The sequence below is a fragment of the Dendropsophus ebraccatus genome, chromosome 9, assembly GCF_027789765.1.
Source record: "Dendropsophus ebraccatus isolate aDenEbr1 chromosome 9, aDenEbr1.pat, whole genome shotgun sequence".
NCBI lineage: Eukaryota > Metazoa > Chordata > Amphibia > Anura > Hylidae > Dendropsophus > Dendropsophus ebraccatus.
In genome coordinates this window covers 40,445,457-40,567,722 of record NC_091462.1, presented here as the reverse complement: position 1 = coordinate 40,567,722, position 122,266 = coordinate 40,445,457, and the positions used below count along the sequence as shown (strand labels likewise).

The window sequence follows — 122,266 nt, the reverse complement described above, 5'->3', positions numbered from 1 at the left end:
ATACTGTAAGGTGCACAACACCGCTCACAATGATGGGTGTTGTGCTCCTGTTTGTGTGTTTTTTTGTGTGTTTCTCCCTTTTTGTTTTTCGGATATCGGTATCCAGTGGATTACGTCGGATTACGTGGACTACGTCGATGACCAGCAGTTGTTTGTTGTTTTTTTTTTTTTTTATAAATGGTCAATGAGGGGTGTGGGGGTGTTTTTATTTGAATAAAAATTTTTTTTAACTTGTGTCTTGTCTTTATTTCTTTACTTTATAGACTTAGTAGTGGAAGCCGTCTAATAGACGAAATCCATTACTAAGTCGGGGCCTAGTGTTAGCCGGTATAAAATGGCTAACACTAACCCCCCATTTTTACCCTAGTACCCAATGCCACCAGGGGTACTGGGAAGAGCCGGGTGCCAGTGGTTCCGGAGCCTCAAAATTGGCGCTCCCGGACCGGGCGGCAGCAGGCTGGTAATATTTAGGCTGGGTAGGGCCTAAAACAATGGCTCTTCCCACCCTGGTGTTACCAGGCTGCTGTCGTTTGGTTTTTAACCCGGCTGGTTATAAAAATAGAGGGGACCCTATGCGGGGTTTTTTTTTATTATTTATTTATTTATTTAAAAAAAAAAAAAACCGCATAGGGTCCCCCCTATTTTTATAACCAGCCGGGTTAAAAACCAAACAACAGCAGCCTGGTAACACCAGGGTGGGAAGAGCCATTGTTTTAGGCCCTCCCCAGCCTAAATATTACCAGCCTGCTGCCGCCCGGTCCAGGAGCGCCAATTTTGACGCTCCGGGACCACTGGCACCCGGCTCTTCCCAGTACCCCTGGTGGCATTGGGTACTGGGGTAATAATAGGGGGTTAGTGTTAGCCATTTTATACCGGCTAACACTAGGCCCCGACTTAGTAATGGATTCCGTCTATTAGACGGCTTCCACTACTAAGTCTATAAAGTAAAGAAATAAAGACAAGACACAAGTTAAATTTTTTCTTTATTCAAATAAAAACGCCCCCACACCCCTCATTGACCATTTTATTAAAAAGAAACAACAAACAACCGCTGGTCATCGACGTAGTCCACGTAATCCGACGTAATCCACAGAATACCGATATCTGAAAAACAAAAAGGGAGAAACAGGAGCACAACACCCATCATTGTGAGCGGAAACAGGAGCACAACACCCATCATTGTGAGCGGTGTTGTGCTCCTTACAGTATGCAGCATCTTTACAGATCGCTGCTTACAGTCTGGCCCCCAAGGGGTTAAGGGAGGATGTATTGCATCCCCCTTAACCCCTTGGGGGCCAGACTGATGTCAGACTGCACCCATCCCAGCAAGGAAGGGGTTAAGTGACTCCCCTTCCTTGCTGGGAGGGGTGCAGTGCTGGGGAGGGGGTGGGGAGAGCTGTATACTCACCCCGATGTGTCCTCTTTGCTGGTCCGCAGCACAATAAAGTCACTGTGCTGCGGACCCGCTAATTATACGTGCGCTCAGCCAATCAGCTGAGCGCACATATAATTCTAAATGTTTCTTCTAATAATGCTATTGTGATAACATAATTAGAAGAAACATTTGATGTTTTAATTAAAGTAAAGTGATGATTAGTACAGAAAGCTCTATTGCCGGCAATATGAATTAACGGCTTATGGAGCTTCCTGTACTAATTAATATTTAATTAATAAAACACAATTTCGTTTAAATAAAATCAGTTTCGTTGTTCAATTATTTAATTTAAACGAATCCATCATTGTGCAATTAAATATACTGTCAAAAAATAAATATATATATAAATATGCATTTAATTATATATATATTTATTTTAACAGTATATTTAATTGCAAAATGATGGAATCGTTTAAATTTAATTATTGAACAATGAAAGGGACTTTATTACAACGAAAATGTGTTTTATTAATTCAATATATTAACCATGAGAGGCATCGGCATACTGCAGAGGATCGCAAACCCCGGTAATAGCGATTCCTGTAAACTGTTTCCCTGCTTTCCCAGATGCATCCAGAGGTGTTTGCATCACTTTCTTAAGATTTTATTTGTTATTTTTAGTTGAACCAGATTTCCAAGTAAATGACCGTATGTTTTCAGCCGCATGTCTATTTTTTCCCACGGCCGTAGTTTCAGCCGCACATTTACAGCCGCATAAAAAATACAGCCGCACACATACATAGTGTGAACATAGCCTTAGGGTGTATACACACAGAGTAATTCTGTCTTGAATTCGCCGCTCATCCCCGCACTCCTGCCTCCCCTCCGCCGGCTCCATAGACTCCATTCTATGCTCAGGTGGATGAAGGAATCTGCCCGAGCATATAATGGAGTCTATGTGATGGGCGGAACTTCAAGTGGGAGTGCGGGGAGCGAAGGATTCTGCCTGACCATAGAATGGAGTGTATGGCACAGGCAGAGATGCGCTGGTGGGGGGGGACGGCGAGCTGCAGAATCCACAGCGGGTAAAATGTCTGGTCTGTAGAAGCGCAACAGCGTGAAACAGGCTGTTACCATACCTGCCTGGCGTCTGCCCTTGTTTTATCCACACTGTGGCTGCTGTGTTTTCATTATGAAATAAAAATTTGAAAACGTTGGATGGTGAGTGCGGCTTTTTCCTTTTTCTATGTTGGATATATTGTTTGCACATATTTTTGTGAAGCCTGGACTATTGCTCCTAGCGGAGATCCATATGCAAGGCGAGTGGTAGTGCATGGGGCTTTTCTAACCATCCACCAACAGGTGATGTTGGTGGAGATAGGGGGTCGGGTGTGAGGGAAAATCACTGCCTTATCCCTTTGTTCTGGAAGAGGTAAGCTGGCTTAACCATCCCTATATGTTCCTGTGTATGGAGAGGACAGTGGCCCACCTTTAGACTCTTGTTTGCTTTTGCAGCTTCCACTTGACATTGAGAGTTGTTTTGCTTACCAGAACCAGAATTCCTTCTAACCAGAAATCCTTTTCTTGCTCTCTAACTTTCCAAATATCTACAAAAAAATGTCATGTACCTGCCCTGACTCCCAGTGTATCCGGGTCTTACCGTAATGTTTTACATTCAAGCTGAGTTTTGAGAATCTTACACAGTTTTATGCTACCAGCAAAAACTGATACCTTCTACGGCCCTCACAAGGTCATTATGAGAAGATAACAGGTTAAGTAAAGTCATGTAGCCAGGTTATTTATGTGAATAGATGTGTGAGTGAAGCTGCAAGGTAAAGGCATGTTCACATATACATAAACAGCTTTTTCTCACATCTTTGTTGCAGAAACTCAATTTGTAAAGTGAGATGGAGATATCTGTCCACCGTATGAAATGCCCTCATCCCTTTACATAAGGTCTACAGCATGTAAGATTTGTATAATGATGTTCTGCAGCATCTGGTGTTCAGTACTGGAAAATGTAAAGCAATACAGATGACTTTAGATCAGCCATGCACTAAGGGTCATATTAGACGACCCAATGCCTCCTGCAAGCTAGCGCCAATCTGCTACATTTTTTAGAATTCTGCAGATCCAGCACTGAGAACCCAGACCATAAAATGTGTCAGTTGATGGACAGGGTTTGGAGGGGAGTGAAAAAGTGGGGTGATGTGGAGGGTCATTTGGGATGCACCCCTCTCAGCGACAATATCAATATCCCCGAATTTGGGTAAAATCCATAATAAACCATTCTGGATAACCAGGGGTTTGATTATGGTTTTGCAACTTTTCATAATGGCATGATTTAAGATTTTGAAGAATTGAGTAGAGAATGTTTACAGCAAAACAAACATTTTTTACCCAGACGCCCTATGACAGCACCCCTGGAGAGGACCTCCCACCGCATGACAGGAAACCTGAAAAGATAAAGTTGACACACCTCTCCACACCTTCAGTTCAGGTTTCCTGTCCTGCGGATAGGAGGCCTCAGAAGAACCCATCCTGGGTGAAGATTGACATAACTCCATACCTTTTGGCTGCAGGTCCCCCGTCGCGATTGCAGGTAGTGGGGTTCCCTGGAGGCAGAAGTCTGTCTACGGACAGCAGCCGGATAAGCCTGGGGTTTTGAGGTCCCTGGAGGGTGCGGGGAGCTTCTGCGGTTCCCGGGGGGGCCTTCGCTTCTGGGTGGGGGTTTTCCGGGGGCTGTGGTTTGGGTAGGCCGTGTCCATCCCACCAGCCTGTCCGCGGGCTCGGGGTGCCGCGGTGCCGACAGCGGGGCAGCGGCGCTTCCGGGTCACGTGATGGCGTGCGTACGCACGCGCAATGACGTCAGACGCCGCGTACTGACCCACGTGGCCTGGGAGTGCGCGGCGCTGCTGGATGACGTCAGACGCCGCATCCAGCAGCTGTGGAGGGGCGAAACCACGTGTTAAAAGGCCAGGGGCCCCTCAGCACTTCGTCCATGCTCCTAAGCGTCCAAGAGGAGGACTCACCCAGCCAGCCTACAGTTATCCTTGGATAACAGCCTGCCTTACTGACAACATGTCTGAGAGTTCTGGCAGGAAAGAGAGAGGACGCCATGAGAGGTCATCCAGATCTTCCAGGGAGCACCAGGACAGCTCGGTGTCTGAGAGATCCCATAGGAAGAGATCATCTAAACACCACCATAAAGAGTGTGGGGAATGTGGAAATTTGCTACCAGATGATTACGCTAGATAACTATGCCAATATTGTGTGGATAAATTGGTGGCTCAGGAAGCCTCCTCCCTGGCTGATAACTTAAAACAGGTGGTCAGGGATGAAGTGCAGCTTTCCCTAAGAAATCTAGGGTTGGATAGAACAGCTGTAGAAGCCTCACTTGTTGCTCCTGGGGTTTCGTTTTCCTCTGAACCGGTTATAGCTCCCAGTGAGGATCAGGAGGAAGGAGAAGTACCTTCCAGTTCTAGAGCCCTCTGTCCACACAGAAGACACTGAACAACTGATTAAAGCAATCAGATCCTCTATGAATATAGTGGAAGAAGAAGTGCCTGTATCACCTGAGGATGCTTTATATGAAGGGTTAGCACCCAAGAAGGTGCGTACCTTCTCTATACATAAGAGGACAACACCACAGCAGTCTCTTATATAAACAAGCAGGGAGGGACACGCTGCCAGACCCTCCTGCAACTATCATCCCAGATTTTCCTATTTGCAGAGCAACACCTTCTGTCACTAACAGCAGTTCATCTCAGGGGGGACCAGAACATCCAGGTGGACTTTCTGAGCAGAGTGAAAATAACTCAGTCAGAATGGTCTCTCAGCGAGAGGGGGTTTCGGCAAGTCATGAGCAGGTTCGGGACTCCAACAGTAGACCTGTTCACAACCAGAGCCAACAGGAAAATCAAGAGGTTCTACTCCCTCAGTCCAGGAGACTACCCAGCAGCAGTAGACGCACTCTCCCAGAGTCGGAAGGGAGAGATAGGTTACGCCTTTCCCCCTCTAAACCTGATCCCCAGGGTTCTAAGGAAGGTAATAGAAGACAAGGCCTGTATCATTCTCATAGCTCCGTTTTGGCCAAAGAGACCATGGTTCACACTACTGAGAAGGTTGTCAATTGCCCGGCCATGGATTCTCCCAGAGAAGGATCTCCTCTCCCAGGGCCCAGTACAGCACCCGGTCTGTTCACACTTGCACTTGACTGCATGGATGCTGAAAGGTTAATCCTAAGAGGTAGGGGCCTCGCAGACGATGTCATAAACACGATGCTAGCAAGTAGGAAGGAAGTTACCTCCTCTATCTATTTAAGAACATGGAGGGCCTTTTTTAAATTCTCTCAGGGAAAGCAAGACCCCCTAGGGGAACCTGACATCCTGTTAATTCTTAGCTTCCTTCAGGCAGGGCTGGATAAAAATTTAAAACCTAGCACTCTCCAGGTTCAGATTTCAGCCCTGAGTACATTTCTTAACAGTAAACTAGCAGATAACCTTTTAGTAAAAAGATTCATCACAGGGGCAGTCAGATTAAATCCATCAGTTAGGATCACTATTCCCCCATGGGATCTAAATCTAGTCCTGGAAGCCTTAACTAAACCACCATTTGAGCCATTAGAGTCCTTGTCGTTAAAGATGCTAACCCTTAAACTCACCTTTCTTTTAGCGATTACTTCTGCTAGGGGAGTTAGTGAACTCCAGGCCTTATCAGCCTTTCCTCCTCATACCCTGGTCCTGGAGGATAGAGTAACTATGAAGACTTTGCCATCCTTTCTTCCTAAAGTAGTATCTGAGTTTCATAAGAACCAAAATATCACTCTCCCGTCTTTTTGTAACAACCCCAAAAATGATAAAGAAAGGGCTTTTCACAACCTGGATGTCAGGAGGTGCTTGATAAATTATTTATTTAGATTCTACCAAAGCCTTTCGGAAAGCAGAGAACCTTCTAATTCAGTTCTCAGGCAGAAACAAAGGGACTTTAGCCTCTAGACCTACCATTAGTAGATGGATTAAGGATACAATTTCACTAGCCTATACTTCTCAGGGGAAAGACCCGCCTGCATACTTTTCCGCACACTCCACTAGAGCAGTAGCCACATCTTGGGCAGAGAAAGCAGACGCCTCTCGAGATCAGATCTGTAGGGCTGCAACATGGTCTTCTCTTCACACTTTTCTACGTCACTATAGGCTCCAACTGAATCCTCTTTCTGACCTGTCCTTTGGGCGCAAGGTTCTTTCTGCTGTCGTCCCACCCTAAGAGATACATTTACTCGCTTATCCTCCAGGGGTGCTGTCATAGGGCGTCTGGGTAAAACCAGAATTACTTACGGTAATGATGTTTCCATAAGCCCATGACAGCACCCCTCCGGTATACCCACCCTACTGATCTTACTTTACCTTATTTTTTTCTCTTTCTATTTTTCTTTCTATTTTTCTATGATATCATATGATATGTTTGCGCCGCTGGAGTACTTTTATATGAACTGAAGGTGTGGAGAGGTGTGTCAACTTTTATCTTTTCAGGTTTCCTGTCATGCGGTGGGAGGTCCTCTCCAGGGGTGCTGTCATGGGCTTATGGAAACATTATTACCCTAAGTAATTCTGGTTTTCTTCTATTATCCGCTAGTAAAGTAAAGATTATTTAGTAAATGATACTAAAAATATTAGTATCTTTAATGGTAGTAGAGAATAAGGAGATGCAAACTTTACAGGGTGTGGATTCTATGAGAAAGAGTCTATCTTTTATTTCATGGGAGAGGGATTTTGGATTATTGGAGGATGACACTCTCACTTTGTGAGGGATTCACTTTGTAAGGGCCCGCAAATTTAATTCAGTTTAGAATTATTCACAGAAGCTATTATTTCCCCCCCCCCCCCCCCCCCCCAACTTCTCCATAGATGTCCATTATCCATGATGTAGGAGTTGTGTCGGCACAACTTTGGTTGAAAACTTAGAAGACACTGCAAGCCTCCCAGATGGCAACTTTAAGGCTTTAGTTGTAAAATGTCTGTTTTATGTCAGATTAGTAACATTAAGAAATTGGTTCTCCTTCGGTCCCTGAATGGTTCAATCTTGTTACTAGAGATGAGCGAATCTCGAGCATGCTCGAGTCGATCCGAACCCGAACTTTCGGCATTTGATTAGCGGTGCCTGCTGAAGTTGGATAAAGCCCTAAGGCTATGTGGAAAACATGGATATAGTCATTGGCTGTATACATGTTTTCCAGACAACTTTAGAGCTTTATCCAAGTTCTGCAGCCCCCAGCTAATCAAATACCGAACGTTCGGGTTCGGATCGACCCAAACCCGGTTTGCTCATTTCTACTTGTTACCCAAATAAACAATATGAGTATATAAGGGAGGGAAAGGAGAAGCAAGGTTTCGCCAATACTGGCAATGCTGGTTGGGGTGGTTTGATTGGGGTGGTTTGATAGAAGTTAGTTATTAGACAACCTAGGATCAGGGCCGGCTCTCCCTCTCTCAGCAGGTGTGTGTGTGTTTGTGGGGGGGGGGGGGGGGGGGATGAGGGGATTTCAGGATGTTATTTTGTATAATAATAATTTATACTGCGGCTGTTTTTGCATTTGTTCTTGTTGGCCATAGTAAATATTTGTATGCCTGCAATGTAATTTGCTATTGTAATTATTTGCTTTTGTAAGAACAAAATTGTTTTATAAATAAAGATTGGAATTAAAAAAATGATTACCAAACTTTTTATAAAGATTTGTTTGATAAAGATTTGTTGAAAACATTAAAGTGGTTTTCCACCATTAATATAGTATGGGGAATAAGTGTGTGCAGGAGTTCCCAGCAATCAGCTTTCTCTGACAGGTCTCACGGACAATGAATGGGGAAGTAGTTTGCAAGTGTGACAACTAGTGTTGAGCAAGCACTAGGCCATACACCTCCAATAACTGATTGTTCAGCTGTCTGTTATACCTATTATCATTATTTTTCATTCCAGTTTTTGTGTATTTCATTTAAACATCCCTTCAAGGGAGGACATTTACAAAAATTAGAATGAAAAAATGTAATAGGTATTGTTGATAAAAATGTAATAAATTAACCTGTGAACAGGGGGCACCTGGTAAATGCTTGAGTCTCCCATTTATTTAAATAGGGTTTGTACCTCAAGCATTGAAAAATGCTTACCTCGACTAACAAGCACTGGAGCATTTAAGTGCCTGCTCAACACTTCTAACAACCTTTTTATTCCATTCAGAGAATCTGAACCCGTTCTAAAGAATCAAATAGAGACAATAAGAAACAGTCCATGTACCGATAGAGAACAGCATATTGGAGCTTCTAAGATGGAGTGATCGGGCAAAAAGCCAGGACCTGAGGGCTCAACTATAAGGGTTCTATTACACGGAGTGATTTTTAACCATAAATGATTGCAAGCAAGATTGTTTATTGTTAACCTGAAATCGCTCACCATATTACACAGAACGATGGCTGTTCGTTACGATTGTTACTATGATTGTTTATTCCTTCTGATCCCAGCAAAACAATGAACAATGTGCAATTACACAGAGCGATTAGTGAGAAAATGCGGAATTTGAGCGAACAAATGTGCTATTACAGCGAACGATTAACGATAATTTTAGGTTCAGATCTAAATCAACGACATACAAACGTTTTTTCGATCGTTGCCTGTAATTACACAGAACGATTATCGTTTAAATTCCAACGATATAACGATTTTTCGCATGATGATCGTCCCATGTAATAGGGCCCTAAAGGGGTCATACAAACCAACCATCCACCATCTTTGCTAGTAAGCACATTGATTTCTAATCCAGCTCTTAAGGCTTGTGCTTTAGCTCACATTAGGCCATCTCGATTGGTGCTCATGTTGGACAGCTATCTGCCCATCTAAAAAGAGCCAAAGTGCTAGACACCTTTGGCAATGGCTTACCTCCTTTGAGAAGAAAAGGATCAGGCGTATAAACGGTCACGTAGCCGCCTACTTTCTACTATATAACTAATCAAAATGAAAACCAAAAACGTTCTGAAAAAAAAAAAAGTCAAAAGAACAAAAAATTAGAAAAAAGTAACGATCTTGATGCATGTTATGCTAAAGGGGAAATTGTGCTAGGAAGTAAATTACATAGCTCAAATGTGATAGAAAAACTTGGCAGAGGTAACAAGTTGCACAAGCTATCACAAAAGCTGATATGTTAAATGTTGATAACAAATATTGCAGCGGAACTTTGCCAATGTCCTGTCAAAACGACCCCCTGCTTCTTACTCTCTACTAAGGGGGGGGGGGGGGGGGAATAGAAGGAGGCATAACTCTTCAAAGCTCCTGGCCCTTGTAACATATTACCCCTTTCTATTATGTGCCATTTATAACAGTGGTGCCTTTTACTATGGTATAGTGCGATAGGTGCCTCTACGTCCTTCATAGTTATAACTTCTTTGCTATGTTAAATCTCCAGTACCTAAGCTAGTGAGTTTAGCAGATTTAGCAAACACTTGTAGGACAAAATAACTTTATAGTCTGGTTTACATGGTATGTTATGCTGATTGTATGGAGAATATATACTGAACAGTATCAACATTGTATTCGCTATAAACATATGCAAACCTTGTATAACTTGGAGGAATGCAATTACTTTTTTGGACCAAATATTTGTTACTTAAGGCTCGAAATACCAAATAGAGCGATGGAAGTGCAGAATGAATTTTTTGAATTTTTGCTACAGTGAAACATATATGGAAACAATATAAAGTCAATTTAATTTGCACTTGGATGGAAAATAATCATTTTCAGATCTGTTCACATCAAGTCTGCCAAATTGGCTTTGAATAAATAAGATGGTTGTTGCAGCAGCAGCTTGTTTGGGTCATCTTTCTGAGGGCCCCTCTGGTCAGCTTACAGAATTATCCTTGTTATGGCTGCGGAGTGGACATTTAGTGGTGCTTGAAACGAATAAAGTTCTTTGTTAGTGCTCTTACTACTCATTCTGGCCCCCAAGTGGTTAAGTGGGTTGCATAGCGTGTTTACAATTTTGCCCCCAGGGGCTAAGTGGACTTGCTATGTGACCCTACTTAACCCCTTGAGGGCTATTTGTTACTTGTCACTTTGGGTTTGAAATCTCAGATAAAGCGGTGAAAGTGCAGAATGAATTTCTTGAATTTTTGTGAAACATATATGGAAATAATATAAAGTCTATTTAATTTGCAGTGTGGCCCCCTAGGGGTTAAGTGAGGTTGCATAGCATGTCCACTTAACACCTTGGCAGCCAAATTGTTCACTCTGGCCGCTAAGGGGTTAAGATAATGTGCTATGTCACCTTACTTAACCCCCTGGGAGCCAGACTGCTGTGCTGAACACTGAAGGCTTTAAACCTGTTTTGTTTTGCTTTTTTATTTTTAAAAATAAACACCAAAAGCACCCTGGTCACTCAACACTAGTGGACAAAATATACTGATCACAGGTTAATGCATTTTTGTTTTATTTTTATGTTTAAAGTTAGAATAGATCCCAGATTCTAGAATAGATCCTACCTGACAGCAGATAAGTAAACCTTTGGTTGCAATGAATTTAACTTTTGTCTAAATTATGGAGTAGATTCTAGGGGATTACCAGATTTTTACTCATCTGGTTAATGGTAATTGGTAATCTGGCCTTGCTGCAGGGAATTCCTAAATTTCTACCTTTAGGCTTTGTTCCCACACAGTATTTTTGCTCAGTATTTTGCAACCAAAACCAGGAGTGGATTAAAGAGACAGAAATGCTATGCTCGCATGCTGTTGAAATTGATTGGATGGCTGCCATTTACTGGCAAATAATTACTGTTATTTTAAAACAACGGACGTTATTTGCTGTTAAAGTCTGGCGAAAATTTTTATTAAAATATTGTATTGTATTGTATTGTATTGTATTTTGGGGGGCAATACAATACTTTAATAAAAAATGTTGCCAGACTTCTCTAAATTATGTCTATCCATGCCATTTTAACAGGGTGTGAACATAGCCTTTCTGTGTTTTCAATCCACTCCTGATTTTGGTTGAAAATACTGACCAAAAATACTGGATAAGGCCAGTTTCACATGTAACGTATCCGCAGCAGATTTCACGCTGTGAATTCGCTGCGAAATCTGCTGCGGATCCCTTGGCGGTCATTTTCAGTGAGAAGACATACTCTCAACGGGATTGCCATCCTGCTGCGAGTATGTAAGTGACAGTCCTCCTTAACCCTTCGTGGCCTCACGCTCCAACTTGTTTCACACTCCAGCCTGCTCAGCCAATCAGTGCACTGTGGCGGGGCAGCACAATGATTGGCTGAACGGGATGTCCAGCCAAACCCCCGAAGCAAGGGCGAATTCACAGCGTGAAATCTGCTGCGTATCTGATATGTGTGAAACAGGCCTTAAAGGGGTTATCCAGTGTTACAAAAACATGGCCACTTTCTTTCAGAGACAACATGACTCTTGTCTCCAGTTCAGGTGCGGTTTGCAATTAAGCTCCATTCACTTCAATGGAACTAAGCAGCAAAACCCCGCCCAAGCTGGAGACAAGAGAGGGGCTGCCTCTGGAAGAATGTGGCGATGTTTTTGTAGTGCTGGATAGCCGCTTTAATGGCGGCCATCCAATCAATTCCAACAGTGTGTGAACATAGCCTTTTTGTGTTTTCAATCCACTCCTGGTTTTGGTTGCAAAAATTCTGTGTGGGAACATAGCCTCAGGCTATGTGCACACAGTATGAGACAGGCCGTTCCGTGACCCGGCCTGTCACAGAAAAGATCATCCCCGATGATCTTTAGCGCCGCAAAGTTCTGATGCATGTGCATCCGTGCGTGCCCGCATCAGAACTCCCCACTGCACACTATGGAGAGAGCGTCCGGAGCCGCACGCTCCATAGTGTGCACTGACATGGATTTCTGCAGCCTCTATTCAATGAATAGCGGCCGCAGAAAACTGACATGCCAGTTTTCTACGGCGATAACCTCGGCCTGCAGCAACGGCAACAATGGCCGTGATTAGTACGGAACTTACGTTGCGTGAACATGGCCTTAGGCTGTGTTCGCACATACCGCATCCTCATTGGATTTCACGCTGCAAGTTTCACAGCGAAATCCCCAGCGATATGCGTTACAGTTATGCCCTATGGCCTCTGCATTCTCGCTGCGGATTCTCCAAATCTTGCAGATTTTGGTGCAGACTTGCTTCTGCACATTTTCAGTGTGGAATATAAAAATATAATTTTATACAAAAGTAATGTTTAAAACCCCCAGGTGCAGAGCACAATCTGCAACAATAATATTTTGTTACTGATTTCTTATGAATTTTGAAGTCAATGGTAAATTCACATCTATTGTTTAAACCTATTGATTGCATGGCTTGCAAAAACTATTTGCAATATTTGGCTCTTCTTGTCGAGCATCTGCATAGACAGTATACTATATTAGTTTTCATATTCTTTTGTGACAAAGTTTGTGGTTTAATGTGTTCACTTTCTTTTATGTTTTAGTCATTTAACTCCATTCAACTAACCTTCAGGACTGGGCTAATTTTTGTTTTTCACTTTCGTTTTTTCCTCCTCGTGTTTAAAAGGCCTTATGGCATGCATTTTTTCACCTTCAGACCCACATGAGCCCTTGTTTTTTGTTTGTGCCACTAAATGTACTTTGCAAAGGCAGGCTTAATTTTTGCATAAAGTACGCTGCAAAACCAGAAAAAAATTAAATGTGTGGTGAAATTGAAAAAAAAAAACACATTTTTTTTTTTATTTGAGGAGCTTTTGTGTTTAAGCCGTTTGCCCTGGGATAAAACTGACTTGTTATGCATGTTCCTCAAGTTGTTACGATTACAATGATATGTAACTTGTGTAACTTTTATTTTATTTGATGGCTTTTAAAAAATTAAAACCTTTTTAAAAAAGTAAATGTTCCTTAAAATCACTTATAGCGCTTTTATCCGTTGGTCTATGGGGCTGTGTGTGGTGTCATTTTTTTTGAACCATGAACTGCACTTTCTATTGGTACTTTGATTCCGCATATGCGACTTTTTGATCGCTTTTTATTCCAATTTTTCTGGATTTGATGCAACCAATTTTGCACTTTTTTTTGGCACTTACGCCATTTACCGTAAGAGATCACAAATTAAATACATTAATAGTTTGGGCGATTACGCATGCGGCGATATAAAACTTGTTTATTTATTTTTATTTAAAAAATGGGGAAAGGGGGGTGATTGAAAGTTTTATTTGGGAGGGGATTTTTATTAATATTTTTTAAGTCCCCCTGGGGTCAGGGTTATTCCCCCTGGGGGACTTCTAGTATAACTGCTCTAATCTCTCATAGAGATCTATGCAGTATAAATATACTGCATAGATCCGTCCAGGCATGATGGGAATTGTAGTTTTGCAACAGCTGGAGGGCCGAAGGTTCCCCATCCCTGGCATAGATCAATGAAATAGGCACTCTATTGCTTTCAATTTCAGATTTGATGTTGTGTTCAGTTATTTAGTTACATTGATATCTGCCACATCAAATCAGCTGCAGATCTTGTACGTGTGAACACACCCTTAAAGGGGTAGTGCGTCGTTTTTCTTGTTGTGCTTAATTAACACATAAACAATTTGTATAACTTCGTAATGTGTGTTAATAAGCTATCTGGCCCCATTTCACCTCCTTTCCCCCCCATTGATCCCTTTTCAGGGCAGCCTGAGTCCTCTGCTAAGACCTCCTGTGGTTGTCAGATTTGCAATTGATTAAGCTTGCCTACAGCAGGCTATAAAAACAGAGCAGCAATCTAATGGATAAATGTAGTACATAGGTATCGCCACATGTGGAAATGTTCAGATTGTCAACACCGCACAATGAATGGTGTAAAAGAAAAAATCCAAATGCCATAATTGCATTTTTGGTCCCATCTAGGGATGGTCCGAACCTGGTTCGGGTCGGGTTCGTACGAACACGAACCCTCGGTAATGATTCCCGCTGTCTGCCCGCTCCATGGAGAGGGTGGATACAGTGGAAGGACCGCCTGGAAAACTGGGATACAGCCATAGCCATAGGCCAGTTTTCCAGGCGGTCCTCCCGCTGTATCCACCCGCTGCACGGAGCGGGCAGACAGCGGGAATCGAATGCCGATCGTTCGAGTTCATACCAACCCGAACCTCGGCAGATTCGGACCATCCCTAGTCCCATCACATCCAATCAAAAAAATGTATTAAAAGTAATTAAAATGTCAGATCCATGCACACATGGTGCAATAAAAACTACATATTATGGAGCACAAAATGCAAGTACAGCTCCATTGAACATTTTATTGCATAAAATATATAAATAAACTGCATTAAAAGCTACCAATCTAAATTGCATTTTTTTTCAATTTCGACTCACAATTTTTTGCAGTATACTGTTTTGCAGTATAGTTTATGGTCGAATATATGGTAAATATATGGTATATATAAGTAAATCAAGGCCTTCTATGGCTCTGTAGATGTATGACTTAGAGAGAATAGAGAAAAACAGGAAAATGCTAATAATTACATTTCCTGAGTCCCTTTTACTCCAGCAAAACTTTTTTTTTTTATCTTTCAAATCAACTGGTGTCAGAAAGTGCCAGAGATTGTAATTTACTTCCAGCTAAAAAATAGTCCTCTAGTATTTATCAGCTGCTGTATGTCCTGCAGAAAGTGTTGCATTCTTTCTAGGGATGGTCCGAACCCTCCGAGGTTCGGGTTCGTACGAACCCGAACTCTTGGTAATGATTCCTGCTGTCTGCCCGCTCCGTGCAGCGGGCGGATCCAGCGGGAGGGCCGTCTGGAAAACTGGAATACAGCCATAGGCTGTATCCCAGTTTTCCAAGCGGTCCTCCCGCTGTATCCGCCTGCTCCACGGAGCGGGCAGACAGCGGGAATCTGATGCCGAGCGTTTGGGTTCATACGATCCCTAATTCTTTCCTTTCTGACACAGTGCTCTCTGCTGCCACCTCTATCTGTGACAGGAACTGTCCAGAGCATTAGCAAATCCCAAAAGAAAACCTCTCCTGCTCTGGAAAGAATACACCACTTCCTGCAGGGCATACAACAGCTGATAAGTACTAGAAGGATGCAGATTTTTTAAAATAAGTAAATCACAAATCTCTGGCACCAGTTGATGGTTGATGCTCAGTTGATTAATTTCTTTCCCATTGGAGTACCCCTTTAAGGGATTAATTTACTATTTGTTTCATTATTTCTATTTAATACCACACTGTCCAGTTTACCTAGAATGTTATAGTGCTCTCTGTGCAGTGGGATATCCTTACTGCTTGCATTATCTATGTCTCAGATGACTTCCTACTTGTGTCAGATACAAGCTTGATGTATTTGGACAGTATATCAGTCCTGGAGCAGCTGCTTTGTGTGTTTCCTGTTCTGCAATCTGGTTAGGACATTTGACAGATGTGATTATTTTATGATGATTATTACAATATGACTCCACATTTTTGTGGACAAGATGAGTTCTAGGCCAATGTCCCATTGCTATAATCCTGTCACCTTTGTATAGCACGACCTGTGACACAATCGCCATCTCTGCATAGTTTCCAGGCTGTAAGAGAATGTGAAATGTTCTGTTTTTGTGGATGTTCCTGTGTTTCTCATGTAATAAACATGTCCCGAGCACCTGGAGCCACTGTTTATAGCAGATGAACGCGGTCTGAGGTTTTGTATATGCTTATTCCTCGCCAGACCCTAACATTTCTAACCGAGCAAACAAGAACCAAATGCAATGTTAACTACTGAATGGTGTAAAGTAGGTCTCAAACATTGCAAATTGTCTTCATGTGACTTTATGACGTCATAAAAAGGGGATAAAAAATTTTGCTTTTCACATGACTTTTCCAGATTTTGCCTGTCTGGAAGGAGGAGAAAGTCAGAGAAGACTCGAGGTTTCTTATAATGTTTAAAGGGGAACTCCAGGTAGAGGTTAAAAAAATGAAACTTCTGCAGAAGCACAACGCATTACTTACCTGCCTATCCCAGTTTTGAAACTACAAAAAATCCATTTGTTTGGGGGGGGGGGGGGGGGTTGCTCTGTATTGTGTTTGTCCTTCCCGGTTTAGCATTTCCCAGAATGCAATGCTTTCCCTCAGCTGATCATCACAGTCCCCCACCCACACAATCAGTAAAATTAGTGTTGCGCCTGCTTCTGGCCGGTCAGAGATGGTCTGCATCATCAGCCTGTGCTCAGCAAACACACACAATGTGAGACAGAGGCATGGAATATTTGTCTCCTAGGGGGGAATAGCAGATGGAGCAGGAGACAATGTGAATTGGCACAGAGGCCGTTTTTTTTCACTTCCTGGATTTCTATCAGCTACCAGTGTGGCAGAACCGCACAGATACAGTAATACATTGTATAGACACATCTATATAACTTTTTATGTACTTTTAATAGAAAACGAGTTTTTCTTATCCGGAGTTCCCCTTTAATGCAGGCCCCATAGAAATAGCGGGCATGAGAGCTTTGTAACACTGTAATTCAATAATCATTGCCCTTAGGGAATCTGGTTATTCCTAGGCTAAGCAGACATCTTGCATTGAGGTAAACGACTAATGCCCCATATCTGTTTTACCAAGGATAATGCCCCCTTCACATGTCAGGAAAATCTATCTGGATTTCTTATCAGGAAATCCGGATAGATTTACAGACCCATAGGCTGCTGGCCCTTTAACTGTACACGCTCCTAATCAACCATTGGCTCCTGGCCTTGTCAATTACTTTTTTTTGCCAGGGGCAGCGTTATGCCTTTCGGCCACAAGCGGGGTAAGAAGTATTTCCAAGCCTCAATAACATAAATGTATAAGTCATGTTATTATGGACTCGGCACAGGATTCATTTACTTCCCTACTTTGTGTTACCTGCCATTGTCCCGCACAGATGGGTGATGGGTAATATGTGATATATCTATTTAGATGTATTTATGGCGCTGCAGGGTTTTTTAAAGCCACTGGCACATAGAAAAGTAATTATCATGTTATACAGCCATATACACATAACTATGTGACAACAATTTTGATAGATCTCTCTGAAGGTATCTAGTGATCTGAAGGTACAACTGACTCTATGTCTGTGCTATGCTTTTGTTTATAGGAATTCACAGTGGTAGGACACCTAATGGACACATTCCACTAATAACGGGACCCACTGAGATTTTGACATCAAGAAAGAAATATGGCGTACTATCAAAGACACTTCTCTCAGTCCATATGCCACCCTTCGAGCAGGTGCAAATCCAGCTGGATACACAAAGAAGAAGTAATACCCTCTCCAGCTTAATTAGTGGTAAAATTCATTTACTTTATTTGTACATGGTAAAATACAGATGCGTTTCGGGTCCACTGACCCCTAGTCATGGCTCTACACAAGGAAGAATACAAATACAAGACATATGTGTAAGTGACAATAGACACATGTTAGTGACATAAGATTAAAAAAAGTGCTACCATAAATAACAGTCCCATAGAGAATAATGTTGCACAAATCCTTAAAGAGGTACTCCGAGCTGAGGTAATTTTTATTGTACAGCCCGGGAGGGGATGGATATAGAAACCGCCAGTCACTTACCTCACTGGTTCCATCACCGGGTCCCAGATCACGCTGCCCCGTCTCCTGTCCGGCTGCCGCTTCCTGGTCTTCGGCTTGAGACGTGATATCTTGTGGCTTGAAACGTGACGCAGCTCAGACATTTAGCGGCCAAGGTGGGACTCCGCTACGACCCCTAAATGGCTGAGCTGCCTTGAGACTTAAGCTGCAGCTCAGACCAGGAAGTGGCAGCCGGATTGGAGAACGGGGCGGCGCGATCCGGGACCCCGCGCTAGAACCAGGGAGGTAAGTGACCGGCAGCTTCTGTATCCACCCCTCCCCAGCCGTACAATAGAAATTACCCCAGCCCGGAGTACCCTTTTAAGTACGAAGGATAAAGCATTATTCAAAATGAACTTCCCTCTTTTTGTACGATATTTTATCCGTAGTACTTAAAGGGGGACTCTGGATAAGAAAAACTTGTTTTCTGTTAAAAGTACATTAAAAGTTATATAGATGTGTCTATACAATGTATTACCATATCTGTACGGTTCTGCCACACTGGTAGCTGATAGAAATCCAGAAAGTGAAAAAAATGGCCCCTGTGCCAATTCACACTGTCTCCTGCTCCTGCTGCTATCCCCCCCCCCCCCCCCCCCATGTACAAATAAAATAAATGAATTTTACCACTAATTGAGCTGGAGAGAGTATTGCTGCTTCTTTGTGTAATCTCTATTAGTTACAGCTGACAACTGATAGCTCCAAAGCAATGCACCAAGATGGGAAACCAGAAGCAGGGTCAAATAGGCTGGGTAGTGAGAAGAGCAGAACACTTTGCACTTTACCGAAACTTAGAGATTTTATCGCTCAGAAGACAAAGAGTATTGTGAGAGGAATCTCTAAGTATCCTGGAGTAACTGCTGAGAAGTAGTGCTTAGGCCCATGCTGGGGAAGAAAGACTAGAAACACAACTAGGAGCCCAAGCCAAAAGACAGTGGTGGGAAACGGGACAGAGTGCAGGAAACAAGCAGGAGGAGAGTCACAATGGCTACCAGCAGAGCTGCAGGTGATTACGACAGGGCTGCCAAATGCAGATGTAAACAGACATTAAATCATATTTCATTGTCCAAAATGTTACATTAATCATTACTTCAGTTCAGCTAGTTTTTTTCTTTTCTTTATTAAAATATGTTTTAAATAGGCAAAGTAACCAGACAGGAAAAGTTTATCCATGGTTGAAGAATTTTATAGCTAGAGGGAAGAGCCGAGCAAGGCCATTTCATCCTTATTCTTATGATTCATAACTTTTTATTTCCTTGAGGAATTTGTTCTTCCTTTTTTGTGCAACCATATTTACTTAGTCTGGAAAGCTTGTGCCGTTTGTGTTTGCAGGAAACTCTGCTGGTAATGTGTGTATCAAAGGATGAAACTATAATAAGTGGTATTTCGGCCACTTTCACACTGCAATTTGCAATGTCCACTCTCCATATAGTCACATATTAACATATAATCTTAGACATTACATTAGTTCAACAAGACAACAGGATGCTATCTGTACTAGTAGTGGCTTCTGACTTGCTACCACACCAGAGGAAACTTTGGGATATATTAGGTTTAGTGCTCAAAAACGTGCATAGTAAAGTGCACAAGTGAAATCTTCAATCATACAGTGTTAGAGTTCTGCATTAATTATTCTCTGAAAATAAAACTTAAAGGGGTATCCTACTCAAACATAACCTTTGATATGTTGCTGCCCATGGAGAGACTAACAATTCCCTCCATACTAACTATACTTATTATCAATTCAGTCTCCTTCCAGTTCGGAGCTGCTGCTTTCTGCTGAAGACACAAAAATCTGTGTGTGAGCTTTTCTCTCTATCTCCCCCCCTTCCTTCTGAAACTGCTGATGTAAACAAGTCCCTGGCATTACGAAGTTGCAGATACAGCCAGCCAAAGACTTGTTTACATTAGCCATCTCAGAAGGGAGGGGGGAGAAGGGGGAGATTGGAAAAAATAAGCTAATACACAGTTTTTGGTATCTTCTGCAGAAAGCAGCAGCTCAGAACTGGGGGAAGGAGACTGAATAGATAATTACAATTATGGAGTGTATTGTAAGACTCTCCATGGGCAGCAACATATAAAATATTATGATTGAGTGAAATACCCCTTTAAGGTGTTCGGTGGAAAAACCTCTTTTATTTAAGCGTTGTGGTGCGGTGCCATGTTAAAGGGGCAGGGCTTAGAGCATCCTTGCCCCAGGCATGCAGCACCTCTCTCGGTCCTTGGGCTGGATCTTCATGTTCTGCAGGCCTAGGGCATATTCTAGGCCCCATCCCTTTGACACGGCGCCGTGTCACACACCCAAATAAAAAAAGTTTTTTTTTTACCCGAACATTAAACTCAGTCTGGAGGAACATAGGAAAAGGGGGGACAGTTTTGAAACCTTTAAAGAGTTGACACATATCCGTCATGGAAGAACAAACTTTTGACTTGTCATTGAGAGCCCCTCACTGACCAGGAGAAAGAATCATTGTTTTACAGTTGTTGCCTTATATATGCATTGCAAATACTATATGTATGCACAAGCTGTGCACGTGTTATCTTGTGCTGTGTGCTGTTTGTGCACTTTTATGGATCTGGTGCACTCGGCAGCGCCCTAATGTCATGTCATGATCGCTGAGCGTAAAAAAAAAATAAAAAAAATTGGTTCCTCTGCTGTCGGTTCCTTTGCTCATCTCTAATCCTTGAGTGTCCCACTTTGACCTCCTGAAATGTTTGGTGGTATACTTTTTTAAATAACACGGTAAATGATCCTAAGAATTTGAGGTGCAGAAATTTGTTACAAGGAAGATAAATGAATGTTGAGCATTATAATTATATTGTGGAAATGGGCCAGGCCTTTAGACCATTGGATGCAACAACGCCAAACATCTTTATTCAGCTTAATGACTGTGGGTTATTGCCAGCAGATCCATGCCTTTCCTAAAACAGTCAAAACCTTCTCGGAACGAATAATGGTTCGGAATGTATAATGAACACCGTGTCAAAATACAATGATGCTTAAGTATATGGGACTTAAACCCACAAACCAGAACATGTTTCACTTACCCCGTCGATACGCTTACATTTTCAAGAGTTAAGATATTGACCTACTGTCAGGTATCACGTCAACACAAATGTAAGTGTCACTTCTGACAATGTTATTCAACTGTTTAAAGTGACACATTGCAGAAACTGTAGCTAACCGGCTATTAATGATGAATACAAAGTGTGCAGTGAGCAGGATCTGCCAGCAGACAGGGCTCTTTATATTAGCGCATCGCCATTCGTGCATTAAAGGAGTTAACCAGAGCAGAGAGCAGCTACAAAGAACAGCTTTCATCCCGGAGCAAGGGTAAGGGGGGTGAGGGGGCATGCATCTCTGGTGTGGGGTGCCACAGAGGCTCCTGACAAGCAACTCAACATTGACAAGGCATTTATATACAGCCAGGGCGGCAAAGCGAATCCTTGCTCCACATGTAGAAAGTCTGGCAACAATACATCCATACAAAGGTTAGATGCTGTTTTACATACCTTATAATAGTTCCCTGAGCAGGAGTTTGAGGACCATTTCCTGGCACCTGTAGCTTAGTGTATAATGGCCTATCATACAGATTATACTATAACCGCATCCTATTACTGTGAGCATGCTCTGAATATAACCTGTAGAACTGTGAGAAAACCCAAGATCATCAGGTCTGTGAATAAAACGCTCTGCTACTACAGTGAGAAAAAGTTATAGGAAAGTTTGTCAGCCCATTGAAAGTTTAATTGCAGCCAGAGAGATGTCGCTGATAGGCATCCCCCGCCCAATGTCCTCCCTGTGAGTGACAGATCTCTTCCTATATATGGTATATACTAATCACAGGGAGGATGGCAGGGAGAATCAAAGCAAGAAACTATTGAACAAGTCTACCCATGTCTGGCACATTCACAAAATCCTTGTCTCTAAAGCTAGCCGTAGACACTAGACATGTGTCAGCTAAGCTCACTGAGTTTGTTGGAACTGACGTACCTTCTAATATATATATAGGGGCCTCTAAGCTCTCCTTGCATATGATGATGATAATATAGAAGCCAGTATGAAAGGATTAGGTATTATAATTTTTAACTACTCAATCCTTTTGATCTTAGGGGTTATAAGAAGGCGATTGGCAGGAGCATGCCCCCTCTCTCTATTCCAAACCTATGAACAACTGGCAGAGCATGGATAATAGGGAAAGATTCTGCATTGTTTGGCTGACAACTATCATATGTTATACTTTCAGCCAAACCTACTTTCTGTGGCGGGTTCAGCTGACTCTAGAATAAAGTGTATGGATACCTTAACTTACCATGACCTAAGGGTTCTTTATCATGGCCCGATGGGCCATGCAAGGCCAGAAAGCGAGCGCTGATCACCGAGAATTGCAGGGCCCTCAGAAGGAACGAATAATCGCTCGTATCGTTTGTGTACCCATTTAAATATTGGTCGGCAGCACATCCCCTGTTTACAAAGGGAGATGCGAGCCCTATTGTATCTTTTTTGCTGTACTAAAATATATTGCTATCAGCTAAGGATCGGGCATTTTCTCTCTCCTTGGCTGATCGCTGCCATTTTTACATGGACTGATTATGTGTCTAGCAACACTCCTTGCTGATAATCGTCTGACAGTAGTCGTCAGCTGAGCAGCTACCTCTCCTGCCCTCCCCCTATACATAAACAATTAATTCAACCAAATGTCCTCTGTGGAGAGAGTGGGGTAAGCCATACAGCTCTTGCAGCAACCTGTCTTTACCAGAATTATAGGTTGGGGCAAAAACAGCGGAGCCTGAGTTGTGAGTCTCAAAACACGGGAATAGCCAGATATTTGGGGATCTCCCCACTGGCAACAGGTTTTCCTTCCCAGGAGGGATATCTGGCTATTCCCATGTTTTGAGACTCGCAACTGAAGCTCCACAGACCCCTTTTTTGCATATTTAAATTTATAGGGGGCAATGTATTAATGGAGACTCTAAAGTGAGGGTTGGATTTTTTTTCACTGATCTCCCTGAGCTCAGTGATTGCTGTGTTTTATAGGTTGGGGAAGTTAAAATCCAACACGCCGCCCCTTCTCTCCCCTGACATCATCAGTTAGGGGAGTATTAGGAACCCCCCTTACACAGTTGGTCAAACTTTGTTCAAATTTGTGTGTTCAGTAGACTTTGTCACTTAAGGTGCCCATTCAGAGCAGTGAGACATGGACAGTAGAGATGCAAACAGTGGTGAATATCTCTTGTATGTAGCTTCATAATAGGAGTTTACAGAGTGACGTTCAGTATTTTAGGTCTGTACTTGGTAAAACAAAGCATTGCATCTTCTTTCTGTACAGCCTGTGTGCTGCCCTGTTGTGGACACAACATTCATTCTATTAATTCCTGTGTAAACACACACAGTACCGAGCCAAACCCAGATCTATGCAGATCTCACACATTTTACTTTACCCATTTGATACCATGGCTTCTCAGCTCTAAGGTCACAGTTAAGAACATTTTCCAAGTTATATCAATAAAATTCAGGTAAGGGGGGTGCCCAGCATTAGAAAACATGTCTGCTTGCATCCAAAATCTGTGGTATTCCCATTTATAAGGTATTTTTCCGCTCTTTCAGCTCTATTGAACAAAATGCAATAGCACACACAATCTGTCATGAGATTGACTAAAAAAATAATATAACTTGTGCCACACCTCTGCAGTTACTTATTGGCTGAGCGAGCAATCCAACGGCTAGGTCAGGGATTTTTCTTCAAGTCCTGTTGCACCAGGAAGCCGATGTTAAATGACATCCAGCTGGGGTCCGGGGTGCTGATCAACCAACGTCCACTGCTGTCCATGGCAGAAACTGAATGACTGACAGGCTGATTGTCATTTTTTTTTTTTTAAATGGACTTTTTCCAATTTTGACACTGTGACAGCAACAGCTGTTGAAAAAATTACACTGTTACACTGTTTTTAATTAAATTTGTTTGTATGCGATTCACAAAAATTAGCGAATTCGCAAACGTATTTCCGAGTGATTTGCTCATCTCTAGTCATACAATGTTACAGTATGGAAGATCAGGAAATCTCAGGGACCAAGAAAACTGTGAATGTCACTTTAGTGATCCCAGCAGTATAATAACAGAGTATTGCCCAAACATGCTATCCTATGAAAACTCCATAACCTCAGGGTGCATATAAAATGAATAGGATTATAATTTTGAATAATGATTGATTTTCTTCAAGAAACATTAGCAACTCTGTCTTCATTATTAGAGAGAGAATAGTGGGGATTAAGTATATGATGGGCTTGGTGCTGTTCCCTCTGCCGCACAGAAAATAATCACTTAATAACTCAATTGTTCCAGTGTTCTTCCCCGCTCTGTCACGCACAATGCAGAGTTTCTTCTGTTGATGTGATGGCTTTTATAATTATGGTAATGATTCTCTGCACCTTAAAAATGATTAGTATAATGTTTTTCACGAATAGGGCTGAGCCAAAAGCTATTTTAAGACCTATTTTATGGGTGTTGGTGTGTTGTGGCCTTTGCCAGATATGGGTGGAGACTTTTTAGACTAGACTTATTGTCATATGGCATCTGATAATTCAGTTCTCACAGTGTTTTGCTGAGACTTGTCCTGCAGAAATGCTCTATTACTTTGCTGGCGGTGAGTATTGTACAGTACGTGCTGTGTTATAAACATGGTAAGTGTATAGTGCACATAAGGTTGCAGAAAGCATGCCCATTACCATTAAATGCACTTGTATGTTAACTTTATTTTCCAGGCGTTCCTTAGGAGGTATCCACCTGCTGCACAGAGCGAGCAGACAGCAGGAATCCATCGCCGATCGTTCTGGTTATCACAAACCAGAGATCCGAAAAGTCCGCTCATCTCTAGTAAAGATGCCCATACACTTTATACTGAAAGAGACTGAATATGGCCCTGGCTAACTGCAGCTCCACATGGATAAGGGTTATTTAGTGCCACCAAAGCATTGACACTTTCTTCCAGAGACAGCACCACTTTGTCTCCAGTTTGGGTGCAGGTTTTGCAACTCCGTTCCATTGAAGTGAATGGAGCTTAATTGCAAACCACACCTGAACTGGAGACAAGAGTGGTGCTGTCTCTAAAAGAAAGCAGCCATGTTTTTGGAGCGTTGGATATCCCCTTTAAGCTTACAACTCATTATAGACAACACATGAACATTCAGCTATGGGAAGGCTTGGAGAGATCATTGTTGAAGGTGTCTAGCTCTGTGACAAATGTAAAATGGCAGCATCCACAACCTCCTTGCACACCCCTGGTTAAAAGGCATGTCTTTGGTTCCTAGCCATATTAAAAGTACCCATACACCTTGCATTAAAGTTAATAATAAAAGTGGATGACTTTGCTCAAAGCAATCATTGTAAGGTGAAAACGATGGATGACCGACTGTCTGCAAAGAAACTGGCCAAGTTGAGAATTCAGATGATGGTAAAGCGGAACATTGTTAGTTTACTAATTATTATTTGGTAAAGAATATTTACAGAATATTCCCAGAATTCTCCCAGAAAGATCTTTCATCCTTACCCACTGTTATTGATCACGTATGGCCAGTTTGAACAATCTTAAAGGTGCCCATGCACCTTATGGTAAAATTGACCAAACTTTATAAGCTGTATATCAGTCTCCTGACTCCACTGACAGATAATGCTGGTGGAGAGAATGGTCAGGGATGTGAGAATTTCACTTGTAACCCTATTGTTCTGAGAGGAATAAAGCTGTGTCTGGTTGCGGCTTATTCCTCCAGATTTAGAACACATAAACATTTGTCTGTGTCGAATGTTCTAATTGTATAGGGAGGTCAGGATAGATAGCTGTTGGCCAAACAAATGTTCCGACAACGACTATTGAAAATGTATGGCTATCTTTGGCTAAGTCAGTATGTATGGCTGCAGGCCCGGACTGGTAATCTGGCAAACCGGGCAAATGCCCGCTGGGCTGGCCGGATTACCAGTCCGTGGGCCGCCCGGGCTGCATGAGGAAAAAAAAGACATTATTAAAAATGTATAGCACCGCTGCAGCCCTCCGCCACAGCGCTGCTCAATCAGCAGCCGCGGGCCGGGGCCGGGCTGCGGGCTGAGTGTGGTAGGTGAGGGGGGGGAGTCACCCGATCCCTGTAGCTCGTCTCCGGGCAGCGCGGGTCTTCTCTCTCATCTTCCGGCGCAGGCAGCTTTGGGAGAGAGACTGCCTGCGCCGGATGTGTTGCACAGCCTCTACCCTTCCTTTGTGTGTGTGTCTTTAAGACGCGCACACACACAGGTGAATGACAGCGGCTGCGGGGCACATCCGGCGCAGGCAGAGTCTCTGTCCCAAAGCTGCCTGCGCCGGAAGATGAGAGAGAAGACCCGCGCTGCCCGGAGAGGAGCTACAGCTGCAGGGAGAGAGGAGAGGCTGAGGAGCGTGTGACAGGTGAGTTGGTGGTTTGTTTGTTTTTGTTCTTGTGGGGGTACAGCACGGAGGGCACATATATAACTAATTGGGGCACAGAAGGGGCTAGTATAACTAACTGGGAAGAAAAAAAAAGGGCAAACCTGAGGAAAACACAAAAAAGGCTGTATACAGTGATAAAACCTTTTTATCACTGTATACAGCCTTTTTTCTGTGTTTTAGCTTGTACTATTACAATAAATTTATATATATATATATATATATATATATATATATATATATATATATATATATGATTTGAATGTGCTGAGCGTTTTTTTTCCTCAGGCTTGCCCTTTTTTGTTCTCAGTTTCTGAGGTAACTTGCACTCCTCTTTATTGTCATTTATCATAAGTGTGCGCTTACTTTCTTTTGTTTTAAGTATACCTAATTGGAGCATGTCGGTATACGAGATCGCTTATCCAGGCAGGATACGTGGTGTTCTCTGGTGTTCGGCGCTGAGCGGATCTTTCAAGGATTTCCAAAAAAGATGATTGGAGTCGTAGTACTAAAATCTTCAACTACTTTATTGCAAAATCATCTTTTGGAAATCCTTGAAAGATCCGCTCAGCGCCGGACACCAGAGGACACACGTATCCTGCCTGGATAAGCGATCTCGTATACCGATTCCTCCTACCGACTCTGGTGGGCAGTGGGCGTTCAAAGCATCTGGCGGTGTCGGGCTCATAGCACGACCCGCAAAGGTGAGCAACATCCTATCACTAACTCATTCATCAGCCTACCCTGCAAAATTACACTATGTGCGCCGTGCGCTGTATTCCCCTTTTCTCTTTTTAGTAATTGGAGCATGTATAACTAATGTGGACACAGAGGGGGCACATATACACTAGGGGCACATATAACTAAATGGGGCACAGAGGGGGCACATATACACTATAGGGGGCACTTAAACACTATATAGGGGCACAGAGGGGGGCACATATACATTATAGGGGCACATAAACACTATATAGGGGCACAGAGGGGGGCACATATACATTATAGGGGCACATAAACACTATATAGGGGCACAGAGGGGGGCACATATACATTATAGGGGCACATAAACACTATATAGGGGCACAGAGGGGGGCACATATACATTATAGGGGCACATAAACACTATATAGGGGCACAGAGGGGGGCACATATACATTATAGGGGCACATAAACACTATATAGGGGCACAGAGGGGGGCACATAAACACTATATAGGGGCACAGAGGGGGGCACATAAACACTATATAGGGGCACAGAGGGGGATCTTAATTTTTTTCTGGTGTTTGGGGTGTAAGTTAATGTGGCCCGGTGTCTGAAGTTACAAGTTGGGGTATGCATTTATTTTGGGTCTGCGGCATACATTTATTTTGGGGTCCAGGTTATAAATTTATTTCGGGGTCTGTGGATTCCATTTAATCAGGGGTCTGGGATATCAATTTTGTTTAGGGGTGTGCAGAATTAGTTTATTCAGGCATCTGGGGTATGATTTTTATTGGAGTGTGGTACAGGAAAGTGATGAGAGAAGGAGTCACCTGGTATATGGAGTCACTGTCAGCTCTCCTGACATCTGTTATTTGTGCCCTCCAATTGCAGTGCATCTTTAGTTAGAGCTTTGTGTTGTTTTCTTCCTCTGTTATTCCTCCTGGAAACATAAGACATCAGGCCTGGTCTACATGGAGACGTATAGTGACACAATAATATTACATTACTCCATGTATCCCACAGTTACCAATCCTCTGATCAATAGGATGTGTCCCCACATAGTCTGTTACTGTCAGTCATAACTGGGCAGTGTCAGTGTAGGAAAGAGGGGATGGTAAGGGCCATACTACATGGCCTGAACCAGCACTGTAAGCGATCGCTCGCACGGCTCAATAATGGTGCGGCAGGGTGTGATTGCTGATGTTCATGCAGCTCTTGCTGTGATCAATGTGTTCCTAGATTTCCAAGAGGCATAACAGGGGAACAGCACAGTGGAGCAAACAAATCATCTATAGTATTCTACCTGTGACTGCGTCTGATCACTGCTGTATTCTCTTCTATAGTCTTCAGCATCTGTGTACACCTGGTGTCTAATGTTAATATATGAGGCTATTATTATATGACAGTAAAGCTTAAACATCTTCTGCTCGACATAGTTGATGCAGTGGTTGGGTGGAGATATATATGTGGGCTGGTGGGGTTTGTGTGCCAGGGCTGCTTTTCAGCCCCAGTCCGGCCCTGTATGGCTGTGACTATGTTCATAGAATGATCATTTATTAATGGGTGGTTTAAGCATCAACCTACTTTAATGTGTATAGCGACCTTAACTTTCTTAGACCTTGTTGGGTAGAATAGGATAAGGACTCACACTACACCACCCTTGCTTTTCTATAGATTATGGAATCCCTGTGGAAATTCACTCCACCCATAAAGAAGGTGCCAACCTGAGCTGGTGCCTCACCTCTCCACGTGACAAGCCCCATACCAGCTGCAGGAACTTCCTCTGCTATACCAGCCCCACCTGTGATTCAATACATGTTAGTTTTGTAGAAACCTTCATAACTACAGTCCATAGTAAAAATTTTAGCAATAATTTACTAAAGAAGAGATATTACTTAGGTTTCTTGCACCAACACATATCAACTTGGCAAAGAATAGTTTTCTAGCATAATATTGATACGCTTGTTAGCTTTATCCTGATCCTTTAGTTCTAATTCTAAGTCCTGTGTATTGAGCACTACAGTTTTTTTTTTGTTTAAAAGAGGACCTCAGTCAAAAGTGATATTTAACTATTGTATTACCCCACAAAAGTCATATAACATCTAAATATACTCTCTCTACCACTTCCAGATGAAAAGTGTTATATTATCTGCACACACAATGACCGGAAGTCTTGTAGTCCATAAGAAAGTGCTTTCTTTACCATGCTGGTTAGGATCGGGCGCCATCTTGGACCTGTGACGTGTCCAAGGTGACGTCTGCTTGGTGGGCTTAGTCTTAGCTTTTGATGGGTAAAAGGCTAGGAGGCCGCCATTTCCTTGCCCCACTTCCCTTGTCTTGCTAGACTTGGTAACTGCTCAGATACACAGAAGTTTCCCAGGACTGGATCCAGCTTTTCCAGGCACCTGGGGAGGAGCAGCAGAAAAGGCAGAGTCAAAAGTCAGCTGGCTGATGAGTAAATTGCTGAAATAACAAAGGTATTCACTTTGTTATTATTGTAAATTTGCTCAGTATTCAATTGGAGGACACACATGCAGTTGAAAGGGGGGGGGGGGGGGGACATGATAGCATATAAATGAGCAATCTATGGTTCATCTGTTATAATCAACTACAGTCAATCTCAGCACACCTTATGGCCAAGGGATGCAGAGCTTTATATGACTCTATACTATAACTACTATGGAGCCACGTATTCTCCAAGCCTTTATTTATAAACCATAATGCTGAACGAAATCCCAATGTTTTCCTAATGACTCCTTTATTTATTACTAGAACGCATGCTGTAAACCAGTAATGGAAATGATCTTTTTATTTTTCTGATTTAAGTTGGACAGCTGGTAAAGCCAATAGTGACATATGCCAACCGAGATATCATTCTGATAATCCCCTACTGACGTAAGACTCCCACTTATCATGTGTGTACAGTATTGTTGTACAAAGATAACTAGAAATCCTGACTGAGTCATTCAATCAAGTTACATAAAATTTACAAGCTAAAGCGACCCAGCAAACCACATCTTGCCCAAACAATAGATAATAAGTGGATGGTTTCTTGCCAGTGGCGTAGCCACCGTGGTCGCGGGGGTCGCCGCCGCGACCGGGCCCGCCACAAGGGGGGCCCGCGGGGCCCCCCGATCAATCACTTTTGTGACCGCAAGCATTGTTTTGCTTGCGGTCACAAGAGACTGGCTCCGTCTTTCCCACGGCTTCTGCGCGGTTGCCGGGGGTGTCGCGTCTTACCCCCGGCAGCGCGCGCATCCCAGAACTCCCTGCGCGCCTTGGGCCCTGACTTCCGGTTTCCGGCGCGCAGGGAGTTCTGGGATGCGCGCGCTGCCGGGGATAAGACGCGACACCCCCGGCAGCCGCGCAGCAGCCGGGGACAGACCGAAGGCGAAGGAGTGAGGATCAACGTGGGAGCGCGATGTCAGGTGAGTTAAGTTTTGTTTTTTTATCAGCCTGTACGGGTGGGGGGAAAGGAGGGGGGCATCTATGAGGGTGGGGGGAAAGGAGGGGGGCATCAATGAGGGTGGGGGGAAAGGAGGGGGGCATCTATGAGGGTGGGGGGAAAGGAGGGGGGCATCTATGAGGGTGGGGGGAAAGGAGGGGGGCATCTATGAGGGTGGGGGGGAAGGGGGGGCCATCTATGAGGGTGGGGGGAAAGGAGGGGGGCATCTATGAGGGTGGGGGGAAAGGAGGGGGGCATCTATGAGGGTGGGGGGAAAGAGGGGGGCATCTATGAGGGTGGGGGGGAAGAGGGGGGCATTTATGAGGGTGGGGGGAAAGAGGGGGGCCATCTATGAGGGTGGGGGGAAAGGAGGGGGCCATCTATGAGGGTGGGGGGAAGAGGGGGGCATTTATGAGGGTGGGGGGAAAGAGGGGGGCCATCTATGAGGGTGGGGGGAAGGAGGGGGCCATCTATGAGGGTGGGGGGGAAAGAGGGGCCATCTATGAGGGTGGGGGGAAAGGAGGGGGGCATCTATGAGGGTGGGGGGGGGAAGGGGACCATCTATAAGGGAGGGAGGAAGGGGACCATCTATAAAGGGGGGGAAAGGGGACCATCTATAAAGGGGGGGAAAGGGGACCATCTATAAGGGAGGGGGGGGGAAAGGGGACCATCTATAACGGAGGGAGGAAGGGGACCATCTATAAAGGGGGGGAAAGGGGACCATCTATAAGGGAGGGGGGGAAAGGGGACCATCTATAAGGGAGGGGGGGGGGAAGGGGACCATCTATAAGGGAGGGTGGGGGGAGAGGGGGCCATTCATAAGGGAGGGTGAGGAGAGAGGGGGGCATCTATAAGGGAGGGGGTAGAGGGGGCCATCTATAAGGGAGGGGGTAGAGGGGGCCATCTATTTGGGGGGGCAACATAGGGGGAGAGGGAATACACAGAGGGGGGCATATATTAGGAGGTCACATAGAGTCAGGCTACCCACTAAATGAGGGTGTAAAGGGGACAGTACAGATGTGCATTGTGTAGAGAGATGGAGATGGTGTCAGAGTGTGGAGCCTAATATGTCTGTCTGGCAGATTCTGTGGATTCGTGGCTCGGAGAAGTTCTCATAATGGCCCAGGACGGATGGAGAAGAAGATGAAAAGGAAAGAACTCCGATCAGAAAAGACGTCTCCTGTGAGTCACCTGATATAACTGCACAGTAATGTATATGGTGTATAGAGCCTGTGTAGAGCTGGGGCCACCTCTATATGACTGGATGAGGTGATTTAGTGTACTGGATTTGGTCAGTAACAATATGGTGGTGATGGTAGTGGTTGTGGTGTGGCAGTAATGTTTCCTTCCTATATACTGGTATTACTGGTAATATTGGTCTCAGTATACAGGATTTGGTCGGTAACAGTATGGCGGTAATAGGTAATATCTGTCTTGGTGTGTGTGTGTATATATATATATATATATATATATATATATACACAGTGGTACCTTGGTTTAAGAGTAACTTCGTTTAAGAGCGTTTTGGTTTAAGAGCTCACAGTTTTTCAAAATTGTGACTTGGTTTAAGAGCATTGCTTTGGTTTAAGAACTTCCTGTATTGGGTGGGAGCGCGAGTGGAGAAGGGGCATGGCCTGCATAGCGGGGTCTACAGCACTGTACTCTAAACACCTTCCAAATCATAGCAGATCCCCTTCAGGCTGGGGCTTACATCAGGGGACAGGACTGTGGGGGGGGGGGTAATCTCTCCATAGCTGTAACCCCTCTCTCCCCGGACAGAGAGTGCTGCATGTATGTGCCCACATCTGTACTGCTCATTCCTTCATGCTCCCTGCAGTCTCTGTCAGCCCTTGTGTTTCCCATCCTCTCCATTACTGTACAGTACAGAATAATAAATATATTTGGGGTGTGGAACCAATTGTCTGCATTTACATGATTTCTTATAGGAAAATTTGCTTTGGTTTAAGAGTGGATTTGGATTACAAGCACGGTCCTGGAACGAATTATGCTCATAATACAAGGCACCACTGTGTGTGTATATATATATATATATATATATATATATATATATATATATATATATACATATACATATACACACACACACACACACACACAACAATAGCATCACTTGGTCGTGAAAGGAGGGGGGGGGGGCCCAAGTTGGCCTCTCGCACCAGGGCCCAGGAGACATTAGCTACGCCCCTGTTTCTTGCCCTTGACTATTCCTGTTATTATCTTCTGTGGTACCATCAAGGAACACAGTCAAAGAGTTCTTTCCTTCAAACAAAAAATCCCTTTTTCTTACCATGTATTAATATCTATTCTATTAAATATTCTGTAACTAATGGTGGTCCAGAGGAATGGTTGGAAAGCTGCTACAGTAAAGGGAAAGGAATTAGAGATGTGCATCCACATTCAGTTTTCAACATAATTACAATGGCCAGGAATTGGCTGCCTTATTATATGGGGCATTCATTGGTAAGTAAGGGTGGGTTCAGACTACGGAATTCTCGCGGATAAATTCCGCGGAATCCCGTAGCCTGTACGTGCTCACGGCCGCACGCCTTTCTGCTGGCTTCATAGACACCATTCTATGGGCCGGCTGATTCCGCATCCGCCGAAAGAATTTAAATTACACCATAGAATGGTGTCTATGGAGCCGTCGGAAAGGCGCGCGGCCGTGAGCGCATACAGGTGACAGAATTCCGTGGAATTTATCCGCGAGAATTCCATAGTCTGAACCCACCCTAAGGCCACATGGTCAGCCAATAAATGAGCAAACACTTTGTTTCATGGTTTTACCATGCCAAAAAAAATCCCTTTTCACTGGCAACACATCTCTCCATGTAATAGGGATATGCCTTCGATGAATGATAAAAATAAAGGCTGTACAAACAATCCAGCAGTCGTTCATGTGGCCCTGCAAGTGTCTAGGGTTCCCCCATTTTCCATAACCAGCCAGGTTAAAACAACAAACATCAGCAGCCTAGTAGTACCTGGGTGGGCAGAACAATTTATTCTGGCCCTCCCCAGCCTAGTAATACCAGCCTGTTACTGTCCAGTCCACCAGCGCCATTTTTTTTAACTCTCCGGGACTACTAGTACCTGGCTCTTTCCAGTAACCCTGTGGCGGAGGGTACTGAGGTAGTAATGGGGGCGGGGAGTTTAGTGTTACCCATTTTACCAGCAAACACTAAGCCCGGCTTAGTGATAGATGCTATCTGTCAGACAGATTCCACTACTAAGCCTGTTTAAGGGAACCTTCACCAAGACTATGCTATTTAATCTATTAACATCATGTTATACAGCAGGAAGAACTGAGCAGATTGATATATATCTTTGTAGAAAAGATTCAGCATAACTTACAATTTGTTGGGTAAAATCCCTGACCATTCTGTGCTAAAAATTCCAGTAGATAGTGTCACTTAATGGACTGGACTCTTAAGCATGAAAAGATCAGAGTTTTCAAGCAATAATTTTCTACTTATACTAAATCTTTTTCTATAAAGATATATGCTTAGCTTCTTCTGCTCTAAAACAAGATGCCGATAGTTTAAGTAGCATTTTTATAGTGAAAGGTTCCCTTTAAGTAAATAAGAAGAAAAAAGACAATACACATTAAAAAAAAGATTTTTTATTTGACCATTGACCATTTTATTAAACAAAAAAAATCTGCTGGTCATCCACATTGTCAACTGAGTCTGACGTAATCCTCTGGTTACTGATATCTGAAAAATAAAAAGGAGAGCTATAAAAAAAAAAGCAGGAGCTGAACACCCATCATTTTGACAGGTGTTCTGCTTCTTACGGTATGCAACATCTGTACAGATAGCTGCTTACAGTCTGGCACCCAAGGGGTACATTGCATCCCCACCTAACCCTTGGGTGCCGAACAGAACAGTCTGGCCTTAAAGGAGGTTAAGTGAAGATGCATAGCATTCCCACTTAACTCTTTGGGCACCACACAGAACAGTTTGACCCCCCCAGGGGGTAAGGGAGGGGGGCAGACTGATCTTACACTGCACCTGTGCCAGCAAGGAAGCGGTTAAGTGACCCCCTTCCTTGCTGGGAAGGATGCAGTGCTGGGGGGGGGGGGGTTAGAGTGTTCATACTCACCATCAGACGTTTTATTTCTTCATCAGACCTGGCACACTGAGCTTGATGGGTCTGGCTTCTGCAAGTCCGCTCAGCCAATCATCCACTGTTTGGCTCAACAACCTAACACACAACAAAAATACACCAAAAAGACACAAAGGCATGATTAAACACCACGATCAGCATTGACACCCTAAAAATAAAGTTTTGGAGGTTTACATTTTGGAGGTTTGTACAAACTTAGATAACCTCTAAAAATTTCAGTCTGATTTGGGCAAAACAAGATAATTAATTAGGCATCCAATAGATCTAAAGTGGTCAAGTGAAATTCTCTTTTACATTTTAACTAAAATATATATACTCACCTGCCCCAATCCCCTGCTGCTGTTTTGATCAACACTTCCTTGTGCCGAGACCAAGACACATTTTTTTTAGTTTTTTCCCCCCAGACTGAGCACATTTAACTGTATACAGAATTCCCCAAACAACCCCTTTTACCAGAATGAGAACATTCATCTAACCTGCTATCATTTAACAGGTAAAATAACCCCTGGCTAATTGTCAGCAATAACTAAAACAAATACCTGGGAACTATCGTCACATGATACGTACTGTCTACAAACAGTCACCAGCAAATAAAATAAGATTCCACAGCTGTGGACATTAGTGCAAGGTCATAATCCCAGTGTGTGTCTATATGTATGCCATACAAACAATACAAAGCCTTAAACAGTCTGTGTGACTAGCAAAGGGGATTATTGTTTGCAAAATAAAGATCATAGAAAACAATATGATTCATACATTCAAATACAGATAACAGAAATACAAAGTACTTAAAGGGGAACTATCAGCAGGTTAGATGAATCTAACCAGCTGATAGCTCCTTAATGGGCACAGGGGCGCTGAGTGTGAAGATATCTTTGTTAACATCATTGTTGGCACTGTTCCCATGCTCTTCATTCGGAAATCCTCTACCTGGTAAACCGTTAGCACTAGGGGCAGGGCTACTCCCCCCCCCCCCCCCCCCCCCAGCGCTTATCTGGTCAGCCCCCCATTAATAATGTCATGATCGTGCCTGAAAAGGTGCCACCCTCTGCGGTGAAGATCCGACCTCTGCGCCAAAGACTGCACTTTTGGCATTAATCCGTTCCTGGTTTTACTATGTTCTTTGCTTATGTCATCTGTGTTCCAGTCCATGTTTTCTTAGTTCTCCCTGCACTTTCCTTGCTGTGGTCTGTTCACTGATTGTTGTCTGCTGTGTTGTAATGGACAGGTCTCCTCACCTCTGGCTTTCTGTGATTTCTTGTGTGTTTCTTCTGCTCCACCTATCAGTTTGGAGTTCAGGACTTCTGATCCCTTATACCTGTGCCTCTCCCTTCACTCAGGGCTCTTGATAGCGTTGTTCAGCTTGTCTGTCTGCTAGATCCTGCCTTTCCTCAGATTGTCTGTGTTCCTGGTTTCCTGATCCCTTGCTTGTTTGTTACCTTCTTTGTCTTTTGGTTCAGTGTTCTCCTGTAGTCCTCAGTGTGCCTTGCTTGTCCTCAGTGTTCCTTGCCTTGTCCTCTAGTTGCCTAGTTATTGTCTCTGGTTTCTGTTTCACCGTGTACCTTGTTTACTGTCTGTTATTGCGTATAGTTTCTTGTACCTTTTCCTTGTATCTCTGTTCTGTGTTTATTAGTATTTCTGACTTGGATTTCGTGACCTCGACTTTGCTTGTGGATTCTGACTCTGTACTTCTGCTGCCCGTTTGTTGCCAACCTTGCCCGCCGACTATTCTTTATTGTGTTAGTTTGTCTCGTCTTGTTTTGTGTTTTGCACTTACTGCAGCGTAGGGAACGCTGCCCAGTTGCCGACGGTCGTTAAGGGGCTGCTCTGCAAGTAGGTAGGGACAGCGTGGGGAGTCTTAGCCATAGGGCCCACTTGTCCTGTGTCTTTATTTCCTAGGGCCCTGACAAATAATCATTAGAAGGCTCGGGCTGGTGGGGCCTTAGCCTTGCCCCGTGTGGCGATCCACCCCTGGACTGGTGCTGGGGGACAGTAGCCCCGCCTGGGCAGAAGATTTTACAGCTAACGGCACAGGACGAAGTTAACAGACATACCTTCATCCTCAGTGCACTGTGCCCACTAGGGAGCTATCAGCAGGTTAGATTTGTCTAATCAGGAATAAGGAACCTTTAAGCTAAAGAGTTTCAGTGTTATATAGATTTAGTCCATATGTACACTAAGTTATGGTGTTCATTTTGCGGTCGCACTGTGGGGTTAGCGGTCACTGACCGACACAGTGTTGATTTAGTGTAGGGACTCATAAGAGCCAGGAGACCTGCACGTGGTACATGGGGCAATATGGTTTGATCAAATTATATACCAACATCCTGACGTTCACAGAAAAAAAAAAAGGACAAAATTGGTCAGCTCTCCTAGAACACCGTTCACACTAGACAGGAGCACGTTGCTATGGCTGAAATTGCTAACACACAAAAACACAGAAAAATGCAACAGCAAGATACAGACCCACCATAGACATGAAAATAGTTAAAAGCAGCCCCCCCAACTGCTAAAAAAAACTCCCACAAAAATAATGAGTCTCTTGGTTACTATTTGCAAACAGTGTAAACTGCCCCACCACGGTAAAGTGGACTCATATCGAGGCAGACCCTACACTGTACTATGGCCTCTCCATGGCGTGTAATAGGCCTATGCTCTGGGCATGCAAGATCCGTCTAATACCTGCAAAAATAATTTCACCACCTGGGTGGGACAGGTGGAGTGCACGACCAAATAGAGGCAGCCACTCCCCCGACTGGAACACAGAAAAAAAAGGACAAAATTGGTCAGCTCTCCTAGAACACCGTTCACACTAGGCAGAAGCACGTTGCTATGGCTGAAATTGCAAACAAACAAAAACACAGAAAAATGCAACAGCTCACCGCAACAGCAAGATACAGACCCACCATAGACATGAAAATAATTAAAAGCAGCCCCCCCAACTGCTACAAAAAACTCCCACAAAAATAATGAGTCTCCTGGCGTTGGTTTTTAAATGTAGCCGAGAGGAATTAGTGTCAGCTATAGGTATGCGTTGCAGATGCTCCTGTTTCTCTCCATATCCTTATTTTACTTTTCTCCCTTTTCTGAGTGGCTAACACTCCTTCTTGTAAGACCCATGTGACCCCAATTAGCAGGAAGCACCTGTGCACACATGGTAAATACCTCCTATTTCTCCCATTCTACCTCCTGTGCAGTGGTGAATGGTAAGTGGTAAGTGGTCACACTTGTGTTGCTTGGTGGCCGCTTTCTCTGCCGGTGGCACCTGCTGGGTTTGGGGGGCCCTTGGGGTTTGGTCCTGTGACATTGGGGTTGCAGGGCCATTTTGTGGCCTCCCTTCCCTGTTTGCGCTCGCCTTGCGGGTTTATCGGTTACTGACCGACACAGTGTTCATTTAGTGTAGGGACTCATGTGGGCCAGGGGACCTGCACGTGGTACATGAGGCAATATGGTTTGATCAAATTATATACCAACATCCTGGCGTTGGTTTTTAAATCTAGCCGAGTGGCATTAGTGTCAGCCATAGGTGTGAGGTGCAGCTGCTCCTGTTTCTCTCCATGTCCGTGTTCATTTACTATTACTTGTAGTGGCTCTTGTCAGACTGCTCCTGCTTACATAGGGGCGGATGGCCATAATGACATAATATTGGTTAATTGCTTGTTATACAATTTATATAAGTGGCTTCACATGGAGCTTCACCATCCTAGATGTGACTCGTGTCATGTTTTCAGGCTAGCTAATGGATGAAAGTGGAAGAGGAAAGTCACCTTGATGGGGAAAAGTTATGCTTTGGGATTAGTAAAACACAAGGAAACACGCAGAGTGCACACTTGCTAAAAACTGTTGTTATAGAACTGAGAAACTGGTTGGATAGGGTTCTGGATCCCTCTTGCTACATTATTATAATTTGTGGAAAGCATTATATGAAAAATCCCTGAATAGCCAATTTATGTGATACCAGATATAATGGAAACAGTGATAATAAAACAGTATAATGAAATACCACCAAAGGTTTTATTGTTACTGCTAATGTAACTGGTCAGTCCAAACAGATCTGCTTTACCTCTCTATTATAATACTGTGGACATGGCATTCTTGGGTTCCTATACTGGGATATTAAGAGAAACAGATTGCTGATCTTAGGGAGACCAGCCAAACGATAACACTGCCGGCTGCCGGTTAGAGCGCTCAATGCAGTGAAATCCTAGGTGCATTCTCCCTGGGAAACATGAATATGCAAAAGAAGAGCCTGCGGAGCCTCATTCAAGAGTCTTGAAACACAGGACTAGCCAGATATCCCTCCAGGAAGGATCCAGCCAAGGGGTGGCTCCTGTAGGGAAACCACCAAAACCACCATATTAAGTGTCCCTATAAGTCAATGTAATGACAAGGGAAAAACCAAGGCTTAGTATCCATCCACAGACAGCTGTTTTGGGGTGTTGCCCCTCATCAGTGTGGAGCAGGATTTTGGCTAGGTGGGAGCAATGCCTAGTAAAGCCATAAGAGAAACAGATCGCTGATCTGGGAGACCAGCCAAACGATAACACTGCCGGCTGCCTGTTAAAGTGCTAAATGCAGTGAAGTCCTAGGTGCATTGCCCCCTTTGAAACATTAATATGCAAAAGAGCCTGTGGAGCCTCATTCAAGAGTCTCGAAACACAAGACTAGCCAGATGCCAGATATCCCTCCGGGAAGGACCTAGCCATGGGATATTTGCAGAGAAGCTGGTGTGAAGAACAAAAGCACAAGTTGGAAAGCTGGCATAAAAGTATATTGTGACTGCACTGTGCCTATCCCCCCCCCTTTTTTTGTGGCTCAGTCCATCAGTCAGGGCACTGGTACTTTTCTTTGTCACTGCTGGCAGAATTACAATAAAATTTGACACCGATATACTATATCAAATGATTCACAATGACCCTTCCTTCCTCTCCCTGCACTGGTATGAGATACAGATTCAGCTGAAAGTAGAATTTGTCAATAACCTGTTTCTTCTGCCGACCATCTCTGCATTAGATATTGACAGTACTAATAACAAGTAGACACCAAAGCCAATATGCTCATCAATAACTGTTGCTTTTCTCATCTTCCAGATGAATTGTTCCCAGGTACAGCATGCCTCTGATACTGTAGGAATAATAATAAAACCCAAAAATATTTCACCCAATAAACAGATTTATATTGATTCAGTGGCATAATCTTTGGCCATTGGATATCTTTCAGATAAATGTACTCATTTATAGCTCCATGCACTATGAGTACTCATGAAACTATGTATTTTTGACAGTATGACAGTTTATGATTGTGGCATGGGCACAGTACTGAATTTATTTAATTAGTCCCCTGATGAGCCCAGCATATTAAGGAGAAACATGTTGAGACTATTGATGCATCTTTGTAAGTTGTAGTTTACCCTCATCTGATTACTATTCTTACATAAAAGCAGGGGATATAGCACTGAAGAGGGGTGTGCATTATCGGTGTGCACAGTTGTGATTAATGTAATTGTATGCTCTGTATAGTGCTTGACATTGTATTGTTTGTGAGTAAGCAGGGGTGTTATCTGTCACAGGACAGTAAAAGTTAAATGTTAAGTTTAGCTTGTTTTTTCTGTAAATATTTGTGGAATTCTAGACAAGCACGCTATACCTGATGATCTGTGGTGTGATAGTAACAGAGTTACAGAGGCTGGATGAAGTCCACGGAGCTCAACCTGTAATTCTATAGAGGGAAATTTATCAAGCTGTGCTATAAATAAATTTTCTTTATTGTGCATAACAAAGAAAGTCTTACTGTTAACTATTATACAGCTAGATAAACTAGAAGAAAGTAAAATATCCCATAAGGCAGAACTTTTATATGTACAGAATGACATCAAGATCCTTTCAACCTCTCTCAATAAATTTAATACTGTGGCAGAAAATTCCGTACTGTAATGCTGCCGGATGATACTCACTGGCGCTGTCCAGGTCCTGCACCCGCTCACTGCCATCCTTTTTGTTCCTCTGCTGTGTTCTATACTCATACTGGGGCTGCTTGTGTCTTCTGACATCTTCTTCCTTCTTCTGCTGCAATGACACATTTGGCCACTAGGGTGCGTATGTGCCCAACTGCTCTGGATTTAGAGGGGCAGCCTGCACATGTTTAAACTAGCTACCTTCTCTGCTGTGCCTGAGCATTGTTGTAATTCTGCATTCCAAGCAAAGTTGCTTTTCTGTTATTCTGTGATTCTCTGTGTATCCTGATCTGGGCCTGTTCTTAGGATTTCACCTCCTGCTTGACTCCATATGATTAGCTTACCCCATTATCTGCCCGTACTATTGACTAATTTTGAGGCTGTCAGAAATTGTTACCCAAAATCCTTTTCTTCTATGTGGAGCACCCTGCTGCACTCTGGCGTGCACTTTGGTACTCTGATAGCTCTATACTGCGTTAAAAATAACTTGGATATTGTGGATATAACTCGGTCACCCAACATTGAAAAAACAGAACAAGCTCATAGATGCATGCTGCATGATTGAAACCTTTAAGTATGTTAAAGGACTAAATAAGGTTCAGGAGGGAAGTGTTTTTAGTAAAAAAAAATCTAAAACTGAGCTCAAGAACAAGAGGACACAGTGAGAGGTTATCTGGGGGAAAGATCAGAAGCAACATGAGAAAATATTTTACTGAAAGAGTAGTAGATACTTGGAACAAACTTCCAGTAGATGTGGTTGGGAAATCTACAATATCAGAATTTAAACCTGTCTGGGATAAACATATATCTATCCTAAGATAATAAGAAAAGAAATACTAAAAGGGAAGACTAGATGGACCCAGTGGTCTTTGTCTGCCGACAATCTTCTATGTTTCTAACATTGAATAGATAAGTAAATATCATCAGATAGATGATGACTGGTTTGTCAACTGTGTCCTTAAAAACTCATTTTCTGCTTATCATTTATCGGTGTCCTCCTTCCAGAACTATAATGTGACAGTGACAAGATGCATATTGCTAAACATCTTCAGCAATTTCTTCTTTAAAGTAGGTGCCAGGAGAGTCTAAAGGGATATCTTAGGCAGGGTTCACTGCAAGGATTCTTCTGTTTGATATATAGATGCAGTATGTCAAGAGCCAACGTATCTGTGCATGGACTGGCCCAGACCTGTTCACTTCTATGGCCGAATGTAGAAAGCTAGTGACTACATTTGGGTTATTTCCTGTATATATATATATATATATATATATATATATATATATATATGCAGGAAATAGCCCCAATGTAGTCACTAGCTGACTAAAATTGAGCTAAAGAAGTGAAATCAGTGACATACTGCATACTGTACACAACCATGACTGACCCTCTAAGGGCGTGTTCATATCACATTTTCTTTCTTTTTTAAAACTGTCCAAGAAATGATCATATAATGCTAACTAAACATATTTTACTATACTCTGCTTCTGATTTGAATTATCTGCTCTTTAGTCTTAATTGTCCCACTTCCTGTCTTGCGTACATCCTGTAATGGACTTCCTGTCCTATGCAACTGTACCAGGACACGCCCTTGAGCAACCCTGTGGTTCCCAACTCATTGGTGATAGCAATGGGGCTGTGTAAATGTACTTTCTACCTGGCAATTCACCTACCTGCTCTATCTCCCTTCCACTACAACTTCTTGACTAAATCCTGCCCACTACACCCACAGAAGCCTTTCACACAGTAGGAGGAAGGTAGAGTTAGCTTAATTCCCAGGTAGAATGTACATTGACAGAGCCCCATTGCTGTCACCAATGGCTGAGTCGGGAACCACGGGGCTGCTCAAGGGCTGGTCCTGGTACAGTTACATATCGCTAGTAATGCTGCATGCAGCACTAGTGATACTAAGTCTTGATGTCTAATTTAATAATTATTAGCATTAGGAAAGCTACCAGTGTCACCGGCATTGCAGCCATAGCAGCCTGTAGCAGAGTGAGTGGTGATTGACAATTATCCCGCTCACCCTGCTACACAGTGATGAGGCTGCAGAGCTACTGACACAGACAGCTGTCCTAATTGTAATGGCTATTTTTACGCCAATATTCATTAAATTAGACATGAGGGAAGGCTTAGTATGTGCATGCAGCAGTGCTAGCGATATGTAACTGTGCCAGGACCAAGGCTTGAGCAGCTCTGTAGCTTTCCATGTGAAAATAAATAAATAAATAGACATTTTCCTTCATGAAGTCGTATTGTAACATTGTATAACTCTATTAAACAAATGTAAAAAAAAAAAAAAAAAAAAAAACACCACCTGAATACCCCTTTAATCTAATGGTTTTCCAGTTGAGTGCACATTTTGCCGAAATACATATCACAAAGTAATGGGGGAAAATAACCTGTTTCTTTGACAAAATAGGTAATCCAGACAATTAACATTTTTGGTTTGCAGTGCTCATGACGATCTGTGGTAGATGGAAGCCAGGCATGCAAGCTTTGTAAATGACGTGTTTACTTAGCAGAGAGTAAAATAACACAAGTACTTCTTACCACGTCATTCCCTTTAAATCTATGGTACACTGGTCTTCAACATTCATTCCAGTTACAACAGAATATGATAAAACTATTGTTCTTTTAGCTTTTGTAAAAATACAGAACAGGTTAAAGGTCTGTGAGGAAAGGGATATCAGAATGCACCTCAAATATAAAATAAGTCACGCATTCCATATACAGTCCAGAGCAGGAGAAGTTTGCCATAGGAATTTCTGAACAGTTCCTGACATGGACAGAGGTGGCAGCAGAGAGCACTGTGTCAGAAAGAATACACCACTTCCTGCAGGACATACAGCAGCTGATAAGCACTAGATGGATTGAAATGTTAGGCCATGTTCATATGCTGAAAGAGACCGGCCGTTCTGTGACCTGGCCGGGGTCACAAAACGGCTGGTCTCAGAAAAGATCATCCCGGACGGTACTGCAGTACCGCCCAGATGATCTTTAGCACCGTTGAGTTCTGATGCTGGCGCATTTGTGCGCGTCCGCATCAGAACTTCCCACAGCACACAATGGGGCGAGCGGCCAGATTTCTGTGAAACTTACGTAGTGTGAACATAGCCTTATAATAAAATTAATGTACAAATCTATATAACCTTCAGTTGATTTGAAAAAAAAAAAATAAATCTTCAGAGTCCTTCTTTAATTATGTACCCCCAGATTTTGTAGAGGAGGCAATGACTTTGGCACTGCAATTGGACCAACAATTCAGAGAATGCAAGAGAGAATGTTCTATACACCTAGCTCTCAACCCACTCAAACCTATGCAACTTGGTTATACACCGTAGGATAGACGAGACCAGTAAAGACTTGCGGCTCTCTGCTTCTACTGAGATGGATGTGACCATCTTCTAAAGAACTGTCCCAGACTTCCCTGGAAATTCTCAGCACCACGGTGGTATTTACATCACATCCTGTATGCTTCCTGTATGCTTTTCTTAAAATGCTAAAATCATTTCATGGTCTGTTTTTGTTGATTGTGGAGGCACTGCCAATTTTATTGATTTAACCCTTAGAAGACCTAAACAATTTTTATTTTTGCACTTTCGTTTTTTCCTCCTCGTGTATATAAGGCCATAGCGCTTGTATTTTTTCACCTAGAGACCCAGATGAGCCCTTATTTTTTGTGCCACTAAATGTACTTTGCAATGGCAGACATAATTTTTGCATAAAATATGCTGTGAAAGCAGGGGGGGGGGGAATTATATGTGTGGTGAAATTGAACAAAAAACAAAACAAAACACAATTTTCTTTGTTGGGGGGGGGGAGGTTGTTTTTACACTATTCGCCCTTGGGTAAAACTGACGTGTTACATATGTTCCTCAAGTCATTACGATTACAACGATATGTAACTTGTGTAACTTTTATTTTATCTGATGGCTTTTAAAAAATAAAAACCATTTAAAAAAAATAAATATTCCTTGAAATTTCTCTATTACCATGCTTATAGCACTTTTATTTTTTAGTCTATGAGGCTGTGGGAGGTGTCATCTTTTGCGCCATGATCTGTACTTTCTATCGGTACCTTGTTTGCTTTTTGATCACTTTTTATCACAATTTTTCTGATTTGATGTGACCAAAAATGTGCAATTTTGCACTTTGGAATTTTTTTGCACTAATGCTGTTTACTGTGTGAGATCAGGAATATGATAATTTAATAGTTCAGGCGAATATGCACGCAGCAATACCAAAAATGTTTGTTTGTTTATTTATTTTTATTTATAAAATGGGAAAAGGAGGGTGATTCAGAATTTTATTAGGGGAGAGGATTTTTTATTAATATATTTTTTTTTTTACACACTAACTGGGGGACTTCTAGTATTACTACACTGATCTCTCATTGAGATCTATGCAATATAGATATACTGCATATATGAATGAGATCGGTGTTCTATTGCTCTCGGCTGCTGCAGCCAAGAGCAATAGATTACCGAGCCGGGATAAGCGCCATTACGGCGCAGACCCTCGGCCAGATTGGGAGCAGGGACGGCTCCTCCGCAATCGCGTCGCGCACACGTGGTGGGGGGTTGTTTCTAAGAAATGCTCCCTTTTTGTGATGGAGAAACTTTCAGTTGAAATCATTTTAGGAATTCCGTGGTTGCAGTTGCATTATTCTGTTTTCCATTGTAGGAAGAAAGAATTAGTTCAGGACAAAAGTGTTTGAAATTTTACCTTTGTCTGTTGCAACTTTGCCTCCCGAAATTAATATTCTCCCAGATTTTATGAATGAATTTTCTGACTTCTTCTCTAAATCAGACTATGATGTTCTGCTTCATTACATATCATATCATTGTATCATAGAATTGTTATCTATCTGGACAACATTTCAAATTAATCTCTCTCTTGATCGTCTAATATTAAACATGCCAGAGCCACTTTGCTAATTCTTTGTAACTGTCATGTATTTGCTAAGTTTGAGCAGCGTGTACTTGAAGTGCAATAAATACATATGTGGGCTTATATTCCTAATCCAAATGCATACCTGATGGAGTTGCAAACTGTTACTGTAAATTCGTAAAGAATTTCTCTGTCGCAATCAAACTGTCGACTAACATGAGCAGCAAGAGAGCTGATCCCCATCACTGGAGAACGTAGTCTATAGCTGCCTTTGAGTTTCTCAAAAGAAGCATCGTGGAGGCACTTGTCCTTATACAACCCAACCTGTCTAAACTAGAGATCAGCGCAACTCTAGAATGCTCAAATCTAGATTTTCCCTAACTCAAACTTCTTCATTCAAAGTCTAAACAAACAGACTTGAGTTGTGCTTATCTCTTATCCAAACCATTTGTTGTTGAGGTGGATGCATTAGGGATAGCAGTATTAGATAGTGGTCTCCACTTTTCTTTTTTTTAACTAATTTAAGAAAAGAATTCTCTGCAGCCAAGATAAATTATGACCTAGACAATTGGAAACCACTTGCTATTAAATGGGCTTTTAAAGAATTGCGAGACCTTGAGGAGGACTAAGGACCAAGTCACTTTTTTAAACCATCACAACACTTTTACCCTCTTGGATTCTGCTAAAATGTTGAACCCTAGACAGGCCAAATGGGCTTTGTTTTAACTAGGTTTCACTTTGTTGCCACCTACAGACCTGGCACCAAGAATGTAAAGGCCAATGCCCTTTCAAGAAGTTTTTATTTCACACAATGCCTAGAAAAAGAACCAAAGCCTTTTTGTTATAATCTTCTCTGTGTCTGCCAACCTAGCTACTGCCATTAGGGCCAGGCTGCATGAATGATCATTGCATCGTTTGTTTGGCCTATTAACTTCATGGTAATTGCCCACACATGGGAGTAGCTACCGATGCTTTTAACAAGACACCAATTGCTCTCTAAGGTGGGTCGGGGTGCTAATGTATGCTACCTTATACTAATACCCTCAGACCTTGAGGACTGGTGTTTTGAGCACATAATAAAAGTTATATTTTAATTGAGTGAGGTTAGATTTGGGGGGGGGGGGTTGTACCCCAGTCTTTTGGGTCTGTGGGTATAAGTATAAGGTGGCATAACAAAGCTTTTAACACTCACACAAAAGATGTGATCAGCTGAAGAGCATGACAAATCTTGTTCGTTGGTTGATCGCTGGCCCTTTTACACGGGCTCATTATCGTCAGCAAAGGTTCATATTTGCTGGTAATCTGCCCATGTGAAACAACCCTTTTTTTTTCCTCCCAATTTTTTTTATTATTAAAAACAATAGAGATGAGCGAACCTCGAGTCCATCCGAACCCGAACTTTATGCATTTGATTAGCGGTGGCTGCTGAAGTTGGATAAAGCCCTAAGGCTATGTGGAAAACATGGATATAGTCATTGGCTGTATCCATGTTTTCCAGACAACCTTAGAGCTTTATATAACTTCAGCAGCCCCCACTAATCAAATGCTGATCGTTCGGGTTCAGATGGACTCGACCCCGAACCCGGTTCTCTCATCTCTAATAAACAACTTACAAGCTTAAAAATCAAATAAGCAATTATGACTAATTACGTTATCCCCTTTCTGTAGCATATTAATTCTTAGTAAATCTTGTACTTTATCTCGTCATTTTTATCAAAGGGGAGGGAACCGGACAGAGCTGAACCCAGGCCACTCAGCTAACATACCACAGATCACCACATCGATCCATCCATGGACAGCACAGCCGGTTCTATAGACCATACTCCTTTATGTTATAAAATGATTCTACATTATCCATTAGATTAGCGAACCGGGTTCGGGTTCGAGTCCATCCGAACCCGAACAATCGGCATTTGATTAGCTGGGGCTGCTGAACTTGGATAAAGCTCTAAGGTTGTCTGAAAAACATGGATACAGCCAATGACTTTATCCATGTTTTCCACATAGCCTTAGGGCTTTATCTAAGTTCAGCAGCCACCGCTAATCAAATGGCGAATGTTCGGGTTCGGATGGACTCGAGCATGCTCCAGGTTCGCTCATCTAGTGTTTTATATAACCTGCAACACCATCTTCCATTATCCCACTCATCCAGGGCCCCTTCCCTGAGATGCAACCCCGCTGGGTCTTCACCTCCCACTTCGAGAGTCCCCATTCTTTCTCTCCAACGGCTCAGACTGCATATATTATGCCACCCTCTACCGTCTTACTGGAGCCCCTCCACCTGGCCTAAGCTCCCCGGTGAGGGGGAAACCAACCCAAATAGGAGGCCCAGTTACTTTCCATGCAGGCTTTTCTATTTACTTTCCTTTTTATTCCACCCATCTGTATCTTTTTTTTTTTTTTTTTAAATATATATAATAAAAAACAGCCTCTTTTTGTCTGTTTCTGGCCACATCTGTACCACGACTGAGGATGGACCCGCCTGACCCAGGGCAGCCTCCAAACCTCCGCGTCCACTCATGCCCGCCTAACTCCCTTTTCATCCCTCTAAAACCAAGAACAACTCATGGGGGCGAATGGGTGAATACCCCCTGTTAACAAAAGACAATGAATATAGCATCTAAAAAAGTCTATCAACTTACAGTCACATTTTTCTACTTATTTCTCTTGATGATAGATTACTTCCCCTTTGGTCTCCCCCCCCCCCCCCCCCACAAACAAAAAAAAAATAAAAATAAAATCTAGCTCCTAAGTCTCACCCAGTTGGCAAAGTAACTTCCTTAACAGTTCAGACTCCAGTTGCTTAACGAGTTTCATAAAAAGAAAAAAGAAAAAAAAGGAATTCAGTGACACCTGCTCCACCAATGCAATATATATCAGAAAAAATACATACATACAAACATAAATAGTATAGATCAAAAGAGCACACTTTTTTATATTAAGATACAGTGGAATGAATCCCTCTGTCGCTCTTGCATTCCATCATAGTTTCGACCAAATTGGTCAGGCAATAAAAATTAGTTTACATAATTGTGGGCTACTGTATAACTTCCAATGTAATTTGTCGGCTTCATCATTGTTCATTCATAGGAATAAAAGTATTTTGCTTTTCTATTATTTTTGGCCATGTCTGCCAAGCATTTAAAGTATTGAGCAAATGAGCCCTTATTAATAAGCAATAGAACAAAGGATCTGCTGTTTATTCAGAATTGTGCAATATGAATTGCGTACTATTACATGTACAGCACTGTTGAGGTGCGGTGTCAGATCTGGGATTGTACCTATTTAGCTTCCAGCAGCTCAATATTGCTTAATAAATACTTGGTGCATCCAACTCCACTCTCATTCACTTCTAGAGTTCACTAGATGAACCCTACTTCAGTTCATAAAAAGTTATTTAGGTATATGCGTAGAGCCGGGACTACAGAGCCACAGTGGCACAAAGGCTACATGGTTCTGTACTGTTTATTCATAGGCATCTGTCACCATGTGGTGCCTCCTTATGGCACTATGTTTTGTCACTGTCGTTAAAACTTAAAAATCTAAATCAACAGTACATGTGATATGAAGCAAGTTTGCAATTAAAATTCATTATTTATTTATTTTTTTATCATGGAAAACACTTCCTGTTTCCTGTTTAACCCCTTAAGGATGGAGCCACTTTTCGTTTTTGCGTTTTCGTTTTTTCCTCCTTGTGTTTAAAAGGCCATAGCACTTGCATTTTTCCACCTAGAAACCCACATGAGCCCTTATTTTTTGCATCACTAATTGTACTTTGCAATGACAGGCTGAATTACACTGCGAAACCAGGAAAAAATTCAAAGTGTGGTAAAATTGAACAAAAAAACACATTTCTTTTATTTGGGGGGTATTTATTTGTACACCATTCATCCTGGGGTAAAACTGACTTGTTATGCATGTTCCTCAAGTTGTTCTGATTACAACGATATTAACATGTATAACTTTTCTTTTATCTGATGGCCTATAAAAAATTCAAATCATTGTTAACAAATATACATTCCTTAAAATCGCTCCATTCCCAGGCTTATAGCGCTTTTATCCTTTGGTCTATGGGGCTGTATGAGGTGTCATTTTTTGCGCCATGATGTGTTCGTCCAACGGTACCTTGATTGCGCATATACGACTTTTTGATCGCTTTTTATTACATTTTTTGTTGGATTTGATGCAACCAAAAATGCACAATTTTGCACTTTGGAATTTTTTGGCGCTTACGCTGTTTACCGTGCGAGATCAGGAATGTGATTAATTAATAGTTCTGGCGATTACGCACATTTATTTATTTATTTACTTTTATTAAAAACATGGGAAAAGGGGGGTGATTCTGACTTTTATTAGGGGAGCGGGTTTTTTACTTAACCCCTAGACGACCCTGGACGTAGGGTTACGTCATGGAAGTCTGTCCCCAGACGACCCATGACGTAACCTTACGTCACGGGTGTTATTCCCGCTATGAAGCGCGCTCCGGAGCGGAGCGCGCTTCATAGGAGGTGGGGGCCGGCTGCAGTGAGCAGCCGGGACCTCACCGGCAATGACACGCTGCAGCGATCGCGCTGCCGCGTGTCATTAACCCCTTAAACGCCGCGATCACGGCGCGACCGCGGCGTTTAAGTGTAAGTGACAGGGGGAGTCCCCTGTCACTTACCGATCGGGACCCCCGCAGTGTGACTGCGGGGGTCCCGATCGGTATAACGGACTGCTGGAGGTCTCTTACCTGTCTCCATGCGGTCCGATCGGCGCTCTGCTACTCTAAGCCTGCACAGGCAGGCTCAATGAGCAGAGCGCCGATAACACTGATCAATGCTGTGCCTATGGCATAGCATTCATCAGTGTAAAAATCAAACTAATCTATGTACAAGTCCCCCAAAGGGACTTCAAATGTGTAAAAAAAAAAAAGTTAAAAACACTAACACACTACCCCAAAACCCCTCCCCCAATAAAAGTTGAAATCACCCCCCTTTCCCATTATATAAATAAAACATATAAAAATAAATAAATAGATAAACATATAATATACCGTAGCGTGCGTAATTGTCCGATCTATTAAAATATAACAAGTGTCATTGCGAACGGTAAACGGCGTACACGAAAAGAGGGGAAAAAGTGCGCAGATTACCGATTTTATGTTACATTATATATATAAAAAAATTAATAAAAAGTGATCAAAACGTCCGATCTTCACAAATATGGTATTAATAAAAACTAGAGATCATGGCGGAAAAAATGACGCCCCATACAGCCCCGTAGGTGAAAAAATAAAACCGTTATAAGCGTCACAATAGTCCCATTTTATTTATAATTAATTGCCAAAAAAAAGGATTTCATTTAAAAAAATATATAACATTAGAGAATCTGTGTAAACCTGCATATGGTTGTGTTCGGACTGACCTATAGAATAATAGTGTCATGTCGCTGTTACCATATAGTGCATAACGTAGACACAGGAACCCCCCAAACGTTACCATATTGCATTCTTTTTTGCGATTTCATCAATTTATATCTTCATAAATAATATATTCGGGATTCCATCATACATGTTATGGTAAAATGAAAGACGCCATTACAAAGTACAACTATTCCTGTAACAAATAAGCCCTTACATGGCCTGTAGATAAAAAACTGAGAGTGCTGGAGCTCTTAGGAGGGGAGGAGGGAAAAACGGAAACACTAAGATCAAAATTTGCGCGGTCCACTGGGTCATTTTGGGCCTGGTCCTCAAAGGGTTAATAATAACACTTTTTTTTTCTTACACTTATACTAGAAGCCGCCCTGGGGGACTTCTAGTATAAGTGCATTGATCTCTCATTGAGATCTTTGCTGTATAGTAATACAGCAAAGATCAATGAGATCGGCACTCGGATGCTTTCGGCTGCTGCAGTAACGGAGATCAACGTCCCGGAGGAGCGATCACCACTAGACACCAGGGATAAGCTGCGTCCGGTAATCGGATGCATCTGTCATCTTTGACAGCTGCATCTGATTACTGTATTAGCGGGCACGGCGATCGGACCGTGCCCGCTAATACCCGCGGCCCTGCTCTGAACTCCTCTTGCGGACACATGACGTACCGCTATGTCATGCGTCCTTAAGAGGTTAAAGAGTCAGAAAACAGGAAGTCCAGTGTTTTCCAGGCCATCAGAGCGCTCACAGAGAGAAGGCAGTCATGTGATTGATGGACACATTAAGCTGTGACACTCTGTACTGGCGGGAATTTCTGTTTAGTCTGTTTTTTTTAGCCAGCACAAGTCAGAAATTGTGCCTTCAGGAGTCTGGATTTCTAGTAAGTTCTGCCTTTTTAGCATGATAACAACAAAAAATAATGAATGTATAGGGCAAACTTGCTTTATTTGACATGTACTGTTAGATTTTACAAGTTATAACGGCAGTGACATTTTAAGTTTTTGATTAGAATAACCCTTTAACCCCCTAACGACTGCGGGCATATATTTACGCGCTGCGGGCGCCTCAGAGTGTTCAGAGTGGGGCCGAGCAGTGACCCTGTTCTGAACCGCCGTGGTCCCGGGTGCCGCATTTAGCCTGGGACTGCGGCAATTAGTGGGCACAGTCCGATCGCCATGCCCGCTAATTAAGAATTCAGATGCAGCTGTCAAAGTTGAATCATCTGAATCCTTTATGCAGCCCGATCCCTGGTGTCTAGTGGGGTGGATCGCCCCCCCCCCCCCGGGACGTTGTCCCGGAGGAGTGATCCACACATCTCTCACCGGCCGGGGCCAGAGCTGTAATGAAGCTGAACCCGGCTCGGCACCTAATTGCTTTCGGCTGCAGCAGCCGAAAGCAATCCAGTGCCTTTCTCATTGATCTATGCAGTATAACTATACTGCGTAGATCTCAATGAGAGATCAGTGTGCTTATACTAGAAGTCCCCCAGGGGGGCTTCTAGTATATGTGTAAAAAAAAATAATAATAAAGTGTTGTTATTATTAATAAAAAAAAAAAAAACTCCCCTAATAAAAGTTTGAATCACCCCCTCTTTCCCATGTTATGAATAAAAACAAATAAATAAACATGTTTGTAATCGCCGTGTGCGTAATTGCCCAAACTATTAATTTATGACATTCCTGATCTCGCACGGTAAACAGTGTAAGCGTAAAAAAATTCCCAAAGTGGAAAATTGCACATTTTTGGTCGCATCAAATCCAAAACATTGTAATAAAAAGCGTTCAAAAAGTCACATATCCATGTTTTCCACATAGCCTTAGAGCTTTATCCAAGTTCAGCAGCCACCGCTAATCAAAAGTTCGGAAGTGCAAAAATCTATATTGGCTCTGTCTTTAAGTAACAGTACCCATTTAAAAAAGTACAGGGACAGCACAAAACACTTTACATTCTAAATCTGTTAGAACTTAAGGACTGTAGTATAAAAAATTTGTCATGGTCCATCAGATATCTATAATTTAAAAAAAACAAAACTTTTGTCCTAGAGAAGGTCAGGGCTTCTCCCTGTTCCAACGATTGGTTGGGGTCTAACCCCCCAGACCCTGACCATACATACTTATTACATGGCTCTAGGAATTTTTAAAGTGACAGGGAAAATTATTAAAGGGAAAATATCAGCAGGTTAGATGAATCTAACCTTCTGATATGTCCCTTTTTGTGCACGGAGCACAAATCACTTACCTTCATCTTCGGCATTGCTCCTGTGCAGATAATAGTTAGATCCTACTGCTATAAAAGCACTGGCCGCATCTGTTGATTTTCATTAGAAGAGGTGGGCTGGCCAGGGGCGGATCAGTGCTCTGGGGCAATAGCCCCGCCCCCAGTTCTCCAAACCGCCTCATTAGCATAAGGATCTATTGTAACCAGGGGCAGATTAAATTTACCATAGGCTCTGGGCTGTTGGCCAAGCTTTGGCCCCCCCAACTCTTCTGTAACTATGGCAGCACTATCATGGTGTTCATAGTACAGGATAGATAATGTCATGATGCCCTGAATTGTGCAAAATTGCGGTAAAAAAAGCAGTGTTATTTTTCAAATCATGGCAGAACTGTAGTCAGCAGAAAATACACCACTCAAAGTATAAGTCTTTTTGTTTGGCCATGGGCCCCCCAGAAGCTCAGGGCCCCGGGCTGCCGCCCTAAAAGGACCTATTATAATTGGCTATAATCCACTAACTGCACTGAAACGGCACTGAGGATGAAGGTAAAAAGGCACATATTAGTAGGTTAGATAGTAGGTTATAGTCCAAGTAAGCTGTATCAGCACTTACAGCATGGGTAGAAAATGACTCTATTAGCAAGTCTGAAATACTTTCTAATGACTGGTTATAATATGGGACACATTGAAAGAAAGTCAGTTGAAGGAATGACTACACATAGTTCTTCTGTTAGAGAAGTGCTTAGTCATAATAACATATAATCTCCTTAACGCGTTGCGGATATGAACGTATTTTCTCAAGTATGAACATAACTCGCTTATTCTATCTAAACTCTAGTAAAAGCAGATTAAAGTAATTACCTACAGGGTAAAACTATATTATACAAAGTCATTACTGTATAAAACTGGAGCAATTATTTAATATTGGTGACTTGTAGTCATAGAAATGTGTTGGCTTATGGCCTATCATGGGTTATATACATGAGCACAGGAGTCCTCAATGTCTTTTATATGTATCAATCCAATCCATAGATCATGTGATTGTAAAACAGGATGAATAATTTACAGAGAGGAATATGGTCTGATCCAGATGTTCCTTACTTTTTGGGAAAAAGTCAGATATATAAACTGTACAAAATCCACAAAAACCACATACTGTAGATGAATAAAGGAAAAGCCATTTAGGAGACTGATAAAGGATTGTAGCCAAATTTGCAATCCAGTTTTGTATACAAGCTGGACACCAGTCCCTAATTCATTTCTGAATAATATACTACTTTGAAGAACAGATAATTTATACATATCCCTACAAAGAAGCTTATGACTTTGTACAGTGCAGGTGGTGTTATGGTGGGGTAATAATGGCGGACAAAGCCACAGCTCCTGGTGGACTTTCCCTCAGTACATGGTCCCCTATCGCTAGTCCTTCTGCTCTCTCAGGGCATCTGTTCTGCCATCTTATCAGCTCCCTGGATGGACAAGGTGAAGACTCCTCCATCACTAACCCTGCTTTAAACTGATAGGAGAGGACATTGTTATCTGTTAATGTGTATTGTACTCTCTGATTATGAGGTTTTTCTTCTTTCCTCTGTCCTTCATCATGATGTGATGGCTTCTGTATGTCTAAAGCAAAAGATAATTCTCGTACCTTGTGTGAAGACTGATGCTTCTGCTGCAAGCTGACAGTCTTTGCCTGCTGGTCTGTATCCTCCATGTATACCCATGTGTGATTTGGCTACCCTCTTTGATTTGTATCCTGATCTTTGACCACAGACATACTCTGCCAGTCCCAGAGCTTGGCTTGTACCAGGACGCCTGTCCAGCTTACCCTGGTGTCTCTTGACTTTTATTTATACCTATATTGGAGCAACTCCTAGAAGTAGCGACTACAGATTAACAAATTTACAGTAAGTTCAGCCAAATTCAAATCTGATTGCTTGGCTGTTGTATCCCTCTGCCTGGAAAAGATGGATGCAACTCTAGAGCTGCCTAGACATCATGGATCCAGCCATAGGTCTCCTGGGCTGGATCCATGTTTTCCAGGCAGACCTAGGGCTGCATGCTTTTTTCAATGGAGCGGGATTCAACAGCCAATTGATCAGGTTCGGATTTTGCTCAACTTATTGTAAGTCCGCCCATCCTTAGTAGTGACCTGATGATCCAGCAAAGACCATAACCCTGTTAAAGGGTGAAAACTAGGAGACCATTTAGACTACACCCTCAGGAGTGGCCCAAGGTCAAACCAGTTAGGTCGCATAGCCCACACCTGTTCGTTGATTATTACTATTCTATGATGAACAAAGACTTAATTTAACATTTACAGTGGCGAGTGATGTGTTAAATGTCAAAGTTTATTTAACCTATAAAAAGATTGTGCAACCAATTATTGATCGCAGTGGAAATTCATCTGTCAAATATACACAACAACTGTTTAAGTTTAAAGTAGATGGCTGCAGGACGGCAATATTACATGACTATGGATGCCGAAAAAAATAAATAAATTATGTAATATAGATCGCTTAACATCATTGTCTATGTAGCATCTATGAATCCAAATAACAAAAAAATTATAGGGAATACAATCATATTTTTTTAAATTAAGAATTAAAATAAAATTAAAAAAATCAAGACAAAGGGGGTAAACAGATAAAAATACAAAACAGCGGTGTTGGGAACAAGTAAAAACCTGATCACAGAAAAGAAGGAAGAAAGGCCAGTGTAACCGATAAAAGGTATACAGATATATATATAATCATCACAGATATAGTTGTCAATGTCCCATATAGGTCAATATACTAAGCCTGCACAGTGCATAAAGTGCATCAAACAACCAGCCTTGTAGAGCTTAACACAATTGCACATTCAAGTGTATAGCAGGGAAATAAAGTGCAAGTGCAATGGAAGGGGTCAAACATAGACAGAGGCTAACAATCAAAAAGAATAAGAGGGTGAACCCCAGCCAACCCAACAAATGTTTTGCATATGGCTTAGTCTGGGAAATGTACACAAGACGTACGTCGAGTTCGCTGAGGTTCACCCACTTTGTTTGTTAGCCATTGTCCATGTTTGACCCCTTTCATAGCACTTGCACTTTATTTCTCTGCTATGGACCACTTGAATGTGCAAGGCTGGTGGTTTGTTGCACTTTATGCGCTGTGCAGGCTTAGTATACTGTACAATTTCCATACTAGGACATAGTCAGAAGTAAGAGTCAAGAATCATTTTTACACAAGTCTTACACCTGACCCCTGATTAGTACATAGAGGTAATAGGTCAGCTATTTGCAACATTGAAACAAATACAGTGTTTTAAAAATCAGCTCTGTATGCTATGAGACATGACTTCTTACTTCTGACAAGTCAGAGATCAGATATTACTTCATTTTGTTACCTGAATAATGCAAGCTAGGGACTGCTTAGAAATTGAAGTGAAAGTGAAACTCAAACTGAATACGGACTTGTAATACTTAACTACTGACATTTCAGAGATCGGATATCACACATCATTTTATCAGAATTCAGTTGTCAGTATACAGAAGTCAGTTGTCAGTAGTTAGAAGTCAGGTATCAGAAGTTAGTTGTCACACTTGTGTAAAAATGATTCTTGGCTCTTGACCTATACGGGACATTGGCAACTATTTTGGTGATGTATCTATATATGTATACCTTTTATAGGTTACACTGACTGGTTAGTTGCATTTGCTAAGATGGGAACCTCGCCTTCCTTTTGTGCTGTGATCCGGTATTTACTTTTCCCAACACAGCTTTTGTACTTTTATCTCCCCCCCCCCCCCTTTGTCTTTATATTTTTTTATTTCATTATTATTAAAAATAGACAATATTATTCCCTATACATTTATTTTGTTTTTTTGAATTGTGGGATATTACCCTGAGGGCTTAATAGATTCTTGTATAACATCTATGGACAACCCTGAACACATGTTTTAGGGTTATGTATTAAAGTAAAGACCTGATTAATTTTCATATCCCCCACATATCTCATATATATTGGGGATATGGAAAAGCCTAATAGACGATTATGAAGAATGCCATGCACAAGTGAGGTATCTTGTCAAGTTGTACTATTTACCATGTTTCTATTATTGCTGTAGATTTTCCACTCATGGTTAATTCTCACACCTGCTACTGATAGTTGCTTTCTAACAGTGACCTTTGACACTTTTTGGTTTATGACGAAAAACTCCTAGCTCGCCAGATGCGTCATCTAGTTCATCAGGACTTATCACCCTAAGGCAGACGGTAATTCTACTTTTCCACTCCACTCCAGTCTACTCAAGTCCTTGGTAGAGTGATTTGAGATGAGTGGGTCAGCAGGTCAAACTTAATTGCACTGTGATTTAGGTTACTGTAGAGCTCAAAATTAGATGTTTGTATGTAATTAATTAAATAGGAAAAAAGGCAGACTTATAAGCCAAAAACTAGTTTCCAGGAAGAAGGAGAAAAGAAAAAATACAAATACCACCAACTGCACCTTCAGGCTGCGTTCACACTACGTATACAGTATTTCACTCAGTATATGTATATTTTAATCAGTATTGCAACCAAAACCAGGAGTGGATTAAAAACACAGAAAGGCTCTGTTCACACAATGTTGAAATTGAGTGGGTGGCCGCCATTTAATGGCAAATATTTGCTGTTATTTTAGAACAACGGCTGTTATATTGAAATAATGGCTGTTATTTACTGTTATATGGCGGCCATCCACTCAATTTCACCATTGTGTAAACAGATCCTTTCTGTGTTTTTAATCCACTTCTGGTTTTGATTGCAATACTGACTGAAATATACGTAGTGTGAACGCAGCCCCCGTATAAAAAGCACCAAAATGATTTGTATTCTCCTTTTTATTCTACCCAAATCAGCAAAAAGATAATTAATTCCATTCTACTCTATTAAGATGATTAATTCCATTCTATTTATTCTCTATGGGGCCACTGATACAGAATGAGGCTATGTTCATACTACGTATATTTTCGTAAAACTACGACAGTTGTTGCAGATTGCAACAACGGCCGTGATTAATACGAAAATATAAGTAACATTGCTGCCTATGGAATCCTGGGCAGAGTGTATACACATGGTATACACTCCGGCCGGGATCCCTAGCGGCGCCATGAGAAACTGTCATGTCAGTTTTCTGCAGCCGTTATTCAATGAATAGCAGTTGCAGAAAACCCTGTCAGTGTGCACTGTTTAGCGAGCGGCTATGGCGACACGCTCCATTTTGTGCTGTGGGGAGTTCTGATGCGGGCGCGCATGGATGCGTCCGCATCAGAAATCTGTGGCACTAAAGATCATCCGGCTGCTACTGCAGTACCGGTCGGGATGATCTTTTCAGAGACCGGCCGTTCTGTGACCCATACGGGTCACGGAACGGCCGGTTTCTTACATTGTATGAACATAGCCTGAATGGAGAACTTGCCACAGTACACGCATAGTCGTATTGAATGCTCCGTTTATTGCAGGACAATTGCTTCCCTGTTCTTTGGATATGTGGGAGTCTCAGTTGTAAGACATAAGTGATCAGCTTGTAATGCCCTATTCTATAGATAGGGGATAACAAAATAACAGACTCAGTTACCTGTTATATTGCAACTCCTCATGTCAGTGCATTGCCAAAGACACCTATTATCATCATGGGTTTCCCACCAGTTAGGACATCGTCATCTGGAAAATACTCCAGGTGATTAAGTGTTTAACCCTTTAAGGACAGAGTGGATTTTTGGCCTTAAAAACCAGGCCAATTTTACTTTTTGTGTTTTTGTCTTTTCCCTCCTCATCTTCTGAGAGCCATAGCGCTTTTGTATGTCAACCTACAGGGCTGTTTGGGGTCTTAATTTTTTGTGCCACAATCTCTAGTTTTTGTTGGTACCATATTCATGTAGATGGGACATTTTAATCACTCTTTATTATTTTTTTCTGATATATAAAATTAGCAATTCTGGCACTTTTCTGCTTTTTCCGTTTACACTGTTCACCATATGGGAACACTATTGTTATATTTTATTAGATCGGACTATTATGCACGCTTAGATATATAATATGTTTATTTTTATGTGTTTTATATATAAAATGGGAAAGGGGGTGGTTTAAACTTTTATTGGGGTAGGGGCTTTGTCATATTTTTCAAAACCTTTTTAAAAAAAAATGGGACTTTTTAAGTCCCCCTAGGGGACTATAACATTCATTCATTACATTCCTAACACCTTTCAATGCTATGCCATTGCATAGCATTGATCAGTGTTATCTGCGATCTTCACATAGAGCCTGCCTGTGAGCTGCACGGAGGTAAGTGTTAGACTGTAGTTGCAATGATCGGCACCTCCTCTCTTGAGCTTGCTTCATAGAGCTTCTGGACCTACTGGCGTACCAGTACATTATTGGTCCTTAGGGGGTTAAAGAGTCATTAAAAGATAACTTTTGACATGTTGTCAAAGTATATAGCCGGGAAAGCAGTGCTTTGGCCATGTGATCCACGGCCAAGCCATTAGCTAATTCCGGAAATTTTGCCTCATGAACTATAATAAGGCTAAGCTGTCAGAATTAGCGAGCTGGCAGGAAGTGGGTTGCACAGATGTCATGCTCAGTCTTCAGTTATATCTCTTGATCGCAGTGGGTCTCTGCAGTGAGAGTCACTGCAATCAACACCTTTTGACTGATAACATGTCAAAAGTTATTTTTAATGACAGATACAGTGATCTCACTTTAATTGAGGTGGTGGGAGTACAAGTTGATGGTTCACTGTCCCTAAGACCGTCGAAGGGCCGGACTATAAAAAAAACAAACTATAATCAAATCCCAATGCAAAATGCCACAACCCCCCCCCCCCCCACAAAAGTAAAAGCATCCCTCTTTCTTTCCACCCCTCACCCAGCCCCCACTCAACCCCTCACTCCCCCCCTCAACCAGCCTCCCCTAACTCCCCCTTCACACCCTCAACCAGCCCCCTCACCCCATATACTAATAATGTGTCCCTGCATTGTCCCCATATAGTAATAATGCTCCCTGTTGTGCTCTCTATATAGTAATATTGTCCCCCTGCAATGTCTCCCATATAGTAATAATGTCCCCCTGCAATGTCGCCCATATAGTTATATTGTCCCCCTGCAGTGTCGCCCATATAGTAATATTGTCCCCCTGCAGTGTCCCCCATATAGTTATAATGTCCCCCATATAGTTATATTGTCCCCCTGCAGTGTCCCCCATATAGTTATATTGTCCCTCTGCAATGTCCCCCATATAGTTATTTATATTGTCCCCCTGCAGTGTCCCCCATATAGTTATATTGTCCCCCTGCAATGTCCCCCATATAGTTATATTGTCCCTCGGCAATGTCCCCCATATAGTTATAATGCCCCCCCCCCCTGCATTGCTACAAAAGAAAAAAATTATACTCACCTAATAGTGCCTTTTCTCTCCTCTTCAGCCGGTCAGTCGCCGGAGGGATCCCCCAGCAGGTGCAGCGACGTCATCACTGCCCCTGCCGGAGGATCCCTCAGAGATCATTTCCAGGTTACATCCGGGGCGGGGGGTTGGTGGTCCGTGCGGCGCGGAGGAGGCAGGCGGCAGGGCCGACATCTCACACTGCTCTGGGATCTGTGGTCCCAGGCAGGGGCAGTGATGACGTTGCTGCACCTGCTGGGGGATCCCTCCAGCGGGGATGTCTGCGGCAGTGTGGATGCGTTGCAGGGGCTGGCGTGATCCGGAAGGGGTAGCTCTTTTATTGGTGGTCAGTGAGAGCAGTCTTCTCACTGACCACCAATGAAAGAGTTTTCTCTTCCGGAAGTGTGGCGGGGGCCGGATAAATGGCCTCAGGGGGGGCGCATGCGGCCCGCGGGCCGTAGTTTGGGGTCCCCTGATCTAACATGTATGGTGAAGCTTGGCCTGTGTCTTTCTGTGTCCCCATGTGCTTTATACTCAGCATGTGATCTTCCAAAACAGACCAAACCTTTGTGCTGCTGTCCTTAAGGATAGCTAACCAGTCTGAATCGCATTTCAAGACGGATTACATTCCTAAATAATACTTATCTCCCCAAGGAATGTAGACAGGTTTTCACAGAAATAAATGATTAAGCAAAGCAAGGACATTTTGTATAGGCTATATGTGATAAATCATGCGTGAAAATACCCATAGGCTAGCTGTTCTTCGGAAAATATTTCTGTGTAGGTTATGATGGCTGTTTATATATACATATCTATAAACAATTTCTAAAAAAAAATATTTTTAGTGTTGCTAGTTAGGCTGGGTTCACACTGTGTTTTTGCAACCTGTTTTATTCTTCATCAGTTTAAGCAAAAAAAAGGATGAAAAAACAGATGCATTTGTGTGCATTCATTTTGATCTGTTTTCCATTGACTTCCATTATAAAAAAAATTGGATCACAGAACTGATCAAAATACATCCAAGAACGTGGTCAACCACAATTCTGTGTATGCTAAAAAACAGATGTGTTTTGATTTATTTTTTATATTTTTTATTTTTTATAATGAAAGTCAATGGTAAAACGGATCAAAATGGATGCACACAAATGCAAACTCTGCAAAAAAGTTTGTAAAAAAATGATTGGAAAAAACGCAGTGTAACCCCAGTCTTAGGGTATGTGCACACTGAGGAATCCGGGTGGATCAGCTGCTGCAGATTCCACAGCTTGCCCTCACTCACGGCCGTGTGCATCTCCCCCTGTGCCATAGACTCCATTCTATGCACAGGCAGATTTCGCCATCCGCCCAATGGATGAACCTGTTCATGCTTCAGGCGGATGGCGGGAATCTGCCTGTGCATAGAATGGAGTCTATGGCACAGGTAGAGATACATGCAAGGGAAAGCTACAGAATCCACGGCGGGTGGCCCCCTCGGGTTCCATAGTGTGCACATACCCTAATAGGTAACTGCAGCAGTTTTCCACCCCAGTCTGTGATTTGCTGAGCGGGACATCTATCAGCCGGGTCATGTCGTAGCTGATGGGGTCATGGGGCAGAATGCAGCTCTGTGCGGGCAGCGGGACAGTTGACTATGACTTTTTTAAAAATATTTTTCCCCCCACCCCCTGCCTGCAGTAATGATTTTTTTATTTCTTAGACGGACGTGACATGTCATCGGGCGTTTCAAAAGTTATTGATGGAAAAGGGCCTTACTGCTAAGATCCACCGCAATCAGGATAAATAGCTGGGGGAAGAGCCCAGCAGGCATATTATAGTAATGAGGCTACAATGTCGGAATTAGTAGAAGTGAGACCCATTGTGATCAATATCCTTTACAATGCCAAAAGTTATTTTTAATGACAGTGACTCTTTAACATTTTTTTTTCTCTTTTTTGGGGTTGGTATTGCATTCTGATTCACTCTCTAATGTACATCAGGTACACAGTGCCTGGGAAAAGTATGATCTTGAACTTTTCCACCTTTTTCCATGTTACACTCATAGGGGGACATTTATTAAGTCCAGCGTTTTCTGCGCCGGACTTAAAAATGTCCCCACAGCTCTAACAGTTCGAAGATTTATGCAGAGGCGCATCAGTGTGCGCGCCAGGATACCTACGCCAGCTCAGAGCTGGACTAGGTTTCCTGTCTATTTTCTGGCGGAAAAGATGATGAATTAAGTGAACTCTGAGTCTGCGCCCCCGTTGCGCCCCCTACACACCCCCTCCCCGCCCCCCTGGCGTACTGGGTGGAAAGTGGCCAGATGCGAATATTTATTCACAAAACGAAAGGCGCTCCCGTGACAAAGGCGCTCTTGGAAGTGGAGCCAAGATCGTCTCCGGGGACAGATCGGAGACCTGTAGGAGGGCACCTACAAAACGAAAAATACGCTTTTTTTCATTGATAAATTTATGAAGAGCGTCTGTAAACAGCAATTCAAGTCTTACACAAATTATCAATGGGATTTAGGTCTGGACTTTGACTGGGCCGTTCTAACACATACCATTGTAGTTCTGGCTGGATGCTAAGGGGGATGTTGTTCTGCAGGAAGGTTTTCCTCAAGGATTGTCTCCATCCAACTTCCCATTAACTCTGACCAGCTTCCCTGTTCCTGCTGAAGAAATGCATCCCCACACCATGATACTGTATCCACCATGTTTCACAGTGGGGATGGTGTGGTCAGGGTAATGTGCAATTTTATAGTTTTTACCCACACATTGGCTTTTGGTCAATAACTTCAACTTTGGTCTCATCTGACCAGAGCACCTTCTTTCATACTGTATGTTTGCTGTGTTCATTAAATGGCTTGAGGCAAGCAGCAAATTGAACTTCTTATGGCTTGCTGGCAAAATTGTTTTCTTCTTGCCACCTAACTGGATGGTACCATTTCCATTGTTGAGTGAGCATTTCCAAGCATACTCTGTCTACTACTCAGTGAACACTGTGTCAGAATATGCAGCAACATTTCCTATTGACAAGATGAATGGTAATATCTAAAAGTAAGTTTATTCAGACTTTTCCAGGAGAAAAAAACAGAGGAATAGCATAGCACATTTCTGACGTATTTACTAAAAAAAAAGAAATGTCAGAATGGCTAATAGACAAACCAAACAGAAAAACCATTAGAAAAAGCACTTCAAGCATATATAAAACAATAAAGAAGCTATATTTACCTCTCAGTGCTCATTCATTGTCCTCCTATGGGTCTCCGTTGTCTGCCGGAGATGATCCTGCTCCCACTTCCAAGACGGACTTGTGGCAGACGATCACTGGCCACTGCTGGACAGCTCCCTCGACAAAGGCGCTCTTGGAAGTGGAGCCAAGATCATCTCCGGGGACAGAGCGGAGACCTGTAGGAGGGCACCGAGGAAGCATGGAGAGGTAAGTATTGCTTCTTTATTTTATACACAGTATATACTTGCAATGATATAGATAATGTTTTCCCTATCCGGATAACGCCTTTAAGTATCCAATAATTTTATGTCTGACATTAACCATAGTGGTATTTGAGAGTAGAAGTCCAGTCCCTTTTGAAGGCTACAGACCTGCTTAGTTGTCACTGATAAAACCACTGGTTAGAAAAATAAAACTTAAAGGGCCATTCTTGTTAATCAAAGTTATACCCAATCCACAGGATAGACGATATCTAGAAGAATAATGAGGGTCCAACTGTTGGGAACACCTCTGTTCTTGGGAGTGGTGGCAATCCCTGCAGTCAGACCCCACTAATCCACTAGTTGTTTCCTATTCTGTAGATATGGGAAAACTTTCTGTAGTAGGAATACTCCTTGAACTCAAGACTGACTTTACATTTCTTGACCCTATTCTGTAATCCATATGCATTTCAGATTTCATACATCAAATCATCAATGTATGGAAGGCAGACAGAAATGGGTACATTTACTTTGGTCGAATGGACTATAATCTTGTCTCCTCTATGTGCTGCAGTCCCACTGCTAAAGACGCCATATTTAAATGGCTGAGCTCACATTTGTGTTCAAAAGTGACCAGCATCCAGAATTTCCAGTCTCCAGATGTTACCTCACTTAGCTATTCTCTGATGTGTGGCTAGTGATTTTTGTTTTAAAAAAGTATATATTTTTTACTAAATAAAAAAATAATCTCTTGCTCATTGCACCATCCAGTAGCCAATCCTACATAGTAGTGTTTGAAGAAATCCAAAAATTTAAGGCAAAAGAACAATGCTCAGTCAATGAATTTGTATAATATCACATTCCACAGCCGCCTCAATTTTTTTTCCCCTCAAAAGAATGTGATTTTCTTTCCAAGCAGCAATTATGTATTTAATTATGTGGCCTTCTCTCTTTTTTCGGTTCATCTGATAAAGTTGTATTTAAAGAATTTGAAAAGAAAAAAATTCTTTATATGGAAGCCGTGGATTTAAAAAAAAAAATCTGTTATCAGAACAACATTTCAGAATATTTTCTCTGATTTAAATATGTAAACCAACAGGACATAGTACACTGTGTCAGGTTTCCTGTAACTTTCCCACTTTTAACCAAATGGATTCAATTTAAAACGTATAAAGAAAATTTACAGCCAGATCATAAGTGTACCTCCCAACTTGTTCCATTGTGTTATTTTTACATTTCGCTGCCCTGGTTTGTAAATCTCTAAATTCCGATGAAAAAGTATTTTGTCCTTTTCTAGCTACATTATCCCATAGAATTTGTAGACTGTTATGTGTGATAATGTGGGTAAAGCACCTCAACATTTACATTGTATTTTGTGCCTGGTATTGTAGCTTACCCCTTTCAAGTGAAGGATAGACTCAGAAACACAGAATAAAAAATATAAACATATCAATAAAAAAAATCTATACTATTGGGGGCTGCGTTCACACTACGTATACTTCAGTCAGTATATTTCAGTCAGCATTGCAACCAAAACCAGGAGTGGATTAAAAACACAGAAAGGCTCTGTTCACACAATGATGAAATTGAGTGGATGGCCGCCATATAACAGTAAATAACGGCCATTATTTCAATATAACAGCCGTTGTTTTAAAATAACAGCAAATATTTGCCATTAAATGGCGGCCATCCACTCAATTTCAACATTGTGTGAGCAGATCCTTTCTGTGTTTTTAATCCACTCCTCGTTTTGGTTGCAATACTGACTGAAATATACATATACTGACTGAAATATACGTAGTGTGAACGCAGCCATAAAGCGTAAGCATAAACAAACATAAGCAAAAAAATAAAAATTTAAAAATTAAATCACAGACAATCCTTTTATCATCGTCAAGTGCTCAAGACCCATTTTCATATACCCAGGGCACTGCCACAGATGCTGAATGGCTCAGTGGGAATGGCGGAGTATAGATGGCAGCATGTGAGAGCCAGGGAGGTAAGTGTATGTTATATTTCTCACTCATCCACTCACTGAGCTTGGCACAAAAAAGGGGTCCTGGTCTTAAAGGGGAACTATCAGCAGGTTAGACAAATCTAACCTGCTGACAGCTCCCTAGTGGGCACAGAGTGCTGAAGATGAAGGTATATCTCTTACCTTTATTCTCAGCACCCTTCCCGTGCTGTTAGTTTTGCCCAGTAAGCAGTTAGGAGCACTGGGGGCGGGGCTACCAGCCCTCCAAGCACCAATCTGGGCCACCCCCTCCATTGATAGTCAGAGGGGGTGCGCCAGTCAGGGACAATGACTATTAATGGAGGGAGCCACTCCCCTAGTGCTCCTAATGGCTTACTGGGCACAACTAACAACACGGCAATGTTGCTGAGGATGAAGGCAACAGACATGCAACGGACGCTGTTAAACGTTGTGTGAACATAGCCTTACAGAGACACGAAAAGTCATTGTAGCTGATCGTAGAGAGGAGTCCAGTGTTAATCCTCTTGGATATTTTAGCAGAATGTTTTCTGACTCTCTATGTAATTTTTCTTTTTGCATGTTAACCATTTGTACCATCCACAAGTCCTACCCGTTTAGAAATCATTTCCACTAAAATCTAAAACTGAAGCACTGGAGGTGGGAGGAATCCCCGCCCCTCTATGATGCAACTCCATTGATTCTAAAGGAGCCACGTCATATTGGGCTTCAGGCCCGGCCCGATACCCGTGGATAGAACGGCGCCGTACATGGTAATCGGCTTCCCTGCACCGGTGCCGATCTATCCGTGGGTCAGGTTAAAGCAAATGTACCTGATGGTACATTCACTTTAATGGAGTTTTTCCGTGATAATTTGTTCAATGAAAACTAAAGGGGGGCAGTTAATTCTTGACATAGACGATGTGAGTTGTGGATAACTTTCTGGTCTAAAACAATACATAATAATCAAGACATTATGTCATACACCTCCCTAACACTTCACATATTTCTCTTATTCTGTTCTTCCATCTTACATTTTACTACCAGACCATAATAGTGTTCTACTTATTGCTAATAATTTAATTACGGCTTACTGGCTCATAAAAATGTCAGAAAAGCGTCTTCATTTCACCACTGTATAACAGCTGTAATACCTCATGACCCTATATTCTGCATTTGTTGAATCCACTGTCTTGCTGCAGTGTCCCACTACATGTGACTGGGGGATAATGGTATTGGTCGTCAGACTATTGCCTTTATTGCAAATGTGTTTTGATGTTTTGTACTGTTTATTATGCTACTTTATACTGTTACTCCCTTTGTACTGGCTAAGGGAGCTAATTGGATTGCATTAGTTCATTGAACAACACAGAGATGTAATAGTCAGAGGATGCAGCAGTAGTAACAGAGCGCAGCCTCTCCAGCTCAGTTTACTTTAGTGGCTCACCACAGAGAAGAGTACATTGCAATATGTTACTTTTGTGGCCAACATCATAGAGTTTTACCTAGGAATGCTTGGGGTACATGAACTCCCACAAAGAATACATTCTACATTCCAAAGCATTGTGTCTTAGTCCATTCACAGGGGTAAATTCTGTGGAGGAAAGCTATGCAGGAACCCCATAACACATCGAGGACCTTTAAGGGCTTCAGGCCAGGTCTAGAGACTTTGTGACTGAAAGCTACAGATTTACCAATGACCTTCACCCTTAGGCCGGGTTTACACGCCATGTCACAGAACGGCCGGTGTCAGTGAAGATCATCCCAGCCGGTACTGTAGTACTGAACTTCATTTGTGCTGAATTGGGATGCAGGCGCATCTGTGTGTGCCTGCATCCCAATTCACCATAGCATACAATGGAAAGTGCGTCCGGAGTAGCACTTTCCATTGTGTGAACTAACAGTTCTTTGCTATAGTTTGAAATGTGGGTATAAAAGTGACTGTTCCTCCTTTTCTCTGGAAGAATTATTTGCTAATTTTCCAAGTAAAGAACTGAGTTGCATTTCCTCTGTCTTTGTCTGGCTCATTATCTGTACACGTAATATAACAGGCATCCATCTGGACACTACACAGGGTGTGCCATGAAGAAATTAGCAGAGTTAAGCAAACTTTGAGCACCTTCGGCATTTGCGGCATTTGATGGGCTCGGGCTGCTAAACTTGAATGCAGGGCTAGGGAGTCTTGGAAAATATGGATACAGCCATAGGCTATACAATAGGTTGTATCCAAGCAGCAGCCACCGCTAATCACACGCAGCAATCTCGGATTTACAGTTACTAAAAGGCAGCTACACCTGAGCGTAGCTAATCTTCAATTGCAAGCATAAACTGTGGACAAGAGTGGCACTGGTTGTGGGAAAGAGCAAACTGTATTAATTTCATACAAACCCTTTAAATTCATTGAAATGTGTGTTACGTGATCTCCTGCATCCTGCTGCCCTTTGTGCTACAAAATCTAAAAATGTCTAACAGTAACAGCCATATGAAGTGAAAATGTCAGTGGAAGTCACTGATTCACAATAGTGAGATGGTGAGTCATAGTAAATAGCCGGTTCATAAGTGCATGAGTGAGTAAATGGTGTCTCTTATTGTTGGTAATTATGACCAAATATTGACATTTTTGTATTGCTTCATACACCAAGAGTGGGGGTTGGTAAGAGCAGCCTACAGTATTCAGCATTGTATTTCTCTTTCTCATGTCTCATATGTCTTATATTACCTATTTTGTTATATCCTGATAGAGTACTGAAGATACCTTCCTTGTTTTTAAAGCAGCGTTATCACTTTTAGAAAAATCATATCCTGTAATCCTATGATGAGGGTATTACTTTTGAGTGTCTCCAGACCTTAAAATTATAACACCACAGAAGTCAGCCTTTAACTCAGAACTCAGACCAGACCCCTTGTTGATCACACCTCAGGCCAGACAAAACAAGTTTCAAACCCTAGACCAGACTCCAGTATATTTACCAGTTTGATTCTGCATGTCTTCCTGTTCCTCTCCTCTGCATCACTAAGGACGCTATTACATGGAGAGATAATCGGCCGATTATCGCTCCATGTAATAGAGACAGTGATTAACCAATGACAACGATCATTGGCTGATTGGGTCTTAGGCTATGTTCACACGGGGGAAGAGACCGGCCGTTCCATGACCCCGGCCGGGTCACGGAACGGCCGGTCTCTGCCCGAATCATCCCGGCTGGTAGATCTTTCCGGACGCAGTGTTATGATGCGGGCGCATCAGCACTCAACTGCATCAGAACTTCACACAGCACACAATGAAGCAAGCAGCCGGAGCCGCTTGCTTTATTGTGTGAACTGACAGGGTTTCCTACGGCCGCAATTCATTGAAATGCAGCCGCAGAAAACTGACATGTCAGTTATTTGCGGCACCGCACGGGATCCTGGCCGGAGCATATACGATATGTATACGCTCCGGCCGGGATCCCATAGAGATGTAGGCAATGTTACGTAGTGTGAACATAGCCTTAAGGTCCATACCTAAAATCAGTGGCCGCAGACTACACATCATTACGTGTGCGGCCAATGGCTAACGATTGAATAAACTATTATACATTACCTTTCCATGCTCCCGGTCTTCTCTTGCCTTCTGCTCTCTTCCCGGCACCGCTGCTGCAGCTTCTCAGCAACCTCTCAGCTCAAACAGGCTAATTGAAGCTGCAGCTGTGGCACCGGGAGTGAAAGCAGAAGGAAGGAAAAGACCAAAAGCATGGAAAGGTAATGTATAACAGTTTATGGCAAGGGCTGCATGGACATTGCTAACAATGTCCGTGCAGTCCTCGCTAAATGATAATCTAGCTGTGTGATAGGCTTAGTAAACAAGCGCCGATCTACCAGATTGGGAAGGGGAGCATGGAGAGGTAAGCATAAGAGGTTTCTTATGTTTTTCTATTTAGCACTAGTACCATAGGATTTCTTGTAGGGATCAGGGGCAATTGAGTTTGGTATAAAGGTTACCATAGAAGTAAGTTTATACCATTTCCATTACAAAAAAACAAGTTTTATTTTCTAGTTTGTTCCCTTAATAGTTATATAATAAACCAAATGTACCAGGTAAACAATGATCTTTGACAATAATCTGCGTGTGCTTCCCTTTTACTGGGTACATGACCATTGTATTATTGACTGACTATTATGCAAATCTCTGCCACAGTCTCTGTTATTCTTCCAAATGTCATTTACATGTTTGTCTTTTGGAACACAGGTTACACCCACCAACAAGGGTCAGGGATACAAGCCAAGAAAAATTCACAAAGTATCTTCAAATTGGAGTCATTGTTTTAATTGCACTACTCAACGCAAGGAAATATATGAAACTGTGAAGTTTTTGGAAAACATAAAAAGTTTCAGCTCCAGTGATATTATATCATAAAAGTAGGGCATTTAAGTAGAAGCATGCAATGGTCGTTACCTCAAACAATGTATTGAACAAAAAAGCAGTGGTAGTTAGGGCCCAACAAAAAATGTCAATGTCTCAATAACTTGTCATGTGCCCTTAAGCATCAACTACAGCTTGACGACAATGTTTCATGTTGTTCGCAAGTCTTCTTATTGTCTGCTGAGGCATGGCATCCCACATAAAGAGCGGCACTCAGGTCACTAATGTTCTGGGGTACAGAGTTATGAGCCTCTACATGGCAACTCAGCTGATCCCATATGTTTTCCATGGGATTCAGGTCTGGAGACAGTGCAGGCCACTCTTTTTGAGGTCCTCCAGTTTCCAGCAGCTGTTCCATAATGATGCGACTTAGAGCGTTCTTGTCCATGAAAAAGGTATTGGAGCCATATTATGGATAATCGCTCCATGTAATAAAGACAATGATCGGCCAAAGAAACAATCATTGACTGATCGTGTCTTTTGGTCCTGACTCCTGACCTAAGATCATCGGACGCTCACCACACATCACTATGCATGGCCAATGGCTAATGACTGTGTAAATAAAATAAAGTATATATGTTGGTCATTTCACGATGGCCGTCAACAATGCTGGAGGCATCAAGGAGAGCAGGATGCATTAGACACTGTTGCCTTTAGTGATGTTATAATGTGGGCATGTGTGTCTAGTCAATACAGTACACTTTGTTAATGGTGACAAGCTCATACTACTTCAATAACTGTTTGGGATACTGGATACCACCACTAGATACTTGCTATGACTTGCCATGAAAGTGACCTAATGTACATTGTAATGTAATGTACAAACCTCAGCATGTGTTTACAAAAAGAAAAGAACTACCAAACATTTCTCATGGTTGGGAGATGACACTGAAATCTTACATCCAGAATTTCCTGTCTTCCTTTAGTGCTATGTTAGGTTAACTTTATTTTTGTCTTGAAACTAATTTATTCATGTTTCAAGAACTGCATATTGTTATATGACTGTGCTCTTGTTTGCAGCAGATGCTATGAATGGCCTGTGGACTAGTCAGCTTATAGGCTTTATGATTTTGACAACATAGCTAGGCGTGTAGGATGTTTAAGGTTGGCTTGACACTTGAAAGCAACTCAGTTTTTTAATGACATTTTATAATATTTACTATCTGAATGGGGTTTTCTGGGATTTTTTCTTTACTTGAAGACCTGTACTCATGATAAGGCTGGGTTGACACTACGTTTTTGCAATCTGTTTTTGCTAAAAAAAAAAAAAAAAAAACGGATGGAAAACGGATGCATTTGTGTGCATCCGAGAAACAGATCGCTGATATCAGGGAGTCCAGCCAAACGATAACACTGCCGGCTGCAGGTTAAAGCACTCAATGCAGTGAAATCCTAGGTGCATTGCTCCCTGGTAAACATGAATCCATGGAACCGTTTGCCAGGGAGCAATGCACCTAGGATTTCACTGCATTGAGCGCTTTAACCGGCTGTAGGCAGTGTTATTGTTTGGCTGGTTTCCCTTAGATTAGCGATTTGTTTTTCTATGGCTTTACTAGGCATTGCTCCCACCTAGCCAGAATCCTGCTCCACACTGATGAGGGGCAACACCCTGAAACAGCTGTCTGTGGATGGATACCCGGCCTTGGTTTTTCCCTTGTCATTACATTGACTTATAGGGCCACTTAATATGGTGGTTTTGGTTGTTTCCCTGCAGGAGCCAACCCTTGGCTGGGTCCTTCCCGGAGGGATATCTGATTGGTCCTGTGTTTTGAGACTCTTAAATGAGGCTCCACCTTGTTCTTCTTTTGCATATTTGTGTGCATCCGTTTTGATCTGTTTTTCCATTGACTTCCATTCCAGATCAAAATGGATCGATTTTTTTCCATGGACATAAAAACGTAGTGAACCTCATTTTTGTGTCCTTTAAAAAAAAAACGCATCCATTTTGATCTGTTTTGTTTTTTTTTTATAATGGAAGTCAATGAAAAAACGGATGCACACAAATACATCTGTTTTTTTCATCCATTTTTTGAGGAAAAAAAAAAACGGATTAAAAAAAATAGATATGAAAGATGTAGTGTGAGCCCAGCCTTAGTCATCAGTTTCAGATTAGTGGATTGGTCACCAGAGGTATAATTCCTGCATATGTAGTGAATAGAGCCGGAAGCAGATGGTTCTATTACAGTACGTACTGGCTGTACTGATTTACAGCAGCTTAGTTTCCATTCACTTCAATGGGAGCTCACCTGTGATAACCCAACAGGGCCTCTACACAATGCACAGAGACATCTGTTTCCAGCTCTGTTTGCTGTGTGTTGCTGGCACAGTGGCTCTGGCTAACATTAGATCAGCGTGAATTGCTGATCACACATCACCAACCATGTATTCACGGGCTATCCTGAGAACAGGCCACAAAGAAAAGAGGTCACAGAAAACCTTTATGACTTTAGAAAGAACTTTAATAAGTACACAAAGTCCTCAACTCCACTTTCATTTAGCATGTCTAAGCAGCCTAGCAGAGGCACTATTGATCCTCCCAAGTATGCTCTCTGCTGCCACCTCTGTCTATGACAGGAACTGCAGAAAGCAGGAGAGGTTTTCTATGGGGATTTGCTACTGCTCTGGACAGTTCCTGTCACGGACAGAGATGGCAACAGAGAGTACTGTGTCAGACTGGAAAGAATACACTTCCTACAGAACATACAGCAGCTAATAAGTACTGAAAGGCTTGAGATTTTCAAATAGAACTAATTCACAAATCTATATAACTTTCTGATACCAGTTGCTTTTTTTTTTCTTTCTAGAGAACCGCTTTAAGGCTCCTTCAAAACTTTTGGATTTTAAGATCTGGAATGCTGGAAGGCTGGAATTTCTCTCCTTTTGTCTCATTGATAATTTTTTATTTTGTCATTTATTTTACTTGTTATTTTACTTGTTTGTCATTTACCTAATTGTATATTGCTGTGGAATACACTGGTGCTATACGAATAGAGATAATTACTACATCTCGGCTTACGGCCGCACGACCAAAGACAAGGAAGTAAATAGAGATGAAAATTCTATTTCTTATTACAAAAAGTTTAATGATTATCTTCATATTCAGCTTTAGCTGCCATTCTGCACAGTGTAAGCCATGGCATAATGCTGGTTTTTCCATCATTAGTCCTGTCTTTTCTTTTATATATTGAAGCAGTAGAATAGTTTATCTAAAATGACATTTTCTATGACCTATAAAAACTGCTGAGTATATTTGTTTCAATGCACTTTTATAAAGGGAGCTAGAAGAATCTGCCATATGGAATAATACATAATCACTTGTCATTTTCAGAGCAGGCTTCCACCACAGTCCCTGCCAAGTTAGTCATTCACCCATGGTTCACGTCAGCTAATATTCATTTACAATATGTCAACGAACGCACTTAGGGAAGACATGGATATCCTGTTCTGTTTAGTCTTTGGCTTTCGGTCTGGTTGTTGAATGTAATAGTTAAGTAGTTCAGCCAGGTACAATTTTTTTTTTTAGTTTATTTTTTTTTTACGTAACAGACCAGTAACATTGTCCTTGCAGTAAATTAGCTGAAAAATCCTTAAAAACAGCTGCTATCTTTTTGCATTAGTTCAGACTGAATGGATGAGGTTAAATATTTAAAAAAGAAAGATCGTAGGATAGAATGGTTAATGTACCAGGTATATTCCTTATTTTCTGCAGTCGGAGCCAGTGATTAGCTGAAGGTCACTAGTATGTATAATCTTTATTTATTTTTATTTGAAAAGCATGGGCTGCACGGACATTGCTATCAATACATATACAGTCCTTACTGCATGATAATTGAATTGTATGGGCAGCATGTAATCGGATCTCTCAGTGAGTTGCTAGTCCATGTTAAAAACACAAGATGGGATGGAGCTGTTTCTTCAGAGTGAATGAAAGTTTTTTTTAGAAAGGGGAGGAAAAAAACTTCATATAAGGAAAAAGAACCAACATTTCTCTGATATGATGTATTGCAAAGGTTTTTTTTACACTTTCACTATTGGTTTATACTAAATTTGTTACCTGTTTCCTGGCATCATTGGGGAACTTGGAGTTTGGGACAGTCCTGACTTTTTCCTACCTGCATTCTCTTCCGGATCCCAGTTTCTGGAAATATTTTGGTATTACAAAGATGGCTGAACTTTTTACTGGGGTTGTTTTTAAATAATTTATTTTATGCTGTACCCTGTAGTGTACTGTATAGATATTTCCAGCTAAGACAAGCGGTGGATAGCTCCCTCAACCTATGTGACATATTTTATATTACCCTTTTATATGGGGTCTTTAGAGGGTTTATTTCTACACCTTCTTAGTACTAAAGTGTCCTCTACTCTGTTAGCTGTTAAAAGTAAATTACAGGACTTGGAAGAGGAGGGGGCTGTTGTGATTGAATCACATTGATGTGTTTCCCTGTTACAAATAATAATCTTGTTGTATATAATATATCAATGTTATTTGACCCCAGGCAGACTTTATAAAATGGGTAAAGTGGCACATGACTGATGCCATAGCACCCTGTGTTTCCGGCTTGTAATTTGGGATTGTTCATTATTTTTCTGCAATTCTGAGATGATCGATCTTCTGTCAACAATCACGACCTGCTCTGTGGCCTGCACCCTGAAGATTTGTCTTTTTGATGTGTTGAATGAGGAGGAGTGATCGGACCATAATAGAAAATCCTTGCACAAAATGGTTTTCCTGGCATTGACGTTGAAACTGTAAACAAGCGCCGAGCAATTAAACGGGCCGACTATCGGACATCGAGGGCTGCCTTTAGTATAAATTAATAAGGTTTTAACTCACCTTACCATGATCCCCGGTGTCCTTGGGCTTTCTCAGGTGTCCTCAGAGACCTTCCCCGGTGTCTGCAGCTCTGCCTTCTCTGCACTGACAGGCCGCCAGCCGCTGATCGGTGGGCGGCCTGTCTCGGCCTGTGATTGGCTAAGCAGCCGGCGGCCTGTCCCAGGATATTATGCTTGATGGGATATGTGCAATATGAGAACTGTCCAATATGTGGTAGCTACTAGTGGGTAGTGCAATTTATAGGTATTGTTTGTAATAATGAACAACATACAGTTGTTATCTAATATATCTGAGCATTTATTTTACACTATATTGCTGCCGTATAATTGCTGCTACTTGTCTACATTACAATGTTGACTGCCTTTGCAATAGAATTTTTTTGCGCTTTATTATCCCATCCACTGTATTAATCATGTTTTTTTCAGATATAATCATGTGACTCCTGTTTTTAATTTGTCTTTTTATGTATTTTATGGAATCTTGGGTTGTTGTACATTAATAAAGCATTCATTATACTGAATCATTGTTATGAATATTTTTGGGGGTTAATGTAGGTATATTCATTATATAACTGTGGTGCACAATGAAGAAAGGTAAGAGATTGCTTGATAGAGAATGAGGCCTGAGTGTGGAGAGTGATGGTCCTATGATGGCAGGCTCCGACTCCGGCCGCCATCTCAGGACCATCACTTTCCACACTCTCTATCAAGCAATCTCTTACCTTTCTTCATTGTGCACCACAGTTATATACCCGGTTGAGAAAGGTCAGGATGACCGAAACGTCCCTGTCTGGGGTATACTAAAAACATGTGAGAGTGAATTAACCTATGTAAGATGTGCATGTACCTGAACCTTTTTTGCCCTGAGAGTAAAATAAAAGATGGCTTAGTTAGCATAACTTTTCTGGAGTCGTGTGCGGTTTACACAACACTATATAACTTTAGATTATTTCAACCAGCACCACAAACTGAGTGCACAGACATAATGCTATTACTTAATGCACACTGTCAGCACCTCAGTAGGGTCCGGGTGCTGGCAGATTTCCTTTTAGTAGTTAGAGCCAAAGCCAATATGGAAATTAGCCTGTTAGTCTGGTGCTCTGGGGGCATTCCTTGGCCACTTAGTGCACTGTCCCACCCTCACAGAGGGTCCTGAGTCTGATTGACATCCTGGTTTAACCCTCATTGTCTCCCAGCCTAAATTTACTTTATCACTAGAGAGAAGACCATCAACAGGAAATCTGAATCTTTGTGTGTATGTGTGTGTGCAGCTGTGCTCACTTCCTCCCTTACACCTCACTCCATGTTACAGAACGGCCGGTGTCAGTTAAGCTTATTCTAGCCGGTACTGCAATACTGGCCAGATAAAGTTCGAGTCTATTGAATTGGGATGCGGGTGCATCCATGTGCGTCCGCATCCCAATTCACCATTGAACACAATGGAGAGTACGGCTAAAGCCGCACTCTCCATTGTGTGCACTGTCAGGGTTCATTGAATAGTCACCGCACAAAACTGAAATGTCAGTTATTCGTGTGGCCGCTAGGGATCCCGGCCGGAGTGTATACTATGTGTATACACTCCGGCCGGGATTCCTTCTGACTGCAGTACAACGTAAGTTTTGTATTAATCACGCCCATTGTTGCAAATTGGCAACAACGGCCGTGAATAAAGGGGTTCTCCAGAACTACAAAAACATGGCCACTTTTGCCTCACTCTTGTCTCCAGATTGGGTGGGGTTTGTAACTCAGTTCCACTGAAGTACTGTAAATGGAGTTTAATTGCAAACCACACCTGAACTTGGGACAAGAGTGGGGCAAAAGCGGCCATGTTTTTGTAGCACTGGAAACCCCTTTAATCCAAAAGTTACGTTGTGTGAACATAGCCTAAAACTGAAAGCTCCAACAACTTTCATGGCTATATGTTTATGTCCATGCTTTTCAGTGAGTACAGAGCATCTGTAACATAGAATGCAATGGTCCGGTATACTGTGAAAGCTATGTTTGCTGAAATTTCTGAAACAACATATATTAAAAGATTTATTATTAATATTGATTTATAGATAAAACTTTAGGTTTCACGGCTTTAAGGATGTGAAATTGAAATGTTCACCTTGTATCAGGCGCCATTCTTCATTTTAATCTCTCCAGTCCCAGGTGGTTATAGTCTCGTATTAACTAGCATATCAAATGCCTTATCCATATTAAGACAACATAAAACATAGGGAAAAAAGCCAGAAGGAAAATATGCGTCACTTTTATACTACCTTTAATCCTGAACAAATGCAAATACTCTCCTTGGCTGCTTCCCATACTGAACAATGCATTCATACAAAATATATTTTCTGTTGATAATCTTATCCCTATAGCAACTGTTTGGTGGTTGTATAACAGGTGTATGCAACCAGTATTTCCTAGCCCAGTCTGAAACGTTTTAGGACTATTCAAAGCACATCCACATTAGTGATAGTCCCAGTCCTAACGGCAATGCCACTTGTTATTGCTGAAGCCTCATAAACACTTTTTGCCCCATAGGATGCTTTGTACAATACTGTATGAAAAAAGATCCCCCCCCATAAGCACAGGGAGCAATAGCTCCTTACCATGGCATCTAATTAATGGGGATATCCAGGCTTAGAATTTTAGAAGCATTTTTTTTGGAAACGGCACAACTTTTGTCTTTAGTTTGGGTGTGCTTTTGCAATTAAAGCGACACTATCAGCAGGTTCTGGCCAGTGAACCTGCTGATATGCCCAAGAAGTTCTTTACCTTATAAGTCAATTGGCGTTAGTAAGTCATAGCCCCTATGCTAATGGCCGGCTTCCAGCCGCCGGGAGCACCCCCGCGGCCCCCAGCCTGCCCCCTCCCGGCCTGCCCACTATGCATATTTATATATGCATAGTGAGGCCTCTATTTACTGCACCTGTGCAGGGAAGATGTCCTTTCGGAGATGGGCTGCTTCCCATGCATGCGCGATTTAGCCTGGCCTCCTGACCCACTTTGTGAGAACAATCCTGCAGAATCAACGTTTTCATCATCCCCGAGGACACTGAAAACATTGATGCTGCAGCAGGGGCCAAAAAGTCCCCTCTACCCTAAAATAGTACCGATAAGTACAGATGAGCACACAAAAATTTAGCCTTAGGCTAAATTCACACTGGATGTATCCGCAGCGGATTTCACTCTGCGAGTTTGCAGCGAAATCCACTGCGGATACCTCCTCTGTCACTTGCAACGTGATTACATACCCACTGGGAGTATGTAGGTCCCGACTCCATTAACCCTCTGCCACAGGAATAATACATTACCTGTTCTACAATACGGCCGCATCTGATGCTCCTGGCGGTCCCGCGCAGCCAATCAGTGCATTGCCCTGCCGCAGTCACTGATTGGGGGACCTCTGGGAGCCGGGAGCCTCAGATGCGGCCGGATCATGGAACCGGTAATGTATCATCCTGGCGTCGGGACTTACATGTAATCACATTGGAAGTGACAGAGGAGGTATCCGCAGCAGATTTCTCTGTGAACTTGCAGAGTGAAATCCGCTGTGGATACATCCAGTGGGAATTTCGCCTCACACTGCTCAGTGCACAGAAAAATACATTTACAGGACTCAGAAAATGGGGATGCAAGGTGATTTCTTCTTTCATAAAAAAAAGTTGTGTCTTTGTTTTAGGCCACTGCCACACACTGTTCTATCACAAACTGCAAGTTTGAAGGGGGGAGGGGGAGTATAATTTGCCCTACAATAAAGTGACCCCCATATAACAAAAAATTGTAATGAAAGACTAATTACTATGATGGGAAGGGACTACAGCAGGGGTGTAGCTAGGGGTTCAGCCTAGGGGGGGCGAGTGAGTCTGAGTGGGCCCCCAACCTATTATGTTACCCATAGGGAACCTCAGTAGACCCCAAACAAATAGAGATGTAAGTAAAGTGCAGACACATCCAGTGACTCACAGGTGACGTCTTCTCTGATGAGAGTGGGTCAGGTTTCCTTTTCTTTTTCATTGTGAAGACTCTTCTAACCACAAATCATCACAGCAGTATCTGCCAGACAAACATCTTCAGAACCTTACTTTTACAGCACCTTTAACCACCTCTATACAAACTCTCCATCATAGTGCCCTTAAACAGTAACAGAGACTTCTTTGAAGACCAATCTGTAGTCATTTTTCCTTTTCTGTGCTTCTCTCTATACTTAGATCCCTTCTATATGCCTGTATCTGTAGTTAGGATCCATCATTGTGTCCTCACCTGTAGTAAGACATCCTCTTCATGCCCCATCTGTAGTTGTGTTCCCTCTCTTTGCCCTCTGTAGTTAGCCCCGCCCCCTTATGCCCTCAACACTAGTTGGGCCCCCACTTTGTGCCTCCATCTGCAGTTAGCCCCCCCCTTTGTGCTAAATAAATGGTACCCCTTTGTCCTAATGAACTTTACCACCGCCCCCCTGTATAAACTGTGCCTCTTATGAACTGTTTTTATATTAAATAGTGCCACTGTCCCCGTATTATACTGTGCCCACAATGTAGTTTGCCACTGCCTACCTAATAAACTATATTACTACTGCCCTCCAATGTACTGTACCACTGCCCCCTGTAATGTACCGTACCACTGTCCTCTCTAATGTACTGTACCACTGTCCTCTAATGTACTGTACCACTGTCCTCTCTAATGTACTGTACCACTGTCCTCTCTAATGTACTGTACCACTGTCCTCTAATGTGCTGTACTGTATCACTGTCCTCTAATGTACTGTACCACTGTCCCCTCTAATGTACTGTACCACTGTGCCCTCTAATGTACTGTACCACTGTGCCCTCTAATGTACTGTACCACTGTCCTCTCTAATGTACTGTACCACTGTCCTCTCTAATGTACTGTACCACTGTCCCCTCTAATGTACTGTACCACTGTGCCCTCTAATGTACTGTACCACTGTCCTCTAATGTACTGTACCACTGTCCCCTCTAATGTACTGTACCACTGTCCTCTCTAATGTACTGTACCACTGTCCTCTCTAATGTACTGTACCACTGTCCCCTCTAATGTACTGTACCACTGTCCCCTCTAATGTACTTTACTACTGACCTCCTAAATCATTGTTTTCCAACCAGTGTCTCCTCAGCTGTTCCTTAACTACAACCTCCATTATGTCAGGACATGATGGGAGTTCTAGTCTTGTAGCGACTTAAGGGTCACATGTTAGAGAACACTATACTAAATAAACCTCCCTCCTAAATTATGGTTTCCCTACCAGTGGCAAAACTACAACTCCCATTGTACCCTGGTGGCAGGACATGATGAGAGTTTTAGTTTGGTAACAGCTCAGGAGCCACTATTAGGAAGCAATCATTTAGGGGTACAGTTTATTTAGTAAAGTATTCTCCAACATGTGACCCTCCTGCTGTTCCTAAACTACAATCCCCACTATCTCCTGCCAGAAGGGAATGATGGGAACTGTAGTTTTGTCACAGGTTTGAGAACACTACTAAATAAACTCTACCTATGTGTATACACTCCAGCCGGGATTCCTCAGAAGGCAGTACTACATAAGTTCCGTAGAAATCACGGCCATTGTTACAACGGCCATGATTACTACGGAACTTACTGTATGTAGTGTGAACATAGCCTTAAACACTAAGTTTTACTTATCTCTTCTTACATCACATTACATACACCCAGGGACACACACACACACATCCCATGCACCCAGGACACACACACATCCCATGCACCCAGGACACACACACATCCCATGCACCCAGGACCCACACACATCCCATGCACCCAGGACCCACACACATCCCATACACCCAGGGACACACACACACACACATCCCATGCACCCAGGACACACACATCTCATGCACCCAGGACCCACACACATCCCATACACCCAGGGACACACACACACACATCCCATGCACCCAGGACACACACATCCCATACACCCAGGGACACACACACACATCCCATGCACCCAGGACACACACATCTCATGCACCCAGGACACACACACATCCCATGCACCCAGGACACACACACATCCCATGCACCCAGGACACACACACATCCCATGCACCCAGGACACACACACATCCCATGCACCCAAGACACACACACATCCCATGCACCCAGGACACACACACATCCCATACACCCAGGGACACACACACATCCCATGCACCCAGGACACACACATCTCATGCACCCAGGACCCACACACATCCCATACACCCAGGGACACACACACACACATCCCATGCACCCAGGACACACACATCCCATACACCCAGGGACACACACACACATCCCATGCACCCAGGACACACACATCTCATGCACCCAGGACACACACACATCCCATGCACCCAGGGACACACACATCCCATGCACCCAGGACACACACACATCCCATGCACCCAGGACACACACACACATCCCATGCACCCAGGACACACACACATCCCATGCACCCAGGACACACACACACATCCCATGCACCCAGGACACACACACACATCCCATGCACCCAGGACACACACACACATCCCATGCACCCAGGACACACACACACATCCCATGCACCCAGGACACACACACATCCCATACACCCAGGGACACACACACACACATCCCTTGCACCCAGGACACACACATCCCATACACCCAGGGACACACACACACATCCCATGCACCCAGGACACACACACACATCTCATGCACCCAGGACACACACATCCCATGCACCCAGGGACACACACATCCCATGCACCCAGGGACACACACATCCCATGCACCCAGGGACACACACACACACACACACACACACATCCCATGCACCCAGGACACACACATCCCATGCACCCAGGACACACACATCCCATGCACCCAGGACACACACATCCCATGCACCCAGGACACACAGCACTTACTGTAATTGCAGGGAAGCTCTGAGGGGGCCATGTGGTGCAGTTCTCTGATTTTCTCCTCACAGTCGGACTCTGGGCCCCTCCTCTTCTTCTGTCCCGACATCCAGGAGAGCAGGAAGCAGCCGGAGGAGGTAGTGAGGGAGTGGGGGAGGGGCCCGGGCTGTGAGGAGGTCCTGTCTGTGTCTCTTCTGCCCTGGTATAGAGTGAGCAGACACACAGACAGGAAGCTGCAGTGTCTGCCCTGAGTGCAGCGGCCACTACTTCCGGGCAGCCTTAAAGTGGCAGAGCAGCCTAATTAACATCCGGCCTCTGCGGCCCTTAAGTGTACTGGGGGGGACCGGCCCGGGGGGGCCCCCAGCCTTGGTGGGCCCGGGGGCGACCAATCCCCTTTACCCCCCTCTAATTTCGCTACTGGACTACAGTAATGTGTATGACAACTACACTTTGCAGTGTCAGTATATACTGCTGTCCTGTCCTTATATTCATCACCCAGGTTGAAGTACTGAGTCCCTGTGTGCAGCAGCAGGGAGGGAACTGGAGAGGACAGGGGAAAGGGGGTTCATTCTGTGAGCTGACTCCATAGCAGCTGTGTAGTAGTTGTGGCTGATATATATATATATATATATATATATATATATATATATATATATATATATATATATATAATGCTCTGGAGCTGTGACCTCCTGCCCCTGTGTGTGTCTGTTCCAGTCAGGGGGAGGAAGCCTGGTCAGGGTTGTGTGCAGGAGCCCAGACAGACCTGACAGCCTGACGCTGTAGACACACAGGCCCCCCAGCCCCCGACCCACTCACTCTCATGATGCTTCCTCCGTCCCTGCTTGTGAGGTGGTGAGACCTGCACATGACCAGCCCCCTGGATTCAGGCTTCAGTGGAGGAGAGGAGGGTGGGATGTGCGATCTCTGACTGGGACTGGTGAAGGTCCTCAGCCTTGCAGACTGAGGCTGGAGCGTCCTGTCAGAGTGTCGGACATCCCGGGGGCGGAGACCTCAGGCCCCCACCCGGCTCCGTGTAGCAGCAGTTTGCGTCCACAGGTCTGTGTGGCCTATAGAGGCAAGCTGCTGCTCAAAACAAGTTAGTATGGTAATGAAGTGGCGGGCCGCGTCGCAACTGCAACCCTTGCAACCACTGTAGCTACGCCACTGTGCTGCAGGATTGTGCTTAGGGAGCGAGTCAGAAGGCCAGGCTGAATCGTGCATGCGCGGGAAGCAGCCCGTCTCCGACAGAACATCTTCCCTGCACAGGTACAGTAAATAGAGGCCTCACTATGCATATGTGAATATGCATAGTAGACAGGCCACGAGGAGGCAGGCTGGGCAGTCTAAGCGGGTGCTCCTGGCAGCTGGGAGATGCCCCAAATGCTCCTAAACCGGCCATTAGCATAAGGGCAATTAGGGACTATAAACCGAATGCGGAGGAGAAGAAAGGAATTATTAATGGCAATCGACTTATAAGGTAAGGAACTTCTTGGGCATACCAGCAGGTTCACTGGTCATAACCGTGCTGCTTTAAGCTCCATTTACTTCAATGGAACTGAGTTGTAAAACCACACCCAAACTGGGCACAAGAGTTGTGCTGTTTCTGAAAAAAAGGGGCCTCGTTTTCTAAGCCTGGATAACCCCTTTAAGTAAGGAATTTTACAGAAAATATCTGTATGAAATATTTGGGAAAGGGAGGCTGAGTGGGGCCCCATAAAGGCCATTAAAGGGTACATGTCAGACAGGAGACCTGGGCAGAACTCACCCTACTTCTTAATAAAACTTCAGATTCTCACTCTCTGCTCCCCGTGATGCTCCAGATGCCGGTCCCAATGCCAAGAAATCTCCACCACTCGTCTTTGTGCACATTATGCTAACTACGCAGTGATTTCCTGGGGGTGGGTTCTGCCCCAGTCTCCTGCCTGACAGGTTCCCTTTAAGTAGCATTAATTTACTTTGGATGAGCTTCTTCATGGAAATGTATGATTATTTAGTCGACAACACATCAAGGATGGTAAGGTATGGAAGGTCATGTTTTAAGATAAAATTAGATTTTTGATTATCCCTGGAGGTCTAGGCTTTTTTTTCAGGCAAATTTTAAGAGATGAACAATAAGTGTTCGACCAAAGCAGCTATTATTGTTAGTACCATAGATGTTACAATTACCATTAAAACTTCTCTGGTCGCTAAAGAGGTCTAGGCAGAAAAAGAAAATTCCATGGCTAGGGGTGTTGTAAAAACAATGAACATACAATACTGACCTTGTCCAACCCCTGCCGGTCTCTGCTTTCTCCTAGCTTTGTGCCATTCTGTCCCGACAAGCAGGTCATGTGGCATAGGTGATGTGGGGTTAAGATGGCATGAAACCTAGAAGAATCAGAGACCAGTTGGGGATTGGGACAAAAGCATTAGCGTAGAAGCTGCAAGGGTCAGACCAGGTGAGTATACTGTTTTACACCACCCTCAGCCCTGCATTTTTTTTATTTTTGTTTTGCCTCAACAACCCTTTAAACCCTAGCCGCAAAATCACATTCCGGGGCTGTCATGAAAAGCAGGGAGTTCCTGCATCACGACGTTCCCGTAACCATCTTTTAGAAAAACTTGTAACTCAGGAACGGCAGCAGCTAGAAAGACGGGAGGTGGCTCAAAATACTCAGGGGGACTTGGTGAGTAAGAATAGCTAGGTTTGGGAGTATTTCATTTTTTTTAGCTCTTAGGGGAAATACCCCTTTAATGACGGGCCACCATTAACCCCTTTAGTGCTGCAATTGCAGCATTGAACTGTCAGTGACAGGAGCTGCGCTGCTGTCACTTTCTGATCAAGACCGCCACTATGTGTTCACATGGATCTCGATCGATTTGTGTGACTGTGAGAGGTCTTATACTTACCTCCCTGTAGTCCAATCTGTGAACTTCTTATAGAGTCTGCCTCAGGCAGCCTCTATGAGAAGATGGCCGATAATACTGATCAATGCTATGCAATGGTACATCATTGAACAGCATATGAAATCCAATGATTGCATGTAAGAGTCCCCTAGGGGGACTTATAAAGTGTAAAAAAAAATATTGACATAGCCCCTCCCCCAATAGAAGTTTAAATCACCCCTTTCCTATTTTAAAAATAAAACGCATAAAAAAATAATCATATTTCAGAGCATGCAAGATTGTCTGACCGAAAAATATGAGAATAGTGTTCCTGCACAGTGAATGGTGTAAATTAAAAAGAGCGGAAAAAAAGTGTCAGGATTGCTGGTTTTTTACCACGTTATCAGAAAAAAATTATAAAAAGCAATAAAAAATTCCCATCTAAACAAATATGATATTAATAAAAACTAGAAATTGTGATGCAAAACATGACACCCCTGTCAGCCCTGTAGGTGGAAAAATAAAAGCATTATGACTCTTAAAAGATGAGGAGAGAAAAAAATAAAAGAGTTATGGTTCTTAAAAGAGGAGGAGGAAAAAATAAAAATACAAAAATGGAAAACAGGGGGTTACTGATAATCTTTTTGTCTATAGCCAGCTGTACACAAGAAGGTGGGCCACATTTGACACCTAGATTCATCAGCCATCCTTTCTAATCCCGGAACACTTTACTTACCTGCAGATTTGGAGTTTGGTTTTAATTAAATTACAATATAGGAGAAAAAGTAATTTAAAAAGTTTAATTGTGTAGATCAACTTCTGAGTAACGGGTTTTGTAATACAGTCTGTCTAATAGTATGGAAGTAGACCAGGTTCCTGTTATGGCTGAACGAAACATTTACAAATCGTAACAAATGAAGTCAATTATTAATCTCTCTAATACCTTTGGCCTTTTCTTTGTGAATAAATTATATTATTGGAAATACCTGTTAAAGCGTTTTGTTGAGTCTTTCTCGCACTTTTATGGAGTCCCTCCAAACCTTTCAAAAGATCCAGTTTATTTTCTTTGCACAGTAAATCAAAGGTTAATGAATAACGTTTTAATGGCGGCAATTAGAACAGAACTTCCTATGACATCACCAACATAATGTGGTACGTATCCTGTCTGCAATGAAAATATACAAATACTATTATTTCATGTTGACTTTTTGGCAGGTAGTTATCCATAGTGACCATTATGGCTTAAAATAACTCAAGCAGAGCTGTGTATACAGTCCAAAAAACTGTTTTCCTTCAACTTATCTCGAGGAGATGGTTGTTTATCAAGTGGCACATGCAAAGTCAGAAAGAAAAGTACTTTTCATCACATTTTATATAACAACTGAATAAGTAGTAAAGACGTACTAAAAAGATTACAGCGTAACATGTACGGCATTAACGCAATGCAGGAAACCACAAATAATACCATGGAAGCACATATTATTATCAAGTAATGGGTTCAGGCCACCATTGTCTTCAAAGCAATCGACTTTGGTTTGCCAATTCATGGACTGCAGTGTGATGTGTTACTTAATTTAAATGGGCTCTTGATGCAATCTTCACACACCCATGGTTAAGCATTAGAGATAAGCGAACTTTGAGCATGCTCAGGTTCGTCTAAACCCGGGCATGCGGTATTTGATTACCGGTAGCTAAGGAAGTTGTATGCAGCCCTAGGGAGTCCTGAAAAACATGGATACAGCCAATGGCAACTTCTTCAGCCAATGGTAATCAAAGGCAGCTTGCTCGGTTTGGGCAAACCCAAGCGTGCTTAAGGTTCACTCATCTGTATTAAATATTGATGACCTAGTCTCAACACCAACAATGTTACAGTCCTAGTAAAACCTGTAAAAGTGTATTAGGGTATTACCTGCTTGGCTAGTTGATAGCATTGGCGGGATATCTCTATATAAAGAGTTCCATAATCCCTGGGCTTTACACAATCACCAAGTACAATCATTATCAGCTATAGCTATATCCTCCTGATAAGTCATCAGTATCAGATTGGAAGTGTGCTGACACCCCCTGTCCCCCATCAATCTGCTGCTTGCCAGAGCTGTGGTGCCTGGGACAGAGTAGGAAGCATCTGGAACTGTACATTGTGTAGAGACCAAGCTGGGTTAATTCAATTCAGCTCCTATTGAAGTGAATAATATCTGAATCTGAATACCAGAATGGCTGTCTGCTTGCGGTTATTTTTAGGCATCACAAAAAAATAGTAAATCGCTAATAAGCATGGGGGGCAGGTGTTGGACCTCCACTGATCAGATGTTAGTGGTGCATTCTAAGGGCCCGTTCACATGGAGCAAAAGCCGCAGAATTCCGTCTCAGTTTCCCACAGTGTGTCTATGGGAGGGCTCACGCACCTCCGCTTCCGTGGCTTTCCGCTCTAAGGATTGACCATTGACTAGAGTACAGGTTTAGTGGTCTTGGTAAATGTCCCCTAATGATTTTCTTCATCAGATTTTTTTGCAGTTCATTTTCTGTAGTCTAAAGCATTAGGTCGAACAAATTGGTTAGAATACGGGGTGCCCCTCAGGTTTAGCTAATGAAAATGAAGTCACAGAAAAACAACTTGTTTTACCCAGACTGCATGGGAACTGTCAAAGAGTATTCAAATACAAGTTTTTAATAATATATGGATATATGGATTGCATCCATAGCTATTCCCCAACTCAGTAACATTCTCATATTCCAGCATTCTTAGAACCATCAGGGTTCTGGATTATACAAAATTATCCATACATCCATGTATCAATTCTAGCAAGCAAATTGTCAAGAACTTATCTATCCACGCTTCCAAGCATTGTCGTCAGAAAAAGACCACCAGGTCCATCTAGACTTCCTTTTTATTATTTCCTGTATATTCATTTATAGGCAGGTTTAGATACTGTAGATTTAACAACCACATCTGCTGGAAAGTTGGTCCAAGCATCTGCTACTCTAAAGTAATATTTTCTTATGTTGCTTCGGATCTTTTCCCCCAACTAACCTCAGATTATGCTCCATTTTCTTGTATTTAGTTCAGTTTAAGAACTGCCGATATGATACTCTGAAAGAGGATTCCTCATTCCTAAGTACATTGTTCTATATTTGGAAACAATGATCTGCACGTTCCACTGTTAAGGCCACTTACATAGCAAAGCTAAATCATTTTCTAGATTACAAACACCTTTAGGAATATCAACCCTATTGCACACTTTTGTGTCATAAGCAAACAGACAAACCTTACCTACCAACCCTTCTCCTATGTCACTTACAAACATACTAAAAAGAATAGGATTCAGAACAAACCCTTGTGGCCACCACTTGTAACCAGCCTCTGCTCTGAATATACACCATTAACCACAACCCTCTGAAATCTATCCTTTGGGTCCATCCAGTTTATTTTAGGTGATCAATTGTCTTTTTTAGATGCATTTCCATCATTTTTACTACTATAGATGTTAAACTAACTGGCCTGTAGTTACTGGACTCTTCTCTACTACCCTTCTTGTGGATGGGTATAACATTGGACATTCTCCAATCATTACGAATAGAGATGAGCGAACCTGGAGCATGCTCGAGTCCATCCGAACCCGAACTTTCGGCATTTGATTAGCGGTGGCTGCTGAAGTTGGATAAAGCCCTAAGGCTATGTGGAAATCATGGATATAGTCATTGGCTGTATCCATGTTTTCCAGACAACCTTAGAGCTTTATCCAACTTCAGCAGCCCCAGCTAATCAAATACCGAACGTTCGGGTTCGGATCGACTCGGGTTCGGGTTCGGATCGACTCGAAACTTGAGCTATGAATGCTGTGGGCAGTTTACACCAGATTTTATTTTATGCAGTTTGATAAATCTCTCACATAATCTAGTTGCCTTGACCACTCACTCCCAATGTTTTATCCTATCCTTTTAGATACTCCTTTATTTTCCTCACAGTTCGTTTGTATGTAGAGATTTGATAACCAGTGGCTGAAGAAGTTGGATGCAGCCCTAGGGAGTCCTGGAAAACATGGATATTGTCTATGGCTATGGCTGTATTCATGTTTTCTAGGCAGCATCCAACTTCGTCCGCCACCGGTAATCGAATGCAGTGTTCTCGATGGTTCTTGATATTCGCTCATATTTATACTGTATATCAAACCATAAACACTGGTGCCCACTAGAAGCCTAAATTCCCATCCACCCTAACATCAGACACCAGATCCCCATTAGTAATTACTGAATCTAGAATGTTCTCTCCTGTAGTTGATGACTTCAAGCTGCTTTAGAGATACCTCTGTATATGCCTATATTACATTCTTGCTTTTGCATGTAAATGCAGTCTATTCTTTGAAGGGGAAATCCAGCACTTCTCAGAAATACTAAATTATATGGGGTTTTAACTGAATGATGCCTTTCTTTACATTTTACAAATGTACACATTTCTTACTTTAGCATTTGACCTTATTAAATTTTTAGAAAGAAAATATCTCAACCGAATTGTATGTGTTTAATAGCCATGTTACAATCATTTACACTCCACATCCGCACATAAAGATTAAAACAGGCTATGTTTTTTAAAGTGTAGGCATTGCTACAATTAACATTCCTCCTGCATCTAGTCTCCTTTCCCTCTTCATATACAGTACTTTCTAATATTCAAAAGCTTTCCCAGTCCTATAAAATCTATCTAGTGTAAAACTGTAAATACTAGACCGGGAAGAGGGGAATGTAGCTGCAGTTTCTCATGTATTTGAGAATGCACACTGTGTAAAGAGAAAGGATAGCTCCTCAACTCCTATTATACTCCTATATTAACCCCTTAAGGTCAAAGCCAATTTTCGTTTTTGCGCTTTTGCTTTTTCCACTTTATGTTTAAAAGGCCTTAGCACTTGCATTTTTCACCTAGAGACCCACATGAGCCCTTATTTTTTGCGACACCAATTGTACTTTGCAATGACAGGCATTATTTTACCATAAAATATGCTGTGAAACTGGAAAAAAAATCATTTGCGTTGTCAAATTGAAAAAAAAACAACAGGAATTTGTTTTCATTTTGAGGAAGTTTAGTGTTTACGCCGCTCGCCCTGGGGTAAAACTGACTTGTTATGCATGTTCCTCAAGTCATTATGATTACAACGATATATAACATGTATAACTTTTCTTTTATCTGATGGCTTGTAAAAAATTCAAACCATTGTTAACAAATATATGTTCCTTAAAATCGCTCCATTCCCAGGCTTATAGCGCTTTTATCCTTTGGTCTATGTGGCTGTGTTAGGTGTCATTTTTTGTGCCATGATGTGTTCTTTCTATCGGTACCTTGATTGTGCACGTGCGACTTTTTGATAACTTTTTATTAAATTTTTTCTGGATTTGATGCGACCAAAAATGCGCACTTTTGCACCTTGTAATTTTTTTGCGCTTGTGCCATTTACCGTGCGAGGTCAGGAATGTGATTAATTAATAGTTCTGGCGATTACGCGCGCAGAGATACCAAATATGTTAATTTATTTGTTTATTTATTTACTTATATTTATAAAATGGGAAAAGGGGGGTGATTTGGACTTTTATTAGGGGAGGGGAATTTTTTTATGAATAAAAAATATTTTTACTTTTACTAGAAGTCCCCCTAAGGGACTTGTATATACACAGCAAAGATCGATTAAATCGGTGATAGATTGCATTGGCCTGCTGCAGGCCACAGCAATCTATTGCTGAGCCGGGATCAGCGTCATTGCGACACTGAGGCCAGCACGGGCAGAAGGACGGATCTCCCCCCCCACGATCGCATCACAAGGGGGGAGATCAGACCCACTAGACCCCAGGGACGTGCGGAGCTAAGCAGCTAAATGCAGCTGTCAGGTTTGACAGCTGCATTTAGAGGCTTAATTAGCCGGCGCGGCAACAGGACCCATGCCGGCTAATAGAGACGCTCCCCGACTGCAGATATCAGCCGGGAGCAGCGCCGTTCAGAGCGGGGTCTTGGCGGGACACCTCTCTGAACTCCCCCCGCGGCACCATGACGTATCAGATACGTCATGGGTCGCTAAGGGGTTAAAGTCTGTGACTTTCTATTCTTTGCAATAATAGGTCTTTTTCACTTAAAGGGGAACTCCACATAAGAAAAATTAGTTTTCTATTAAAAGCACATTAAAAGTTATATAGATGTTTCTATACAATGTAAGGCTGCGTTCACACTACGTATATTTCAGTCAGTATATGTATATTTCAGTCAGTATATTTCAGTCAGTATTGCAACCAAAACCAGGAGTGGATTAAAAACACAGAAAGGATCTGTTCACACAATGGTGAAATTGAGTGGATGGCCGCCATTTAATGGCAAATATTTGCTGTTATTTTAGAACAACGGCTGTTATATTGAAATAATGGCCGTTATTTACTGTTCTATGTCGGCCATCCACTCAATTTCAACATTGTGTGAACAGATCCTTTCTGTGTTTTTAATCCACTCCTGGTTTTGGTTGCAATACTGACTGAAATATACTGACTGAAATATACGTAGTGTGAACCCAGCTTATTACTGTATCTGTACAGTTTTGCCACACTGGTAGCTGATAGAAATCCAGGAAGTGAAAAAAAATGGCCTCTGTGCCAATTCACATTGTCTCCTGCTCCCTCTGCTCTCCCCCCCCCCCCCCCCTTAGGAGACAAATCTTCCATGCCTCTGTCTCAAATTGTGTGTGTTTGCTGAGATCAGGCTGATGATGCAGACAGGGGGCAGGGCGTGATGTCACAGGAGGCTTGGCTGGATCCTCCAATCCCCTGAGTGATTCACCATCTCTGAATGGCCAGAAGCAGGTGCAGCAAGGACTGTGGACTGTGATGAATAGCTGAAGGAAAGCATAGCATTCTGGATCTAATACTGCATTCTGGGAATTGCTCAACCAGGAAGTACAGACACACAATACAGAACAAAAAAACCAAAACAACTGGATTTTTTGGTAGTTTCAAAACTGGAATAGATAGGTAAGCGATGCGTTATGCTTCTGCAGAAGTTTCATTTTTTTTTTTATCTCTACCTGGAGTTCCCCTTTAAGCAGCCTAACTGCATTGACAGGTGACAAGAATGCAAAAATGCTAAATGTTTTTTTAAGCCACCAAGTGTCAATTACTGTACATGAGTGCAAAAATGCAATCCTTCAACAGTTTTCACATATCATATCCCTACAATTGTATAGGTTCAACCAAGTTTTTACTGAGAAATTTTGAAAGTCTGGGCTATGAGGTCTCTAGGTTTACAGATGTTTGGGACTTGGCGATTACATAGGGTGACTAAGTTTGCAACATTCCTCTCTCAGCACATGTGAGGCACATAAATTCTTCTGGGTAATATGCACATACACACACAGTCAAGAGAGATGAAATTTCCTTTTGAAAGACAAGCTTGGTAAGAAGATGACATAGGAGATGTCAGAGAGGTTTTCTGCTTTAGGACAAAAGTCCTTTAGTTCTTTCATGAGACTTCAAAAGGAGAGATATTGGGTCAAAAGGTACACTGTCCTAAATCTACATTACCTACATACCTTCCATTTACACAAAAATAGCATTTATGGATAAAACTATTATGAGATAAATAAGGCGTAAAAGTGATCTTAGGTAAGACCTATGAGCCGGGACCTCCAAAGAAAATGTTGGTGGCACTGGTCTATTCCCGAGCATTGGCCCGCCCCAGAGCACTGGGGGCAGACCCGCCAGCCCCCCAGTGTGACAAACCCCCTCCTGTCTGTGATGCGGCTTTATTAGAACCAATGTAGCCGCGTCACAGAGGGAAGATGATTATACTGGGGGCTGATGGGCCTGCCCTAAGTGCTCTGGGACAGGACAGTGCTCGGGAATGCCACTGGAATCCCTGCATGGTGCCGGTCTGTGAATGTAAAGAAACCAAAGCAATGTACCTGGTGGTACATTTGCTTTAAGGCAAGAGTTCATATTTTAAATTTTTGAATTAATCATCATTATGTTAAAATGTTATGTTTTCCCCTTTGAACAATGTTTTGTTACAAGGATGCATCACCTATAGTGATTGGGCAAAATACAGCTTGTCTGGGTAATGCACAAACACGCTAGATTTTTTGCAAGGAAAAGCCCTACTCCACTCTAAGATCCCCCCACCCCACCCCATTAAATTGGATATACATAATGGGGGAGATTTAGTAAGCTGGTGTAAAGTAGAACTGGCTCAGTTGCCCCTAGCAACCATTTAGATTCCACTTTTCATTCCTCACAGACTCTTTGGAAAATGAAAGGTGGAATCTGATTGGTTGCTAGGGGCAACTGAGCCAGTTTCACTTTACACCATGTTTGATAAATCTCCCCCTATGTGTGTATGAAAATGGTTTCATCACTTTATACTTAGCAATAAATAAGCAAGAAAAGTAATGGAGAGTTACAAATACAGTTATTAAAAATTCCGGATCAACATTTGATAACCTTACTGTGGCTCTTACTCTGTAAGTTTATATCTGGTGGTGGTATCTACCATAACCACATACTTTGCCCTAGGCAGTTTCTGAATACACATTGCGCTTCCGTTTCATTAGATTTATGTCATACGATACCCGAAGCCTATCACACACAATCTTAATTATTTTTCTATCACCCTGGGTAACGTGATGTAACACTTTTTATTGCATGGCACACAAAAGCAGATTGTTCTGTTTGTACATTTTCTCTGAGAGGAAAACTTTCTTTCAATTCCAATTTCCTTAAATGACAAAAATACTTGGGTTAAAGTGGACCTGTCAACAATTGTTCTGACTAAAATAAATAAGGTTTCTTATTCTGAATCAGGAGATATAACTCTTACTTCAATCCGTTGCTCCAGCAGTAAAATATAAGTTTGGGACGTTTTATTCAAATTGGTAGATAAAGCCTATGGCTGCAAAAGCCCAGTAACAGCCAGCCTGTCAATCTAACCAGGGGGTTACATGCCGGCATCTCCTAATTTGCATGCATGCATCTTCTGTCAGCAGTAGGGGAGGAGCAGGCCATGCCAGTAAGGGTGAGAAGAGGAGATGTGTTACAACTGCAGGTAGTATTCGGAAAAGGAAGGAATGGGGGTTGGACACAGACAAAGAACCCTAAACTTGTGTACTGTTGCTTACTTGCCTTGGATAGCCCTAGGTGACTTTGGGCACCTGGGCGACAGTCCCTAAACTGCAACAATGTGTAACACAAAACAAGCACAAGACAAACACAAGAATAGTCGAAAAAGATAAGGTGATTCAAATGAGCAATGCAATACAAAATCAAAATCCAAGTAGTGAGGTTTGCACACTTTACAAAGAGAGACTAATAGCTAGCAAAGGGTTACTAGATCAAGGAAATATAAATATATATATATATATATATATATATATATATATATAGATATATACAGTGGTGCCTTGCTTTATGAGCATAATTTGTTCCGGGACCGTGCTTGTAATCCAAATCCACTCTTATACCAAAGCAAATTTTCCCATAAGAAATCATTGAAATGTAGACAATTGGTTCCACACCCCAAAAATCATTTTATAATCATTATAGCAGCAGTGTGTATAGCTGAGTGTGAGTGCAAGCACATTATAGCAGCAGTGTGTATAGCTGAGTGTGAGTGCAAGCACATTATAGCAGCAGTGTGTATGGCTGAGTGTGAGTGCAAGCACATTATAGCAGGAATGGAGAGGATGGGAAACACAAGGACTGATAGAGACTGCAGGGAGCATGAAGGAATGAGCAGGGCAGATGTGGACACAGTATAGCAGCACTCTCTGTCCGGGGAGAGAGGGGTTAAAGCTATAAAGAGATTACCCCCACAGTCCTGTCCCCTGATGCAAGCCACAGCCTGAAGTGGATCTGCTATAAATTGGAAGGTGAGAGAGACTTCCTGGGTCAGAGTACTGTGCTGCAGACCCCGCTATGCAGACCATGCCCCTCCCCCACTCCCACCCAATACCAGGAGCTCTTAAACCAAAGCAATGCTCTTAAACCAAGTCACAATTTTGAAAAACTGTGAGCTCTTCCTGCAAAACGCTCTTAAACCAAGTTACTCTTAAACCAAGGTACCACTGTATATATATACAGTATATATATATATATATATATATATATATATATATATATATATATATCCGAGAACCCAGGCTGACAAAGTGAAGGATAAGTGAAAAGGGCGGAGTGTCAATCAACAGCAAAATTGAGGTTAACGCTTTACTGAACAGAGGGATCTAGGCAGGGAAGAAATAAGATGTGTGGTAGACAATCGATTACTAAGGTAAAAGGGATTCAACAGTATTCAGACTGGTGCAGATGAAACATACAAATATTAATTTATGTCAAAGAGTTCAATCTCGGTGGAATACCACGAGGAGTTAAGGACCACATTTAAGGGGAATGAAACTTCTGCAGAAGCATAACGCATTACTTACCTGTCTATCCCAGTTTTGAAACTACCACAAATGCACAATGTTAAGCCCCTATTTCACGGGTCAACGCGGCTGCAGCAAGCGGGTGAGTGCGGGAGGGGCGGCGGGGAGCTGCGGGGTGGCTGGCCGGGTGATCGCTGATCGTCCGGGCAGCCCATAGGATACAGCAGCGTCTGCTGCCGATGCTCCTATTCAACGGAGCGACGGCAGCAGATCGCTGCTGTATCAGTCGCTTGTTTCTCAACATGTTGAAAAACAAGCGACTGCAACGATCAGCCGACATGAACGATGTCGGCTGATTGTTGCACTCTATTCCACGGGACGGTTATCGTCCGTAGCGGACGATATTGGTCGAATACGGACGATAATCGTTCCGTGGAATAGGGCCTTAAGACAGAGGCATGGAAGATTTGTCTCCTAGGGGGGAATAGCAGAAGGAGCAGGAGACAATGTGAATTGGCACAGAGGCCATTTTTTTCACTTCCTGGATTTCTATCAGCTACGAGTGTGGCAGAACTGCACAGGTATGGTAATACAGTATATAGACACATCTATATAACTTTTAATGTACTTTTAATAGAAAACACGTTTTTCTTATCTGGAGTTCCCCTTTAATGTCCTAACAGGTACAGTCATGACAAGGTGTTTATTTTTTTTACTGAGGGGGAACAACCAAATATAGCGGGCATATACTTACTCGGGGGTACACTTACTTACTTACAAGGAGTCACCTGGGGGGCCCCTATCTATCTATGGTGGGGCAACTACCTACTTGGGGCAGCAGCTACTGTACCTACAATTGGGGCACCTGTCTACCTAAAGGGAAAAGTATACCTACTGGGTGCACATATCTACCTACTGGGGATCGACCTATCTACCTACTGAGGGCATATACCTGCTGGGGAACACATCTACCTAATGCGGGCACCAATCTACTGAAAGAGGCTTCTATCTACCTACATTGGGCATTTATCTGCTGGGACACATATCAACTAGTAGTGCTAACCTATCAAATAGCTAAAAGAGGCACCTAAAAAGATGGGCATTACTTCTTTGGGGGAACTTTGGGTAAAGATAAGATGAAGATAATGATGGAAAAAGTGCAGAATCTAGGATATTTGTGTGTGGATACAAGTCATGAATGGGAGAACCTGTCATATCGATCTGGGACAATTGAAAAAAAAAAGGAAAGAGACATTTGGCATATTTGCTTAGGGCACCACAATACCTTGTTATGGCCCTTCTTATTTGGGCAATGCGATCCTCCACCAATAAGTTTTATGTGCCGCCATAGCACCATAGCAAAATTATTGGGTATGTTATATGTGTCACTATTGCAACATTCTAATTAGAAATTACAAATTCCTAACAATACAAAAAACTATTGATGGCATTGTATTGTTTTACAACAGCGCAAAGAAAAATAAAATAGTCAGCAGTTTATGAATCAATCCACACCCAATAAGCAAACACTCAACATTTGTAATAAAATGATACCTATACCTTTTAAAAGTAAAAGACACAAACAAAATGAACTCTCTAAAATAATAAAAATGGTACCATGAGCACCAATCCCACCCCTGAAAAACAGACATTCCAAGCTGATATGCCAAAAAGTAAACCATGACAACACTTTTACAGTATGCAAAAAAAGAGTCCCCACACTGTTTTATGGAAAAAGGACTAGCGGGAGAGAAAGATTGAGCCATCTCTTGTATCAGGGGGTGGGACCACAGCTGGGTTGTTTGCTAGTCGCACCCACACCTGAGCTGCCATTCCTTTACTTCTCTGAGCAATCACAGGACAACAGATATGCTGGGAAAAATGCACTGGCCTGAACAGCATAGCACTGTGCTGGGGGATAATTTACACAGTGCAATACTATAGATAGCATGGGTGGGGGGTTATTTATGCACTGTGTTTGCACGGTGATATATGAGCAGAAAAGGAAACAGATTGCTGAACTCAGGGAGACCAGCCAAAGTCAACACTGCCAGCTGCTAGTGAAAGTGCTCAATGCAGTGAAGTCCCAGGTGCATTGCCTCCTGGGAAACATGAATATGCAAAAGAGGAGCCCGTGGAGCTTCATTGAAGAGTCTCAAAACACAGGACTAGCCAGATGTCCCTCCGGGAAGGACCCAGCCAAGGGGCAGAAAGGGAAATTGTAAGCCCATGTATATGAAAATGACTAAAGGGAGAGGGAAAAGAAGAATACAATCAGTGAAGACAATTTTTTTTAAAACAGCTCACACAGGTTGTAGACAGAGAGGTAAGCAGATATAGGGCAGTCTGCAGGGGAAACTTGGAGAATCTGTGTGGAAATGTAGAAATAAAGCAGAGCTTACAAAGTTATCTGTAGAGGCTGTAGAAGAGAAAGTAAGCAAAACTTAGAAAAACCTAGGGAGAAAATATTTATTGTACCATATTAAGTAGAAAGCAAGAATAAAAAAATATATATATATTTAAATGGTTCCATAACTTTTATATCTCAAGTGTCTTTTCTTGGTGGAGAATTACATGAAGATATGGTTAAAATCTCTGTTCTCTGAAGTAACATACACTTGGAAGAACAGGAATAAACTGATTACTGTTCTAGATCTAGGTGTTATTTATGTAAAGCTATTTTTTCGTTCAATTGCACGACAGGAAATTAAAACTCGCAGCACTTGGCATGTATTCCATTAGTCTTCAAAGTTCAAATAAATGAACGCTCGGAGTACATATTTATATAATAAAAAGACGTCAGTCTGAAACCATGGTGAGAAACAGAACGCCTAAAAATAATGAGTCTTTTTTTTGTAAGTCATTTTAAAATGTAGCAAAATAATTGAGAAACATCGCCCCGGAGAATTACTAATTAAAAGCTCTTTTGTTAATATAGAGTGCATTGTTTTAAGAGGCAATAAGCAAAAGCATTGACAACTGGCAATTCTGTGCAATGTTGAGGCTTTTTCATGTTCCATGAATACACAGTTTTTGTTCCCAAATGTCCAGTATTAATAATAGTTCCAGAATGACAATGGGTCTTTATAGAGCTATTCGGTATTTTCATGGTGAAAAACATTTATAGTATTAAAACCAAAATACATGTACATCCAGAGATACAGTAGTTTCTATGAGCAAGACATATATCCACCAACAGACAGTGGCTGCCTCTCTGTATACTGGATGCCTTGTGTGGGATTGGAACCACTCTCTAAGATTTCATTATCTGACCACTAGAGGCCTCCATTTAGGTTCCGTTTACACACACAGATTATCTGACAGATATTTGCCAAATTTTTTGCAGCCAAAAGCAGAAATGAATTTGAAAAAAAGAGAAATCTCAGTCTTTCCTTTATGACCTGTTCCCTGTTTATAGTCCATGCCTGGTTTTGGCTGCAAAAATCTGTCAGATATCTGTGTGTGTAAACGGACCCTTAAAGTTTTCAATTATTGTGCTGTAGTTCCACACCTTACCACTGGGTGCTGCTGTTTTGCCCTTGTACTTACCCTTTTCTAAGATGGTAACTATGTACAGTGTGGGGGCCATCTTGCTTTTTATTTGGGCCTATTTCTGACCATGTAGCAATGTATACATTGCTTAAGTATTGTGTCTTGTTGCAGTCTTCTGCTCCTCAGAACTATATTCTCCAGATTGTTCCTCATCCTTGTCAGATTATTCTTATCTACCTTCAAGCTGCACCCCTCCAGACTCGCTAGCTCCATCTGGCCATTGGATTCCAGCTGTTAGTACCAGTATCGTAACACCCTATAAAGCATTGTTTTTGTTTAAGAGCTCCCTGTACTGGGTGGGAGGGTGAGTGGGGGAGGGGCATGGTCTGCATAGCGGGGTCTACAGTCCTGTACTCTGACCCAGAGAAGTGTGCAAAGGGAGAGTGTTGGCACGTAAACCAACAATCCCTAGAAGGAGATCTAGTGGCGCACAGAGGTTTCCCAGGACACCGTCTTGGATTTATGATAGTTTTATTACAGCATGAAGGCAACGCGTTTCTAGGCTACAAAGCCTCTTTTTCAAGCCAAATGCAACATCCATTGACTTGAAAAAGAGGCTTTGTAGCCTAGAAACGCGTTGCCTTCATGCTGTAATAAAACTATCATAAATCCAAGACGGTGTCCTGGGAAACCTCTGTGCGCCACTAGATCTCCTTCTAGGGATTGTTGGTTTACGTGCCAACACTCTCCCTTTGCACACTTTTCTGCATCCTGTAACCTTCGACTCGAGGCATCTTGTCCTGGGCATTTGGAGCGGCAGTACCGAGGTCCCCTTATTTCTATGCGCATTAAGATGTTGTGCTCTAAGTACAACCTGACCAGGTGAGCACATTCCTTACCATTCCTTCATTTTCATTGTGATACTGATTCACCCAGGGAGCGCCTATTATCTTGTGTTTCCAGCATTCGCTACCTGTACTCTGACCCAGGAAGTCTCCCTCACCTTCCAAATCATGGCAGATCCACTTCAGGCTGGGGCTTACATCAGGGGACAGGACTGTGGAGGTGATCTCCTCATAGCTGTAACCCCTCTCTCCCCGGATAGAGTGCTGCAGTTAAGTGCTCACATCTGTCCTGCTCATTACTTCATACTCCCTGCAGTCTCTGTCAGCCCTTGTGTTTCCCATCCTCTCCATTACTGTATAGTAACTTACAATTTGATATATTCAGCTGTTTCTAAATGTTTGTTTCATTTGTTTTACAGGTTATTCAGAATATAAAATCATTATTTTTGGGGTGTGGAACCAATTGTCGGCATTTCAATTATTTCTTATTGGAAAATTTGCTTTGGTTTAAGAGTGGATTTGGATTACAAGCACGATCCTGGAACGAATTATGCTCATAATCCAAGGACCACTGTACTTGACATTTATAGGAACTGTAATATATAGGGTTAAATATTCATATATGTTCCCCTGATGAACCTGTAAAACAGACAAGAGAAACATGTTGGATCTATATATAGATTCTTGTATAGAGGGTGTTGTGTTTTTGAGTTTTCTGTTTGTTGTTTTATACTGCACTTAACAAATGGGAAGGACCAGCACCATGGTTAAGGGTGTTAAGGGTGAGTTCATTCCTCTGTCTAGATATCAGAGAGCACTTTTTCCCCGGGCCTTTTTTTAAATACTGATACTATTGAAAAGACCTAAAATGCAGCAGTATTTGGCACAAGTTAATTTTTGTGTGACTAGTCTTTTAAATAAGAAATAAAGGTTACGATTTATCGCCTTAGGGTGTATTTTAGCCGTCAGTGAGACATCATTGACTGATTTATATGAAACACCTTTGACTTTTATTCACATAAAGTTTTTTGAGTCTATTTTTACACTTCAAATTTTATGTTTGTTTGTTTTTTCTCATTAAATTGGAATGAAAGAATTCCTGACAGTTCACATGTAATTGTACTGAGAGGAATCAGACATTGTAAGCTGCCTCCTAGGATCAGTGATAAACAACATGGGGGTCGAACAGGCAAGATATCCGCTAACAAACCACTGCCCTAGGGAAAGCAGCCATAAAGGGATTAGATAAAATTCTTATGTGCTGAGATGTGCTCAAATACCAAGATTACAGTGGTTTAAGCCATGGACTTCCCAATGGCCACACATGGGTGCAAAAGCTCATACCCCGGACTGCTAGAAGAACCAACCAATCCGTGATAGTAGAGATGAAACCAGAGATGTCTTGGAGGCTTAGATAGCCTCGACTTTCATATTTTGTCCATTCTGTGCCATAGAATACATTGTGTAAACATAAGCTTTTTCTTACAGAACAATGATATGAAACTCTGGCCCGCAGTGCAATTATTTTTGGCCTGCCAAGGAAATCAATTAATTTGGTAGCGCTGACCTGCTGGTACATACTGTCGCTTCGGTGGACCTCATCTGTCTTATGCAACCTCTATATACACTTAATGTGCACTCTCTATAGTACTTATGGGTGCAAATCAGGTGTATATAGAGGTGTTTATCAACATTAATGGCTCAAATACTTGTGGCCAATCACTCCCCCTCCCATAATTGACAGTCAGCTGGAAGCCTGCTCCCAAACAGGGTTAGGGATGGAAGGGGGAGTGAGGAGACATGCCAGCTGGCAATAGATCAAGGCTTTGGAAGCCTCTTTGTCACATTGCAAATGAGAATAAATGCATTTTCTACATTCTGGAAGCACAGACAGATATATGAAAGGTAACGTGTCTCCTTGATGTAACAGCAATCTAACAGTGTCAGCAGTTTGGACTGTGAATTGCAGCTGACACAGAAGAAGAAACGTCATACATTTCTTATACGGCAGTACTCTCTGTAGAATTGATGGGTTCTGACATCAGATTACACAATTCTTAGGTCACAATTAGACAGCAATTTGTATCAATTATTAACACAGGTCAATGGAAAATTACTACCATTATGCTATATATAAATTACATTACATGCAATTCCAATCAGGAAGAGAACACCAGGCGTCCAGTAACAATTCCCACACTGGAAAATGACCAAACTTTCAATGTTTCTTTCAAAAAAATCATAAATACTCCAAGTGCAGTATATTAAACAGGAAACTTAAAGGTATAAATAGAAGACATCATATGCTCTGCTTCTTGTCATTGTCCTCCTTTCTTTCATGTTCATTTGTATTCCTGTAAAACCGGATTCCTTAATCTGACACTGTTTCAAGGATCATGCTGACACCAGCGATTATGTTTAACATTAGCATCGAATGACACATTGTACTGCAGTGCGGCTGCCCTAAATATTCTCCGTCTGTCATATCACATACAGCTCCAGATGTAGAACCTGCCCTTAAACTCTATTTGATTTGCTTCTTTTTCATGAACTTTTTCTCTTTACTTGCAGTGAAGGGATTAATGTACAGTAACATATTGTTTTCTCTGGCACCGAGAGCCATTTCCTGTTCTGTATGCTGTGAGCACATACACGCGGGGCACATACACGCCAATGAGTCATCTACTTACATTCATAATAACAAGTAAAACGATGTGGACCAGGATATAAGCATTTACATACATCAATAGATGTAAGGAAATACTATATGAGGGATCATGGCAAATGGGGTCATTGGAATTTCCGGGAAATATAAATGTGCCCGTGCTGTGACTGATATGCCCTGAAAACAAATTCCCAGGCACCTTTCTCAACAATATAGTTAATTAGAATTTCTGGAAAAATTGCCAGATGAAATCTGTGCCCATATAAAGCCAAAAGTACTGCTACAGGACGCCTTACAGAAGACGGTGTACATAGAGAATGGGTTTTGTGTGCATTTGGGTGAAAAAAATAAAACTGAACAATATTACTAAGCTTCCATAATGCCCCATTATTAAATATTTGTGGCAAGAACTGGGTAGCAGTTTTAGGCTATGTTCACACAAGGTTTTTTCAGCTCAGTTTAAAATGATGTCCATTATTTTGAGGCTAAAATAGCAGACTTTATTTCGCAGCCTGGCCTCCCCTTAGTGCAATGACTGGTGTTTGTAGATTATTTTAGTTTGGGATTACTAATTGGACTTTGGGTGTGTTTTAATTGAAAAGTCCATTGAATTTAATAGTAAAGACGGAGAAATAACAGTGAAAAAAGTAAAACTGTGTGTAAACTACTAATAAAAAATGTCCGCTGTTGGCAAAAGACGTCCGAAAATAATGATCATGTTCATTATTTTGACGTCCACAGAAAAAACGTTCGTTATTCAGTACATTGTGTGCATTAGACGTCCTTCTTCCCATTGACTTCAATGCATTGCTGTTGCAGTCAGTTAAATCGCGGCAAAAACGGCTGTTATTTTGAATATGAAAATTATGAAAATCGGCCGCCTTTTCTCTATTTTTGACGTTGTGTGAACAAAGCCTTAAGAGCATTAAAAAAACAAACATTGATCCATATAAAGAAATAAACACCTACGTGTTTCGAAGTAAAAAAAAAAAAAAAAAAAAGTCTTATTCTTGCCATGATTAAGAAGTTTTTTTTTTTTTAACTTGGAAACATGTTGGAGTTCAACACTTGCTTCACTCTCATTCCCTGCTGGCTGTCTCTGCTATTAAACGCACAGACAGCAAATGGGGAGCAGCTGGAGGGGCTGCCCGAACAATCCTTAGATCATTCGGGCTGTCCATTAAAGCTAGTGGCGGTCTACTGGCGCTGCTCCTGCTACACGGAGCAATGAGCAGCGACCATTGCTGACATGATTGTGCTCATTCAACATGTTATCCTGCCTTCACCTTCACCTCATCTAAACCTTCATTCTTGGGAAAAATTCCCTGTGTGTTCATGTCAAGATATACAGAGATTTATGTAACTCCTGTAATTTTATTGTTAGGTTAGCTATGTATACATGATATCAATTCAGTAAGGCTGCTTATCTAAGGCATAAGTCACCTGGTCCCAAATGATGCTTCCTGTTTTTAATGTTCTATTTAAATGAGCACTGTCATTACCAATAAATAATCCTAAATTAGCAGGGGAGGTGATATACTACATTTTTGCCATCCCCCCACACACACATTTTCTATCTAAAATACGATGCAATACATAAAAAAGAAGACTAACTGCACCATGAGATGTCCGTTGGCCTAGTGAAGCTGAATGCTGATTGTCCAGCACTAAATGGACCAATGGAGCATAAAAGTAAAATAAAAATGGACAGAATACATAATGCACATTAACAATATATTTGTTGTTGTTTTTTTTTCTTTTTTTTATATGACATGACAGCTATACTTTAAGTTGCACCATTTATAGAATCAAACCTGTTGTGTGTTTCTATAAGGCTGGGGACACTGAGGAAGAAGGTAGTTTGCTTACTTCATCCTCAATCCCGTGTTCAGTGCTCAGTTCAGTGCACTGGGGATGGGTCTACAGCCTTCAGTGCACCAATCTACCCCGCCCACCTTTCCACCCCCTTTATGAATACATACAGTTGGCAGCCCTCTGCAGTGACGTCACGCCAGTAATCACTGCACATAAGTGCCAGATGAATATTTATGAGGAGAGGTTGGCTGGTGGGACATGTCAGGCTGTGCACCAAACTGCCTAATGAACATATATCTCCAACATTGCATTGTCTGGACAGACATTTATATATTTATATTGGCAGCTTGTCTAAGATGCCGCCATCTAGTCTCAGTGGCTACCTTCTATTTCACCCTAATACAGTGAAATACCTAGCGAAGAAGTATGCGCTCCTGTGCCCGAGAAGAATGCCGGAGTGCCCCGTCGGTGCCACAATAACAGTATCAGGCCTCTGGCAGTGCTCCCTGGCCTGTCCCACCCCATGTACCCCGCTGCACGTAACGCCCATACTGTGCGTGCTCCACGTTACCCAGCACTGTGGTGATTGGATGCGCCGCCTGCTCCGCTATGCCGTGCTCCATGTTACCAAGCACTGTGATTGGATGCGCCGTCCTATGTCGCCTATTGAAACTACAGCGTTTCGATTCTACACAGTGCAGTCTTTGTCTCAAAGGCACCGCTCCTGCACAGCTAATAATCTGTGTCTCAAAGGCACCAATGCTTGCGGACGCTGGTGAAGGGATGAGGGGGCAGGCGGACTGAGGGTGTAAGCTGGGGAAGGGATGAGGGGGCAGGGGGACTGGGGGTGTATGACGGTGAAGGGATGAGGGGGCAGGAGGGCTGGGGGTGTAAGCTGGGGAAGGGATAAGGGGCAGGGGGACTGGGGGTGTATGCCGGTGAAGGGATGAGGGGGCAGGGGGACTGGGGGTGTATGACGGTGAAGGGATGAGGGGGCAGGGGGACTGGGGGTGTAAGCTGGGGAAGGGATAAGGGGCAGGGGGACTGGGGGTGTATGCTGGTGAAGGGATGAGGGGACAGGGGGACTGGGGGTGTAAGCTGGTGAAGGGATGAGAGGCCAGGGGGGTCTGGGGGTGTAAGCTGGTGAAGGGATGAGGGGGCAGGGGGACTGGGGGTGTATGCTGGTGAAGGGATGAGGGGACAGGGGGACTGGGGGTGTAAGCTGGGGAAGGGATAAGGGGCAGGGGGACTGGGGGTGTATGCTGGTGAAGGGATGAGGGGACAGGGGGACTGGGGGTGTAAGCTGGTGAAGGGATGAGAGGCCAGGGGGGTCTGGGGGTGTAAGCTGGTGAAGGGATGAGGGGGCAGGGGGACTGGGGGTGTATGCTGGTGAAGGGATGAGGGGACAGGGGGACTGGGGGTGTAAGCTGGTGAAGGGATGAGGGGACAGGGGGACTGGGGGTGTAAGCTGGTGAAGGGATGAGAGGCCAGGGGGGTCTGGGGGTGTAAGCTGGTGGAGGGATGAGAGGCCAGGGGGTGTAAGTTGGAAAAGGAATGAGGGAGCAAATATGTACATTTTATGCAGAGCACCATCTATAGACAAAAAATGTATCTACATTACCATAAACTAGGAATTACTTATGGTAATGTCATGGTAGAAGATACAGCTCTATAGTCATCATTCCATAACACTGGATCTGGTAAAAGGCCAATATATATGTATAGTGCTATGGATAAGAGCAGCAAGGCTTTACATAATGAATGATCAACAGGATGACATGAAGTTCAGTAAGAGTTCATATTCTAGTCTGGTAGTAAATTCATCAGCAGAATGTACAAAATACTATAAATCCTGGATAATGACAGGTCTTGACTCTGACGTAGCTAATGCTGGAGGTTCAATTCGCTATGGAAACGTCCTATGTGTCAGCAAGTTCCATGCACAATCGCTGTTCTTAATGGGTTAATCAATACAGAATGACATGATCCTAAACAGATCTAAGGGTCTGTGCCATTCCTTTATAGAGTTGTAATAAGGGTCTCGAGGGGGACAACGAGAAAACTTTTCACAGATCTGATGAATGACACACTTCCAATAACTTGTTTTGATGGTATCCCCAATAGAATTATAATATGCAATTCTCAGACCATTTAGTCCCTGGACACATCTGCTGAAACACATCAGCATGTATTGTGTTGTCTTTAGAACTATATCTGTGTTAGGATAGGGACAGGGAGACACAAGGACAGGTGAGCCCTGAAGCTGGCACCCGCCCCGCTGCCCCTACCTGCTTGCCTCAGATGCCCTAGGTGGCAAACGGACAACTGGACGGCAGTCCCTAATCTACTAAAGTGAAACACTAAACGAAACAAGACAGACAAAACACAATGAGAGCAAGGTCAGGAATCCGGGTCAGTAACAGTCGAGCAGTGCAGTACAAAACGTGTCCAAGGGGTAGTCGATAAGTCAGAAGCCAGAAGTCAAGTTACCAGAAATACAAAGCAGGAAAACCACTTGATCCAGATACACTAGCGAAGTAGGCACTTTCACAGGCAGGGGGTGGAAGATAGAGGAGGTTACTTATGCAACCTGTAGTCCCAGCCCCCAGGAGTGATAGGGGCTGAGACTCCAGGTCCTGCCCAGGTACTGACAGCTGACTGGTGTGTCAGCTGTCAATCAACAATCAGTGAAACCTACTACAGCTTATGCTGATCGGTCAGGGGAGAGTATCCTGGCCACTGCTTCAACAAGGAGTAGCAGAGCAGAGTTAGTGAAAAACATGCACAGCAGTCCGGCTGCTATGGACGCCATCGTCGCGCCCCCAGCAACCGGCCTGAGCGTTTATTCCTAGTCCTAATAATCTGTGATAGTCTATTATTTTATCTAGAAACTCTAAATGATTCTTTAGTTTTTGGGGACAATAAACTTTTAGGGCTACTACATTCATATTCAGCACTTGAAGGGCAGACCCATTTTGCTTGTTCTCCATTTTAGAGCGGTAGTGGATCCCAACTGGTCTCAGTAGTAATAACTCTGTCTATAAGATTTAGGCCCTGCTCTTTACAAACCACACCCACTTTTCTATTTTATTAAAGCAAATTTACCGACAGGTACGTTGCTGTAAGATTTTGACATCAATAGACCGCCACAGGGATGCCAGTGCCGCCGTCCTTTTTTTGAACCGCAGCCCCGTTCCCGTGCACGTCACCAGTTTATTCCCAGTCACTGGCCCGGCCTGAAGCACTGGAGCCGTGTCACAAAGGGGAGGGCAGAATGTCAACACTGGGGGCAAGCCGGCCAGGCCGGGTCAGTGACTGGGAATAGACCGGTGCCATGCACTGGAAGCGGGCCACGGTGAAAAAAAAAAAGACAGCTGCATCGGCATCCCCGGTCTATGTTAAAGTCATAAAGTGATGTATCTGCTGGTAAATGCACTTTAAGTATAGTACAAAAAGCTCAGTTTCTACCCAAAATGATTTGTATCAGTTTTTGGAACAGTCACCTGAACATAATTGATGGCAATGAAATTTTACCTTCACCCCATTCCTGTTAATATACGGCACGGCATGAGATGGGTAAGTGCCAAACAGATCATAGATCACCACTGATAATACTGCCAGCCAGCAGAATATAAAATGAGTCATTGCTATATTAGAAGTTAATTGTATTTGACTAATAAGTGAGTCATGATAACTGGGAGGAGAATGCTTGTCTAATCTATAGGAGGATACAAGAACACCTCTCACCTTGTGTGCTAATAGTGCAACTGGAGGCCACATGGAATATAGGGAATGACATAGTGACACGTACAGCAGCCGATCCCTGGAGTCCCCAGCAGTGAGACCCTACCATCAGTTTCTTGATACCACAACTTCGGGCAGGATTGTCATTGTAATTTTTTTTTATTTTTTGCCAAATCTACTTGGGAGGCAGAATAAGCTCCTAAACCAAGGCGTTGGCTAGCTAGATGTGTAACGAGCTTTTAATTTTATCTCTATAAACTCATTGTTGGCAATGTTTCACAGTAGGAAACACTAAGCTTTATGATGAAATTTCTCTATATCATGTACCAGCATGACAACCAACTAACCATTTTGGCAGGAACAGAGGCTTAACGCCATATGACAAGAAAGAGCCATTTCAATTTTAGTTATATCGACTTAATAATCAATGATAGTAGTCATGTAGGTAATAGTCATAACTGCTCAATCCATTGGAGAGGGTTCAACTGTTGTGTCCTTAAAGGAGTACTCCGGGCTGGATGGCTTTTTTGTCTATGGCCGAGGAGGAGGTGGGTGAGGGCAAAGACTGCCCCTTACCTACCTGGTTCCAGCGCCATGTCCCAGATTGCATCGCTCCTGGTTCACGCTGCCCGGCCGCTTCCTGGTCTCTGACACGAGCTTGAGACGTGACATCTCAAGTCCGCCCAGCCAGTCTGAGGAGCAGAAGATGGCTGAAAGCTCTGCCTCCCCAGCACTCACTTCCCAAGATTCCGCATCTTGAACGTAAGCCTGGACAATCCCTCTAATTTTGAACTATAATGGTGTAGTGAGTACCCTATAGTCCTTGTAGTTCTAGTACTTTTTTTGAAGTGGCAGGGAAATCAGTCCTGTTTTGCTGGCAATAATATTTCCATATGTATAATCTGTTATAGTATGGTATGCTACAGCAATAGTATATAGCCTACACTATTTGCATTGCACATCATTTATGGATTTATTATGCAATATGCAAATAGCATTAACAGTCATAATACACATAACATTTGTTTGCCTTGTGTATGCTGCTGGCCCCCAATAGAAACATTACTGTAGTATCATCTGCCCAATAAATTCCCAGCAGTGTTTTAAACTAATAGACTTGCTACATATTATAAATTGCATTAATAGAACATCAAAGAGCAGGGGTGGGCAATTAATTTTCCCATGGGGCCACGTGAGCAATAATTGAAATGGTTTTCAAGGGCCACACTGGTACGTAGGGATGGGGGGTGGTCGGTGAGGCAGGTGTGTGTGTCCGTGTAGGGGAAGGGGGCAAAGCAGACTCACAGATCGCCGATAACACTGATCAATGCTGTGCCTATGGCATAGCAATCATCAGTGTAGAAATCAAACTAGTGTATGTAAAAGTCCCCCAAAGGGACTTCAAATGTGTAAAAAAAAAAGTTAAAAACACTAACACACTACCCCAAAACCCCTTTAAATCACCCCCCTTTCCTATTATATAAATAAAAAAAATAAAAATAAATAAACAAATAAACATATAATATACCGTAGCGTGCGTAATTGTCCAATCTATTAAAATATAACAAGCGTCATTGTGATCGGCGTACACAAAAAGAGGGAAAAAAGTGCGCGGATTACCGATTTAATGTTACATTATATATAAAAAAAATTAATAAAAAGTGATCAAAACGTCCGATCTTCACAAATATGGTATTAATAAAAACTAGAGATCATGGCGGAAAAAATGACACCCCATACAGCCTCATAGGTGAAAAAATAAAACTGTTATAAGCGTCACAATAGGCCCATTTTATTTATAATTAATTGCCAAAAAAAAGGATTTCATTAAAAAAATATATATATATAACATTAGAGAATCTGCGTAAACCTGCATATGGTTGTGTTCGAACTGACCTATAGAATAATAGTGTCATGTCGCTTTTACCATATAGTGCATTAGGTAGACACAGGAACCCCCCAAACGTTACCATATTGCATTCTTTTTTACGATTTCACCAATTTATATCTTCATAAATAATATATTTGGGATTCCGTCATATATGTTACAAAGTACAACTATTCCTGTAAAAAACAAGCTATTAAATGGCTTGTAGATAGAAAACTGAGAGTGCTAGAGCTTTTAGAAGGGGAGGAGGGAAAAACGAAAACACTAAGATCAAAATTTGCGCGGTCCACTGGGTCATTTTGGGCCTCGTCCTCAAAGGGTTAAGGGTACAAACACACACACAGATTTGATGCTGTGTTCAGTTATTTAGATCGTATCTGCTGCATATCTGCTGCGTATCTGCTGCGTATTTGCTGTGTATCGCAGCGGTAAATACGCTGCGTATACGGTGTGTGTGTTTGTACCCTAAGGGTACAAACCCACACCGTATACGCAGCAGATACGCAACAAATACGCAGCGGATTTGATGGTGCAGATTTGATGCTGTGTTCAGTTATTTAGATCTAATCTGCTGCGTATTTGCTGCGTATTTGTTGCGTATACGGTGTGTGTGTGGGTTTATACCCTCAATCTGATGTCTCTGGTTTCTAGCAGGAAGACACCTTGTGAGCCGATTATAACGAATAGGATTCTCCATAGCAGACACCCCCTTTATAACCTATATATCTCCCTATAAATGTAAAACATGAGCTATATTTCTTAATCCTCTCTCCTACCCTTACATATCTCCTCTATTCCCATATCTTTATCTCTATTTCATATCCTGTTTGCGAGGCGGTGGACCACACAAGACGCAAAGAAGATCACTTTACAAAAATAAATTGAAAGATGAACCCTTCCCAGGGCGCCATGCATGTGTTTCCGAGCTGAATATAGGATTAGGTGAGATCCTGACAGGTAGAATGTGTCATTAATGTTCATTAAACAAGGCGGAATCCCATTCTTACTTGTCACAGCTGATGGTTTGTTTTGTTCCATCCCCGCCTAATGGCTCCATGTGGATACCTACAGCTCTGCTTCACTTCACATCTCGGTTTACTGCTCCCCGTGGGCAAAAAATGACTTGTGTTTCTTGAAAGCAAATCTATACTTCAGTGTCAATGTAAAACAGACTCTAGAGAACCGAGCCATCATGAATGTTTTATATGGGGAAGTTTCATATTGTCATACTAGAGCACACTTAATGCAGCTGACATTTGCAGACCAAAGGCTCTAGCGATGTAATTCTTGGCAACAGAAAGGAGATCATATCTTAAGGATTTAAGACACCAAAAGAATCCTGCTTGAAAAAATAAAATATAGAAATGAATGGGGAAAAGAACACAAAGAGCGCCGCTGAAGTGTCTCGAAAATCCATTGTAACAAAGCCAAAAGCTGCGGCTCAGATGATAGTGAAGAGCATAGGAAATAAAGGAGGTGGTGACGGCACGGTCCTCCGACATTGTTCTGTATATGTTCCATTCTTTCTATCATCCCAATAAGACACTGAGTTCTAGAGAAAGTTTAGTCACTGAACCTTTCAACACAGACTCCCCAGGCAATGATTTAGCATAGTGTTGTAATGCTGGTTGTGTATCAGATCAGTGTGTCCCGACACAAGACAGCGAGAGCTGTAACGCTTATGATAGAAAGAGGGAGAATCGGTTTCAACCTCATAGATGCTTAGTAGAGATGAGTGAACCTTGAGCATGCTCGAGTCGATCCGAACTCGAACTTTCGTCATTTGATTAGCGGTGGCTGCTGAAGTTGGATAAAGGCCTAAGGCTATGTGGAAATCATGGATATAGTCATTGGCTGTATCCATGTTTTCCAGACAACCTTACAGCTTTATCCAGCGAGCGGGGAACGAGGGGGAAGCGAGCGCTGAACTGACAGATTGGCGCTCACTTGCCCCAGATCAGGGGTAGGAAACTTTGACTCTCCAGCTGTTGCAAAACTACAACTCTCATAATCCCTGGACAGCCAAAGCTTTAGCTTTCATACCCTAGCCCCAGATTATTGTGCTGTGTAATACGGACTCAAGATTCTGGGTGGTAGAAATAGGAGCAGGAGTTCCTCATGCCCACGCCCATGTTGCTCTGCCCAATGAAAAAACTGGCATTTACTATAGGAACACTACACAGAGGGGGCCATCTACAATATAGGGGCACTACACAGGGGTCCATTAGGTGGTAGTTGGGTGGATGGGCGTGCCCAGGGTGGGTGGAGAGCCCAGGGTACATTTAGTCACCCACTGATCTAATAAATACTTTAGCGGGACACTGCACCATGCCACAAGGGTTGTCCAGTTATGAATTGGTTCCAGGAACATTACTGAGTTTTCTTCCTTCTTTGGCCTTCACAGTCCCCACATTTTAGCGGTCATTCATGCTTTCTGTATATGCGGACTAAGTGCTATGGAACAGACAGTGTTCTGAAGGAAAACGAGGTCCAACTCACTATTAGACTGGTGTCTACTAAAAAGTCCATTTGATGTAAGTGAAAATAAAGCTTTCTGACCTTGTTCATGTGTTTCTTTTCTATTTTATTTTTGTAATTTATATTTCTATATATATTGCAACATTTCGTAGGAATCGGTATTATTTTGCCTATGAATGAACATTATACAAATAAAAGCTGAAAAATATCTGCACTTTGGCGCCATCTGGTGGCCACTAGTAAGAACAACCTGTAAACTTACTGAATTCTAAATAGTTTACTGATCTGGTTCTAAGAATTGTTCTGCTTTTACTTCTTATTAAGTAAATGTATCAAATATACACAGTGAGGCTGCATTTCATATGCTGCCGTACATGTGCGGCTGAAACTACGGACGTGGGAAAAATCGACATGCGTCCGAATGCGTACGAACCGCGAACATATGCCCGTAGTAGAGTTATGCTTCCCTAGCTTGTTTCGAAGCGATCTGAAACAAGTAATTTACTTAGAAATCTTCGCCCAGCCCAATAAAACTCACAGAACCTTTTGGATCGAAAAATCAAGTTCAATTTGGCTGAAATAAGTACTCCGTACGGGACCGCATGGAAATCCACGGCCGTGAGTTGGAACATTTCCGTCCTCAAACAATGGTCTTGTTCATTGTTCATGGCGCCGCATACGTTCTGGCCGTAAGCTCATACGTAGTGTGCATTGTGCGGGCGTATATCGTATACTTTCAAGCAAACGCATCAACCTCAAAACTACGTGCGTATATTCGCGGTTCGCACTACGGCCAGACTCATACACAGTGTGAACATAGCCTGAGATAACAATATAAGAGGGATTTTACCAAATACCAAGGATGACTTTGGATACAAAAGGCTTGTGATACATGGAATTTACTTGATGTCTAAAATATACAGATTTCTTCCACAGTGGCTTTATGTAGGACTACAGATTACATGGTTATATAATCATACAGCTTGATGCCCAATCTAATATATTACAGAGATGGATGTGGGGCTGGAACTTACAAGCATAGAACAAGTATTGACATTTTGCATTATGCTGTTGACAATATTTAGATCCACAGAGAAAAAAACACAAATCTGTATTAAAAAATAATCCTAAAATCTTGCAGTTTTCAGTTTCACCACTGGGGCTAAAACTTAGTAGAGACTTCCTGTTTCGTCTGTATCAACAAGAGGAGGCTGCTGTAAAGTGATCTGTACAGCATTGCAGCAACACGTGACACCAGTAGATAGAGGAGCAGCTCCCTGTGGAATGACCTCTTCAGAGATTACAGAGCATGCTCAGTAATGTTTCACATTCATCTCAAGGGGACAGACTCTGTCTATTATCTTCTACGACCATGAATCATGGTTACAGACCTAGAAGTAAAAAAATATATATAATATTACAAATTATGGGCATTAGATTTCCAGTGATACGTTGATCCAGGGATTATTCTGATTGCTATTGGAGTCGGGAAGGAATTTTCTCCGTGTGATGGGGCAATTGTCATCTGCCTCGTAGGGGGTTTTGCCTTTCTCTGGATTAACCCAGTAGGGCTTCTCTGGGTTGAACCCGATGGACTCTTGTCTTCTTTCAACCTTATTAACTACAGTATGTTACTATGTTACTTCAGTGTAATACAAAATAGTAAGGCAAAGACAATTGACAGGTGCAGGTGACTGCAGTGTAGGTATAGGGACCGTCTTGGCAGCCTTGTCCATCACAGTACCGTACTCTGCTAGGATTAGTGTAAAAGATAGTGTAGAAGAAGAATGCTCATACTCACATTTAGAAAACTAGGTATCTTACTGCCTTCTGCCCAACCTGATCAGAGAGTGCCAGGTTGGTTAAAAAGAGCCCCAGGTCTTTACAACTGGGAGAAGCAGACTTCCCAAGGTTTCCCATGATAGCCATGTGTAAGTCAATAAGATACTTCAGCTTTCCCGCTTTTTCTCTTACTGGGGATCAGTTCCTTGCTTTGCAAGTGTTTTGCATTGCATAGCTGAATGCATGTCTGCATAGCTGAAGGTAAACTACAAAGGACTAACTGATATCTCTATTGATCATGTGACTCATGCCACCATCTTATGATTCTTTGCCTTGACCAATCCCTGGGCTAGCTACCTCAGAGGATCTTAACCTATCAGCGAGGGTTATTCTATCCCCTTGTCCAATCAGGTCTTTCCTCCCTGAAGGGATATACACTCACCGGCCACTTTATTAGGTACACCTGTCCAACTGCACGTTACCACTTAATTTCTAATCAGCCAATCACATGGCGGCAACTCAGTGCATTTAGGCATGTAGACATGGTCAAGACAATCTCCTACAGTTCAAACCGAGCATCAGTATGTGGAAGAAAGGTAATTTGAATGCCTTTGAACGTGGCATGGTTGTTGGTGCCAGAAGGGCTGGTCTGAGTATTTCAGAAACTGCTGATCTACTGGGATTTTCACGCACAACCATCTCTAGGGTTTACAGAGAATGGTCCGAAAAAGAAAAAACATCCAGTGAGTGGCAGTTCTGTGGGCGGAAATGCCTTGTTGATGCCAGAGGTCAGAGGAGAATGGGCTGATAGAAAGGCAACAGTGACTCAAATCCCAAGGTAGGCAGAAGAGCATCTCTGAACGCACAGTACGTCGAACTTTGAGGCAGATGGGCTACAGCAGCAGAAGACCACACCGGGTGCCACTCCTTTCAGCTAAGAACAGGAAACTGAGGCTACAATTTGCACAAGCTCATCGAAATTGGACAGTAGAAGATTGGAAAAACGTTGCCTGGTCTGATGAGTCTCGATTTCTGCTGCGACATTCGGATGGTAGGGTCAGAATTTGGCGTCAACAACATGAAAGCATGGCATCCATCCTGCCTTGTATCAACGGTTCAGGCTGGTGGTGGTGGTGTCATGGTGTGGGGAATATTTTCTTGGCACTCTTTGGGCCCCTTGGTACCAATTGAGCATCGTTGCAACGCCACAGCCTACCTGAGTATTGTTGCTGACCATGTCCATCCCTTTATGACCACAATGTACCCAACATCTGATGGCTACTTTCAGCAGGATAATGCGCCATGTCATAAAGCTAGAATCATCTCAGACTGGTTTCTTGAACATGACAATGAGTTCACTGTACTCAAATGGCCTCCACAGTCACCAGATCTCAATCCAATAGAGCATCTTTGGGATGTGGTGGAAAAGAAGATTCTCATCATGGATGTGCAGCCGACAAATCTGCGGCAACTGTGTGATGCCATCATGTCAATATGGACCAAAATCTCTGAGGAATGCTTCCAGCACCTTGTTGAATCTATGCCACGAAGAATTGAGGCAGTTCTGAAGGCAAAAGGGGGTCCAACCCGTTACTAGCATGGTGTGCCTAATAAAGTGGCTGGTGAGTGTATATGTAGTGGGGTAGGGCTAATTGTTGTAGTGAGGAAAGTATGTTCAGTACTGATTATTGGCTATTACAGAGAGTACACTCAGAGATTCTTTCAGGCCCTGGCCTGAGGCCAGGACCCTGTTATGGGACTATTCCTGATTTTTTTTTTTATGTCCGATGTTACCCTAGTCATGTCTGATTAGAGCACCTTAAGGAGGGACTAAAGTGAAAAATGGAACTAACCCTGTTCACATTGGGAAGCTGTATCTTCTGCCTCTGAAAACGATACAAGTATATTGAGGTATCGTATAAGTAGTCAAGCTAAGTGCAAAGGCCGAGTGTCTACTGCCAACCTGCTAGGTTCCTAAGAGGTACCCCCGAAGGCTAGCTCTACCCACTATGTGGGCCTGTAATCCCTGAGCTTTTGACACTCAGTGCCCCCATGATATCTTAGGCAGATGTTCATTCCAGTGGATGCAGGACTCTTCTGTAGCTGCCCCAGCTTAGTAAATTGTGTCTAAACAGCTCCCTGGCCTGTAGCCTGCAATCTCCTACACCACAACTACCTCAAGTCAAGGCTATTCCAAGTTATTCCCATCAAGGTACCTCAAGTGTCTATAGTTTACAGAGACTGTAATAACTCTTATCTATATCTATCCCAGCAACCACGCTGTGTCAGAATGTAGCAATTCTTATCTTCTCGTATACTCCAGCAAAGCTAGCTGTGTATTATCCAACGTACAAACATCTATTGTAATCTTGAGTTAACTGTCAAAGAACTTTTTTTGCCCTAACTGGATTTTGTGCAAATTATATATAAATACCTCTGTACTGCACTACAAAGCTTTCTTCAGTAAAAACGTCAACTGTTTAAATGCCTGGACTCTACCTCTACCTAACCAAAAACTTGCGTGTCAGTGTATCCAGGGGTGGGAAAACATACCACTCCTGGCAACCATGACATGTGCCTTGTTTGGTACTACAACAACCATCCCAGCCACATAACACATGCCCCCCCCCCCCCGCCTGGGTTGCTGCAGAGTAGCTACCTCGAATAGATGGCTCTAGAGAAACAAGTGGGAGAGAGCTAATTTGCATACATTTTTCCCAGAGAACATTGCCTGGCCTATAAAACTCTTACTGGTGATCTCCAAAAGGAAAAACACTACCTCTCAGATATACAACCAATCACAGCTCAGCTTTCTTTTCCCAGATAAATATAACAAAAGAAAGCTGAGTTTTGATGAGCTACTATGGGCAATGAAGAAACTCTTACCATAAGACAGCTTGATAAATCTCTCCCTATCTGCTTACATCTCTTTTTTCCATTATATCTAGACCATTAAAATTAATATGTTGTTTATCACCTCTACGAATAGCAATAATAGACCGGCAAAATAACCCAGAGATCTATCCCCCATTGTACGTATTAGTAACGCTACAAGTCACAAAGGAATTAGCACATCTTCCACCGCCTTCATTGAAGTCCTTAAAGTGATGGCACTCTAAGGTGGATTTTCCTAATTGTGCACTTCAGAGGAGATTTTATTTCCTGCCTTAAATAAAACTGAAGCCATAAATTAATTTCTTCTTTGGGGTAATTGAACTTGCAGTTTTGCAGCTCAATTCCTTTGAAACTATTATTTTAGATAACAAGTAGCTATTATATCTAGAAGGCTAAATAATTAATTCAAGTTGCTCTTACAAGTAGCGGGATGTTTAACAGGATTATTAATTTGTATTACTATGACAAGGGGTGATGGGATTGGTTAACTAGGCTAAGAATAAATCACCTTCCTGTGCAGAGTTACTGCTATAGAGCAGATTCCAGTGAAGCTTAACTATATAAAACTTCTGTACTCAAAAAGCTGTTTTCCAACCTCCCCCGTCACTTCAGAAGAAGCAGGATTTTTGTGTCTATTATGGTTTATGGAGGGGGGAGGGGTCGAGGGCTGTGAGGAAGCACGGAGAGGAAAAAAGTCATCCCTGTAAAACAGTACATCCTGCAATCTTCTCTCACTAAGGTCCCAGATAAGCACTGACCTCTGAATTTTATGTACCAAGAAAGTCTCCAAGCTGCTGGGCTGCTTCCCTGCTCTCCCTGCTCACTCATCCCCTTGCCCCCTCCCCCTCCATAGGTTATAATGGGCTCAGCAAATCCCTCTTTACTTTGCTCCTCTGTAATGAAGACAACTTTGCCTGATAATAGAAACACATAAGAAGTGTGTGTGTGTGTGTGGGGGGGGGGGGGGAGTACAGAAAGAGGCTTTTTGCCTAATACAACCAATTACAGAGTTTCTTAAAATTGCTTGGGCTGTTCACTGAATAGCAGCCGCACAAAATAGACATGTGGGCTTTCTGTGCGGTCGCATGGAATCCTGGCAGCAGTGTATATGGTTGTCACATAGAAAATAATGTTATTTCACACTTTCAATAAATAGCGGCTGGTGTTGCAATCTGCAACAACGGCTATTATTTATTAAAAAAGTAGAGTGTGTAAACAGGGCCTAAAGGTAAACTCCGGGCAAAATGTATTTTTTAATATGTTATTACATAAGGAAAGTTAGACAAATTCCTAATATACACTAATTATGGGAAATCCACATAAAGTGCTATATCCCTTAATTTAGTATATCAGGCAGGCTTTAATTTCTCTAAAAAAAACTGTGACGTCACGAATCAGGTGTAATTCATATGAAGTGTCCAGCAGGGAGTGCAGTATATGGAGAAATTACAGTGTAAGAATAACTAGGGATCACAAGTGCCAGCAGCCCCATCCATGGCACACAGGACGAGTCTGCTGGCATTTGTGGTGCAGCTGAACCACACTGCCCCCCCGTGCCAGCAGCCCCCAGATCAGTGAAACCCCCCCCTAAAGACCCCCAAACTACCCCCATCACAAGTGCAAGCAGCCCCGTCCACGGCACATAGGGAGGGGCTGCTGGCACTTGTGGTATGGCAGCATTCACCCCGCTGCACCCCAGGACGTGCAGCGGGGTGAACACTGCCATACAACAGTCCCTGCTGTATCTCTCCAGCTGAACAGAGTGATGTACTGCAGCGAGAGAGGAGAGAGACAGCGGGGAGATGCCACATCACAGGAGGTGATGCTCCTCCTGTCCATGCGGCTTGGGCACCCAGAGAAAAGGGGGGTTTGGGTTGAGCTTTGGGGTCTTTAGGGGGAGGTTCACTGGTCTGAGGGCTGCTGGCCCGGGGGGGGGGGCACCCTATGTGCTGTGGATGGGGCTGCTGGCAATTGTGATGGGGGTAGTTTGGGGGTCTTTGGGGGGGTGTTCACTAGAGACTGCTGATGCGGGGGGGGGAGGTAGCAGAAGGAGGGGTAGCCACACCACAAGTGCCAGAAGCCCCGTCCTATGTGCCGTGGATGTGGCTGCTGGCACTTGTGATCCCTAATTTTTCTTACACTGTAATTTCTCTATATACTGTGCCCCCTGCTGGACACTTCATGTGAATTACACCCGATTTGTGATGTCACTTTTTTTTTTAGAGAAATTGCAGCCTGTCTGATCTACTAAATTTAGGTAAATAGCACTTTATGTGCATTTCCCATAATTAGTGTATATTAGGAATTTGTCTAACTTTCCTTATGTAATAACATATTAAAAAATACATTTTGCCTGGAGTTGTCCTTTAAGGCTGTATTTTGCTTTTATTTTATTGTGTGCCTTAATCTGATTCATTGCAGGAGGCCAATGGACTTGCTGCCCAGAGGGTGAAGTGCATAGGTTTATACTTCTCTGGTTATATCTACTGAGTAATAAAGTTCAGTACTGAGCTTTCTCTTATAGATTGTGAGAAAAAATACAGTGTTTCTTCATGTAATATCCAGGCACATGAGGCACTATGGACCAGTGTTCTATTGGTGCCAGATTACAAGAATTAAATAGTCAATTCAAGAATGGGACCTTGATGACAGCAGACTGACCTGCAGTAACACAAAAAACAACATAGCTACTAAAGAAAACAAATAATAATGTAATTTAATCATATTCTGTGAAAAGGAGAATCAACTTAGAATAGCTAAACGGTAGAAAGTCCCAGAGTGTTTCTTTCTTTCTTTTCTTTTCTTTTCTTTTCTTTTTTTTTTTTTCAAGAAAAGAAACAACATTCCAGCACCACAGCCCCTGGGCCAGGAGCATCGGCTATGGCTGTATTTCTGCCCATAACTGTCTTAGGCCCCGTTCCCACTGAGCAAAGCTAGCGGAATTCCGCGACGGAATTGTCCGCCGCGGAATGCCGTTAGCCTCCCGCTCATAATGGGACTCTATGGGAGGCGCGCGCTCCTGCCCTGTCCGCGCTGAAGAATGAACATGTTCATTCTTCAGCGCGTATAGAGCAGCAGCGCGCGCCTCCCATAGAGTCCCATTATGAGCGGGAGGCTAACGGCATTCCGCGGCGGACAATTCCGTCGCGGAATTCCGCTAGCTTTGCTCAGTGGGAACGGGGCCTTAGGCCTAGTTCTCGAATAGCAGAATGGTTTCATAGTTTTAGTGCAAATTCTCACATTGAACTGAAATTATTTACATTATTATTATTATTATTATTATTATTATTATTTAGAGTGATTAAGATCCTATTGACCTGTAAAGTTAAAAAAAAAAAAGAAAAAAAGAAAAAGAAATAAAAAAAAGGCTAACAGGCTAACAAAACCAATGTGAACAAACCAAACCATACACAACACAAGAGCTGGGAACACAATTAGAATGGAACATTTAGTATATGGATGCATTCTGGTTTACAAAATACAAAATGATAAATCCAATTGCGTTGAGGCACGGGGAGTATTGGTGTTGGTGTAAACTCCCACCGGGCCAGCTCTTACGTTGATGTGGTAGCTGAGTGGGTCTAGGGTCACTTGGGCACTTGTCACAGTACTCTAGAGTGGTATAAAACCCTCTTTGGACAGTTTGGCACCTCACCAGCACAAAAAAAAAAAATTAACCCACGTGTAGAGATGTGTGTGCGGGTGCAGAAGAGACAGAGTTAAGTGATTTAGCAATGTAGAACCCTTTACTTAGCATAACCATAGTGCAATACAAAAGAATACTGGTGGCAACAATACAGTCCCGTGCAATACAGTAGCTACAATCTTGTAATAACTCAGGTGCTTCTAGTTAAGGAAGAGACCAGGTGCTTGTAGTAAGAAGGTGCTTTGCAGTAGTGAAAGGGGAGAGGAGGGGAGTTGCCAGAGGGGCCCTGCCCAAGGTAGAAGTGTACTCTGCCGGAACAGTAGAAGTGTGTAAAAGGAGAGAATAGAGAATACTTGTACTCACGGATGACTTCTAGTCTTGACCGCCTTATGCCCCCTAGTTGCAAGCTAACCATCCTAGGTGGGTAATACAAGCCCCAGGTCTTGCTATCTGGGTTGAGCAGACTCCCAAGTCTTCCAAGTTGTTCTGTGCTGCACAGTGGAATATGTAGATTTTGCTTAGCTGTGTCCCTGTAAGAGAACCTCGCCAAAGCCAGGCCCTGGCTTGGCTTTTCAAGAGACTTGTTTGTTTGCTTCCTCTCGCACTGATAACCACACTAGAACTGAACTACTCTTCTCACCAGGAACTTAGTCCTCCCTACAGGGTCTAACTAAACCCTCCTGTGGATTGGTGTATGTGTGTGGGGGCGTTTGGCAAGAGAGTGGAGGGTAGGTCAGAAAAAGAGGGGGAAAACACCTGCACTTTTGACTGGACCAGACATAACATGGGACATAAGACACTTAATCCCTTTTTTCCTTCAGCTGTGCACAGGATAAGCTACATACAAAGCCAGTAGTGACGCCTAGTGGGGAAAACACAGAATACAGTTACAGCCTCTCACACTCTGTAAACGTGAGTGAATACTTTACACAGGTGCATAAGGACAGCGCCCTGTGCTGGGACACTACACAATGTTAATACAATGTAAAGTATGCAACCAATACTGAAAAACCAGAGCACCATGGTCAAGTTGTAGAGTTCAACGTAACTAACAAAGAATGCTTATACCCCCTGAATGGTAAGTAAAGATTTGCATTGCTTGACATACATTCTATCTAACATGAGAAGACCCATTTCCCTATCTCAAGGGAGCAGTTTGAGCTCTTGCTTTCCACAATCACCACAATTTTAATACCTGTGGGGTCTAAGCAATGGGTGAGACATGATCGGTAGCCCCTCATTTATATTTATTTATATTTATAAATTGTTCTAGAAACAGTGCCACTCTTGTGTATAGGCTGTTTTTGGTCCCACACTCATGAATAAGAGCTGTTACTGGTAATAGGCTTGCTTCTATCATGCAACCTCTTTGCTTAAAGGATAGACACGATATAAATGAAATGCATATGTAAAGTGCATACTGTGTATTTAGGGAATTATTAAATTAGTAATGTCAGAATGTCAGAAATCTTTTCATTTGATGTTATGACTTTTTATGATGGGTATGTTACTGTTTGTTCTATTTCTTCTGTGACCACTAGAGGCCGCTGTTTTATTACATATTATTATCTTGTTGATTCATTTACATTGACAACAGATAAAAAACAAACCAAATTGTTGTACTTAAACATGCATC

General features: G+C 42.5%; 1 long non-coding RNA gene across 2 annotated transcripts; it reads right to left on the bottom strand.

Moving 5' to 3' along the window:
• Positions 1-34,239: 34,239 nt before the first annotated feature.
• On the bottom strand, positions 34,240-82,560 carry LOC138800885 (uncharacterized). 2 transcript variants are annotated; one of them, XR_011364535.1, is made up of 4 exons: positions 82,140-82,560; positions 79,162-79,251; positions 34,685-34,786; positions 34,240-34,296 (listed from the first exon to the last, which is right to left on the bottom strand). It is a non-coding gene; the product is annotated as an uncharacterized lncRNA (long non-coding RNA). The 2 variants fall into 2 exon arrangements; XR_011364536.1 differs by lacking the exons at positions 79,162-79,251; positions 82,140-82,560 and adding an exon at positions 35,029-35,183.
• Between the last annotated feature and the right edge of the window lie 39,706 nt (positions 82,561-122,266).